This window comes from Haplochromis burtoni, unplaced genomic scaffold (genome assembly GCF_018398535.1).
Source record: "Haplochromis burtoni strain Fernald_Lab_line unplaced genomic scaffold, NCSU_Asbu1 Contig_71, whole genome shotgun sequence".
Classification (NCBI taxonomy): Eukaryota; Metazoa; Chordata; class Actinopteri; order Cichliformes; family Cichlidae; genus Haplochromis; species Haplochromis burtoni.
The window spans coordinates 2,271,435-2,382,717 of record NW_024582432.1 but is presented as its reverse complement, the minus strand read 5'-3'; the positions used below and the strand labels follow the sequence as shown (position 1 = coordinate 2,382,717).

Below are 111,283 nucleotides of genomic sequence, written 5' to 3'. Positions count from 1 at the left end.
ACAATAAAAGGTGAATCAAATGGACCATTACGGCAAGGCTGGGATGGTCAATTTGGTAAAGTAAATCCGTTGGGCATCTTTCTTTGCCTTTAGACAATAATGCTGATGGCAAAAGAGCCAAACGGGACAGGCAAAAAAATAAAATAAAATAAAAAATAAAAATCCTATAATGTCCTTTGTATCATATTTGATACATGAGTTTCTGAGACCTTTATCAACATGATCAATACTTGCCATAATTTGAAAATGTTATGGAAGAAACTCTTTTTTTAGGTGGTAATACCTGGTACCAGGTACTTCAGGGGCCTAAGCAATCACAGGTGATCCACTGACTGGCAAGTCAGTGGAGTCATTTGGTGAGTCATGAGAGCGACTCATTCATGAAAATTAATTTAGCCATTTTTGAAACCTGACAATGAGAGAAATGGCAACGCAACAAACAACCCCGTGATACACCAAGCAGCATGTATATTATGGCCTCAGCGGAGTCCTGTCTTGTGTTGCGTTTGTGCTGCATACACATGACGTCATGAGACTTTCGGGCATGTTGCTATGACGACACATTAGGACGTACTCAATTGTAATGGAAAACAACAGAAACCGAGTAGAGTCCAGTTGAGTAGCGTCAATTTAAGCTGAGTAGGTACTAGTGGAAAAAAGCTATTTGTGTTGTGTGTAGACCCATGTCTTTTTCAAATTTACATGTAAACATAGAAACACTGTTCAAGGCCTAAAATGTTTTACAATAAATGTATAAATTATTGATTTATCCACAGAAAATTTCTCGAACAATTAATACACAATGTGAAAGAAAGAAGTTAAAACACATTGAATAATAATACTTTTATTCATTTCACTTTCAGCTAATTTTACATGATTAAAGCTTATGATGTGGTAAAAGTTGTAAGCGTTAAATTTGTCAGATATGCATTGCTCGAAAAAATAATTGGGGGACACTTTTTAATCAGAGTATGGCATCAAGTAAGTGAAACTTCTGTGATACTGATCTGGTCAGTTAAGTAGCAGAGGGGTTGTTAATCGGTTTCAGCTGCTTTGGTGTCAATTAAATAAAAAACAGGGATGCCACAGGGGCAACAATGAGACAAACACCAAAACAAGAATGCTTTTACAGGTCCATTTTGCTACTGACATTTGAGGACCCGATAGGCCCAGTGCTCACCGCCTGGCACCGTGGAGCCCAACTGGCATTTTCCATAGAACCAGACAGTTCCTGGAGAATGAAGTTATTGTTATCACCGACTGGCTCCACACTTGCATGATCTAAATCAACAGGGAGATATTATGTTTAGTTCATTCTTATGCACTTTCAGGCATCTATCCTGTACATCAGAACAACATTTTTGTTTTACATTTTGAGAGAGGCCGGGTGAGTTTAATAATAGACTTAATGATGTGTTGATCTTGTTATTTTTAGCATCTACATGGATGTTAAAATCACTCACAACAATTATTTGATCTGCGCTGAGCACTAAATCACATAAAAAGTTTGAGAAATCAGACAGAAACTCTGAGTAAGGCCAGGGTGGGTGATAGATAACAAATAAACCTGGTTTTTGAGTTTTCCAGCTGGACAAGACTAAGCATCAGGCTTTCAAATGAATTTAAGCTGAAGCTGAAGAGGTAGATTGCTGCAACAACATGGATGCAAGTCCAGGTTTTCTCCAGAAAATTTCCCAATTATATATAAAGCCCACTTTTTTTTCTTTTGGGACATACTAAGTAATTTGTTTAGATAATTCTTTATGGTTCATAAGCAAAGTGTTTCACATATAAATACATAATTGATTTAATTTTGACCCTGATTTGAGCATGGTGAGTTCCACCGTAGTCAATTGTCCCTGCCCTATAAAATTTAGATATAAAATGCAGCAACGTGACTTCACTGCAAAGGCCTTTTGAGTAACTTTTCATTTCCAGCACATTCAAAAATCATGCCCAGTTTTGTAATGATTTGGAAGTTCAGGCTTGTTGGACTGTAAATAATGGCTGCATGAGTGGAATTTCAGGTTCTTGAATCTTTCATGGGAGCATAAAAGTGGTTTGCCTTTACTTAAGACAGGGTTTTTTGGTCACTTTAGAGCAGTAAAACCAGTTGTGACATAACATTGGACAAATGATCACCATGCTGTTTAAGTGTTTTTTTTCTTTGACCTTATACACATATGGGAAACAGCTATTTGCAAATGTATTTAACTACTATTGTGTCTTTTATATTTAGAACACATTATGTGAATACAAAAAATTCCATATTTAAAGTTCTGAAGAAATTAAAATAGGATATTGTAAAACTTGAATAAACTATAAAATATTAAAATAAATATTTATATTCAGTAGAAAACATGAGTTAGCTAACTCATGCATTTATTTTAGTACTGGGCATTTACACAGCTGACCCTAAATAGTTTCCAAGCCTACATACGTCAGCGGTCTCTGTTGAGTATCTATTACCACTCTGCATTTATCCTCAACAGGAAAATCCTAATACAAACTGCTTTAAAAGTATGGTATTCTTGAAAATTCCTGTGGTTTTAGAATTTAAGCATTTTAAATACTACAGTTATTCAGCCAAAATCACTTAATTTTCAGTCAATTTCTTCTTAATCACACAAAAGCAGTGTTTAACTGTAGTTTCATTACTTTACACAGCCATAAATAACAGAGCTTGAGAGAAATAGAACCCCAAACGACTCAACATGATACAGTATAATTATGCATAATTTTCTACTTCCCATTTTCTACTTCTTGAAACACTTCCAGGCACTTATTTTCCACCATTACTTAAATTATCTTTAATTTCAGTACTTACCAGGAAGCTGCATGTATAGAATCAAGTTCTATCAAATCCGATAAAAGCAGCTTAAAAGGTTTGTGAACTGCTCTAAAATTAGGTTTTAAATGGCCTTTTGCCCCATGGAATTTATACGGTCATTACTACCTTTGCTAGAAATTTCCCATAGATTTCTACTCTGAATTCTTTGAGTGCCATGTCTCACTCTTCTAATAACTCTGAGACTTCCCCATCATAGTTGCTGAATTCCACCTACAGAGTGTATTAGATGTACAAACAAAAATAATTACTCTGAAATAAGATTCTTAAGTGGGCTTCTTTAATCTCCAAAGTAGTTCACCAAAACGCTTCGATTTCATCAACTCAACACAACTCTTTTTCTTAAATTGTTATTCCATGCACTGGCAACTGGAAGACAAAATACTAAAACATTCTCTTTTTGCTTGTCTCTGAAACACTTAGAGTAGGTCTTCACTGATTGGGATTTCAGAACTCGGGGAGTTAAAGTAAGGGGGGCAGGGGGGAGAAAAGTGTACTTATTTAGGTCTATAAGGTTACTAGCTTCATACAAAGAACTTTGAATGTTTGTCCTTGAGTATTTGCATTGCTCAGTCTTTCCACTGTGACTTATGTTGTGTGGGAGAGTGGATTTCTGAAAATGCAAATAAAAGCCACAAACATAATCGCACTTAGCTATAACTTTAATTAACGTGTAATCAAATGTTCTTTGTATATGAGGTTTGCAAATAATAAAACACTTCTAGTCGATTCTTCTTCTTTCTCTCCAAGTTCTCACAACATTCTCTCTTGTCTGATCTTTACTAGTGCTCCTTTGTCTCACATCATTACAGCCCGCTGCCTACCAGAAATACTCGTCATTAACAACACGCTGAATTCTCCTCACGTTGCTGTGCGCTTCCAGCTATGGAGGATAACTGCGATTTAAGGTCCCACTCTCACCCCGCAGCTTCCACACCTTTCTGAAGCTGTTGCTGTCAAAACACCCCTGGCAGTTTGTCATCAGAAGGCGAGAAAGTGTTGGGTGCGAATATGATGTGTAGTATAACTCTGCTTTCAAGCGCTAGGAGCGATGTATGCAGCGCTTCATTATAACCCGGCTCTGTACCTGCCGATTTCTATAGCTGAATGTGTGTTAATTAATGAGGGGGTTTATTTGGAAATAAAAGCATGGGCGGTTTGCATTCTTGACCGCCGTTTAAAAAAGAAAAAGGGAGATCTGTTTGTGGAAGTGTGCATTTCAGTGCAACAGTGCTGAACACACACTTGACTGGTAATTTAGCCCTATCAGTTTTCCACAATCCCCCAGGTACCATGGCTTGGCTACAGTGCCAACGTGAATGACTTAATCTGGAATAATGAGTGTGTTAACTGTGATCGGGAGCACAGCTTAGTGTTGATTCCTCCTGAAAACAATGCGTGTTTACAGACATTAAGCCACAAAATGATAACAGCCCGCCGTACAGAAAGGTCAGGAAATTGCGCAGAAGACTGCAAGCACGAATAAGCATGCAACCCATGCGGAGAGTGAAGGATGCTGCCGGATACCGCCAGCGAACAAGAGGTCTGTGCAGCCATTTAATTTAGAAGTGTTAATGCCAATAACCAGGCTTGCTTGGAGGAGGAGAAGGAGAAAAAAAAAAGAAGACGGGGGTGCAATTTACCGATACATGGCTGAGTTCTGACGCCAGCACCGAAGTGATGTAAGACAAGAGGGAGGGAGAAAACCAAGAAGGAGGAGAGGAGAAGTAGAGAGATAGGGAGAGAGACTTTCAGAGACCCAGACACAGAGCAACTCCCCAGTGGGTATCCTAACAGAGGTAGGCTGGCTTTTCATACTCCCACTCCGAATTAAAATACCGTGAATATATCGAGAAAAATAAAAGTCGTCAACTTACTTTGAATCCTCTTTGAAATTAATGACTGGAATGCTCTTGGCGCCACGTTTAGTTTAGTACTGCAATGCTCGGGTGTGATGCTTAACATAAAGATAACACACCAGATTCATTTGGACGATCCTGTGATGTGTGGGTGGAATGTTATCAAGTTTGAGGCGTCGCGCAAACTGCACGAACGAACTCAAATTCATGGCTCAAATGTGTCGGGATATTTATACGGGTAGAAAAACGAATTAATGACGCGCTTCTGACGTGAGGATAATACCTAATGAGCTCATTTGTTTTATTTGTTCCCCCAGCCTAACTTTGACTCTTAACGGAGCTGACTGTGGGCTCCAGATATCAGCACCTCGGATAGCGACGCGCCGCAACAGCTCAGCAGAGGCGGGGAGAACGCGCAGAGCCCGGGCGGCTGTCAGTTCCTGAGCCCGGTCAAGATATGGTTGTGCTCTCCTGTCTACACTCAGCGAAGGCTCGCAATGGGCTTTAGTGTGTCCATTGCATAATAACTGCAGAGAATGCCCTTGACAACAGTCCGCACAGAGTTGCATTCAGCATGACGGCTGCACAGGACACTGACCGAATAGGGGAAGACTTGCACGAGACTGAACCTTTGAGCGTTTAACCAGAGTTGAAGTGTCTGTGCAAGCACATAACACTGGAAGACTTCTTCACATTATCATGGGGATAAGGTACCTTTTATTGCTGCTGATCTATCTGGACCCCCTGTGCGTCTTGAGCGCCGCAACGGGCGGTAAAAAACCCAAGCAGGCGACCAGGAAGGCTCCGAAAGCCACCGCTATCCCCACGGTCGTCCCGCAGAAGACTCCAAAACCGTCGCCCGTCAGGAAACACGAGTCCTGCAAGGGCTACTTCGATGTAAGCGGGCAGTTTGACAGTGCGTTCGAGTGCAACAACACAGATCACCGGTACTGCTGCGGGACGTGCTTCCTGCGCTTTTGCTGCGAGTATAAGAAAGACCGACTTGATCAGACTGCGTGCACGAACTACGTAACGCCGGGCTGGTTGGAGACGGCCACTCCGTCCCCCATCCCGACCAATGATCCCTATCTCTCCATGGATCAGACCAACACGGCGGTCTACATCACCTGTGGGATCATAGCCTTCATCATAGTGTTGGGAGTGTCGGCCAAAGTTGCATATGACAAAGCCACAGAGCCGCCTCAAGAAATGAATATACACAGGTGAGTGGGAGGAAGACTGTAATAATTCTGCTTAACATGCTCCCTTTAATCAAGAAACAAAGCTGCATATTAAAAGTCTGCCTTTTGCACTTCATGCATATGTATAACTGGACAGACCATAATATGCACAGAGATGTAGAGTCCATTTACAGGCAGGGGCTAAAGGTCAAAGAAACAGGCCCAAAGTGCTGTCAAATGCGATATTTTTCAAGCAAGCAACTTGTTTTCTTTCTCTCTATCAGCGCTAACGAAGTGAAAATGAGGCTGGTAAAGCGCTGGAATGAATGAACAGACTGTTATCTAAAAGGCAGCACTTCTCAGATCAAATTGTGTTCGATCTGCAGCAGATGTTAAATCCCAGAAAAACCAAAGCCTAAAATAATTATAGAGAGAAGTTGAAAGAGTGTTATCATACTGATTGTGGTAGGCTGGTGCTCCTGAAACAAGTGCGTGCATCTGCTATGAGTGGGAGTGAGAAGGACTAATGGCCAACGTTTATATTTTATGTTTTTTAGTTCATATTGCAGAATTAAAAAAAGAAAAAGAAATTGTAACTAGTGATGGAGTCTAACACTAGTCTGCATACTGGGCTCAGGAGGCAACCAGCCAGCTGTCAAGAATCATACTTGACAGCCCTCTCTTCAGCCTCTACACATCAGCACATGGCTGTCTGATGTGTTCAGGTGAGGAGGTGGATGAGGATGCTTAGCAGAGATGGCGCAACTGCATCCCATCTCCTCATACTGGCCCCATCAAACACGGGCAGACCAACACGAACAAATGCTGACACATAAGATCTTCAACACTGAATTGTTTTTTTATTATTACTGAATGCATTATTCACAGTCTTGAGCAATCTTAAGTCTGTGAATAATAGATGATGTTTGCATTAATGTTTTGGCTGTATCAAGGCTGTGTGACACGCATGCACCACCACATTCCATAAGGGTCACAAAGGAGGGCAGGGTGGGAAAGGGATGAATCGCTGAGGTGGGGAGAGGGGGGAGGTAAAGTGAAGCTAAGATATTAATTTAAAGGCAAAGGTTAAACCACCAATATATTTGTCGTACAAAAGCTTTGAGCTGCTGCGGCGCCTTCAAAGTAATTAGATTCCCCCCATTTTTTCTAAGTATGATGTCAGAAAAAAAGCAAACAAACATTTTTTTTACTTTCTTTCATCATGATTGCTTCTCTCCCTCTTTCACCCCCCTCGAGGGCTTCATCCTTCCACATGCACCTGGTGCGGTCTGAAAAACATTCAAATTCAACCCAATTAGCTGAGATACTCACACATCCAACGCTGTTTCTCTTGCAAATGAACATTCGTCATGTTCCCAGACGTGTTAAAAAAAGAAAAAAAAGAAAAGAGAGAGAGAGACAGAAGAACAAGAAACGGAGCAGCCCTGAATTACCCATAATAGCGCAACACTGTTTCAACAATTCACGTCTGGTTTTTAACTGTGTTCAGATGCATGCACAGAGACAACCTGTACAAAGAGGAAAAGCTTCCTTTTTGGTGTAATGTTCACACTTGTTTGCTGTGTGCTTGTCTGTTTTTAGGGCCCTTGCAGACATCCTGAGGCAGCAGGGGCCCATCCCTATATCACAATACGACTGTGAAAATTTTGCAGCCATGAATGGCTCACCCAAAGACAACACACCAGTCAGAACCTCATCCAAGAACCACTACACCCCTGTTCACTCCTCCAAATCCAACCATGGTAAGAGCTCTTCTTGCTCCCCTCTCTATACTCGAAGCTCTAAAGCTCATGTTTATGGCTGAAGGGACATTTCAGCAGCTGAACCCTGTGCCTGTGTCTTTGAGAGCATTTTTGTGCAATGCATTTGCAGCATATCATCATTATTTGTGTGTAAAATTCTGCAATACCATTCAAATCGCACCCACTGTACTGACCCTTTCAGCATTTTAATCTTCCGTGGTAACATCCTGTAATCATCTGATTTGAGCAAAAGAGAAGAGAGAGCAACAGCGAGACTAAAGGACAGATAATCACAGACTAGCAAAGGTAGACCTGCCCAGCAGATTCTGATAGGCTGGAAGTGATGACCTCTCACTCAGTCAGCACACACACGGAGTCATTTAACCTTGCAATTGCAAGAACAGACAGGAGTGTGAGTCATTAATATGGCCTGAAAAACGGACACAGAATCCAGGCAGCACTGGCAGGTTCACAGACAAAGCAGGTGTTATCAGATGGAGAGATACAAAGCCACTTGGGGAGAGGGACACAGATGGAAAATAATGAGATATTACAATGGAGTTGCTGAGATGGAAAGAAAAACAGAAAGATGTTAAGCCTCTGTGCAGGATGAGCAAATGCAGAGATACGGAGTAGAAAATTAAAGGTGATGTAGCTCTGAAAGCACGGCAGACTTTACTGCTGTGTAACATTTTCTGTGGCATGATCTATTAATTTATCTATGTATTTACTGTCAAAGAAGAAACTTCCCCTTGATAGCCCTAATTTAAAGCTCAGGTGGTCGACACTGGTAAGTAACTACAAATTGTGTTTTTTAATTTTTAAGTCCGGCTGGGGGATTTCCTGCAAGTTATATAAACTAAACTAAAATTAAAAGCCAGAAGAAACTGTCTTTACATACGTCAGTATATGACAGCTTAACTTTTCATGAGTTCAGCAAGAAAATTTAGTTTCATTTTTAAAATAACAGAACAATATAAAATAATTCTCATACGCAAACTTCCCTTAGCTAAAAAAAAGTCTAAGAATGACATTCGAGCAACACGTGGGAAGCCTGAACTGTCATGTTGTCATCCAAGGCCTCAATAAAAGACGATCAGCTAACAGTTACTCAGAGTCAAAGTGTTTGCTTGGATGCTTTCACACTGTGATAAATGACAAACAAGCAGTTATCTCTGTTTAGAAATCATCTTGCTGTATAGAAATTCTTATTATATCCAAACTATAGTTGGACAGGGTATATATATCACTTTGATACTCTGAATGAGCACTCAAAGCATTTTCTGACTTTGAGGGCTATCTGTCATTCAAATACTCCAATGCAGGCATCGGACAATTTGCTGTGTAGTACCTTTTCCGAGGCTACTTTGACATGTGGACTGAGAGAGCTGGAGATCGAACCTCAGATTAGTGGACAAAGTTTTGAGACAAAGTGTTTTGATCTCTGCCAGCAGCTTCACAGCTCGGATGCTGTGAGAAAATGAGCAGGTTGGAGAAATCAGAAGTGAAAGGATATTGTGAGCCACTGTTTTTTACCTTTGGAAATATGGTTGCTAGTTTGCTAACTGACCTTGAGATAATGTTGGCTGTTCTCACTTTCAGTCAGTTCCATAAATATGTGTATCATACTAAAACACATCTGAGCCCCCAAATCCAGGGCAAATAAATGAATTCTCATACATACATGGACGATTACGCAGGTTACTTCACCTAAGAAAAGGCACAAAAGCAGCCTGATGGCAGCCAATATTGTCAGCTCATTGTACAGTAGGAGAACATGTAAGTGTAGATGTGGAAGTTATAGTGTTGAATGTAAAAAACGTCATGAAAATTTAATTGAAAGCACTACAGTGCCAAAGAGTCTCAGTACATTATATTGCAGTATATACTAAAGTGGAAACTAGTGCAGAAAATACAGGGAGTGCAGAATTATTAGGCAAATGAGTATTTTGTCCACATCATCCTCTTCATGCATGTTGTCTTACTCCAAGCTGTATAGGCTCGAAAGCCTACTACCAATTAAGCATATTAGGTGATGTGCATCTCTGTAATGAGAAGGGGTGTGGTCTAATGACATCAACACCCTATATCAGGTGTGCATAATTATTAGGCAACGTCCTTTCCTTTGGCAAAATGGGTCAAAAGAAGGACTTGACAGGCTCAGAAAAGTCAAAAATAGTGAGATATCTTGCAGAGGGATGCAGCAGTCTCAAAATTGCAAAGCTTCTGAAGCGTGATCATCGAACAATCAAGCGTTTCATTCAAAATAGTCAACAGGGTCGCAAGAAGCGTGTGGAAAAACCAAGGCGCAAAATAACTGCCCATGAACTGAGAAAAGTCAAGCGTGCAGCTGCCAAGATGCCACTTGCCACCAGTTTGGCCATATTTCAGAGCTGCAACATCACTGGAGTGCCCAAAAGCACAAGGTGTGCAATACTCAGAGACATGGCCAAGGTAAGAAAGGCTGAAAGACGACCACCACTGAACAAGACACACAAGCTGAAACGTCAAGACTGGGCCAAGAAATATCTCAAGACTGGTTTTTCTAAGGTTTTATGGACTGATGAAATGAGAGTGAGTCTTGATGGGCCAGATGGATGGGCCCGTGGCTGGATTGGTAAAGGGCAGAGAGCTCCAGTCCGACTCAGACGCCAGCAAGGTGGAGGTGGAGTACTGGTTTGGGCTGGTATCATCAAAGATGAGCTTGTGGGGCCTTTTCGGGTTGAGGATGGAGTCAAGCTCAACTCCCAGTCCTACTGCCAGTTTCTGGAAGACACCTTCTTCAAGCAGTGGTACAGGAAGAAGTCTGCATCCTTCAAGAAAAACATGATTTTCATGCAGGACAATGCTCCATCACACGCGTCCAAGTACTCCACAGCGTGGCTGGCAAGAAAGGGTATAAAAGAAGAAAAACTAATGACATGGCCTCCTTGTTCACCTGATCTGAACCCCATTGAGAACCTGTGGTCCATCATCAAATGTGAGATTTACAAGGAGGGAAAACAGTACACCTCTCTGAACAGTGTCTGGGAGGCTGTGGTTGCTGCTGCACGCAATGTTGATGGTGAACAGATCAAAACACTGACAGAATCCATGGATGGCAGGCTTTTGAGTGTCCTTGCAAAGAAAGGTGGCTATATTGGTCGCTGATTTGTTTTTGTTTTGTTTTTGAATGTCAGAAATGTATATTTGTGAATGTGGAGATGTTATATTGGTTTCACTGGTAAAAATAAATAATTGAAATGGGTATATATTTGTTTTTTGTTAAGTTGCCTAATAATTATGCACAGTAATAGTCACCTGCACACACAGATATCCCCCTAAAATAGCTAAAACTAAAAACAAACTAAAAACTACTTCCAAAAACATTCAGCTTTGATATTAATGAGTTTTTTGGGTTCATTGAGAACATGGTTGTTGTTCAATAATAAAATTATTCCTCAAAAATACAACTTGCCTAATAATTCTGCACTCCCTGTATATAAACTGGTGCACAAATGTAGTCCAGAATGTAGGAAATAAACTGCCTGATGCTATCCCCTAAGATGCCACCCCCACCTATCCCTCGATTAAATCTTAATCCATGCCTATTTTTCCACTCTTTTTGAAATGTTTTAATTAGGAACCAATCATATAACAACATATTTATATTAATCGATGAGAGAGTCATAACGACCTTCAGAAAATGTGAGCAAAGACAATATTATAGCTAAAATGTTTATTTTCTGAGCTGTAGATGTAAGCAGCAAAACACCTAACACAGTACATGAAGTTGTTATGGCTGAGTTGTGTGACAAGACAGCAATAGTCTCTCTGCATCCTCATCTTTAAATAATAGATTGTGCATATTCTCAGCTTTATTTGGGTTTGCAGCTGCTTGAATGTCATGTAAACTTGGCCTCTTTCTGTCACTTTCACATCTATCACACACTTTGGGGGGAACATTTTTCTTGCAGTACAGTGCTTGTTGCAGCTGCAGTCTGCATTCATTCACTTAATGTCTCCTCAGCTTAGTGAATGAATTGGTCTATCCTTAATGGTCACTTGCCGGCCCATGCACAGAGAGGGAGAGAGGGCAGATGCAAAGCTGCACATGTCAGCCTGCCTTCAGTGCACACTTGCATGTTTTTTTCCTCACATGAGCTCGGGCATAGCTTTATCTTTATATTGCTCTGTCGCCTGTGTTTTGCCTGCTTGCAGAGAGTCACTGCAAAGAGAATACAACTTGCGCCAGCTCTGCTCAGTCTATCCTAGATAAAATAGAAAAACCCACCCCCTCCACATCAGGGACCACAGCCGTCCTGATGGGGTTGGACATGAAAGGCAGTGACAGTGCGGGCACAAGTGTCGTTAATGTGTGCATATAAATTGAGAGAACAGAGAGGGAGTCCACTCGCTCACATAGAAAATGCATATTCATGTACGCCTAAATGGGCATTTGGCACAGAATGGCAAGGCAGGCCTCTTAAGGAGAGGGTTCTCGGGTGGAACTGTTGCTGCTGGCACTTCACATCCAGAGGCTTTCTGAGACACTTTTATATCAGGTGGACAGACCTCATGAAGTAAAAGGCTAAGGGGCCCAAGAGGATCCTGTCAACTTATGTCTAAAGTGGGTATAACAGCCATATCTTCTTTGATCTTTGCATTTAAACATGTCCGGTCTCTCTTAGCTGCAGAGATGTCCTCCCCAACATATTTTAAAATCCTTTATTTCAGCCCTTTTCTAAAAATACACGCTGATTTATTTTTTCACATCACCGATCTTGTGTGGCAACATGGTACCCTTGGTGCATTGCAAAACATCCCTGCATTTTTTTAAATAAAAAAAAAGAGCGGCCTACAGCAAAAACAGTACAGACAGCATAATATGATACCAGCGCAAGTGCTTCTATTTTTATTCGAATCCACTCTGCATTGTTGTGTGGCTCAGATCCTCTTTTAGGTCGGGGTGTAAACACAGAGCACCCCGGAGCCACAACAAGGAGCCGGCCTTGAAAGGGAGGAGCAGATACCTTTGCAGGAGTTTGCCGTCGGTTAAAGTAAACAATAACCGCCTCTCTGAGTAATGCAGTTTGGCCCACAGCTCTCTTCAGATGAAGCTGATTTATTCACCACAAACCACAGGCAAAGAGTTGCCTGTTTTTCGGAGGGTTTTTAAAGTGTTGCTTGGTTTACTGTCTGACAGTTTCCTAATGCAGAGAATGATGAAGTAAAGTTTTCAGGTACAGAAACCAAAAAATACTAGTCAAGCGCATTTGTTCCTTATAGGCAGGCCAACTAGAATTCCCTAATATCACAGTGTTTTAAAAGCATTCACTTCACTTAGAACACTTGCAGGGATTGGTAGTACTCTTACTGAAAAAGAGATCAGATCTTTGAGAGATCTTATGTTTGTCTCCCTGTTAGATGCAGAACAGAATAAAAGAATCCTCCATCTCCTAATGAGCAACGTCTTGAGTGGTCAGGCCCAGTTTTCAAAAGTAGAATGGGTGAACTACAACAATAAACTTGTAATGAGTTGAATTAAAGATTGGATTATAATTTATGGTGTTGAGTTCATTGAATCGCTGCATGTTAGGGTTCTCGTAGCAGCTGAAAAGCCTTGAGCTGGTATTTATATATCTGCACTGTATGCAGCACTGAAGGGATGTGAGCTGTCAGTTCATTTTATGAGATGACTCTCGAGCTTAAAGGTCAGCTGCTGTGGACAATTAGAGGTCGTGATGATACAACAACATTTTCGGCTGTTTGGCGGTTATGACGTGATCTTCAGATACATATTTTTAAAAGCGTTCTGTGTGTAGCACCTTCTTTCCACATAAACCCCAAATTTTGCCTAAACAACAAAACAGTGACTTAATTACTCTAATTATTTGCCAATAGGCACTTTTATAATTATATTCAGTGAGGCATCCCGCCTCAACCACTACTACACACATGTAACAAACATCTGCTTCCTCTTCTTGCTGCTTCTTTCCAATTAATCCTTGAAGTGTGCAGCAATAACATCTCCGCTGTGACCTCACTGGCTCCCCATTGGCCAGATAATCATCAGGCCCCATGTTAAAAACAACATTTCTGTGCTGACTGCATCAACATGTTTATTAGAAGCTTTCTCTTGAGTGCACCTGTGTTTAACCTGAGCAACTGAGAGACTCCACCTAATTGTCTCCTGCCCTAGATCTCATTATTGCCCCTTATTATACAGCTGGACTTCTGGCACCCCGAGTGCCAGACATATGTGTGTATGTGGATAAGTGTGTTTCAGGTGCAGAGGCAGGAATCCAACTATATCCCGCAGCTGTTGTGGTTTAAGACAGCCCAGAGTGGGTTAGAACTTAGGACTGCACTGCACAATTAGTTTCATGAGAGGGCAGGGGCATGTATTTTCCAAGGTATCACTGAAAATGTTTCCTTTAGAGGTTTCAGCTTATATAACAGAGAAACTGAAAAAGAATGAGATATGTGACACTGAGCTACAGTTAAATGGCTTTATCAAAATGACACATATAGTTCTGATCATTCTCTAAAACCAGTATATAAATGGTATTACGGTTTAATTTAGGAAGCAGACTTAAAATTCACAGAGGATTGATCAAATACCGTTAAGTACACTTAAAAGTAAATGAATGTGCAATATTAAATATTAGCTCTCTCTCTTATAAATCACTATTTATAAATCAATAAATAATTGATCAGAATGATGATTTGCTTTTCCATAGGAAACCTTGTTACAACAATATGAATATGTTAGTGATAGGTTTGTAGCTTGAACCCATCCGCTGGAACGTTGAAGACAATATAATTACACTGCAAAGCAAGACACAAGTAGGCAAAGTTCTTCATGTTACTCGTGCACGGGAGAAAACCGGACAGAGCGCCGTTCCTTCGCTTGACCCCAGTTGCTCTCGCCCGCTCTCCCGTACCACTGTTCTTTTATTGAGGTTACATGAATATGCATAGGTTCATTAACATATGACGTCTACATACACACAAAGAGTACCTTGCCTGTGTTGTGTGTGTGTGTGTGTGTGTGTGTGTGTGTGTGTAGTGCTGTGTGTGTGTGTGTGTGTGTGTGTGTGTGTGTGTGTGTGTGTGTGTGTGTGTGTTGTGTGTGTGTGTGTGAGGTCCAGATGTGACCCTGTGAAGACTCCCCAAAGCTGGTGCCAGGAGTCTAGCGGTCCATCTGAACAAAAGGCTCTTATACTTAAACAGATATACGTGTGCTTGCTATACCATAAATCAATAAGAAAAGATACGACCTCTCCTAGGAGGTGTGATCTACGCCGGAACACTCTGTAGAGGGAGTGAACGCACTCCCCCTTCATGCTACACAGAGCTGTTACAGACCTCCTAGGATGAGACATTCTTTCAATCTACAAATGATTATACACCTCTAAGCATATATGGTTAAATATTTCTAAGCATAAATGACAATCAACAATACAAATCTAACAGTTAGTTTAAATAAATTAGCACCCACAAGTCATACTGTCAGAGGCCAAGGAGAGGAGTGGCAGCAATCTTTTACTTATTTTACTTATTAATCAACCAAAGACCTGGACAGAGTTATGAATCATTTGAAAGCCACTCTGAACTTTGTCCACCCTAATCAGAGAAGCCAAAAATCAGGTGTTATCTGTTTTAGTGCTTCCTAATGAACATTCATACTCTGATGGATGCATCGGAGAGCAACTTGGGATTCGCATCTTGCCCAAGGATACTTGGCAAGCAAACTGGAGGAGCCAGGGATCGAACCTCTACCTCCTGAGCTACAGCCACCCCCAGCCTTAACACCTCATTTATTTTTTTATTAGAGAAAATATAAATAAGCCCAGCCATGCCTTTAATCATACTCAGGTTACAACCCCAGATACTTTGGCTGCTCCAAAAAAGAAGGCAACAAATCAGAGATCGATACTGGTGACAGAGGTTGGTACCTTGCATAACTGATAAATCTGTGCCTTAAAGTAGATAACATCATTTGGAGAGAAAATTGCATTAAAGATCTTAATTTGGGTAGAAAAAAAGCAAAAATCCAAAACTGTACCACAATAAGAGTCTTCCATAAAGCTAGAACGTTTACTATTTGGTACGATCAAAGAAAACAACCCCAGGTTTCTTTTCTGCACTGTAGCCACGCTGACAGAGTCAGAGCTCTCTTGAGCCAATTATTCCTTTTTGACCTAAACTAGCAAGGACTTTATGAATTTCTTTACATATTTTAACCAATAGAGAAAAAAAAATATTCACAGCTATCCCACAGATGTGTCATTAAGCAGAGGAACTTAGAGTCGTTCTCTCCAATCAATCTTTCAGAGTTAACTTCAGTAATGTCTTCCTTTAAAACATCAATACTCCATCCTGACAAGACTGTTAAAAAAGTTTCACCATTTATGAATGCTTTAATTTTAAATATGATTAATCCATCTTTATTAACAGGCTGTGAACCACACACTTTTAAGGCCCTTACTCAATCCAGCCATAAAAAAACAGTTTCCAACCTTCCTATCATTTAAAAAAAATCTTTGTCAAACAGTTAACTGATCATTTACAAAGGAATGTTGTTTTATTGGAAAGCATTTCAGTCAGGAGTTAGAGTACATCATGTCACAGAAACAGCATGAGTGACTGGCGTCTGACAGTGGCCTCACCTCTGTATTGTTCCTGTTCGATCTCAGCCCAGTGGGTTGATTCATATCAATCTGACAGAGTCTAATTTGTGTATGTAAATGGGGAGTTTTCCTCAGACACAAAAGTTAGTCATGGAGTTCCACAGAGGACTGTGCTGGGACCAATACTTTTTACATTGTACATGTTTCCTTTAGGGAATTTTATTAGGAAGGACTGCAGGAAACCCAGTTTTATTTATCCATGAAGTCTCATGGTACAAATCACCTAGTTAAACTACAGGCATTTTTTAAGTTAGTATACTTGGCCTGAAACATTTAGGACATTTAGAAACATGGTATCCAACCAGATATTTACTTTAGATGGCATTACCTTGTCCTTCAGTAATAATGTGAGAAATATTGGAGTCATTTGTGACCAGGAAATGTCCTTTGGTGAGCACATATATAGGATTATTCTGATTCATTTGTGCATTCTTGCTAAAATTAGAAACATCTTGTCTCAGACACTGATTCATGCAATTATAACTTCAAGGCTATAATAATTCATTTTTATCAGTTTGCTCTAAAAGCTTCCCAAAAAGCTTTCAGTTGATCCAGAGCTCCGCAGCAAGAGTACTAACTGGGACTGGAAAGAGACACCACATTCCTCCCATATTAGTTTCTCCTCATCAACTCCTTGTTCAGCTCAGAGTTGAATTTAAAATCCTTCTCCTCACATATAATATCTTGTACTATCAAGCCGCATCATGGAATCAGCCTTCAGTTTGGATTTGGGAAATAGACACTACCTCTGCTTTTAAGATTAGGCATAAAGCTTTCCTGTTTGATAAAGCTCATAGTTAGGGAGAATCAGTTGACCCTGAACCAGTCTTTAGTTATGCTGCAATAAGCTCAGGCTGCTCGGCTGCTCATTCCTATTAACTGGTGTTTATACACTACTACTGCATTTAATCATAGGTTAGAATTGAACTCTGGCTCTCTCTCCCGTAATCTGTCTTTTGTCCCGACTGGTCTCTTCCCCCTCACCCCCAACAGTTCTCTGCAGATGGCTGCCGCTCCCTGAGCCTGTTTCTTTCAGAGCTTTCTTCCTCTTAAAAGAGAGTTTTTCCTTCTCTCTGTCACCAAGTGCTCGCTCAAAGGGGGTCATGTGATTGTTTCTGTTTCTTTCTAATATTGTAGGTTCTTTAAATTACAGTATAAAGCATCTCTATGTGACCGTTGTTGTGAATTGATGTTCGAAAAAATTTAACTTAACTGAATTGAATTGAATCAAATTACTTTTGCCTGGCTGTGTTGGACCTTAATCGACCTTGGATTCAGATAGTCTCTCCAATGCCTGCCAAGCTGCACCACATCAGGCTTTGTTCATAATATAATTATCTTATTATTCACATTTTTCCAATTTCAGAGGTGTAGGTGTGCAGTGAAGAGGTCAGATTAAAAAAAATATTACCATATGAATCCTCAGCGTGCATTGGCTCCAGCGGCTGTTCATTTCCATAGTACATCATTGAGGTGAAAGTCACGATTTTCTTTGTATCAAGGAGGATAAATTAATAATGTGCAACGTTCTCTCTGCAGACTCTTCATGCTATCTCTCAGTAGTGAGCAGTGGGAGAGAAAGCGGGAGGGGAAAAAAGGTGGATTCTGATCACTTTTGAATGGTTTTTCCAGGGTCGTTACGATGGCCTGTGGAGTTACCTACCAATGACAAATATGACAAAAGAAGACAATAGTGCAGCAGCACTAGCAATTCTGCATGTGATATATATACATGCATGGTGGTATGACTGAATGCGTAAAATAACCCTTGTAGATATTCTATCTGCAGCATGAAGGCAGCACAGGGAGAGGTGTGATTGAGTTCAAAGTGCACTGGTATGTGGGTGGTGGAAACATATTGCTTTTTTTCTTCTTCTTCCTTTTTTTTTTTGAATATCACAGCACTGTGTTTGCAGCTGCTGTTCACATTTCAGCCACTTCCCCTCAATCCATGTCTGAGGGGTAATGACACCATGGGAAAATTTTATATTTGGCACAAAAAAAACAAACACATCTGAGGCAAATAAGAAATTTGATAGAAACACTCAAACACAATTTAGCGGCCCTGCAAATGTTCTTTTAAAGTGAAACATTGTTGATTTTATACGTTAGTATATATATTATATTCCAAGGGTTCTATCAGTATTAAAGTGGTTCCATATTTAGTTTCCATTAAAAACTGACACATAACTTTTTGAGCTTTGTAATTTCTATACATTTCTATATGTCATTTTTTGTGTAAATGTTACATTTTACTGCGTCAGTGTCAAAAAGAAAATGAAAAAATCTGTGATATTTGTGCTTTTCAGTGATATAAAAGAGTTACAATGACACGGACAATTACATGCCAACACAGTAAAAGCAATAATCTAAATGTCCAATCTCTGCCATTAGTCTGATTGTGCATTTTCAATAACCGTAAAGTATTCTATCCTGTCACCAAACACTGAGTCAAACTAATAAATTAAATCTTTGTACTAACTGTCAGATTCACTTGTAATGGGCGCCACCTTTTGACATTTGAATATGAGTTCTGGGAAAAAGCAGGTAGCTTTTATAGTTAATTTCTAACATTTTATATCAAGTGGCTGCAGCTCAGGAGGTAAAATGAGTCATTTAATAATCGGAGAGCTTTGTACATGACATTGGAGTGTGACTGAACCCTGAATTTAGTGTGTGAATGTTAAATAAAAGCATTTGTATGAATCTTTGTGTAAATAGATGAATGAAGCTCATAGACAGCGCTTTGAGTGCATGAACAGAGTAGAAATGCACTACATAAGTACCAGCTTATTTACTATGGTAAATGGTAAATGGCCCGTATTTATATAGTGCTTTACTAGTCCCTAAGGACCCCAAAGCGCTTTACATATCCAGTCATCCACCCATTCACACACACATTCACACACTGGTGATGGCAAGCTACATTGTAGCCACAGCCACCCTGGGGCGCACTGACAGAGGCGAGGCTGCGGGCACTGGCGCCACCGGGCCCTCTGACCACCACCAGTAGGCAACGGGTGAAGTGTCTTGCCCAAGGACACAACGACCGAGACTGTCCGAGCCGGGTCTCGAACCGGCAACCTTCCGATTACAAAATAATCTAAAATAAACTAAACTAAACTAAAATAACAAGTGAGTAAAAAATGAAAATATTAATTTGTTATAGTCCCACAAGTGACTGAATATGCTACTTTCAGAAAGGGTAAGGCTTCAACAGGATGGTCAACATTATTGCAAAGGTTCGATTATACTTTATACTTTACTTTTACAGTTGCCTTCCCTGGAAGTGCTAGCAGATTATTTCCCACGTTGTCTTCCATTGCACATGGTTTAGCATTTTTGTCCCTCTGGCTCAATGTTGCCATTGTGTTTCATGTTGCTTTTTTCTTAACCTTAACTGTCCAGACTTAAACAGTCTAAACACAGTGTGGATATGGCAAAAAACTCATGTTGACCACCAATTGTTGACTGTAACACACAGTTTTCCCCTTGTCTTTTTGAATTTTAAAATTTTTGAGTTGCTGCAGGAAAAACAAGTGTGCCTCCAACAATATCCAAATTTAAGCATATTTAAATAAAGCATGTTAATTTTTAGCTTAACATCTCATTGTGAGTCAGATGCTTATGTTTGACATCATTCCCTTATGACGTTTAAAAATTACTGCAATATTATGCTTTCTTATTAATCAGTGAAAATGGGTGTATTTAGTCACTTCTGTATAACAGGATATTTTGGTGGGATAAAGCTCCCTTCTTTATTGATTGGCATGGTGGTTAGTACTGTTGCCTCACACAAGAAGGTTCCTGGTTTGAACCCTAGCTGGAGTTGTTTTGTGTGGAGTTTGTAATGTTATTGCTAGACCTGCATGGGTTTTTTTCAGTTGATCTTATTTCCTCTGTCCCAAGGTCATATATGTTAACTGGTTAATAGGCCATGGATGTGAGGTATAAAGTGTTTGAAGTGCATAGAATAATGTGATGTATGATTAAAAATGCCACTTGTAGTGCTTGAAGCGGTCAGTGAGACTGGGAAAATGCTGCGTATATGCAAGTACACATCTTGGACAGCACACCCTCAGTATCTCAGACACAAGTTACCTACTGGTTACACAAAATTTAAATGTTCGTATTCAGGATTCAGAACACTAAAACTGTGCATTCACGTCTCCCCAACTGCTGTGTTATAATATTTCTGTGTTGTGGCTCTACATGCTTGCCTCTGTGTGTCTCTGTATGTGATCAGGTCTCCACTACGGAAAAGAGAGCGTAAGAAGCAGTGGAGGCGCTGACCTTCACAACTTTATCTCTTCTGGTTTTGTGACACTGGGACGAGGCCATCAGAAAGGTAAAGTAGTTTTTCTGTCCTCGTTTCCTTCTCTTTTTCTTACTTAGCAGATTAAATTATTTTTGTGCAAACACCACACTTTATACCTGCTGAATCCTTAAAGTCCTGCTCAATGTTCCACTCACATCACTGATGATCAACTACGAGACACTGGACAGAGGTAAAATATTTCCAGATTCAATTTCCCTATCCAGTCCCCATGAATACATTTTGCAATCAAATACAAGCAAGCATAAACATAGCTCCGGTGATGGGCGACATGGGGTGGAGAAGGTGACTTTGTGTATGCATTCTCAACCCACATGCACCTATTAGTAGGGCGGGGGTAGAGTTTTCCCATGGGTAACACACTGATTAGTATGCAGCCACATTGACTAAGCTCTTGTGGTTTATTCCCATCCATTTTAGCTCCAACAAATCAGACTCAGTGTGTGCCTGTGTGTGTTGGTGGCTGTGTGTGTGTTGGTGCAACCTTGCAGTGGTTGCAAGATGACATCCTTTACCTGACCCTGCTTTCAAATGTTTAATTGAATGCTTGTACCGTTTCATGGTAAATGACTGCCTTTGTAAAAAATCGACTCGATTTAAATATAATTTGCTTCCTCTGTGGTGTACTTTGATGTATTTCCACGCTTCCTCTTTGCTATCAAAACCTGCTGATTTCCTGCTCATCATCATAATTACGGCAGCTGATGACCTGCCGTTGCTTTAATAAATACCAGTTCAGATTTATGCGTTGCTCGGTAGACATGTATTTGTGTGTGTGTGATTGTTTGTGTGTATGTGTAACTGTATATGTGTGGCTTTTCTACCAGCAGGAACGGATTCTCTTTCAACAAACATCATGACTTTGTTTCCAAGTGCACAAGACTGCAGGAGCCTGCAAGTTTTCCTCCCACTCTTACTTCTAATGAGGAACCATCGCATTTATGTTTACATGAAATTAGCCGTTTTCCTCTTTGCTCTCTGCTTCATTTGTTTTCATCCCCAGAGGGGGTTTGTTTCACAATGGCATTCATGTGCAGCTAGAAATAATAAAAATAATAATAAAAAACCCTTCTGATATGCTCTGTAGCCCCTCCACCCCCCACCCAGCGCTTCTCTACCAGAGATGAGTAATGAAGTTTTGTGAATCCTGATTCTTTTAAGCAGATTTTCCTCCCTGTACAAATATCACAATAGCAGCACTCCCGCATCCCTGCACTTGTCATAACAGCAGCAAGGGGGATGGTTTAGCATTCAGCATCTGTGCAGTTAAAGCCGTGTTTTCTTGCAAACTGTAGCCTTTGATTCCTCCACAGCACAAACAAATAAAATGTGACAGACTGAGAATTTTGAATCTTAGAAAGACGTTCTGATGCTTAAATTTCTCACAAACAAATATGTGAAGCTTTTTGCAGAGCCCCAGTTCTTTTTAACAGTATTCTTCTTTCCAACATCTCTGTTTGGCCATGCTCGTGCCCAGAGGCAGGTATTACTGTGGAGTGAATCCTGAAATCATTGAAATGGTGGTGTGAAGTTTGGTTCAGATGTTGTTACTGCTCTGTATTATCTTTAGCAATGTACACTTCAGGACAGCAGAGGCAAACAAACCGTTTAATTAGGGATCCCACACTCTTTCATGGTGTTTTAACAAGTCCTCTACAAATCCACTAAAGCAGAATGGATTCAGCTGCTTCTTAGTTTTCTCCTTGACGGGCAAAAGAAACTAAATTTCTTCTACCTACTTTACATCAAAGTCGGAGTTTCTGACAACATGTGTTAATATTTCCAGCCCAGCGATTTACAATTGTCAGAAAGTCACTTTCTCCCTCTCTTTAACCAGCTTTGGATTTATCCAAAATCTGTGGATGGATTCTAAAATGTCCAAACAGTAAACATGTGGGCTGATGTGAGCCACGTTAAGGTTAACATCAAGTAAACAGCTGAAGTTAAATCATATCGACCTTCATTACGGTTTTTTTGGAAGAGGTTTGCACAGCTTGGTTTGCTCTAGGCCAAGAGTAACAAAGCTGGAAAAATGAGAGAATGCAAATACATATTCACAGGTCAGTCAGTGGAAAAAGTCTGTTTGCCACATGAATTTGAAACAGATGTTGTCTTCTTCTGTTATATATGGTTTTTTTGCCAGGTTGACAACAAAGTTTAGAAGTCATGATGTAGTCCTCTGGCTCGGATTAGCATAGCATCTGTTATAGCACTTAATTACACAGGCAGAAGGTATGTTTGGTTGGTAATTAGATGGCAAGTTGTGTGTGTTTGTGTGTATAGGTGTGTGTGCTGTTGTAATGCAGTCCTTGGGGAGGACAGGTGAAGTCAGGACTGGGTTTCTGGGCGTCAGAGCAGCTGGATGTTTCACATCTGTGTAGCATGATACAAAACAACTATGTGTCAAATGAGATCAGCTCTGAGCATGAAAAAGGGGGCGCTTACATTTATACTCAGAGAGTATAAATCACCCTTTTGAGTACGATTGAGATTCTACTTCAGATAGGAATCACCCACATTTCTGAAAGTGCTTTTAGCAAGCTTTACATAGAGATCAGGAACTTGAGTGGTCATATTTGACAACCTGGATTAGGAGGTGGTCATGTTTGTGTTTGGGTTTGGGTTGGCAACAGAAGACCTCTGGTTAAGGTTAGAAAATATGTTGAAATGGACTAAGTGGTAAAAGTGCTAAAATTGGCAATTACATGCAAACTATTTGTCACAAAAAGGTTCAATTAACTGCAGTAAATTTGTGAAAATCTCAATACACATACACAGAAATCACTCACAACTAGTGAACAATTACTGCAGGATAGTCATTTAACTTTAAAATGGCAGAAAGTCATAAACTTTGGCTTTATATCAAAATATGGCTAGAATACAACCAGTTAGCAACCACTTGACTTGAGCCACCTTTGTTAAAGAGTTGCATATCAAATGAGTTGAGCTCATTGGGACAGAATGCCTTGGGGAGGACAGGTGAGGTCAGGGCTGGGTTATCATCAATGTACGATTATGGATCATGACAGTTTGGAAACAGGTTCCCTACCACCAAGCAATGTGAACACTCACCATGAAAGTGGATGAAAGTCAACGGTTGAGAATGTTCATGCACAACCTTTGACTGACTAGTGAATAGTTGTGGTGACAAACTGCAACTAAGAATACATTTTAAGATGTGTTTTTATCTAGATTTGATTTTACAACCTTGTGTCTCTATTGTTTTACATATTATTACGTTTCATTTTGTTAAAACACCAGAAAATGTAAAATACTAGCAAAATCCACATGAGTGTCTGGAGAAGGCACCTCTTCACAATTTTTCTAACCTAATCCTTAAAAGGAAATGTAAATTAAAACTTTGGTTCATTCCTTTCTGTCAATAATAATCTGCTATCAATCTCTGGCTCTCTTCCGCACTGCGTCTTTGTCCTGCCTTCCTGCTCTCACCCCAAACCAGTCATGACAGATGGCCACCCATCCTTGAGCCTGGTTCTGCTACAAGTTGCTTCCTGTTAAAAGGGAGTTCTTCCTTCCCACTGTCGCCAAAGCACTTGCTCATAGGTGTTATATAGTTATCTTAACCTTACAATATAAAGCACCTTAAGACAACTGCCATTGTGATTTGACACCATATCATTAAAAATGAATTGAATTGAACTGAATAAACCAAATGTTCCTGTATGGTGCAATTAAACCCCTGTAGAAGCAGACACTGTTTTAAAAGACCTTTAATCACACCTACAACAGTGAACATAAAGAGATATGACGCTTCTGTTTTGGGGAAGGTTTTTAGTTCTCCACACACATCTGTTGTTTTCTTCATCCCAGTGGAGTCACCAAGTCAGTTTTCTGCATCATTTTACATTTAAACAATACTGAGCCACCCCCTCATTTCTTTAGAAATCATTGTTTGGGGTTGCATATTATCCAGTGGTGCTGGGAACCTTGTCAAAATAGCTGGGACTGGTATTTTTTACATGATCCTTTAGGACAAGAAGCAATGAAACACCACGAAAACACATTGAGTATCTGGCAGCAAATGTCTCTGAAGGACAATCGGGCTCTCCCAAGCCCAAGCTTCTCGTTGAGAAGAGAAGGGTGTCAATTTCATTACCGGACCACCTGATCAAATCCATAATTCTTTAGGTTTTATTGACTTTCAAGTTCATTAGAATTGTACAAATACTATTTTCATTTAAATCCTCAACTCAACTCAACTTCGACAAACTCAGACGTCTGTCGAAGGTTAAACCTTGATTTGGAGACTGTTATCCATGCTTTTATAACCTCACGCTTGGATTATTGCAACTCCCTTTCAATAGGGGTTGGACTGGGCACTCTGACACGCCTGCAACTAGTGCAGAATGCTGCGGTTTTTATCTGGTAGAAGGAAATTTGAGCACATTACTCCGGTTCTGGCCTCCCTGCACTGGCTTCCAATTGAATTTAGGATTCATTTTAAAGTTCTTTTATTGGTTTTTAAATCCTTAAATGGTCTAGCACCTGCATATTTGTCTGATTTGCTGAAGCCCTATGTCCCCACTCGTTTGCCCCGGTCAGCTGAGCAGCTGTTGCTCTCAGTCCCCAAATCACAGCTGAAACTTAGAGGAGACCGAGCGCTCTCTATCGTGGCTCCAAAGCTTTGGAATAATCTTCCTCTTCACATTAGGCAATCGACATCAGGGGCCTGTTCTTCGTACGTCGCTTACTACATCCAAGATCAAATGACACATCCAAGATCAAATCATCGCGCTAACCGTGAGCTCGCTAATCCGGTTCCCCGAACACACCTGCTGTTGACGATTACTACAGCTGGATGAAGTAATGCGCGATCACTGGGTGTCGTAAAAGGGGCTACGCATCGATAGTAGAAACATTGATCGGCAACCCGCTGATTGGTCGGCGAAAATGTCGAAGGGGCGTGCTCGGTATTTTCCGGCAGCAGAGCAAGAACTCATGAGTGAGGGATTTCAGGAGTTTCAGAGTTTAATTAAAACGCAAGAGAACACTGCAAAGGCTGCAAAAGCAAGGAGAGAGGGCTGGCAGAAAGTTGCTGACAAATCAAACTCGTAGGTAATTTAATAATAATAATAATAATGGATTGGGTTTATATAGCGCTTTCCAAGGCACCCAAAGCGCTTTACGATACCACTATTCATTCACTCCCACATTCACACACTGGTGGAGGCAGCTACGGTTGTAGCCAGGCTGCCATATCGCGCCATCGGCCCCTCTGGCCAACACCAGTAGGCGGTAGGGTAGATCTATCATATGACACTATATTGTCCAATATCATATGGCATTATATTATATCATAATATGTTATATTATATCCCCTTTCACATTAGAGCCACAACAGGACCCACAAGAACATGGGAACAAGTAAAAGTGGAATACAGGAGTATTCTACAGAATGGTAATATTTATCTCTTAGATTGCTTTTCGTCTCTTGGCAAGGTAACTGGCCTGTAATACTCTGTTAGTTTGTTCATAACAGCAACCAAGAAAAGGGCAGAGGAAAAAAAGACAGGTGGTGGTCCTGCACCCCCTCGTCAACAAGTTGGTTAAGTAAATAATACCCTCACGGGAATATCGATATCTCTCAATGAGCAGACAGATCCTGTCTGTCCCGCAATATACGCTGAATTCTGAAAACTCTCCTTATCAATCTTGCACCTTCCGCAATGGGTGGCTCGCGTAAACGGACAAGACATGGCTGCGACAGGCTTCCCAAATCCACCTTCGCTTTTATAGCCGTGGTCTCTCATCTTGATTACACGAAGTAATTTACAATTACTACTCTGAAATATGAATTACATCTGTAATAATCACATGGAATAGAATGTTAATAGTACATTTCCCTTTTTTAGGAAATGACCTGTATGTATCTGTGTGACATCAATAAATGGATCAGGTGCTGCATTATCTTTAGTTACATTGATGTTATTTATTTGTGGTGAAACGGTGGCGGAATGTCGCTGTTTCTTTCGTATGATGACGCGGACATACCTGCGTGTCCGCGATCTAATCCTGTTTACATAAAGTAAACCTGCTCCCGAGCAGGTTTGCGCTTACGGCTCTGTTGCTATGACAGCAAGTCCCGGATGAGCTTCGGGGAACCGAACGATCCAGGATCACGCGAAATCGTCAACAATCTAATCCAGCTAACTTACTTAGCGAGGTACGAAGAACGGGCCCCAGTGCTGGTTTTTAAATCCAGATTGAAAACACATTTTTATTCACTGGCAGAGTAGGAAGTAGAGTACAAAGAGAACCCACACAAACACAGGGCAGAACATGCAAACTCCATGGGGTGGAGCTCAGGCGGTAGAGCAGGTCATCTACTGATTGGAAGGTTGATGGTTCGATTCCTGGCTTCCCCTAGTCTGCATGCCAAATATCCTTGGGCAAGATATTAACCCCAAATTGCTCTCAGATGCATCCATCGGAGTGTGAATGTCACTTAGAAAGCACTTAGAACAATGTGCTTGTGCGAATGCACAAGTTGTGTAAAGCGCTTTGAGTGCTCAGAAGAGTAGAAAAGCGCTATATAAGAACCAGACTATTTACCACACAGAAATTGAACTCCAAATCTTCTTGCTATAAGGCAACAGTGCTAACCACCATGCCACTGTGCTGCCCTAATGTTGAATTACTGCACATAATTCCAATACATGCTTCCAGTATGTATTAACTCCAATAATACATACTCATGTGGCCATGACAACGTTACACATTTTGGACTTTTTCTTCTGACACACAAAAAAGTTATTTTTCGTGTAAAAAAAAATAGGATGGACCATATCACGACATTTGTAGTTACCAGGACTGAACTAAACAGAACTAAAATTAAAAGTCAATGAAAAGAATAACTAGAAAAAAAACCTGGACCTGTAAATACATCAATAAATGCATAAAACAGTATTAGTTATTGGTTTTAGTGTCTGGCAATGCAGTCAAATTTGTCAACACACACACACACACACACACACACACACACACACACACACACACACACACACACACACACACACACACACACACACAGAGAGAGATATATACATGCAATAGTTTGGCTGAAAAATAAAATTCAAAGAAAATTAATTAATTGAATTTATAAAAAATATTTGATAGCAATTACAGACCTAGACCTTTTAATGTTGGAGCTTGGCTGGATAAATTTATCAGCAGGTGTGCCATGGATAATGCATATTTTGATTCCATTCACATATGTCATAGCATCTTTATACTGTAGTCTACTTCACACCATCTTAGAGCCCATTCACATCTCCACTGATAGAAAAAAAGAGCTGCATTATTTTGTCCCAGCAGTCAAACCACCAGCAGATGCAAGCTTTTTGTGTAAAAATATTTCATTTCTTGCAATTTCACAACTCCATTCAAAGCCTTGTGGTGGTGTATGGAGCCAGGTCTACTGTGAGGGTGGGTGGCCATCTGTTCCCTGCATGAATTCCCTTTGCTCAATGCCTCAAGTTGATGCAAAGCAAATACAAAATACTGGCTACCAAAGTGGCTTTGATTTATGGTATGGCAGAAATTAATATTTTATTCATTCTTTTATTTTATGTGGGAAAGACTAAATGACAAAAACATTAGGCTTATGTGTCTTTCTTGCAAAATTATCATTTAGTAAAGAATTTTTATTATCTTTTTGTTGTTACTTGGTTGTCAATTTTTTATCCCTTCATTTAGCATGCACAGCTGCTTACCTTGCTTCTGTCCCCTCAGCCATCTGTCCAGATCGATGCACTGCCTGACACATTCTTTTGCACTTGTGTTTTTTCTTGTCCTCTTGTCCAAAATTAAGGAGGCAGGGAGGTTGAGGCTTCTGTCAAACTGAGCCAAACCAATAAAGATTCTCAAAGATCTGTTGTGTGTGTGTGCGTGTGTGTGTGCTGCTGTCAGATAGAACCGCACTGTTACCTCTGCCTTGGGTGTAAAAACTGCAGAACTCAGTTTGAAGCGTCAGAGTCACCAGTAATTGTATAAAAGTTCTTTGGAAGCATAATCTTAGAAGAAGGATAAGACCAAGGCGGTGCTTCTTCTCGTTTGCTGGCAGCGCTACACCACATCACCACTCGTAGCTTTCACAAACTGACTTCAGTGCCATTGCAAACTTATATTAATTGCTTTTGTCATGAGAGAACTGCAGTATACTTTTCTATTCACTCACTGTCACTGAATCAAATTCAGCACTGTAAATCACTGTCACATTGTTAGCACATATTTCCTCTGTGCGCGAGTGTGGTTAAAGAGAAAAGCTCAAAATCCACGCCACTGATGTAGTTAGATTACACTTCTAACACCTTGATTGATTAGAATTTTCTGCCTCAGACAGGAGACTGGATTGACAGCTAGCATGCAAATTTAATGGTGTATTAAAAATGCAGCTTGCCAGCTGTTGTTGCAGGCAACAACTCGAATGTGTCCATTTTAATTATTTTTTCATATGTCACTCTTGTTGATATGAAATACGGCCAAGTCACGGCATCCGGAGAAGTGATTACTTCAGACAAAGCCTCCATCCTTGACTTAGCGTGTCATACTTCATTACCTTGCTAAGCCCAACTTTTAATTCTGCCCTGTGGAGGAAGGCAAATTGGTTTTCATGGCAGGCAATTAGTGTTTTTACTGTATGAATACAATATGTTTTGAATGCTGCATGTGATGATGCAGCAGCAGAATTAGATGGGGAAGTTAACTTTTTATTTACAACGCAATTTCAATATATTAACAAGTCCAGGCATCACTAATTGGCATTCAACTCGAGTTGTACTATACAACGGCATCGTGCCGAGGGACTGTAGGGACTATCAAGGGAAAGGACTAGCAGAGCAAACACCAGTCATTTGTTTCTCCTGTTATGTACTAACAGCTGTTTGCCTCTGATGTGTTCTTTTTTTTGTTTACCTTTTTGTGAAGAACTTGATGGCAGGGTATGACAAGCCCCTCCCTGCATTTCAGCACTCCCCTCTGATTGTGACACAGTCATCTCTTGTTCCTCTGAATGAATCAGATGCAACACAAAAACAAAAACAAAACAAGCCTACAGGCATCATCATTTCCAGTCTGTGTAATCACCACTCCAGGCTGATAAGACCGAAGATGAAAACATCCACCCGTGAAAGTGTTTGCTGTTGTTTAAAGTGTGCAAGGGAAAACAAATCCAGAGATAAACTGATTCACATGGTGGCCACGGATCGTCAGGCTAGACATGGAAGATGAGATACAACACTTAGTGTTCTTAGTTACTCAGTTCAGTCTTCAACCCCCCTTCAGACGACTTCACGACAGCTTGTGGATTCCGCAAAGTCCCTAATCCTTTTTATTTAAATATTTAATTGTAATGTGTTTGATTATTTTCATGACAAGACAGTACAGCAGACAAGAAGTGGCCTAGGGCAGAGTATGGGTTGCCTGTTCAACCACAGCCAGAGGAACCCCTAATCCTGGATGAGGTCATGTGTCTTGTCTTTATCCTGTCTTCCTTCTCTCACCCCAACCGGTCGCAGCAGATGGCCGCCCCTCCCTGAGCCTGGTTCTGCCCGAGGTTTCTTCCTGTTAAAAGGGAGTTTTTCCTTCCCACTGTCACCAAACAGCGCTTGCTGATAGGGGGTTGTTGGGTTTTTCTCTGTATCTATGAAGCGCCTTGAGGCGACTTTTGTTGTGATTTGGCGCTATATAAATAAAATTGAATTGAATTGAATTGAATTGAATAGGTCACTAAATAAGCACTTTTGCCCTCTTTAGACTAATCTACATCAATGTGAGTGGATCTAGGAGGTTGCCAAACTAACACTGGTGCTGTAAGGTTATATAATGCAGAATTTCTTCTTAACAGTAATATAATGACCTTATATAAAAAAGAGATTACATAACAAAGGTGGCTAGTGGGATTCAAACAATGTAACAGAATGAGCGAGCAATCGAAATGCTAACCACCCTGCAGCTTCTACCGACTTCTAATTAGCCTTGTGAAACATCTGGACTGTAAGGTGAACTTACACGGTGAAAGGCGTTTCCTGCTGGTCGCATGTCGTAGCCAGAGTACAGACGGGAACCAGACGCAGTTTATACCTCTTTATTATTACTCTCCTGGGAAAAAAAAAACACTTTTTGAAAGTTGGAAATGTTTTTCACAATGGAAACAGAGTAAACACTGTCAGTTTTTTTTTTTGGCTCCATTTCTGCAATCTTGTTAAAAACAAACGCACAAAGAGAATTGAAAGCTGAGCTACTACTGGGAAGCTGGAGTGGAGCGTGGGAGAAGCAAGACAGGACAGCTACAGCAGACAGTGGAGAACTTGAAACCTGATGATAAACAGTTTTCTGTGGCAGTAGTATCTTTACACAATGAAGATCAGGGGCTACACAGCAAGTCAAAGAAGACTTTCTGGCTGATAAGGTGTAATGTGCATTGATTGCCTAAATGTGGCTGTTTGAGTTGGGTTTTATGGTTACATCTGACACTCAACAACATGGATTATAAATTGAGAACTCCCCAATTTCATGCATGTAACCAGCACCTTAATGGCCTGCTCTGTCATGTGAATTTTTTTTCACTGTTTAATAGCTAATACTGGAAGTTGTAACATGCTGTATAATGAGCAATTAGCTTAAGTAACTCCACAAAGACTCCCACAGGCCATTTGTGTATCAGCAGTATTGGAGTATTTTCTCTTTCTTTTTTTTTCTTTCTTACCTTTTACCTTTTTCTTTCATTTATTTATGTATACTGTGATTTATTATTTATCTTAGTAAGAAGTCATTTGTATAACAACCTGACCTGACCACCAGAACTATTTATTGTGGGTCAATTATTCATCGAAACAATCTCAGTGAACACATGTTTGAAAAATTATTCTGATTTTATGTTTGTTGTTTTGTCTAGTGAGGGAGAGACTCAGTATGACTGAAAAAACTGACTAAATTTCCTTGAAAAGCTGTGAGTGTTTACTGCAAGGTCCTTTCACTGATCAAAAACCCTTCAAATCGTGTTAAAGAATAAAATAAACACCACTTACGTTACAGTCTCACACAATTACACTAGTAAGTGAGATGCTACTGCAAAAAAAACAAAAAAAAACTGGTCTGAACTCCAAATCTCAACAACTCTAGACCTATTTCCATTTACCGTTCAACCAATTCATTGTGAGCTGCTAAATGCTCAACTATGTTATCCAGATAGCCTGTAATTGTGTCTGTCAAGTATTGTATACTGACTTTTGAGAGCTTTATCTGAGAAATCAGCTGCCTGCTGTGACAGAAAATGGCAGTATGCCAAGCGTGAGAGTGAAACAAAACAGTAAAGACGTACTGTAAACTGACAAGAGAGTCTGCTGATAATTCTCTGTAGATTCATCACAATAAGTGACATTTTTCACTTTGTCATTTGACAAACTGAAGAAATCTTTATGATATCTTCAAATATGACTTCAAAATTTGAATAAGTAATGGAGTTAGGTTGGAAGAATAACTATAAACTGTTCGTAGTTCCTGTTGTCATTGTTTGAATAGCTTTCATGAGAATTACATTGGCTTGTTTTTAGAAAGAACAAGACAGTTTTTGTGTTATGTTTCTTCACATCTTTAAAATAGCAGCTTAAGCGAAATATATAAGGTCTCTTGTGTTGCTTACATCTCTGATGATTAGCTGTTTAAAGTGCAAGATGCTAAAGAAGACAATCTTCTGTAGGCCTTGACAGCTATTAAAAAAAAAATCATTTTATAGTATATGATGTAGCATCTAAACATGGTCTTATAAGGAATACATGCATTATCTCTAGATTTAAGAAGTGTTCTTTGTGGTTCTGCTGGTTACTTTCCCTACAGCGACTTTTCCTTCCATTTGTTATTATCAGTTCAGGTTAAAACACTTTGGAACCAGGTCCCACTTCAGGGAGCAATCTCTACCTCCCAAATCAGTCTTAGGTGGAAATCCATCCTGGCTCTGTGGCAGATTTTTTGATTGACAGCACTACAAAGTATCCTGCACATTCAAAATGATGGTCAGGTTCTGGGGAGGTGGCATGGATGACCTGCTGGCTAAGCAAATCACGGAATAACCATTAAAGAAGTGTTAATAAGGTCCTGTGGAGGGCAAGGCTGGGGCTGTGGTGCTCATTAGCAGGTTCCTTTCAGATACATTACAGAGTGATTGGACTTGTCCCATCTCTTAAAGTTCTTCCACTGAATATGCAGGGGAGCCCAGGAGGAGAAGGATAGAGGTGAACAACTGTGTCTGTAAAAGAAAATGAAAAAAAAAAGTGACTTGCTATGCATTTCACCATATTTTGGGCCAGTTTATAGTCTGTTAGAATTAGTTCTGACAGTTCTGTGTTTGGCAGAAATCAGTGTTTGTATTTGTTCCAAACGGAGCATAAATGGAAGTTTAAATATTTGGATAACTGTGAACAAATTCATACAGTCCAGTCTTGCACTTAACTGACATCAAATTGCATGGTCATTGTGGTGCTGCTGCTGAATAAGTTAAATTATCTTTCTCAACACTCCCAACCACACCATGAAGAGATGATCAGTTTTGCTGAGGTACACGGCTACAGTGATCAACCACAACATTAATATCACTTCCTTTGTATTTTGAGGATCCCCGTGGGTCCATACACATTGAGGGATTGTCAGTCAATCTCTGTGATGTCCTGTGGTGTCACTAGCAATGAATCCTGTCTCTCGCTCCTTTGTTCGTTGAACTGTCTATGAGTAGTTTTGCTGGGTTTATTTGGATGCATTTTTCTACTCTGGGATTGTACAGCCATTGGGGAATGTTATCTCCACGGCAGGTTGTGTCTCTACTGCAACAATTTTTGCCAGGATCAAAGGTTTCCCAGTAGAACATTGCAAATGTAGGATGACAATCAATGTTAGTTGTTAGTTGTTGGCTTCAGTAGACCTTTTGATAAAGGTTATATAGTTGGATCAGGTGGTCTGTTGTCACCCCTACATTATGTTGCAACAGCATAAACAAGGTATGGTGGTGGGACGCTTCACAAGACGCAGTACCTCATGAGGTACTACAGATGAAGCACTGAGCACTTCTCTTTTACTTGCTTCTTTACTTTTGTCTACTCTGCCCTGTAGTCTGTGTTATTTCTTCATCTGCCTTTTTTCTGTCTTTTCTTCTTCTTTGTCGTCATCTCAACCAGTCATTGCACATGGCTGACCTTTTTTTAAATAAGGTGTTTTCCTTTAAAAAAAAGGTCTCCTTCCTCATCATTATCAAATTCTTGTTCATCTGTGATTGTCAGATGTTTCTAATATTAAACGCTCACAATATAAAGTGGCTTGCAGCTCTGAACTGACGCTATAAATTGAATTGAAGTGAGTGGTTATTATTTGACATTTGTATTGTTGTGTCCTGAAGATCTCTATAGTTTCTCCTCAGCTGCAGAGATTTAATGGCAGCTTCTCTTTCCCACAATTAACTCATGAATTTATACAACACTGAAGTAATCCTCACTGTCCTTTAGCTGAGGACTGATTTAGCAACTGTCTCTGGTTTTTGAAATTTTAACACATGTGACAAACACCTTGTAGCATTTTCCAAAATACCAGCAGAGAACAAATATGTCGAGGTCAGTGAATGACAAGCCACCCTACAATTCCTGACAAGACTCTTGGGTATCCCGAGGAACAATAGCACTTCTAGATACACTGCAGTCAATTACAGTGATGTGAGATGTGGGGGCAGACAGAGGAAATGACAGTTGGGAGACAGCTCTCTTATCATTGTCCTTCTGTTGTGGTCACTTTGAAACAAGTGGAGCTATTTGTCTGGCAGTGAGGTATGCTGGAGGGGAAGAGAAAGAACGCTTTTATCTCTGAAAAGACAGGAGAGGGGAATATGCAAGAATTGTAGCGCAGACAGAATATCTGAGTATTAACCGAGGGAGCAAGCTAAAAAAGTACTTTGAGAGGAGCTGTTTGGCAGGTAACTGGCAGGAGAAGTGATAGAGAATACTTGCAGGCAGGTAGCTGGAGGACAATGGATTGACAAGGCTGCTGTGATGTTTGCCCGAGCACAGTGTACTTTAAATGTGGAGCATCAATCAAGATGCTGCCCACTGCACAGCACGGCAACTTTTATCGCCACTCATTAAAATAAGTGCAGATATTTTATGCATCAGTTAAAATGCAAGGACATTTTCATGCTAATTTCCCTCTTTTAGATTTGTTATTCATCATCTTTGATCAACATGGTCCTGCACACAAATAAAGCAGAGGGTGTGCTGCCTGATGAGTCTGGATGCATCACATCTGCAAATTGCTTCTGCTGCTTCAGTTTATTTAGCAAACTCAGGACTTTTATTTATGTTTAATGAAACTGTGATATATTAAATCCCGCTTCAGTTGTTGTTCAGAACCAAATTGAGTGCAGCATTAATTTCTTTTTGCAAGGGAGTATTTATCATCTTTAAAAGTGGAGAACAAACAGAGTATGGAATTCAAGTTCTGTTCTTGTTCCAGTTCTGTCTCTGGGAGCGGTTCCATCATCAGAAGAACATTTAGCAACTTTAAATCCAACCTTTGCCTCCTGCCTAACCACCTTTGCCCCCCTCTCCGATAGGATATGCTAAAACTGCGGTGGCCTTCTCTGAAATGAAATAAACTTGTGAACTTTGGCCCAAATTTCTCACCCCGTGGACCGTTTTGCCTCCCTTGGGAATCTGTAAGCACATGAATCAGCGGCCGGTTTGTGTTTTGGGTCTGGTCCCGGTCTTTGAATTTCAAGTTTCTCTACACTGGGCGCTTTTTGTTCTTCTGTTTCACAGCAGAAACAATGGGTTTTAATTGATTTTTTATGAATGAACGTGAGCAGTGAACACCCTCTCTCATTAGAGACATGGGTGCAGATCTGAGAGCTGTTAATCCACTGTTCAAAGGACAGTTATGGGCTTTTGAACCTAACAGCCTTTGTATAGCAACACTTCCTATTTAGGATGCCTTTAAGTCTGGACTTTATTTATTAACTTACACAGCGGCAGTTGTGTTAATGCTTGTTGTCTCTAAATACCTTTAAACTGTTTATCTGCTGTTGCTCTTTTTACACCAGCTGAAGATTCAAAATACCAAACATAAGAGCAGCTAAGCTGGAACAGGAGCTGAGCACAGCCTGGGTTACCAAAGATTTTGGCAACAATGGCACTGGCTCAAGCTGTTTATCATATTGAAAACCATATCACTGTGCACAGTCATGTCCTTTAAAGAGTTGCACTGAGTGAGAAAACAGCAGTTATAAATAGTGATGCTAAGGGCATTTTAAGGATACTTTCTCAAGTATTTTAGATAAACCTGGTAAAAGACTGATCTTGCCTCTTCTGTGCTGACCTCGAGCAGCTTTATATCCCACCTCCTTACAAGGCAATCTCTTGCGCTCATCTGTAATCTATTATTCATAACGAAGAGGCAGAGTAGAGACTGGGAGAAGCAGATAACTTGGTCACTTCTTTCTCCATCCACCGCCCCTCAACCCCTCATTACTATTATCCAGAAGCTATTGTGAGGGGAAAACAAATGGAACGACTGCCTTTTGTTGTATAGGAGAGGGGAAAATTTGTATTCTGTGCAGAATTTGAATGTAGACTTGCCATTCAGAGCACACAGGCTATGGCTGCCAGTTGCATTGTGCAAATAATAATGCACGGGAGGGATCAAATTAAAATTTATCAGCTCTGAGATGGTATCCTTCTCCAAATCTATTTCTTGCAGATGAAAAATTGAAAATGCAAAAGTGAACATGTTTTGAGTTTGCTGCTAATTTGCTCCGTTATTCCAAGAGAACTCCGAAGACAAGTTTGTGGCTAGTCTGTTGGGACATATATAGTCCAATGGTCATATATATATATATCATAAATGTTACATAATGGACCCCGGCCTTAAGTCACTAGAATAATATTTGCCATGAGTGGACTAGCTTGTTTTTGTTTCCCTCATTAACAATGACATTTTCATTATATAGCACATTTCATTCACTATAAAAACCTGCGCAGGTTTGCAGTGCCTTAAGGCAGTGAAAACAGCAAAACAGAACCAAAAAACAAACAACAAAACAAAATTAAAAAACAAACAAACACCTCTTAAGCTCAGGCCTGTCTGAATATAAGGGTTTTGAGTCTGTCTTTGAGTATACGAACAGATGTAATTGACCCCAAATCAGCAAGACAGCTTGTTCCAAAGACCAGGACAACAGTAACTGAGAGCAGCCTGAGACCTGATTCTAGGAACAATTAAAAGATCTAGAATCAGATCTTTTAAATCCATATAAATTTTAGATCTAAAGGAAAAAATGAAAAGGTCTGAGAGGTCTGACTGGGTTGTAGAAATGGGGGAGTCAAACTATTGAGAGCTTTGTGAACTAATAAGAATGTCAAAGGCTATAAAGCCAATGAAGAGCCCCTTAAATACTGGGGTAAGGAATCTGCTGCATTTTGAATGAGCTGAAGTCATCCCACTGATGATTTGGGGCGTCCTGCAGTAATCTAACTTGAGATTTTCTAACCTCAGATATATTTGTTATGTGATAAAAAGGAGCTGTGGAGCTCAAAGCTGAGATCACTGCAAAAAACGAATAACTGATGAATAAATATGAAAAAAAGGTAAAAAGGTGATCATTTCAGGATGGTCACATTAAATACAAAAATAAACATACTAATGTTTTCACATTGACACACTCAAACACACAAACAAACAGTGGTCCCACTCTTGGTGTAAAAGCTGATAAATGACTCCTGTTGTTGAGATAATCAGTAATGATTATCAATTTGCAGAGGGCGATTGTTTACTGAGCGCCTTCACAATTTGCTAATAGTCACAGATGATAAACCACTACGACACAGTCACCTTATTGTTCCCAGTGAATTCGGACAGAGGGATAATACAGTTCCTGATCCGGGCTCAACCACACTTTTATACGTAATTGTTTTATTATCTCTGCAATATATTTAACAACAAACCAAGTCTCTCTGTCTCTGCATAAAGTAGGCGGTGTTTTCCTGGGCATCTATTTCACACTGTTGTACACGCAAGCTGGAGGGACGAGAGATCAACACCCTGTCAGGCTCGGTATTAGGCTGCAATCTGAAAAAAAATCACAAGATGTGAGAGACTTGACATGCTGAGAGGTACTCTGTTGGAGTGAAAAAGCTACTCCACGAGTTGTTGGTTGAAGAGAGAACGTGCAGCAAAGTCTACATGTCTTAGCTGTCACTGACTCCATTCCCCTGCTGCACATTACAACATGGTACTCTCAGCCCTCTCCGACCAGACCTGCAAATTGCCTCTACCTTGTTGCCGTTCCTGGTTCTGTGAACTTATCACATGGTGGGCGAATGAATTATCACAGATAGAGGCAATATCTATCAATTTGTCAGTACAGACTGTGGGGTAATAGACACGGAGGCTGAGATATTATAATTGAAAGGCCCCTTCAGTAGCGATACATAATGAAGTTTCCCTGTGGGCTGTTAAGGGTTGGGGAAGGCAGAGTTTCAGATGGTGGAAGGTGTTTTCACATATATCGAGTCATCCTGTTAACCCCCCACTGGGTGAGGCATGGAGGGAATATGATATGGGTGTGAAAACACAGGAGGGGGAGTCACTCACACGGCTTCATTATGAATCATTTGGAACAGGTCTGTGCATGACGCAAACATGGTATTATCTGAAAGTGCTATTAACTGACAAATTCAGTGAGACATTAGGGAGACAAATCAGCAGCTTTCCATGACACAGCCAATGTACTACACATCATGTATGTGACTGCTAAACATTTTGCAAAATGATTGTAGTTGTCGTTTGTTGATGTTTAAAATCTAGCTGAACCCATGAGGCCTAACTCATAACTGGTGTCGATCCCAATCCTAACAGTACCAGTTTTAAATCGTTTTTTCACATCTCATTCAGGGAACAGAGACAATCATTCGAGCATTCATTTAGCACACATCTTTTCACAGTTTTCCAACATAAGCTTGTTTTCCCTTTCTCCAAAGTATAGGATTAGGGTTAGAATACCACTCTCTACATTAGGTCATTGGTGACGCATCTAGGGTCCATTAAAGCCATAAACTTAAAACTAAACTGGATTTAAAGTATAACTGAGAAAACAAAATAATAAGGCAGCTCACCCCTTCAGCTTCACCACCTACTTACACGTGATAAGTAACCTAGTTACAAAGCTCAACAGTCCTCGGGAAAACATGCACAAGAATCACAGAGGGTTTGTTGCTGCCTGGGGACAACTGCTGGAGAGGTTTTTTCAAAATAGCCACTTGATCAGGAAGCCAATCAGCAGCTGCCAGCTCTCCAATCAGGAACGACCTGCAGAGACTCTTAAAGACACAGAGCATAGAACAAAAAAACAGCCACTGGGATTTGAATTATGGCAAGGGCCATAACACGGATTTTTGTCCATCCAGCAATCCATAGGGTGAGAGGCGGGGTGCAACTAGACTGTTCTCTCAGGTCTTGGCATTCAGGATTAGGATTATCACCTATGTTGACTTTATTCATTTTGGAATTACAGTTCTTCTTTTTATGATTTGGGTTACGGTATGTAAAAAGTGCTGGACATTAACCACACCGCAGTTTCAATGTTCTGTAATGATTTCACTGATATATGCTTTAAATAATTTGTTTCCAAATACGGAATGAATTTTAACCCCGTGCACCTTTGAGCTACATCTACCCAGGTCAGGTTGTTACAAAAATCAGTTTCATGGCACATTTGGTGATAACACTGCCCTCTACTTGTTCAGTTCAAATGGCTCTAGCATAGGGCTTCATTTCCATTGTAAAATATTTGGGATAGTTCAGTGTTTTTGAATAGGGTCAACAACCCAGTGCGTATACTCGTGTTCACACTTATTCACACTATAATTTCTAATGTTGATTTGTGAACTGAGAAAGAAAAAAGATTTTCAAACCTCACTTTTGCTTAATGATGGCAACAGTGATTATGTATGTACTGTATTTAAATTATTTCAAATTCACTTCATTTGTATGTAAATTAAGTGTATTCAGTGACATTAAACACTGCGTTAGATCTCATCAGTGGCACTTTGAGGAGAAAATATTAAGTAAAGGGTAACAAGAAATGGAACAAAATAGATTTTTTTTTAAGTTTACAAATGCTGCTTCGGGTACCTAAAACATTTATTTCATTTTTGAGTGTTAAAAATCTGTTGGTATCTTATGATTGTCAAATGGTTTACAGAAAGGAGTCAAAACCATTAGTTTCCATTAATTTTCAGACACAATATCCATATAGCTGAACCTTGCCTCCAGTTATGAAACCAGTCTATTATTAGTAGTATTATTACTTTCACATTCCTTAATTAAGACAATGAAAACCAGTGGATTAAATAGTCACTGAACTCACATTAAATGTTTATGCTGTCAAAATTTGGCAAACTTTGAACCAAGACAAAAAAGACGAATTGCTGAACAGGATAAAAATCCATACATTTGAACTGTGCAGTATACATTTAAAAATTGTCTGTCAGAAATATGTGTGTGATTCATATTTTAACTACATTTACTTTAAAATATTTTCTTATTAATAAAGTCTGTACTATGTCAGGGTAAAAGTCACATTTTAATATTTGTTCAAAAACCCTACACACGGATATGAACCATTCACAGCTACAGGGGATAAAAGAAAAACAGACCTACTTCTATATGTACATTTATTTAAATGCCAACTTTACATATTTACACATTAGAAAATAAAATATCACTCAAGAGTTAAGATATGAAAATAAGGACATTCATTCTAAGGGAGTTCTGCGGTTATCTTTTACTCAACATGACATGAGAAAAAATCACACCATGAGCAACCAGCAGCGCGGGACACTTTTATTACTAGCCAGTATATAAGGCTTATTCTGTATCTATTCAGTCAATCAACTTTCCATTGTTTTGCCATCTACTAAAAAAAATCCAAAAGGGACTGAGAGTAAATCCTTCTCTCTTGCTCCAAGCTGGATTCTCTGCCATTATTGCTACACGGCCTACACTGAGTCTGCATTGGCCCTAACCAGTATTTTATTTTATTTTATTTGAACAATAATAACTTAATAAAATAAAAACAATAAAATCAATAATCAATCAATCTTAATTTGGCAAATATAGGTTAGCCTACTGCCACTTCTTCTTTCTTTTTTTTCCAAATAGAAATGATAAACTATCATAACTTCTTTTCAGCTGGATTTGGAGTTTGTATGTTCGACTTGAGCCTGTATGGGTTTTCTCTGGCTCCTGGGTTTTTCTCCCATAGTTTAAAGATATGCTTGTTAGGTCAACTGGTGATTCTTAGCTGGCCATAAATAATGTTATTATTTATGACATTTTCTGTACCAAATTTAATAAAAACAGAAAGAAAACAAATATCAAAGCTGGCTTCTTTTCCTCACACTTGTTGCAATCAGCTGATTTCAGCTTATGGGCACGAAATAATAAAATAGTACAATAGTCTATAACTTTTAAAATAGTGTCGATATAAGCATGACTTTTTGTTGTTGTTATTGCAGAAAGGACATGTTTATAATGGCAAAGTTGTCCACATGTTGTTACTTATATTATGTCTAATTACGGCAGGCTAAATGACTCACTACAGACAAGTCCAAAGCAGCAAGATTTATATCTGTGACACACAGTTCATCCAATTTTACGACACGATGTTCAATCTCAGAGATAAAAGACTGTTTGGAAAAGATGCTAGAAAAGAAATATTATTTAAAGTGGGCAACGTGGTGACTGATAGAAATTCAGTGTAAAAATTATGGATGGCTACGTTCTGATGGTTAATATAAAATTTCTAATCTTCCATCTGATATTAAACAAAAGGCTAACTATAGCCTGTTGGTGGTGTTCATTACTTTTCTGTGCCCATCCCCAAACGTGAATCACATGTCACTGCCTATACTATATGCACATAGTAATTGGTGCACCCTTGGAGCGCTTTCAAATCAGGCAAAATTAGCCGCATGCTGCCGCTTCTGACAGATATGAGCTTTTCAATCCTCTTCCCAACTGAGTGGAGGAGTTTTCTGTGTCTTAATTACCTCACATTTGGCACAGTGCACTGCAGAGCTGGCTGTCGGGAGATAGGGACTCAACTGAGACACTCAGACAGCGGTTGGTGACAGAAGCCAGGGGAGGACGCAGGAGAGAAAAAGCTCCCAGCTAGCATGCTTTGGATGACAGAAGCAGTGTTGGAGGGGGCCATAGATCCCCACGGAGGGGCAGAAGAAAGAGAAAGAGCCAGCTCAAGGGAGAATCCCCCTCAGGCACATATGGCAGAATTGAAACATCCATATGCTGGCATAAAACAGAAGAGTGTCGATACTCTCGCTCTCTCCTTCTGTCTGCCTTTGGAGATACGGTATACTGGCTGGTCTTTTTTATTTTGCACACAACTCAGAATCCCCAGAGGAATGCTGACTGTGGTAAAGGAAAGACCGATGTTTCAAAAATCCATACTGGGAATACAACATCATGGCTAGTCCATGGATGAAGCTATAAAATAGAGGCTGCCACAAGAACAACAGGGTTTATAGAACATTATATGAAACAACCAATAAAAGTCATTTTTCTCTAAGACATTATGTGTGTGCCATAAACTACTATTGCTGAGCAAAAAAGAAAGTAAAAGTTGCACCTTTTACAACATGTTGGCTGCAGTGTTGAGGCACAACTTTACTTAGAAGGCAAACCTTCTCCATTTCCACTTTGCCTCAGAGAGTAGCTGGATAGTGTGCGTAGACCAGTCTGCCACTTCCATTGGAAAATACACTTTTCCCCCTAGCAACAGGATATTGGCAGGGTTGCTGACTGGTTTGTAGGCCAGCATGACTGGGATTTACATGACTGCCATCAACATCCGGCAAAACAAATTTTTCCCTCATGACTGGTGGTTGTCAAAGGTTGTGACCCTGAATCTAGGACTGTTTGATTAGGATCGTATTCACTTGATACATTGTTACTATAACTGCCACATAATCCACAATGGCAAGCAAGCTAATGTCATATTGTTAGTAGCCATGTGTCTGCAAAACCTAAATATAGACAGGTGATAAATAAAAAAAACAACAACGAATCCATCATGGTTTCTTGGTCACCATCTTCACGCTTCAGTCTGACCGCGAAACCACTTACTCGCTGGATTAAGTCATAAGCCAGCGAGCATACCACCACCATTTGTCATTGTAAAACATTTTAAGAGCAAGACTTACTAAATTGAGGTCAAGTGAGAAAGCCATTTTCCCATAGACTTCTATAGGACCATCTTTTTGCAACCACAGCTATCACCATCTGGTAGCCTTTAGAATTCAAGTTTAAATCACTCTGGATAAGCTTCATTTTTCCAACCCTCATGTTACATCCATGTTTTATTATATTGTTATATCTACAGACAATATTTAACGAGTATTAAAAAAGAAACAAAGTTTTAGGCTGTAGATATATACAGGATTTCATCTAACCAATAATGACTCATTCAATTGTCAAATAAAATAAAATAATATTAAGTGCTGCTGGGATATCACAGAGGTCCAATCACTTAAAGACACTTCAATCTTATTTCTGTATTTACAGCTGAATCATCTAATGGAAATTCTGCTTTACACTTAATAACTCAAACTTGAAATAAAAGACTAGCGTGCATGTCTTATACCCAAGCAATTTCCTGTCAGTGTTTTCTCTGAGTCAGTTGATAATGGGAAAAACATAAAAGGACCCTGCAGAGAGAGTTGACTCCTGCAGCCAGAGGCAATGAACTGCAAAGGCTGACAGCGAAGCACCCGAGGTGTTAGTGTAAAAACTCTTCTTATATCCATGCCACAGACACTCTGCTACCAAAGTATGTGTATGTTTGCTCAATCTTTCAATTATAAGAGTCAGCTAATTGTAGGTAAAACAGGCCTAAACACAGCACAACATGACACTGACGCATGGTGTCAGTGTCATGTCATGTCTATTTTTTAATGTTTTATGGACAACATATGGAAATTAGCCCTTGGCTATAATGTGTCATGTTTACATTCATGTAATTTATTTTTTATGTTCATTAACATGCACTGTCCTAAATAATAAAAAAAATAAAATAAAATAAAAATTGCAGACATAAATAACTGTACCTGTGTTGGCTATAAAGAAGCAATCGTGTCATTGCAGAGGCTGTTTTTGTTCCCCTAGTAATACACGGTGTGATTTAGAATGGACAGAGACTGTACACAGCGGGCTACAACACAACATCTCCAACCAGATCTGCCTCCAGTTCAATTGTGCTCCCTGTACTAAACTGTCTCTATTCCCTTGATGTGGCATTGATCGGTCTACTCGGAGCATTGTCTGATAGTCTGACCACCACCATCAATATTGCATCAAGTTCTTTCTAAACAGCTCAGAACTATTTTGCACTCCATCTAGGGAGAGGTAATAAACATGTCTGTCTTCATTCCCTGGCAAGAATCACATGCTGCCTCATCTCACCCAGTGGCTTTATTTTGTGCGAGGGAGAACTGAATAATTGAGATCCACTTCTTTTGTGGCACAAGGTGAGCTTTGGAAAACAGGACTTGTTACATTATTAATCACTTCAAATATTAATTAGTTATTCTTTGTAATTAGTATGTGGTCCACAGTATCCACTGTGAAGATTAAATGTTTACAACAGAGTAAGTCAATATTTGCTCACTGGAAGTTAAAGCACTCAAACCTGTGGTAGCAGCAGAGGGAATTCAGGCATTCCAGTTCTGTCTTCTGAAAACGCAGCTGGACCAGATTTTGGCCCAGACTCCACCTGACTTCTCACTGGTTTTTTCCTCCATCTCTCTCCTGACCACTGTGGTCTATCTGGCAGATACAGCAATCTAGGGAAGCATGAAGATATTAAATTAAACCAGGAGGAATCAGTCATGCAGCTGCCACAATGCCCTGTGGGAAATATAGTAAAGAACAGTGTTTGAGAGGAGGACATCTACAGTACTGGTGACTCATTGACCCAAGTCCTCTAGCTAGCTCATTAGCCCTTCATTATAACAGGTTCTGCAGACTCTGGTGAAAGTGTGCTGATGTTATGTACCTTGATTTTAATTATTGGCCTGGAGCCGCTCAGATGCACTGCTGTGCTACCAAATTGCATCTGATAGCAATCTGTGTGCAATTAGGGTCACTTAAAACATATTCACATTTAAACTGGTGGTTTTGGTCAAACGATTTGAGACAAGAGACCAACCAAGTGCAGAGCCTACTTCTGAGGATGTAGCAGCTCACTAACGATCTCATCTAATGCTATAAACCCAGAAGAGAGACGGAGGGAATGCCATTTTCCCCAGTTCACCTAGTAAAAATGATCTAATTTCATGCCTTTATTTAGCTTGATTTATTTAGCATTATAGTAGGTCTAAGGGATCTTTAAAAAAGAGTAAGTGATCTTTGATGCAACTCCCCCAATGAATAGGGCATCACTAAGGTTAAATTGATTATAACTGAAATTGACCATAATATTGGGTTAGAGAAGTAACAAAAATGCATTAGTTTGTACAGACAAAATGTAATTAGACAATTAATCACATGTACAATCATCCAAAAGGTACCATTTATCAAATGTTTTTAAACAGCAAAAAACAATTTATTCTCATTTACTAAAGCTTTGTAAAATAAGTTGTAGGACAGTGTACCGCCCAAAAAACTGCTTAAGTTCTTAATACCCACCTGGTTGTTGGGAACATGTTTAGAGTTATGGGAGGTTTTAGGATCCCCTAACTCTGACCTGTTGTACGTGAAGAGGTTAAAATGTTGAAACTTTCTTTTTATCATACTTATGATTAGATTATATAAAAAAAGAGAAAATAAAACAATAAATGTTTTATGGCATCTGCAGCTCCAGTTCAATTTGAATGTTAGACCAGCATCACTATTAACCTACTAATTAACTTAGTAATATTCATAACTGGAGTGTTTATGTTTCAACAAACTTACAACAAAAAATTGTAATAACCTTTTTCTAATCGAACTGACATTTTTACACAATCACATGTTCACACGGACATTTATTCTGTTACATTTAAGAAATTCTGTCTCACGGTTACGGATACTTGAGGGTGCATGGGAGTTTGCCCAACCAGTCTACATGTGTTTTGTGGACTTGGAGAAGGCATTCGACCGTGTCCCTCGGGGTGTCCTGTGGGAGGTGTTGCGGGAGTATGGGGTGTCTGGCCCATTGCTACGGGCCATTCGATCCCTATACAACCGTTGCAAGAGCTTGGTTCGCATTGCCGGCAATAAGTCGGACTCGTTCCCGGTGGGTGATGGGCTCCGCCAGGGCTGCCCTTTGTCTCCGGTTCTGTTCATAATTTTTATGGACAGGATTTCTAGGCGCAGCCAAGTGGCGGAGGGCTTTCGCTTTGGTGGCCTCAGAATCTCATCTCTGATTTTTGCGGATGATGTGGTTCTGTTGGCTTCATCGGGTGAGGGCCTCCAGCTCGCACTGGAACGGTTCGCAGCCGAGTGTGAAGCAGCGGGAATGAGGATCAGCACCTCCAAATCTGAGGCCATGGTTCTCAGCCGGAAAAGGGTGGAGTGCCCACTCCGGGTCGGGGATGAGTTCCTGCCCCAAGTGGAGGAGTTCAAGTATCTCGGGGTCTTGTTCGCGAGTGATGGGAGAAGGGAGCCGGAGATCGACAGACGGATTGGGGCTGCAGCTGCAGTAATGCGGACGCTGCACCGGTCCGTCGTGGTGAAGAGGGAGCTGAGTGTAAAAGCGAAGCTCTCAATTTACCGGTCGATCTACGTCCCTACCCTCACCTATGGCCACGAGCTGTGGGTAGTGACCGAAAGAACGAGATCGCGGATACAAGCGGCAGAAATGAGCTTCCTCCGAAGGGTGGCTGGCCTCTCCCTTAGAGATAGGGTGAGAAGTTCGGCCATCCGGGAGGGGCTCAGAGTAGAGCAGCTGCTGCTCCACATCGAAAGGAGCCAGCTGAGGTGGTTCGGGCATCTGACAAGGATGCCCCCTGGGCGCCTCCTGGGTGAGGTGTTCCAGGCATGTCCCACCGGGAGGAGGCCCCGGGGCAGACCCAGGACACGCTGGAGAGATTATATCTCTCGGCTGGCCTGGGAACGCCTTGGTATTCCCCCGGATAAGCTGGAGGAGGTGGCTGGGGAGAGGGAGGTCTGGGCCTCTTTGCTTAGGCTGCTGCCCCCGCGACCCGGCCTCGGATAAAGCGGATGAAGATGGATGGATTGATGGTTACGGCCAATTGAGAATCACAGCTAAACTAACATGCATGTGTTTGATTAGGAAGCCATGTCTCCAGATATGTCAGGCACTGCGCCTTCCCTGATATATTATTTAAGTGCTTCTGTGTTATGCTGCTTTGTTTTTATTGTATTTGGTCGTAAATATTGTGTTTCGCACTCTGTAAAATCCTTTTTCAAACCCAAAAATGCAATCAAAATTGTAACTATTTGCACAAGTGTACATCAGAATCAGAATACTTTATTGATCCCTAGGGGAAATTCTTTTTTGTTACAGTACTCCATTATAAACAACCATTAACGAAGATAGACAATACACTAACTAAGAATAGCACAATATATACAAGGATATATATACATAAAGGTCACTTATTAATAAATAGCTGAAAAAGGAAGAACACTTGCAAAAAGGGTGTAGCTGTTGCAGTATACAGTGTGTTAAGTGGATGAGTTGTACAGAGAGATGGCCACAGGCAGGAATGATTTCCTGCGTCGTTCAGTGGTGCTTCCAAACATAAATGATGATCTAGAATGCTACAACTAAAACGACATATCTATTAATCTACAAATAAAGGAAATAAATGATTATTATAAGTTACATTACATTAAAGAAACCAGTTACCCTGTGTTTATATCAAATCAATGTTTCTGATATTTGAAAAATTTAGCATTATATCTACTATATCTAAATCTAGCATTATATGTGATATATGGCCTCTGATATTTCTGATTTGAATTTTTGATTAAACAAGAATATTCAGAACAGAAATATTCTGTCTTTACTCTCCCAATTTAAAATATCCTGGAAAAGCCCTTCCTTATATCACATTTATAAAGCCAATCCCAGCCCAAAACCCTCTTTTAATGCAGTGTGTAGCAGTTCATAAGCTTCCTGCTCTTCGCTTGTTAAAATGTAACCATCTATTGACATCAAAATCAAATCTGTGTGCATTAACGCATTTTGTTTCATAGATTTGAATGGGGCCGCTTGCTGCCTTTATATGGGAAACTGTCTTTTAGTAACATCAGGACAATATTGACCTCATCTATTTGTGTGTCAGTTGATAGTTGATGTTAATAGATGATGAGTTAAACATTGATTCTGCAATAGGATTTAGGACTGGGCAATGTAATTTGCTTTCTCATTAATGTAAACATTATACATGCTTGTTCAAACCTGACTGTGAGAAAATATTGATCGGCCAAAGACTGAGTTACCTCAGTTAAAGGGCGACACTCTGTGACTGTTGCTGTTTCTCTCACTGTGTGCAGAGGCAAACAAAGGTCAGCACCGATACAGTACGTTCCTCCCAAAATACCTATGAATGGTAACACGATGACTTCCGGGAGACAACGTTTGAGTGATATTTCAGAAAGTCCTGTCGCCTTTTACATAAATAGCTCGGCTGCTCTTTGTCCTTCATGACTTCCTCCACCCTGACAGGCTGATTGATAGGATTGTGCCTAATCCATTATTTTAGCCCATTGATTGAGCCCAAAGATCAGTGTTGTGGCAGAGGTAACAGGACCCTCCTATGAGATAGCTCCTTCATGCACGCGGAAGCAGAGGTGTCAGCTGCCAGCCTACTAATCACCCTATGCTGTGAGTAATGGCTATGGAAGCAATCACAGAAGAAATGCATCATCTCTGCAGACGCCTGATCTATCAACCTGACTCACTCTCATTTGACTGAAACGCATGCCAACATGAAATATGAAGCTTTGTTAAAGGCAGAGGAGGAGTGGTGGCTCTAGAGCTGCAGAATGTGATAATTAAACACACCCATAAAGACCAATTGTATTTCATATATTGACATGTACATGTTGCGCATTTTCCAAACATCTCCCTGGGTAAACATTTCATGCTTAGCTCTGGTGCATAATTACAATGATTCACTGGTTATATACCAACAGTCATTTTCCACTTCACTCATCTTTCAATTTGTTTCCCCGCACGATATCAGCAGAGTAATAGTGGCAGAAGAAAGAAATGGCTCGCTCGCACACCATCAAATAGCTATTTGTCAGAGAGTTTGATGTTTCATGCAAACAAAAGCAACAAGCAAGGCGTTCTCAGCTTCCCAGATTTGTTGATGGCTTGCACTATGAAGAGGTAGCAGGAGAGACTCACTGGTTGTCTTTCCCCATCTGCCATATTTGAAGCTGGTTTTGTTGTCATTTTGACTGTGCAGACGTAATTTCACACAGTGGGGATCGTCCCCTCCCCCAACCATTATGGAGAATGCAAAAATTGGCAAAGGGGCTGCTACATTTACTACAGCACGGGGAAGACCGGACGGAGACATCAAGGAAGAGGAAATCCACACAGGCAGATTTTCTTTCAATGAGTGCTAATGTGCCATGACCAAGAATGTCAAACCTGGCCTTTCACACCATAATAGAGTCTCATGATTTATGTTTTGGGCATCTAACAAATGCAATATTTATCATTTTGCAACAAATTACTGCTGCATCTCTGGAAATGAATTCTATAGATTTTCCTCACGGCTTATTCTGGTTTTCTCTGAGTGAGGGTTATTACTTAATTAGATGGGAGGAAGGCTCTGTCAGACATTTCCCCTGCCTCCAACTGAGACTTTTGTTACCCCAGCTGCTTGTGCAGAATACTGATCGCCCAGCAGATACTTTAACCAATTACCTGACAAATTTGAAATTTGAAATAATATATGAATGCCATTCCTCAAATCCCTGCTCTTGCTTTACTCTCTACCCATGTTTCGCTGCAGGATGAGTCCCCTGTTTTCAGGATTAGCTGGAATCTAGAATCTTTCAAGTTTTACTGCTCATTAGAAATTAGAAAAAAACTCTTTTGAACTGAAATTATAATGAAAACTAAGTGTTGTACAAACGAAAGCATTTCATGACATGATGTTAAGATTAAGAGATGATTATTTATTTAAACAAAGTGTGCTCCAGTACAATCTTTTCTTTCATTCTAGGTAAACATGCTCAGTTATCCCCCTCAAAAAGGTTTCTTTGCTGAATTTTATTACATGATACACTTGGGTAATAAAATAATAACTAAAGTGCGTAGTGCCTAAAAATGCAATGCGTCTATTAGGAAGTTGCCGTCATGGTCAAGTAAATCTTTAGTCTCATCAGAGCATGAACGGGTCTTCCAGCTGTGTCTCCTGTGTGTCATCTGACAAACTGTAGCTGACGCGTCACGTAGTTTAGTTTGAGCGCTTTCTTTTTGGCACTCTGCCACACCACAGATTCTGGTGAAGGACAAGGTTCAGCTGCTGTTGTCTGCACAGTCCCTTCACTCTGAATGATACAGCTTGAAGCTCTTTCAGAATTATTGTGTCATGATTCGGCCGTGTGGCAGGCAGGATGAGGACCCAAATTGCAAACTCACAGACACGGGGGATAAACTCAAAATGCAGCTTTATTGCTGACAGGTGATGAACAATAACGATGATACAAAAGCAATGCAAAACTACACTAAACTGGGAAAAGCTAAAGTAACATATACCGGAAGACACGGGGAGAACCACACACGGCATGAGGGAGAACGCGACGCCGAACAGAGGGAGACGCAGACAGAAATACACAGAGGGTTAACGAGGAAAGTGGGAACACACGGGGAACACAGCTGACACAGATAACCATAACGAGACACTGACGGGAGACGGGCAGAGTCAAACAGGAAGTACAGAGGTTCAGACAGAGAGAGAGCACGGGGAAAAACACAGACATAACGGGCTGGGGAAACATGGAACAACCACAAAGGGAGACGAGGGCTCATAAATACAGAGAGGGCACACAGGGGGGAGAGAGAGCACGGGGAGAACTTAGACATAACGGGCAGGGGAAACATGGAATAAAACATAAGGAGAGACGAGGGCTCAGATACACAGAGGGGCACACAGGGGGTGAGAGTCACAAAGGGAACGCACTCAGGGAACACCACAACAGGGCAACTCAGGAAACAGAGCCTAAACAGGGAACTGAAATACAAAGATACATAAAACTAAGAATACTGGGCCAACATGGCCCAGGACCATGACATATTGTTTCTTGGCGTCCTTCCTTAGAAGTCCCCTTCTCGCTTGCTTACTCAAATTTGCAACTGTGCCAAGCTCTCTCCATTTCTTAATGACTGATTAAAATGGCATCAGGGCTTCTCGGTGACTTTTAAATGATTTAGGTGGCTTTTATTGAATGCGTGTATAATTGTAAATGTATTTTCTTTTAAGATTTCAAACAAGACAAGTGTTTTTGAGTTGATCAAAGTCAAACCAGACTGCTGGTTCTATAGCCATGTTGTCATCTAGAGGAGGCTGCACTTCAACTGCTTAATAACCCATAACATGGCACTTCCTATAACATAAATCTAATAAGAATGTAAAAGGAAGGGTCCTTTTGATTCAAGTCTGCTTTTCTAATGCATTTCATTATGGCATCTTGAACTTGACTTGGCGGAGTTTGCAAAACAGGGCTGAAATTCAGTGGAATTTGTGAAAAGAATAGCAGAACCAAGTAGTTGAAAAACTTTCCTTGGTCTGAAAAATGAAGCTTATGCTGAAATCTGTGTTCTTTGTAATTTTCCTGCAGGAGATGACTACTATTGTAGTAGTAGGAAAACTGCTCTTTTGCTCCGTTACCTCAGTAAGCTTTGTTCAATTACTAGTTTTGAGTCGCATTTAAAAAACACATTATGTTCATTTTGTAATTTATGAACTAAAATAAGGTTTTGGTGTTTTGAGAGCCCAGTTGCAGCAAAAAAGCCCTATGCAAGTACCAGTCCATTTAAACTGCTCTTGAAGCTACCACCGTGGCTGTTTTGAATACTTTAATGTGTATTTATGTGTCTTTATTAATCCAGCCATGGAAAATAGGGTTGGTATGGCCCATGACTACTCAATAAGGGGCTCTTAAACGACGGGACCAACGCACACTTACCTGTTTGATGCCTTTTAATATATTTGTGAGTCCCCACTAAGTAAGCATCTTTATCTTCTATATAAAAATATGGTGTATATAATATGATGTGATTCCATTACAGCATGTTCTCTGTGTTTAACCTAATAATTACTCTGCGTAAAAGATCAGGGCACCACCCCTGACTGCCTGAAGTAGAATTTCCACAAAAAGTTAGAAAATAGATTTTTTTCAGTATTTCAATAGAAACAACAAATTGAAAATTAGTTCAGAAATTCCCAAAGTTATTGGGATACTATTATTAATCGATGATTGCTCTTCCAACTTCTATATCTTGACTTGTAGGTGGCACAAATTAGTTAATCAGAGAATTACTACATGCTCAAATGTATCCTCATATTTGTCTAGACCAAAGTTGCAGCCTATGCAACCAGCAGAAAGGCTCATTATGCCATCACTACACTAGTGTGGATAAAAAAGGGGGTGGGGTGGCTGTAGCTCAGGAGGTAGAGCAGGTGATCTACTGATTGGAACGTTAGTGGTTCAAGCCCTGGCTCCACCAGTTTGCATGGCAAGTATCCTTGGGCAAGATACAAACCCCAAGTTGCTCTCTGATGCGTCCATTGAAGCATGAATTAAGAAGCTATAAAAAAAAAAATTAGAAGAAAAGTGATCAGTTGAATGTTGTATAGAGCGCTTTGAGTACCCTGGGGAGAGTCGAAAAGCAAAAAGCCACATCTAGTATAGATGGGAATGCATACTTTCTATAGGCGGTGCAGACTGTGTGTGAACTGAAAACAAAAATCTGCAAAAGAGACAAGGTTTTACTTCCCAGTGAGAAACATGAAATACTAAGAATCCTAAATACTGTCCCATAAAAACCTTTTGTGTAGCTTTTCCTCGCTCGCCACCAAATGAATCACAATTGCTGTGATCGGTACAACTGATGTGACCAGTGGCATCTTTCTTACATGTTAATAAAGCCATGCTGAACGGTGCACTATTCTCAGCTGGAGCTCTGTAGCCTGTGGCTGCTCACTAAATCTCAATGACTTCATTAAATCATTACCATGAGTCACGGCATGCAGTGCCAACAGCAATTAAAACACAACAGAAAAGAACAGAGTCCTTGGGCCACTGTTTTGCTCTTGAGACTGCTACGCTTTACTAGATTTGGGAGAATGATTGACATACCAATAGGTCCCTAGGTGGATTAAAGAGCCTTAATCAATATTCAAATTTGTCTCACTCACACCCTTTGCCTGGAGCCAATTGTGCAAACCATGTCAAGTGCTGTCTGCTTTTGTGCTTCAGGCTGATTTTGAAGCAGGACACATTTTCTGTCACATCCAGGAATGTGAGGAGCCTCTGAAATTTTAATGGCGCAAATGGTGAAAAATGACTGATAAATGGTCAGAAATGATCAAAAGCCAAGCAACAGGGCTCTGAAGGTCTCCACTCATACAGAGAAGGCTCATTAATACGCATACAAATCTTTTTTTGATATTTCATTCCTTATTCAACCAGGAGGCCAAAGGAAAAAGCACAACTTTCAATGAATGTGTCAAAGCTTTAATTCTAGTCTTTCCTCTTTTCTTCTGCAGAAACACATTTCTATTCATGAAGTAAACCCGTCATAGCCATGATACCGCATCCTTATGTTTCTTTTATAAAACTCCAGCAGAATGGTAATTGAATTGCAACAGTAGGCTTCCGTCCCTTATGCAGTCTTAAAGAAGCCTTTATCTTAGCAAATGACTGACAGTTGATTATGAAAAACCCAGCTTTTTCTTTTTTTCCTCTTGTGTAAAGACGATCCACCCACACCTTCTGCTTTTGTGTGCACCATTGTTATGGCTCCATTGTTAATGAGTTTAGAATTAACTGTCTGTATTGACTGGAGACCGGAGACCCTGCTGAGGCTGATTGTGTTGTTGAATGGGGAACTAGAGAAGTATGTATGGACAGGGTGCACAGTGTGTGCAGGTGTCTGCTCGCTGTCTAGAAATTCAAGCGCTGCTAGAAGTGGGAAGGGTTTTTCACAGTGGTCGCACTTCAGTACAGGTGACTGCTGTGGAGCCTGACATCAGGTGTCATCTGGTCACAATTCATCTTTACTTTGAATTTTATTGTAATTTTTTTTATTTTGATGTAAAGAAAGCATCAACTGCTAAAGCTGGAGCACCAGTTAAAAGAGGGCATTAAATACTACCCAAACTAACCCATTGCACTCAGTTCTACTTGTATACTCAGAGACATTTGACATTAGCCATTGTAAACGTAGATATATTTGTATACCAGTTCTTACTGCTTTTTTCCAGCAATGGAAGAACAGAGTGATTAGACACAGCGTCTGAATGTTTTCACTCATAAGACAACTTTTATCAAATCATATATAAATAGGTATGTATTCATTATGACTTGAAACCAGCCCACAATTTCTATGCAGAAGGAAATTGTATTGTAACCAGAAGAGTTCTCTCATGCTGATCATTAGAAAGAAGGCATTTCCACGCTGAGTTCACTTCTCAAACCCAGACTTGGTTTTAACACGTCTGTATTGTTCGACATCTATTTTGGAAACATTATATTCTTGACTTGCATATGTGCACATGTGCATTTATGTAGACCAGTTATTTTTTCACCCACATTCAACCAATTTCTGAATGTAACATTTCTGAACACCTTGCTGGAATTTCTCACCTTGCTGGAATTTCTTACCTTAACTTATTACAATTTAGTGGCCAAAGATCCCTGAGAGATCACTGTAATCACTTTTTTTCTTAATAACATAAGAAATCACACACTAATTATTATTAAACGTAAACTCAAATGAATTTTAGGATTAAGCAATGAAGTAATGACAATAATGAGCAGTAGAATCATGGTGTGGAAGCAAGCCCAGAAGCTAAAAAACTTCTTTATTCATCCATTTTTAGTGGATGTGGTTTTTCACGATTTTAAGATTTGACATTGTTGTATTGTAGGGTCTTTACCTACAATATGAATGCCTTGAGGTGACTGTTGTTGGGATTTGGCCTGATAAAAACTGAATTGAATTTAAATTGTGTATTTAGATAGGAGTGTACCGGAGGTGTGCATGCAAGTAGGCCATTTAGTTTAAGCCAGCCAAGACTACGGCAACGTTAATGAGTTTTGGTCTTGAGGATATCTGAAGTCAGAGTGCTGCTTATATGCTTAGTTTCCCTGCTGATTGTCAGTTCATTAAATACCTTCAATGCCATTCTTTAAAAAATATCTATCTATCAATGTTAAACACAGAAGATGTCTCATGTGGATCAAGTAGGTGAAGAATTTATAGAAAGACAATGCTGGGTTGCATTACTGGGAAACACAGTACTATTTAAACCATCTGTCACAGGTCAAGCAATTTTAGTTATATAGCAGTGCTAAAAAGTATACTGTAGTAATCTGGCTGGATGCCTCCTGTGCTTCTGCTACTTCTCTTGCCCTCTGTCCTACAGCATAGTTCTCCAAAATGAGCTTGTGGACAGGAGATGAGATATGATCCTTGGAATTAAAACAGCATTTTCTACTTTGATCATCCAGCACTGTGCGAAGCACTGAAATAAGACTCTTCTTTATCGAATCTCTACTCTCACTCTCCCTCTCTTAATCTTTCCCTTGCTTGCTCACCCCACTCTTTCTGAGCTTGGGGGATAGCTGTATGAGATGAAGAGTTAATGAAGATTTTTTTTCTTCCCCTGCATGAAGACGGGTAAACTCTTGACAACTTTGTACTCTGCTTTTGTTAATCATGTCACGATCAGCTTTCATGCTTTACAATCCCAACCCCTGAACCAGTTAAGCATGAATATTTAACATTGTTATTTTCAAGTCTCTATGAATACGGCTTAAATAACTGCATGAGCTGCTGCTACACAAATGAATCGGGACTGTAGTTGGCCGAATGGCTTCAGCCTTCTCCGTGTAACAATCTCAGTAATCTCCCTGTTTATTTCTTTTCATTACACACCATCTTATTTTATACCACTTACACGCCCTCGTCCTTACACAAACACTCATATGTGGCCATGTCTTCATAAACTGCTACTGAGATGCAACATTGTCAAATAGCCATTTAAGATGCTATCATCTGATATGGAGGCTGACGTGGGATGATGCTAGAAGTGTAGTTATGTAAGCAGCTTTCTCAGGGACTGATAGCAATCCAGCAGGGGAGCGGCGGTGTGTGTGTGTGTGGATGTATATTGGGTGTGGGTCTGGGGGTGTGAAACAAATCACACATTCAGTACGCTACATAATATTACACCCAGTGTTTTGCCACAGGTACAGAGATTCACTCCTTCAGGGAATTTGATTTGTTAACATGCTAATGTGCTGAGATTAGCGAAGCAACAAACTGAGCGCGCATCACTCAGTGAGGTGCTGATTGAAAGAAATCAACAACAGGGGAAGTGGGGAAGAAACAAAATGCACATTTTTGAAATTAAACCATTTTATTTACAGACCAAAGATAGACACACTTGATTTTTAACCAAAACAAATACCAAGCTGTATATGGACCATGCTGCATTGCAGAGTTTGCAGTCACATGACCGCTAATCATGTGACCCTACAAGAATTTCTATTTACAGGGTATCATATGCCCCAAATTCTAACTGCATTCTTCTGCTGTATTAAGTAATTCATTTTAAAGACAAGTCCTATGACTGAACTATGGAAATATGTAGCTTGCTTTAAATGATCTTGAAGTGATTGGAGGCTCCTTCCATCTCAGTAAACCAGTGAGGCATCCCAACAGCTGCTCTGCATGTTACGCTGAAGGTTTCGAGTTAGCTCATTACAATGATCCATTTGTTGTGATGAATTAATAATCATTTTGTTTGACTGTGTGTTCAGCTCCCAGGCTGCATCTCCACTATCAGCAAACATGGCTAATGTGATTTTAGGCCAACATATGCTACGTTTTGCGTCAATATGAAATACAAGAGTACGCGAGGAATTTGTAGTCATAAAAAAACATTTAGTTTTATTGCAACATGCATCACAGTATGGCAGCAGCCCCTGAAGTCAGTATTCCCATCATGTTGCTCGTTAATGCTCATTACTATCAGTGATGTTTACAGCATTGATTGCTGGATGGAAACAGATTTGTGAATTATGAACTTCTCAGTAAATATCAGGGGGCCAAGTTTTGCCCATTTTATTGGCTCATACTTTTTCCCTCACCTTGGGTCTGTGTTTATTATGAACACATGCCACGTTTGGGGCTGACATTTGAGCAGGCCGACTCCACATCGTTGATTTCAGGTAGTCCTGCTGATATGTCAGGGCCTACAGGGGCATAGGTGGCTGGAAATGCAGCTGCGGCCCTGTAGAACAACCTTGTGCTGAAAATTTGAGCAAACATTGTTCACTTCTGATGGTGGGTGTGCTGGCAAGGAGATTTTCCTAGGAAAGGAGGTCTCCTCTGTGCACCCACTTCTCTCTACAGCTTCCACAGCCAGCATCAATAAATGTATGTATGTGTAACCATCTTATTCCATGTAAGGAGCATATCTAATGTCGTATACTGTTGAGCTTTTATATTTGTAACCCAGCTTTTGATTGATCTAATTTCTTAACGGGCAGTTTGAAACCTTTAATTTATCTGGTCTCTCGGTATTTTAAGAAAATGCAAAATAACTGACTGCTTTACATGGCAACACTGTGAAATGAGACAGTTGTTTGCTTGTGCAACGCTGAAGGGAAATGCTGAATCTTCCTGTAGCAGTCTTCAACAATATGAGTTTCTGTTGACTAAAACACTGCACACATCATAAAATACACTGCATAATGCTGACTCAGAAGAACAGTAACTAATGCTCAGGTATCAAGGTTTCTTGTCACAATTTGCTTCTAAAAAATGTGCATCAACCCTCAGGCTGGCATGAGAAACCACAAATAGGGCTGGTCTTTTGCAGCTCTTACAGCAGGGTCACAAAGAGATGAATTGCCTGCATTACCTCCAATAAAGAAAAGAAAATATATTCTGTGGCTACTAAAGCTGAAGGTTTATGGAAGCTACACATTTTACTAGGCTTTAAACTGAGCATAGATTTCACTGCAGGTCCTCAACGCTCCCATGCTGCAGGAATACATCCACATCCTCCTCATTATCCCCCTCACCGAGCATAGGGCATCAATCAGGTGCATTGAGCGTGTTCTCTGGGGGAAACACTCTGCAACCATCAATACGTCAGCCTTGCATCACATGTCTTATAGATTTATCAAGTCATTTATTATTTATTGATGTGAATAAAACTCAAGGTCATCTTGTAAGAGTCTTCACCCATACTGCTTGAGAGGGTACAGCAAGGGTTTGATTTCAGTGGTCTTACTGCTCCTGTAAGGTCACAACCTCGTGAGGTCAAAGTGACCATAGCTAATCTGATGAAGAGGTTATCATGAACTACTCATCAATAACACTCTACAGCAGCTCAGCTACTGATATGATAATGAGCACATTCAAATATATATGTCAAAAGATTCAAATGAAAAAGATACATGACTCAGCTTTTCTTTCAATACAACCCATCTTAATATTTGTTAGTGTATTGCCCTACCTCTCCACCAAATATTTATGACAGATGTTTGCTCTAATTAGTTTGTTTTTTCCTCGTATTTTTGGAAGATATGAGCTCATTATTTTTTCAGCTGCAGGCAATTCCAAGCTGCTGTATGTTGTTTCTATTTCAGCTTAATAAGTCAAAAAAGTTAAAGCACTTTGTTTAGATATAGAATCAGCTCAAAATCAATAAAATGATACAATCAATATATGAATTTACTACTACAATGATAGTAACAAATAATTAATTAACTATTAAAATGACACACTAAACTGCTGTCTGTCCGTCTGTTTATTCGTAGCTGAGCAAACACACAGTTTTTCGGTCCACCGCCTGCAGCTGCATGCAGTTCTTCACTTTGAAAATTGAAATAAAAAAAGGAAAGCTTTGGCATACATTATGCTTTTTTTTCTTTCACTCCCACCATTAAATTGAATATAACATATTTAATGGTGTAGCCAGATCGCATTTTGGCAGCCGCTGGTAACCATGAGCTTTGTTGCTCTCACTGTTACAGGAGCATGTTTTTGGAGCAATAGTGTGTCCACAGTTAAAATACCTATTACTAGCTTAGTTCTGAACCATATTTTAAGTAGTTTTACTATATAAAGCGTCAGATAAAATGATCTGATTTCTCTGCTATGGGTGGTTCTTTACAATATATAAGGGAGACAGGAAAGACCCAGTAGGCTATACACTACAGTGAGCACACTAGTGTGTCCATGTGTCTTCACTCTGTTGGGTATGTGTACTTTAGCATTTCATTACTGAGGTGTAGTGTTTGCAGATTTCTCTCACAGGGGATTTCACATAAACCACTTAATGTATATGTATAACTACACTTAAATCTGCAATTCATGCTCATCAGTATATCCGCAGTAAAATAACACCCCCACCTTTTGTCATGAATGTATTATAGAGTCGTTGGGTTTAAGGTCAGAACTGGCATGCACACCATGTAGACACAGAGTTGGGGAAAATATCCTTGTAGCTGCGTGTTGTTGTGTGGGAGGCAGCCACGATGAGAAGCTGATGTTAAATCGATGATGATGGATCAAAGTGCTGCACGGCTGGAGCCCTGCGGTGTTAGGGTGTGCGGAACAACAGTGACTTTTACATCTCTTCCTTTCTACTCATTAGCCTCTTTGTCTCCTCTTTTACCCCAATTCTCTCTTCATCTTGAAACCCTCTCTGTCTCTCCCCTACATTAAGAGGAATGCAATGTGTGTCTGAATTTTTGAGTGGAGAGAGAGGTGACTTGATGCTTTGTGTCATGGTGTCAGGTAGAATCAGACACTAGCAGATGGGAAGAAAAATATTAACCTTTAATAAACAATCAGTATCAGTGCACAAAAAATGTCCTCACTTTTGGTAACATTTTGCCTGTAACCACTATAAAAGACATGTTTGTCATGAGTGAAGCTACTACGCTTCAGTGAGGCTGAATTTTGGCATGTAGAATAACAGCAAAATGGTTGTTTTCACCTCTGAACAAGACTATTGTAAATTTAACCACATGCAAAAACAATAACTGCCAGTTATTCAGTGTGATCATGTTCTATAACCATCCAAGTGGCAGAATCTAATCACTTGGTTCTGTTTTCTAGGAGAAAAACATTGGCCGGTCCGCTCCCAGAGTCACCATGGTAGGGATGGCTATTCTTTGTTAAAGGTTAAAGCTGCCTCTAGCCACTTATTTTACATTTGCTTTATGAACCTGTTAAAGATTTATACAGATAATATAAGATAATATCAACTTCCTGCGTGTTTGGAGGCAGCTTATACCTGGAGTGTTAATTGTAGTGAAGTGCCTTCCCATTGATCTCTATTTGTATACTCAGTATATAACCTCCTACTTTACATTTAGCTTTTCTGTCTATGTGACAAGTGCACATGTGTAGTCTGGTTCATTTGTGTGCTATTTTTAGGGGTGAAACGGTACACAAAAATAATTAGTATGGTTAAAAGTCTATGCAATGTTAAAACAAGTTGAAGTTGTGCATAATAAAGACAAACATGCTATGTCACCCTTCTGCAAAGAATATTTTTCCAAGCCTGAAGCAGCAGAAAAAACAGATTTATGAGGAAATAGCCAACCTGGTTTTGTCCAAAGCTATAATACGAAACAACCAAATAACTGGCACTTTTGAATCAGCTTGATCACTGGTGGTTTTTCCTTGAAGTATGCCTCCAGTCATGTCTGTAAGGTTGCCTCCAACACATTTTGGTTGTCATGCAGCCGCTAACTGGTCTCTAAAAACCTAAAATAGTTAAGTCATGGTTAAAAGAAAAATATACCTCTTTTTTTCAATTCCAAGGTTTTACATATCAGGACATCACAAAAAATGAGAGATGAACAAAAAAATATATCAAGTCATTATTTAAGAAATATAAAAGCAAAATGTAGAAGCACTGAGGGAAAAACTAAGTGCGCCCAATGATTCAGTAGCTTGTAGAATCATTTTTATTAGGAATAACTTAAATTAATCATTTCCTTTAAGGCTTTGTCAGTCTCTTCATTGAGGTTTGCAGAGATTTGTTTATACACAGCTCTCATGTCAAGGTCATGCCACAGCATTTCAAATAGGCTGAGATCTGGACTGACTGGGCCATTGCAGTGCCTTGATTATTATTTTTTTTCCCATTTTTTAAATAGATTTGCCAGTATGCTTGGAATCATTGTCCTGTTTCATTACCTTATGTTACCTGTGAGACATTTAACTCTAGAATAAGTTGGTACACAGCACTGAGTCTGTATCCCAAGATCCGCCACCGTGTTAGATAGTTGGTATGTCATGCAATGATGTTTCTTTTAAAGAGAAGTGGCTAATTACTGGCAACCTTTCCAAAACATGTCATACTTGTTCAGTTTTTTTCTAATTGTATTGTCCTGAACTTTAACGTGCTTACTGAAGTTTATAGATCCAGGATGTAAGTTTTTGTAATTCCTCTGCAAACTTGTCAATTTTATTTTGGGATGCATTTTCCCTGGATGTCCATTTCATCATCACTCCATTACAGAACTTTGGATTCATGGACAGATTGTTTGGAAACAAACTAATAAACCTAATCAGATTAATGAGTAGGACCAGATAATGTTTTAGGTTGTCCTGATATGTAAAACCTGAGAACTGAAAAGGGGAGGTGTGGGTTTTTTTTACCCTAGCTCTACCTTTCTTCATCCAATCTTTGGTTCCACATATTTGGTAGACTCAGTGAATGTGGTGCACTAGTCTGTGTCCAGTTTTTGTCATTTTGAATGATAGCCAGGTGGTGCCTCTTATACATCCAGGGGCTAATACATACATTAGTATGTTGTTGGACAAAAGTGGCGATCTGTTAAAGCTCTGCAGATGGGACCATCTAACTTGAGATAACAAGTTTCCTTTGCATTAAAATATAGACTTAATTAGTCTTACGCTAATTTAAAGGCAAACTGAACCCAATGCCCTGTAACAGGCTATATGTATGTACCGTAACACCCCTATCTAGTTCTGTTTAGGTCACTGGTGTGGTAATGTGGGCTTGCCTATAAGAAAACACTGTAAAGAGGAGATTTGCACTAAAAAAGTTTCAGCCTACTTATTTAAAAATATATATTTTTAAAAGCTAACCAAACTAGGACAGACTTTTTATAAACAAGAATATTCTGTACCTCCTGATGTTTGTTGAAGCTGGCCCACATTATATGACTTTTTTTTTTTTTTAATTGTGCTGTGCATTAAAACCCAACTGGTCTTGTTTCACGCTTGTGTTCTAATTCCTGCCCTTTGGACTGTATGTTTTGAAATGTTTCACTTTCTATGTGTTGTCCTCTTTACTGAATTGAATGTCCTAACCTCTATGGTGTACGTGCTCTTCGATTCTGTCCGTCTCAGTGGAGAGGAGGGCTGGTCTATGAAGGCATGGATAAAGGCAGTTTTGATGATGTTACTTTTTTAATTTTAAGAAGACATCAGATAAATCTGTCCTTATTCTTGCTTACGATATACGGACCCTCCTCTTCCTCCTCTACCTCTTCTTCGCCCTCCGCCTCCTCCCAAAGGAAGTCTGCTTTTCAACAGCCTGCAAAAGGAGTCGGTTGGTATGTCGATCAACTGTGAAGCAGAAGAAACTGATTCTTTTCTGCTGAGGTATTATTCCTACAGTGCGCCAAGCGATGAAAACGGCATATTGTTACACTGTTTGATTTTCAAGAAAGATTATCTTTAAACCCAGGGAGCCACTGTGGCTTTGTGGCGAGAGAACCGAGTGTAACCATGCAAGCTTTGTAGGAACATCATGACACACCACTTCAATAAAACGGATGCCTTATTGCCTTTTAACACTTGGGGTCACAGTCCACAGTGGGTTCACTGTCTATCACATTTCAAAATGAACTGGGTATGAAGTCCATCTCAACCTCTTGCCCTTCCCCTTCCCTGCTGAGACTATCATGGCACATTTGTCAAGCAGCAGAGGCAGTGAATTGTCAAGTAACTGCTTGGCCTTTGGTGTCTTGGGGGTGATTGTGAGTTATGAGATAAAGAGCGATACTTACTGGTGCTGTGGATAGACACAGTCTGTGTTGTATTTGGATTTTACTGCACTTGGAAGAACATAGTAGCAACCCTCTTTGTTAATGTATTTATCTATGAATGCATAATAAAATCTGAGTATTTCTGTGCAGCTATTAGCTTCCAACAATTCAAAACACTCATTAACAGACATGAGGTAGAGATCAGTCCGCAACCTTGACCATGTAGCAATACACTGTGTCTGTAATACTAAAAGTATACAGACAGGAAACCGCTCCAGTTACTGTAATTTTTAAAATTTTCATTAATGTATGTAATCGAACTCGCTGCTGTGAAAAATCAATAAAATAATTTAAAATACGATCCAAACCTTTCATCTGATTTTTAAAGCCAGTGACAAGTACAGCATACGGATGAGAAAAAGATAGTGTGTTACTACATGGTTTTGTTTAGAACTTGTTTTGTGAAACTGACCTGTAATTCAATCGTTTTTACTAGCTGTGTAGAGCTGCACTTTATTTTAGTCATTACCTGCTTCTCCCTCTGTTCTCCTTTCACTAATGTCTGGCAAATCCTTTCTTTGGTATTTCAGGCCATTGTAAAAAAAACCCAAACAGATTTTTAGAGATTCCAGGAATCCAGTTTCCCACCTAAATGTAAAAATCATTTGTCTCACACCCTAAGAAGGATATATAATTGGTGTCCTGTGTTGTTTATGACTGACTAATATAGGCTGTATGGCTACTGCTTTCCTACTTGTGGAATAAGATTCTTTCATAGTCTAAAGTCATCAGAAAGTAGCTATATGTACAAAGTAAAGTTAACAATACATTCCACACCTGCTAGCTGGTGAACACAGTGGCATAGTGAACAGTCAAATAAAGAGTGAGCCATTAAGAGGTGGATTTACTGGTGTTTGTCAAATCATTGCTCTGCTGCATAACCCAAGTGCGCTCAGCCGACTTTCTCCTTCAGAATTTTCCGATAGAAAGCAGAATTCATGGTTCCCTAAATTACAGCAAGTTGTCGAGGTCCTGAAGCAAAGAAGCATCAACAGACCCTCACAATACCACCACAATGTTTGACTATTGGCATGATGTTCTTCTTATGAAATGCTGTTGAATTACATGATGGTACAATTAGAAAATACTTATCCACACAGGGCCGGGTGGGTCTGGATGGTTGTTTCCTTTGATAAATGAAATCCTCATTTAAAAACTGTTTTTTGTATTAACTCAGGTTTTCATAGTCTAAGATTAAAATTCATATAAAGATCTAACATAGTGAAGTTTGACTGAGAAATTACAGAACTGTGTGTGAATATGTTTGTCATATCTTTGCAAGGCCATAGCATATCAAATATATCTATGATATGAATTCCAGAGTTTAGTCTCAAGTGGCTGAAAAAGACAGCAACAAGGTTTCAGAAAACCTTGGTTGTGTGAGAGCTGTTGGATTTGTTAATGGCAAACTTCGGTGCTGAATTATCAACCCGTATGCCGTTAGCTCATTATTTTCAGTCTTGTTTCCATTGCCTTTGCATATACTGTTCATCATCGCCGCTCTTTCTGCCAGTACATAACACCACGCTGTTGTCAGGCACGAGAATTAAAACAGCTACATTTAGGATGGTCATAATTTTCTCCAAAGGAAATCCCGTCATATTAATTAACATGATGTCAATGTGATGTTATAGTTGAGTATTTATTACAGAGTTTTATTTGCAAACAAGTTCCCTGCGCTTTCTTTAATTTGACATGTGTTTTGCTGATACTGCAAAGTAATGCTGTACAAAGTCTTTTTCCTTTCTGCTGAAATTTCTGTTCTCATTGTTTTTGTTATGGCCTTAAAGTCAAATATTTAGTCTAAGCCTTTTGTCGCTTAAAATTGTGTTTGACAGATAAGAGCCACTCAGTTAAGAATGAGCACTGAGGGCTAAAATTAGATGGGGTGAAAGAGCTATAAATATAACTTATAAGCATTATCACTAGGATTGCAATTGGGTCAGAGTTAAGCCTCCTGCTCTTTCAGTGAAATCAGAGAGGAGGTGGGGCCTGAAGCTTTGTCCCTTACTTACTGAGTGAAGTAGGGCTATTATGGCAGTTAACATTTAGCGATTAAATGTGAACAGTCTTTGTCAGTTGGTAAATGTCAAGCCCATGGTGGCTTTCCTTTCGTCTACCTTTGCTGCGAGAGGAAGGGAAGGGACATGTTGGTGCCACTGGGCTGTCAGCTGAGCCAATGGGACATATACTGCATATCTGTCACACTCATTCTGCACAGATTCTGGTGCATAGATACACGCATGCACAGTGTAACCCCACTGTCACCACCTCCATCTCCTCTGGGCCTTTTATAATGCTGGTAGCTGCTCTAGCTAAGGCTAATGGGATGGCAGGGCTGCTGGTTTTAAAAAGGGGTGTCGTGAGGAGAGTGGAGCAGAAAGCTGAAGATGGCTTTCTAATAGAACTAGGGTGGGTGCTTTGGAGTCAGAGGGAAGAGGTGGAGGGATGCCTTGTGGTCACTGGGCCATTTACTTTTCATCCCAGCACCCCAGCACGTCCTCCTTTTTCATACTTTCTCCTTCTCTTATCTACTCTGTGTCTCACTTTATCCTTTGCTCACTGTATTTCTGCCTCACTGTGCTTGCTTTCCTCCCTCCTCCTCCTTGTTATTCAGAAATACTAGGCCTTTGGGGTTCCATTAAGTTGTGCATGAGCAGCTTTAAAATCAGTGTCTTGAAGTCTGTCTTTGACCACCAGGATTTCTATGATAATCAGCTCATGCTTTGTTTTTTCCAAAGATACCAAACTAGCAAATACACTTAAAAATCATACAAACAATCTAAAGGGATATGTTTTGTTTTGCAAGAAGAACACAACAAAAAAAGTAAATATCTTCTCTGTGTTATACAAGCTAAAGTTGTCTTTTGATGGTACACGTTTGTATAAGCCAGCTTTCTGTAAGGTATTGCACCACCAAAAAGCTGCAGATGAGTTCTCAGTTTCTCAAACCTGCAGCATTAAAACTACGAACAGGTGAATTAAACAGCAGTGATTATCTCATTCAGTGTTGGAAAGGTTACTTTTAAAATGTATTCCACTACAGATTACAGAATACATGCCCCAAAATGTCGTTTGTAATGTATTCTGTTAATTTACTTAATGTGAGTAACATATTCTGAATACTTTGGATTACCTAATATATTGTCATGCTTATTATGTTACTCCCCAACACTGATCTTATTACAATTCAACATTCTGCTAGGATCAAAGTATTTTTGTACATTGTGTACTACTTTCTCAAGGACTACACATCTAAACATTACTGCCAACCAACCACAAAGCAAAATTACTTTAGAAATTACCTGAAAAAAGTTCACCATGCCTTAAAAGTTCCAGCGCTACATTCCATCTAAGGATTTGCTGTTTGCCCCAGAACAAACCTATTCCACTGAGTCCCCACCCTAACTAAGAGGACCGAAGAGTCCCACCTGTCCAGGACTTGGTGGATAGGAGATGTTTTGATGCAGTGAGGGGAACCTGTGCAATCTTAGACAGGTGTTAATGTTGTGGCTGATTGATGCACGTTCACCAGTGGAGTGATAGCAAGCATTTTTTTTTTTTTTTGAAAATACAGTCTCTTCCCTCATTTGGTTAATGGTAGTGAAGAGCATCTGATGTGTTACTATGAAATCTCCCATTCCTCAGCAGATTTTAAATAATGCATTCTTGTAAGGGCAACAGCTCAAGTTTCATGCTAATGAGACAGGCAGTATGCACAGCCCTTACTGGCAGGCTAGAATACTGGATGAGCAAAATGATTCCTCAATTCAGAACTCCATTAGAGTTAAGGTTTGGAAAACTTTGGAATCGTGGCATCATAAGCTATGGTTAAAGTCTTGTAGGATTAATGAATATTTCACTGGGTATTAACTGTAATTTATCTGGATTTGATTTCTGGACATACATATGGTGAGAAATGGATCCAAATGTTGGACAAAATCTCAGGATGACAAAAAAATCTATTTGCCAAACTAAAAAAAAAAGGATAAATCAAAACATGCTGTACAAATCTAGCTGAGGAGAAAACTAATCCAACAGAGATGCGAGGAAATCGAAAAAATGATGTAAGATAGGAAAACTGGTAGACACATGAGGGTGAACGGATGATGTGAAAAATAGGAAGAGAGGGTTAGAAATACACAGGGACAAAGCTGGAGCAGAGGGCGGGTGAGAATCTTCAAAAACAGGCTAAATGGGTATGTTTGGGTATGTTCGTCATAGCAAATTACACGGCAAGCGAACACAACTTTTGATTAGCTGTTAGCATAGCATAGCATCTATGTTAGCATAGAAAAAAAAATCACCTTGAACAGTAAGCTACTCAAGCATTATTTGATTTCATTAGCCTGCAGCAGCGCTCAACCATTTCAATAAACACAGAGTGATTATATGAGAACTGTAAGCAACTTGAAAAGTTTAGCGTTTCTCAACTCTTGAGCACAAACAATGCGACATTTCATTTAAACTGGACGCGGGGCATGCCTGAAGCATCAAATATGTTTGTGTTCACACCATTTATTAACATTTGTTTTTCCTTACCCAGATATGGGGTCGGGGTTAACTACAGCTTTGACTGGAAATGAAATCCAGCCTCTTTCATGAAAGTTGGAGCTTCCGCTATTCAGCTACTGTACGTCTTCAGCCTCACTTTCACCCTAGCTACACGAAGTGCACACTGTATTTGTGCTGAACGTATTTTATTAATTATTAAATGTGAAATTGTCCTTTCTAAAGTGAATCCCCAGGGAATACTGATCTGGAATAGAAAAGTCAACCTTTGCTAATTTATTCATATATCACTGTCACTCTGTTATGTTTGTGTACAGTACATGATGCTTGTATGTGGCTCAAAATGATTTTGTATGTGCATGGCGCTAACATTAGGCAGCTGGTGTCTAGAGCTTGGTGACCTTGGTCATATGTTTGTTATTTTTCTCCCCTTTCAGTCTCTCATCACTCACCACTCTCTTCTCTGTCATTTGCTTCACTAGAGATTGTGGCCAAATACACATATCCCTATTCACTGGATATTTAGTGGCTGGCTTTTCAGTAGTTGGACAGAACGCAAATCCTTAGAAATGAATGTTCTGATAGTTTCTATGATACCTCAGAGAATGTGACTACAAATGCTTATTTAACCTTGCCAAGGGGTTCAAGGTATTTTCTGAGTTTCTCAGCATGCCTTCTCTTACCTCCCTTATGTGTTGTATGTGGATGCGATGCTTGGAAGTGTGATGTGAAACAAAATGCCACGCCAAATGTCAGAATACTGAGTCACTTGCACGCCATCTGGATGCTATTATGCAAACTTGCCAAGGAGGTATTCTCCAGAGATCACTTACCGTGTCAGTAAAGGGAAATTTAATGTGAGTAATGTTCTTGCGGACTTGAGGGTGACTGTATCCAAAAAAGGTGTTTAAGATTAGTCTCTGCAGCCCATTGATCACAGCTATGGGTGTATATGCTTGATTTAACCATTAAATCTGACTGACACCATCTGACAAACACACAGCTCCGTCATCAACATACTGACAGCAAATCGGCCATTTAGCAATTTAGATAGGGATCCTGTTTAACCTAACAATCTGGAGAGTACGTCAATCACAGATAATCAACCCACTGTATGATTAGACAGCAGCACTGGCTTTGAATCTATTTTAATATGCCAATTAAAGCAGATGAAGGCAATAAGTAAAGGACGGCGGAACATTCAGGAGATCTCACCCTCCACACTAAGCTTACTTAACCACTGAAAAATAGGTTTCCTGGGGTGCTTTAAAGTAGTACCAAGAGAGTTTTTTTCTTTTTCTTTTTTTGCCATGTCAGCTCCAGGAGCCCAGGAGGATGATGGTGCATTTGGGTGTTCCGAGCTGATAAGCAGACTCATGGCCCTGAGAGTTTGGGGGTGCTAACTGTGCTGGGACTCTGTCTTCAATGTGGTTAATTGGTCCCCTGATTACTTTGGGATCAGTGAACGTTGCTCTCCAGGCTCTTAATGAGCTAGTCTTCTCCTGCTTCTCAGCCCGTCATTCAGCTTTGGCTCTCTCTGTGGACCCCTCAGACCAGACTTTGAATGGAAATCACCAGATTGAGACAAAACTTCACAAAGTTATGCTCTGTTTCTGGGTTCTGTTGCTTTCAAATTTTTACAGTAGAGACACATAATATCCTTCAATGATGAGTTCCCCTATCAGCACGGTCCATTTTTCTTGAAGTTTGTCACTTTTTAAAAACTTGCTGGGTAGCGTGTACTGAAACTACACATTTCATGCGCAACAACACGTGAACTGCATGCAGTTTACATGGTTGGTGATGACCTCTCCACAATTGTCCTCAATTAACTACTTTTCAACTGAAAACATGTTTCTTATCTTCAAATCAGATGTTTTTTAATCTTCTAGGATTTTGTGGAAATGGCAGCCTTATTCTGAAAACACGTTGAACTACAACATATCTTTTACCAGGCCTGGTAAAAGATATCATACTGTCCAAAATAATGACTTAAAAAAGTCTAATCTATGTGGTGGAATTGGCTTAAATACCATTTGGATTTTTAAATATACAATAAATACTTACTGTTAGTGTTGTGTTTATCAGTAAAGAATGAAAATATTATTTCAGTTCTAAAAGTAAAAACATTCAATTTAATTGAATTCAGTTTTATTTTATACAGCATCAAATCACAACAAATGCCTTAAGGTGCTTTATATTGTAAGGTAAAGCCCCTACACTAATATAGAGAAAACCCCAACAATCACACAACCCCCTTTTAGCATTTGATGACAGTGGGAAGAAAGAACTCCCTTTTAACAGGAAGAAACCTCCGGCAGAACCAGGTTCATGGGCAGCAGCCATCTGCCACGACCAGTTGGGGCTGAGGGGGGGAAGACAGGACAAAAGACACAGTGTGGAAGACAAGCCAGAACATATAAATCAGTCATGAATATGAATTAACTGAAACTATATGAAACTACATGAAACTATATGAAACTATATGTTCATGTGTTACTGGAGTAACTAATATTAGAGTGTGTATTCTACACTCTAATTAATTTTTCTCTACTTCCCTTCATGATTTACTGCAAGAGTTCACCTTACAATATAAAGTGCCTTGAGGTAACTATTGTTGTGATTGGGCGCTATATAAATACATTATAAATAAAATAGAACTGAGCTGAATTGAATTGAATGAAGAAAAAAATGTGAATAAATTATTGTATGTTCTGCACAGCACAGATGTTTACTTGTCACCTGCTGTAGCTCATTACAGAAAAAGTTTGTTTGCAGAGATGAGTCATTCACTTTGTGACTCATTAACATAATACTGCACGTTGGTTTTTGTTTTTTTTCCTGGGGGTGGGGATAGGGCGGTGTTGTTGCTTTCTTTGTTAGATTGAAATGGACCAGTTTTAACCATGTTTGATTTAAATGGATGCACTCTGTGCACGCTATGATAAGGCATCCTGTGTCTACTCTACAGTATAGGAATTAAGATCAAGTGAAATCATAGCAGTTTTTTCCACGCCAGAACCAACTGATACCTGGGCCATAGTCATTAGCAGTTTTTAATAATTAAAAGAAGTTAATCTGCTATTATGTACCCTGTATGTGTCATTAAAAGGCTGTTTCTCTTAAATTATCACCATTACTGAGGGTTTTCCCAGACACAGGATGTCTTGGCTAGAAGTAGAGCAGGTCGCCTGCTAATCAGAATCCCTGCCTCCCCCCAGTCTGCATGCTAAAGTGTCTAACTCTCAATGTGTCCATGTGTGATTTTGAGGAAGTGCTTGAGGCATAGAATAAAGTGTGTGAATGTGGCTTGCATGCTACTTTGAATGCTCAGGTAGAGTAGTGAAAGGGCTATGTAATTACCAGTTTGTCAACCACATTTTGTTTTACTAGTCACCTTTAATAAGATTAGCATAATCACATGCACATTCATTCATAAGTCGCTCTACTATTCAGTGACATACCAAAAATGTTTATTTCATGAATTGTTTATACTAATAAGCTAAAGTAGATGCAGTGAGCTTTAGCAGAGACAGAAAGTCTTGGTTGTAGTGATCCAGTCATTCCTGGCATCACTACTCAAAACAAGCCTTTGTATCAGTAGTATTGATACTTTATTTTCTCTAGGTATTCATCCAGACACCATAATAGAAGCGTCTCACTGCCTAATTTGCAAATAAATACATCAATTGCATCAATCAACAATAAATCTGATGCAAGTTTCTCAAACACTGATTTTAGGTGAAATAATTCAGTAGTATACTTCATAATAATAATTATTTTGTAAGCTAAACTAGTTCAAGCTCTCTTGGTGTGCCACCTGCAGCGCACAAAATAGTTGCCTTGTTGTTGTCATTTAATGACCTGAACGCACTTCAGTTTGTCTCAGCAAGTCATATCCTCTCACTCTCTTTCACTTTCATGCACAGAGAAGCTTTTGATAAGTGCTTTTTCACAGTAAAATTAGCTTCCCTAGTTTATGTGTTTTGTGGTTTCATTTGTAAGTGGTGACACAGTCACAGTACACTTAAGCATGCCCGGACACAGTGCTCAGCAATTAGTCAAAGTAACACACTAGTCAAAGGAATTGGACTTTGGGATTCAAATGAGCCTAGTGTGAGTACACCTGTTTAATCACACCAACAAATGAAGGAATCTCTCTTTTTGGCAGGCGTATTCCTGATCAGGAGGGGTTTCATTTTAGGGGTCTTCTTCTGAATTCTAACATAGATAGGAGAAGACTTTAGAAAAGAGGATGACAGTAATCTGAACATCTTCTTTGGTCCACCAGCAATACACCCCACCGCATGGTCATAGACCATAGATCAAAAGTGAAGAACATTGATTTGATGCATTAGTAAAGTAAGCAGCATTATTGTGATATAATAGATCATTAATAATGAACGATAGTGCTACCAGGGACAAACAAAAACGAAAGATCTGTTGTGACAGATACGGATAATATAGTAACTAAAAAGACATAGCTTTTTATACATGGCTTTATATTACTAAGCTGTTCATTTAATATGTTCCAAAGAAGCAGTTTCTGAAGTCTGTGAATTTATCCCCTTGAATAATCTTTTCTGTGAGTCACTGTTAAGCACTGATAAGAAAAAAGAAAAAGCCAGTGGAGGAACACACAGAAGACACATCTCATCTATCTCTATAGCTCGAGCAAATATTGAAACCCATGATGTGAGAGCGTCGGGCCTCACTCTCCTTCTTCACTTCTGTGACAGATGTAAATGGATGTTTCAGCAGTTGGCTCTAATGCATTTTTAAACAGGCACAGCAGCAGACAGCAAATGAACGTGTTGCAATGGCAACACTCTACACTGGGGTCTCCATCTATTGCTGCCTTCCCCTCTCATACAAACACACAAACCCACGCTGCTGAGAATAGCTGTCATTCATCAACTTTCTCAGTACAATGGGCTCAGTAAAGGTCCCATCTTTCAACTAAAGCACTTCCACGGTGCGGTGCCAAGGCGAGCACCATACCACTGCATCACATTCCCTGTCATCCAACAAACACTCCAGCACAGCAGGATGGATAGGTGATTGGGGCCAACTGTTGTTTATCCTCTGAGATGAAATTTAAAAAGGCTCTGCTTACTCAAATGATAACACGTTTGACTGTTACTACTGATTAGAGCTTCCTTGCAGAGACAGAAAAAAAGGGATAATGGCCAGAGATGAGGACCAGTGCATGTTAAATTTGCAGAGTCCTTTCCAAAGACTACAAGTTCAAAAACACATCCCAAATATATTGTACAAACATTATCCATAAGAAACGTATTAATCACTCTGATGCATACTCATCCTGAAAAATTACTGCCTTTCCATGCACATATGTGGAAAGCCAGAGATAGAGATGGCAGCAGTAAGACCTACAGCACAGAACATCAGTGAAAAAAACAGACTGGAGCCATAAGCTAGTCTGCTGGGATTCTGGCTGAGCTTAAAGTCATGACCTGTCTGGACAAACACTGGGCTTGATTTTTGACTGTGTCAGATAACACACAACTGTATAATATGCATGCTAAAAAAATTCAGATTAACAAGAACACTTGGGAAGATTTGGGAAGCAACCAGGGCAAAGCTTATGCTAGCCTAATTAGCTAAATTAGCTAAGCAAATGACATGAAACATATTTGTCACCTTGTGTAATTGTGTGCTCTGGTAATGTTTTGCTGGCAGTACAGTTCAGAACGCTACTGATGTGGTATCTCTGAAGGTCACTGCACTTCACAGCTCCCATCACTGAGGAATCTAAATCCTTCACTATTTGTTCATAACAGTGTCGCTAGCCGACCTGTAAGCTGATACCATTCAATGTTAGCAAGTTAGCTGGTGGCACAAAAATGTACAATAACTTCACCGTCTTAGATTTAAATATGAAAAACTGTATCAAAGCAGGGGAACACTATCGGCTCCTTCTTTGTGTGAGTCATAACATTTTTTGTGTTTCTTCCATAGTTTTTCTTTCTGAGTTTGGATTTTGTTTTCTTTTCCACAACTGTTTTTTTGTTGTTGTTGTTGTTGTTTTATTTTTTGTAAATAAAAGTATGACAATGGTTTCATGTCAGCTGACAAACACTGCCCCTAAGTTTCTGGGATTTCTTGGTTGGCTTCAGTGTAAAACAAATTGTTTTGGTAAGTGATGACCAATGACCGATTTCACTTAATTTCTCTCATGATAGTCAGACTTCATCACGAACAGGTAAAAATTGCTCAGTGTAAACAGGCTGCAGACCTTGAAATTTGCTCTGAAGGTTTGGCTTTGTTTTGATTTTTTTGCTAACTACTTTTGTCTGAGGTTAAAAGTAATCTGTTTCTAGTTTTATGTGAGTTCAATATAACTTTCATTTCTAATGAGTTGTTTGGCCATTGCTTATGTAAAAATGTTGGTGCAAAACCTCCCTTGGTAGGTTCACTGTGTATTTTTGTGTACTGGTCATATAATTTTAAACCAGAATGTCTTTCTCTGTTCATTTATAGTTGTACTGGTGGTTTCCTATGTTCAAATGCACCTGCAGCACTGCAGTTTATGTATCTTTTGTAATGATGAATGCATAAATGCACGTCTTTATTCTTAAATAATACACTTTACAAAAAATACAGTAATTGCTCTTGGCTTTTCCAGGACAGGATGTTGTATGCCATATTTCTGTTTTTTTCCTTTCGTCTTTTTTAGCCTACTTTCCAAAATATGTCTGGTGTAAACATATTTTGCAGGCTAATGTCAAGCTTACAGGGGACTCCATTTAGATTTACTCATCACACAGTCTCTCATGTCTTTTCTTAATTTGAGGAAATTAAAGGGATATTTCACTCAGTGAATAGGTTTACACGCAAGTGTGGAAAGTAACTGCAGCATCGTGTCTTATTTAAACTATAAAAGTCCATTAAAAATGCACAATGTTTTCTACATAGATCCATATTTTGTGAATTATATAAAAAGCATATCTCCAAGTGCCGCTAGAAGACAACATTTCCAGCTTCTTCAGTGAATTATCTCTTTAATTATCACCCTCACACTGCTTGAAGTCTGTGTTTTAGAACATACAGAGCATTCCTCGTGAACATTGAACAGATCTTTCATTGCTTTTGTCATTGCAGGTACCCATCAGCACAACTATAACCATGTGGCTCTAGGTAGCCCCACACGCACACCTAAGAATGGTAAGGAAAACTAGAGGGAAAGGGTCTTATGCAAGTAAATTCCCTGGTCAGTTCAATGTTTCAAATGTTTGGAAGTGTAGAATGCAGCTCCTAACATGTTTAATGGGATAAATTCATTGAACTGATCTAATTTTCAATTTCTTCATTTTTAATTTTTGAAATGGGGGCACTTTTTTTCTTTGAGAGACAAGAGACAGTAGTTGTCGGCCATCTGTCTCTCTTTCTTTAAAGTGAAAACAACGTAATGCTCTGTCAAGGTCATCCCATCCCACGACAATGTTCTCCACTGTTGTCCTGAAAAACTAAAGTTATCACCATAACTTCACGGTGCCTGAGAGGAGCAGTACCGTGAATCAGCTTTTATTACTCAAGTTAATCAGCTGTTCCTTTGAGGGAGCTGAGGCGGCCCGTGGTCACAGTCTGCCAGTTGAGCAGTCGTGTAAGAGAGGAAAGAGGGAAGATAGCAAAGATAAAAGAAAAAACGGCATTAAGCTGAATATTCCCTGCCTTGTGCATTTATTACATTGCCCTGATCTCACCGTGTGATTTTTATACTGTTTGTTTCAACCACAAACATTAAAAACCTGCTATCGTTGAGGCACTTTGGAGCCATAGCTAAATTCTGCAGACAGACTCATTCCTTCTTTATGGACACAACTGACCGTGTAGTCCACACACATACATCCACAGACTCACACAGAATCACACGCATAGATAAGAAAACTGCATACTGGGAACAAATGCCTTGGAGATCTATGGAAAACATGAAAAATCCATTTCAACACATCTAACACAGACACTTTGATCACAAGCTGCCAGAAATCCTTCAAGTTTTGGCACACAGTGTATTTTCCAGATAAAAACCCACAGCCACAACCCCCCCAGCGGCCCTTGACTGAAACAACCAGGAGATACTGCTCCATATCAGAGCAGAAAATGCACAATCATACACACAAGTGTACATAGCATGCCTCTGGACTTAAAAGCTGTTTTCATTAGAATAATTTTGAGGGGAGATTTTCTGTACTGGCTGTGCTGAATATGCAGAAGGTCTTTCAGGAATAGGTTCTGTTTCTCTTACCATCAACATGTTTCTGAAATATTTGTTTTTCATTTGGGTTTCGGTAGCTCACCGATCATTGAGACGTGGTAAGTCATGCATACATATGTTTAATTTAGTGTGAATATTCATTCACTGCATTCCAGCACACATTTGTGTACATACCACGACTCTTACCTTTGTTTCCTCCTTTCTCTAACTTAAACGAGTGTATTTTCAGACCTGATTCAAGCAAGAGTGTCTGTTTGATCTTTGCTTTGACAGCACAGTTTGTTGTTGGTCATGTGGGTCAAACAGGAATCAGGGACACAAGCTGATGAGTTACAGTAGAAAATTATTTATGTTATATTTATGCAGTATTTTTCGTACTGTCAAAAAAATCCATCAGAAAGACCAAAACCAAATCAACAATTTTGAATGCTGGTTTTTATAAGAATGGCTTTTACTGACAAGCAGCCAGTTTACTGAGAGCCCAGCTTCACTGGGACACTCACATATGTGTGTTACATGTAAGAGGACTGGTACTTTGTGTGTAATTCTGTTCGAAATTATGTAAATGCTTTGTGTGACAGGCTCTTATATCAGTTGTTATCTTCTTCCATTTCATTGATGCATCCAATTAAGCTTATTTTATGTTGCAAAATTATGTTCTGTCTTCCATGAGACGAGTTTCTCGTGGTCACCTGTGGTTCTCATCAATGATGAGCATTTGTCGTTGTGACTCAGGGTATCCTTTAAGTTTAGGGTTCAGAATGTTCTACTTGGACATTTGTATCCCCTGAGTTGATTTTCAGAGCAGTATTAGTGCCACTGTCAGTAAACGTACTGATACCTACTAATTCTGCATCTAAAATTCTGCATCTGTGTGAACATAACACCATACTGTTATTTAATTCTGAAAGACTGCTGCTCTTATCAACTGTCATGTCATTCATGTCATTACTATGACCAAAGGTTATGTTACATAGTCAGCGCCTTTGGGTTTAGGTTTAATTTGCCAGAAAAAAACAACACAATAATCAAAGTTACAGATAGTTATAGCTATAGATTTGACTGATACAACTCATAATTATTGTTTTTCAAAACTATATCACAATAGTTATGAAGTTAAAATCAGAACAGCTAACAGCTGCAAAGCAGATTAAAAACAATTAATAATAAAATAAAACGTGTCAACAAGTGTGAATGAGAATGAACTAACACTACTGCATGCTGACTAAATAACTGAAACTGAAAATAGTAAGACAATGAAAAAACAACAAGTTTTTGCCTGACATAAACTCTGCAGTGTAAGTGGCACAATGCCAAGCTTGGGCTTTAGAGTTATGCTTCTGAGTAAGCAAGTAAGAAAGTGAGACCAGTTCATTGTTGGTTTTGGCTATTTCACTGGATTGTAATGGCAATAAGAAAACAATCACATATTAATAATCTTGTCACGTAAAATCTTCTGCTGATTTTTTTTTAACTACTTAAGTCTTGGAGCCACATCTGTGTGGCTTTACTGTGTTTAAACATAAAGTATGTCTCCTAATGAGATAGCTAACAGCATGCCACAGTCTGAGTTGATTCCCCACTCACTTAATGCAGCTGTGGAAGACAACCCACTCACAAATTTTTCACTTCAATCTCCCCCCCTGCAGCTCCCAGGACCCCCTGCAGTCACTCAGCCATGCTGCCGTCCCTACTACTTTATTCTCGTTCCTTCTTACAGTCGTGGTCATGAGTTTACATACGCTCATCATAGGCATTAATGTCATGAGCTTTTATTTCTTTAATCAATTTTTTCCCCGGGTGGAACGATTGTGTAGATCAGGTAGTAGAGCAGGTCACCTACTAATTGGAAGGTTGGTGGTTCAGTCCCCATCTGCCCAGTCTGCATGCCAGATAACCCGAAGTTGGTCTCTGATGCATCCATCAGAGTGTGAATGTTGGATAGAATGGGTGAATGTAGTTGTGTACAGTGCTATATAAGAACCAGGCCATTTACCATCTACATCTTTAGTGACGTTAGTGTCAATTTAAACGAGCTGTATGTACACTTTTGGGCCTGTATGGATAACTTTGACTCTGTGTGCTTTAGAGACAATCCAAAATAAGTGATTATGGATGTACAAGCATGCACAATCATTTCACCCCTAAAAGGAACAGTTCAAAGAATTCATTAAAAAAAAAAACCAAATTATTGCCGTTCATGTCCATAATGAATGCACGTAAGCTTGTGACCACAACTGAGCATTTCAGTCTCTTGTTTCTTTTTGATTCTCTTATCCCCATCTCTTGTTCTCTTTCTCTTCCATCTCTCCATCCTGCAGCAGTTACTAAAAACACTATTCTTATCTGTCGTTTGGAGGCTAGTGTGGAGTCACACCCATGCCCGCTGCTCTGCACTGCGTGACAGACTCAGAGCTTGCAGGGGAAAGCTAGATAGAGCAGGAGTGGGAAAGAAAATGAGAGAGAAGGGAATACTGAATGGACAAGAAAGAATTAAGGAGCAAAGGAAAGTGGGTGGCAGCATGGTAAGACAGATAAGATTGACAGAGTGAGGGAAGTGGAATGGGACAGACTGCGGATGTTTGTGTGTGTACATGTGTGAAAAAGAGAGATAAAGAGAAGGAGTAGAGTGAGAAGAAAAGAAGGCTTGGGTCCAGTCCCCCACCCCCACCTTCCTCGTCTTCCTGGCATCATCTCACATCACACCAACAACAGGCAGCCAGGCATTGCTCCCGTCCCTGTCCCAGTTCACATCACAGCACTGTCACAAGCAGGGTCACTCTCCAGCACACATCTGTTGTTTGGTGTGTTGTCTATTTTTTCCTTGCCTTTCCTTGTTTGGACCACTGTTTCCTCCCGTCAAACCACCGCATCGCCTGTCAAGTCAGTCCCACACCAAACACTCACTGAGTGGCTGATGTGTCCGCCTATACTCCCCCATCACTGGCATCAACAAGTTGGAGTTTTAAAATATGCAACAGTTTCTTAAAGGCAGATATTCAACTTTTTTCCTCAGCAAACTATTGCTGAACTTTAAAGGACAGAGGGATGATTAAGACAAATAAGACTTAGAACTTTAGAGCTATGGTACAAACCATAGAAAGCCTACAACCAAAGTGATAGAAGTATTTCAACTAAGTTACAACATTAAAATCAGGTCAGTTCAGTTCCATCATTTGTAATAACAGCACCTGTCAAAAGGTAGTAGGCTTTATTAGGCAGAAAGTATCTTCTAGCAGGATAATATGTGGTTCCAGAATACAACAATTTTGGAGTGATAGTTTAAGGAATGTAACAAAGAGATCAAGGTGTCCTTCAGCCTCCAGATTCCCATCTGATTTAACTGAGCATGTGTGGGATGTGCTGGGAAAACAAATCTAATTGATTTGACGCTCCACCTTGCAACTTGTATGACTAAAAGAATCTGGTCCTAATATCTTGGTGCTTAATACCAAAGGACCTAGGGTGTCGTGTCTAGAAGGGTTACAGTAGCTTTGGCATAGGGGAACCTACACAACCCGTTTGGCTTTAATGTTAAGGGTTATCAAATAAGAAATGTTTTATAGCCATGACTATCTTTAATAGTCTAGTTTACTGAAATATCAACAGGATACGTAACTCTCTCACTCCACTTTAGTACGAGTGGACTGGGTTTTCTATTTCAGCAACATAAAGTGTGATAGTTCTCAAAATCTATCTCGGTCATTCTCCAACCCTTGCACATGTACCTTCCTTCAGAAGTTTCTTTCTTTAACCCTCTGAGGTTAGTCACCATAAGGGATGACTCTAACTCTGCCATACCCTTATAGTTTGGAGAAAGGCACAATAGACTATTAAGAAAGAAAGTTCATGTCACTTAGAATGATTATTTTCTTTGCTCCCTGATTGCTAAGACACAGGAGAACAACTTAATCAAAACAAAAACTACATATTCTGATTGTCTAGAGTTAGAGTTAGTAAAGACTCACACCTCAGAGATACAAAGTATGAAATGTAAGCTGCTAACTCTATGTGGTTTATAAAACCAGCTATTCAAAACATATTTTATATGTACTCATGTGTGAGTTCATGTGTATTTGTACAAAAATAGATTTTTTCTTAGGTCACTACAACCCCCAAACTCCCAGAAGAGGAGCAGGGCTTCCATGTACTCAGTGGCTCCCTTGGTTGGAATTATTATTTTATACTGACGAGATTAATTTGGAGATTATTTCAAAGGACCTCTGCCTCCAGCAAATATTTGTACAGCTGAAACTCCAGCCTGTCTGCCAGCTCACTCGTTTTTCTTCACAGCAGGTGGTCTTTCTGTGATTGTTGCCTGGGGTCTCCTTTTTTGGGGGGTTGGCGTAGGAGACGTCAGCCTGCCCATTTCCCCCCCTTTTTCCCTCTTCTGTGTCTGTATATGTATGTATGTGTCTCCAGAAAACAATCGGATAAGTGGCATCCTGACCTCGCAGACGGAGCCCTACGACCTGTCTTTCTCACGCTCCTTCCAGAGCCTGTCACACCTGCCACCCTCCTACGAGGCGGCCGTCAAAGCCGACCTCAACCGGTTCTCGTCCTTGAAGAAACTCAGTAGGTCCAAGTTCACTGCAATAATGCAAGAATAGGCGCCCTGCCCTGATCCTAAAGCCCTGCATGATAAAAACACTGCATTAAGTGTGCTTTCCTGACTCCAGGCTGGGACTTTCTGAAGGGCTCTGAAGTATTTCAGATGTAACAATGGCTCACCTGCTGTAACTCTGGACATTAAACTGTAGAAAAAAGTACCCGTATATGTTTTTTCTGGACTTTTTGCAGCTCGCCGTTGATTAAACATCTAAGTGGATGGAGGGCACTATGAATTAAAGCCAGAAAGTATCCCCTTCTCAACTCTGAGCTGTCAAAAAAGCAGCCTAATCACCTCAAAAAAAAACTCAGATTCATTGATATTCCCTGCTTCCCTCGCCGCAGCCATGATTTCTCTTGAATCACAAATATATCAGCGGCTTCTTGCGTCTGGCCTGGCTTGGTATTAATTTAGCGCTTCTTTGGTGAATTTCTACAGCATAATGAGCTCTCGTCTCATGCTATTCTCTAAGTGAAATACAAATATCCATTACGGCTTGTGTAGTTTCATCATGAGTGTCCTGCTTCGCTGCTGGCTCAAGTCAAAATGAAAGATGGACATCTACAACTCATCCCGTCAGGGGTCGCTCTGCACTGGCTCCCACTTAGAGCTGCCAGGCACCATTTGAAACTAAATGGTAAAACAAGTTTGCAGTAGTATTTACTGGTTCTCAGTTGTTTTGGAGAAATAAAAACAACCACAATTTATTTGAAGAATGCTTGTGAGAATTAACATAATAGCTTTTGATGGACCGTAAAACAAAACCAAATGAATTCAATTGTCAGAGATAGGACCCCACCAAAGAGACAGTTCTGAAATGGAAAAATATCCCTTGGCGGTGTCCTTCCTTCAGTCTTCCCAACTTTCTTTTTGCTTCAAAAGCAAATTATTTGCTGCAGCAAATAGCCAAAAGGCTCTGCTGTTTCTTTTTGTTGCTCAACTAGTGTCTGCACAATGATAGATCATGCCGGATTGCGCTGGAGGGAACATCGAGCGGAGTTTTCATTGTTGAGATAATAAAAGAAGAATGGTACTGCTTATTAATGCAAATTGGTATCAAACTGAAGAGAAAAAAAGCACTTAGCCCATTGCAGTGCAGGACACTATATATCATGAGTTATTCATTCACTCTGGTAATATGGTTGATGAGTTTGCAATGCGCTGCCCAAATCTTGAAGACTATTATGCTTGAGAAAGGAACATCTTGTTTTATTATCTCTCATAATGAATCGATTTGCAGCAAGCACCCGTGACTCGGCGCTGAAGGGGATTTGGATGAGAGTAATTTGGACAGGTGGTGTGAACACTGCTGTACCATTATTGAAAAAGACAGACTCGCACCGAAAAGCCATCTACGAATTCTCAATAAGGTGGAGAGATCTGCTCTCATTATACCTTTCCACCATCAATGGCAGTGGCATTCACCTGTCTCTTATTGTGCGGGTTAAACGCTCATTCACAGACTTATAAATGTTTCCATTTTTGAATGGTTTATGCTACTGTCTTTATAACAAGACGTCAAGTTTTTGTAAATGTGCATCACTTTGTGTGTGCGTGTGTGTTTTTTTATGTATTTATTTGGTCGATACAGATCTCTGTGCATGTGTTTTTGTCGTGTGGCATGAATTTAATGCTACATTCACTCCTACACTTCGTCTTTGCAAATGTATTCTTGTCTTTTTGATCTGCCTTTAAATGCATGTTATATTCATTGTTTGGTTTGGAGGTTTTTGTTGGTTGCACACAGGAATACGAAAGAAAACCCCCACTCGAGTTTATATGAAACACTCCCAGCTTCAGTGTTGATGTGATTGTGTAATAATCCTATTAGATTTCCAGCATGCATATATGTGAGGTGCCTGCGTGGTTCCCTCCATGTCTGTATATGATGTTTTTTGTTTATAGACTTTCAAATGACCTTTGAAAAGTTATCCCCCACAGCCAGAACTGCCTGCAGCATCCCTGATCAAGTCTGGATATGTGGATGTTATGTGCCTAGCATGTAATGTGGTCTGACTGTGATACTCTGCCTCTATTTTCTATTCCCCTCTATGAGCTTGGAAAGGTGAAATACGATGGGTCTCCCAACACTATTCTCTGCATTGTGTGCCGTGTTCTCCAATTCCACGTTACACGATTTCTCCCCTAGCATTCTGTACCTACCCGTGTTTTCTCTTTCTTTCGCTCCTTGAATTGCCTCTTCACTTCGTGTCTTTTTTTCCCCACTGTGTCCTCTGCAGCAGATAAAGAAGTCGAAGACTACTACACTCGTAAGCGCCACCTGCCCGACCTGGCAGCAAGAAGCACTCTTCCCCTTCATGTTCTCAAAATGAGTCAAGAACAGGTGGGTACAGAAGTGTTCCGTTCAATAGTGCACGCTTCAAAACAAGGTCATGTACTATCAAGTTTTATGTATCTATGATGCAAGAGCACAAGTTTCCAGATTTAAATGTTAGAAGTTATTCTGAAGTAGTCGGCAGCAGAGCATTTTACCCCTGAGTTTATGAATAAACTCACCTCATCCGTCTTTTGCTCGATAGCACCGGGAACAACAGCAGAGCCAGCCCCCACAGTCCTCCATCTCCCAGGCCCCTCCGCAGTCACAGTCCTCACAGCAGCAGTCTCAGCAGAGGCAGAGGCCCCGTCGTGTCCAGAGGGCTATGTCCCAAGATCGTGTCCTGTCCCCTCAAAGAGCCCCCCAGCAAGATTATACCATGTCTTCTAACGGTGTTTCCCTGTACGGAGGTAGGATCCTGTCCGATGAACAGCTCCTATCTGCTGAACGTCTTCGATCCCAGGAGCGTCTTCTTCCACAGGACCGCCACACCTCCCAAGATCGCCTCTACTCCAAGGACCGTGTGTACTCCAAGGACAGACTCCTGTCACAGGAACATCTTTATTCAAAAGACCGCCACTACTCCCAAGATCGCCTCTATTCACAAGAACGTCTATACTCACAAGACCGCCTCCTGTCCCAGGATCCTCTGCTCTCGCCAGATAAGCTGATGAGGTCGCTGAAGCGCGGCATGGTCAGCAGTATCTCTGGCGGGTTTTATGGCAGTGACAAGTCAATGTCACGGGCTATCTCACACACAGACGTGTTCATTCCAACTACGCCTCTAATGGATCGCTACAAGATGACCAAAATGCACTCCCATCCCAGTGCCTCTAACAACAGCGGTGGTGGAGGCAGCGGAAGTGGGGTACAGGGAGCAGGCGGGAGTGGGCACTCCAACACCTTAGCCATGAACCAGACAGCAAATAAGAGGCAGGCATTTGCCTCGAGACGGACTCACACTGTGGAACAACTCCACTACATCCCACAGCACCACCAGCAGCAGCAACAACAGCCACAGCACTACCGCACAGGCAGCAAGACTGAGGTGACTGTGTAAATGTTCAGGAATACTCACTGCTGAATGCCAGGGGCTGGGTCTGCTTGACAAACGGTGGTATATTGGCCTCCTTTTAGAGTAGGATGGTGGCAATTTTGTTTTCTTTGACCAAGGCTTCTGCCAAATTAGAGATTCCAGGACCAAGAACTTCCACTTACTTACTGTGAGAGACCGGGAAAACGAGCTACACTGTACATTGCATACATAGGCCCAGCCAGATCTGAAGCCAGAGGAGGTTATGGATGGGGAAGGTGTAGTATTATCCTGCTAACTTGCCTACTATTATTGTCACTGTCTTGCCTATCCTATTCATCCACAGGCTTTGGCACCATTCTGTGTATGTTTTAGTGGGAAAGCACCATTTGTGTCTGTTTATGCCTTTATCAGCCCCCTTTTGTCCAACAAATCTATTCTGTGACCTTTTCTGGCAAATCTTAAAGGGCTTTGCATGGTTAAACACACGAACCGATTCCTACGTGACTTCTGTTGTGCGACATAACACCACCACAGGTGATGAACTGAGAGAATGAGCCTGTAATAACTTTATAAATATATAAATAAATGAAAAAAAGGAACCATTTGTATGCCCTGTCCTACTCATAGTTGTAGAGAATCTCAATGAGAGAAATTGAACTGGATGTTATCAGCACTCCTATTTGGTGCCTCTGATAGGTGTTCTATTTCGAAAAATGAAGTGGTTTTGTGGGTTACAAAGCACAATCAATGAAAAAAACATTATGTTCTGTTTTTGATTATTAATTTTGAATTTTAATATTAATGGCTAGCTCGTTTTGTTCTTAAAGCAATGGCGTTTTTTCTCTTCTTTTTCTTTTTTGTTTCCTCTTTTGCTTCCAGTAGACGATTGTAAATAAGCTATTCTAGAAGCAGTATTATGGACAAGTCTGTACTGGATGGACTTTATATTAGACTGTCTGTTTTCAATAGATTCTTAAAAAACAACTATAAACCATTACTGTTTCGTGAGTTCAGAATAGAAGCCCACTTAACCGAGTATTTGACCGGATAAATTAATACTATACTGTGTGTGTCTTTGCAAAAACTGTTTGTAGGACGAAAAGTGAATGAATGTGTTGTTGACAAATGATATACCACTGTTCATATTTGGATGTAGACTGTGTTTCATTGACTTCAGAAGACTTGAACATCATGGAAATGGAATATAATGCTTGTCAAAGTAGGGACAAATAAACCATCCATATTTTTCTAAACATGCAACATTGTTCTTGGAGAGATACGTCTGTTTCGTCTGTGCTTCACAAATTTGACAAATCTGTGCACTGGTTTAGCTCAGTGGTTGAGCAGGCGACCATGTACTGTACGGCCAGAGAGCAGCAGGCACGGGTTTGTGTCTTCTGCTCTCGCTCTCTTTCTCCATGTATCACTATATATATATATATATATATGTGTGTGTGTGTGTGTGTGTGTGTGTGTAATTACACATCTTCACAAAGTTAAGCCACTTTTATCATTTGTGGCACTGGAGTGAAAAAAAAATAAAATGCTAATGTTAGGCAAAAATAAATTACACCAGGGTTGCATATCCTCAGTGTCACCAACGTTAAGTTTCAGCAGGATCACACTACTGTAGCCTGATTTAATGAATGTTTTACGTGGAACACGCAGTAGCTTTGAAGTTCAATAGTGGTGACTTAAAAGTGCAAAATTGTAACTAATTTCCAGATTTTAGAATTTATTTCACAATCTATAAAGTTCATAAAGAAAGTGTAACTTCTGTCGTGCTGTGCTTTATTGGAAATCGAATTTCCCAGAGGAACCCACCCGAGGGATTAATAAAGTTCTATCTTATCTTATCTTATCTTATCTTATCTTATCTTATCTTATCTTATCTTATCTTATCTTATCTTATCTTATCTTATCTGTATTCTAAGGCCTGGCATGTTTCACAAAAAACTAAAGCAAACCCAAGACAACAGATGTAACAGATCTGCCTTTTTTATACCATTAACATACTATTGCACCTAAAAAGCTTTGAAATTTCATATTGTGGTCTAGGATGTGTGAGTGTGGAAATATCTCACTAAAACTACACATCAAACTATACTCAGTGCGTTTCTTTTGGTCTTTCTCAGCTCGCTGTCCAAACACCTCACATTCCCCATGATGATTGCTGGATGGTAGATGGAAAAGCTCCATCTCTGAAACCCTGTTCTTTCCTTCATAGCTTCTTCAGGATTACAGGCCTTGCTCGAGGCAAAAAAAAAGTCAGCCCGAGGAGATTAATCATCAAGAGTGCAATGCAAAGACAAGTCGCTAGTAGACCTGCAAAACTTGACTTGTGAATTGCAGTAAAAACCAAGTGTCTGCTACGTGTACTTGGAAACGATCTAAAAAGACCAATCGTCTTTTTCTATCACATGCATCCATCCATCCTGTTGTGCTTATCCTTACCTCTTCAAAGAACAAAGTCAAAAAACAGAGTTTGCATTTATATGCATATTTTTATGTGTCTGTACAAATATTTGCACATTCAAACGAACAGCTTCATCCTCACATGATTTGCAGAATCTCATCTTGTGAAAATCAAGCCTGGCAAGGCAAGGTAAGGCTGCTTTGTAGTAGTTACTAACTGTAGATGTCCTGTAGAACTTGTTTTCATATCTAATTCTTTCTGATCGAAAACTAAAACCAGAAAGCATCATTTACACGTGACTGGCCACTAGGCGATCAACTGATAATATTACTACATCACTAGTTATATGAGATATAACTATATATATAACTATATATATACAGTGTTGACACACACCAAAATTACATAGATATCTCTATACTTTGACCTTAAACAAAACAATAATTCGAACTTCCTTATCTTACTCAAAAGGGCATTTTTAGACATAAAGGTCTAGCGTCTATATTGTAAAATAATAGTTAGAAATAGTTAAACTCACTTACAGGACCATATCTTTTGTAGTTCTGAAGGCTGTCTGTGTCTGTGGTGTGGATAAGTGATGTCTACATTATTGAGTTGCACTGGGGTAAGTGCATTTCTCTGTAGTTTGAGCATTATGGATTTAATAGATATATGCTGCTGCTGCTGTTTTTAGGTCCTGTGTGAACTTCATGCAACAGTAACTTTGGGTTTACAGAGCACCCTTTAAGGTTTCTTGTTTCAGTATGACAAACAGGTTGTTTTAATCAGCTTTAACAAACAACAAGTGCTGCGTTTCATCTAATGACGATACCTTCTTAACCTCAATTTAAGAAGCTCACACTGTGCAAACATCGCTTTTGTCGCTGCCCACTGAAGTATAGCAACCAATAAGATTATTTATGATTCTGGAACAGCTATGCCTCAGAAAATTGTCTGTGTAATTACAGGTCCAATCTGCCAGCTGTACAGGTTTGATTGTACAGCGGTGGGGGTCACGCACCTTTTCTGACAGCATCCCACAGCCAGCTGTTTAACTGACAGTTTCTGCATGTATGGCACTCTGGGTTTTTCTGGGCAGTGCTTTTATATGACATCTGAATTAATATGGTTTAATTTAATGCTGGTCATTGCAAATTCAAACCTTGTTTAAATTCATGGAAATCCATGGGTGTGAAGGACAATTCTCGCAGCAAACAACAGCGTCTGCAAATTGCACTCCTCCATAAACACACAAGTTTGTTTTTTTGTTTTTTTTAAAGAGCGATAAGAAAAAAATGGAAAAAGTTTGCATTTGCAATTTACACTGATCCTCGAGCCCATCAGCATTTAAATGAAAATATGAGACTGCAGTCAAAAAGAATCTATGAATGGGAGAGCAGCTGAAGAGTGAGAGGAAGGCTGGCTACAACAATGACTGCAGCTCAAGCGGTGCGAGGAGGAGGAGGTGCAGAACATGGTCTTCCATAAAATAATCAGCAGCTTTCAAACTGTCTTTCCACATCTCAAATAGCACACATTTCTTCAACAATGTATTTCATTACTCATGTGTTCTGCATTTAATGCTCACATGATACAGGAACAGAGGTCTTATTTTGCTGGTTAAAAATTCAATCTCCATTTCTGTACTTTTCCATTTGGTCCTTGCTTTCGCCAGCTCTGAGTGCGGTCAGTGAGCACTGTCATGTCTGGATTTGAAACAGAAAGACATTTTCAGTTTCCCTGTGACATTCAGAGGATGTAGTTTAGACATACAAAAAAGGCAGTGGGCTCTTTTCTGGGTTTCATCTTCCTTATAGAAAGCTGCAACTTTAGTCCGCTGTGGGGAAAATGCTTTATTTTTTTTATATACAGCAAACACGATGACAGGTACGAAACTGAAATCCTGTAAAATGAAACGCTTTCTACTGCCCTCAGAGATGACAATAGAGGGAATGATTTATGTTATTTTATTTGATATTTTTTAAGCTGCTGTGGATATCTTGAAAAAGGTCAAAAGAACATGACAGTGGCCCGGCACCTGCCAAAACACTCACTGTGTCGAGCCAACGTGTAATACATTGTGGCGATATGTTCAAGCCAGCTATTTCAAGTCATAATTACTCTTTATTTTCTTTTCCTCAAATACTTACAATCTGACTACTGCCCTTCAGAAGAAGGGCAGTAGTCAGATTGTAGTCTGATTGATTGATTGCTTTCGAGGAAATCAATCAGATCATCATTTCCTCGATTGCCTTTGAGGAAATCTTCATCTCCTCGAGGCAAAGCACGCTAATTTTCAATGTTTAGCACCACACATGACAGAGCACACAGCCCAGATTCATCATGCAGCGGTAAAGGTGACTAGACTGTCAAATCATCAGTTGTGCAGAGTGTCGCATAAAAAACACAGCAAAATAAAGTATACTTAAATATGCAAAACATATATAACTAAAGGGAATGGAAACAAATGTACATAAGAAAAAACATAAGAAATATATTTATCCTAAAACTTGGAAAATCCAGCATTAAAGCAGTCATAGCATGAAAAACAACTTAGATTTGCTAGTATTAAAATACATGCACTGCATAAAAAAAAACAACAAATATGGAATAAAATAGTTCATAAAGGTAAATATTTCCACTAATCAAAGAGCTCAGTTAAGCATAAAATACAAAACAATGAAGTGTTCAATAAACCAAAAACCTAAATATGAGAAAATAAGTAGCTTCAATTTAAACATGAATGCAGATGTGCTTGTGTGAGGTGATTCAGCAGAATTGAAACAGTTGTTAGAGAAGCTGTTCATGTGCATGTCCAGTAAGTAATGCACAGAGTATTCAGGATCCACTAATTATTCACATCCATTCACCACAGCCACAGTCATTCGGATGACCTCTGCTGGCAGCAGAATCCAAACAGTGTCGATTCAAACTGGATTCAAACAGCAACACCAAAGACGACTTTCCTCAGTGAGTCATGTGGACGCATTCCAACAGCTAGCAGGATTGCATCACATCTCTTCTCACCAGAATAACATCCTCTCTGTCTGAAAAGCCACAAAGCCAGGTATGGTAACACTGTGGTCTGGGAAGTAAGAGTTCGGCAGTGTCTCACTTCAACGCTGCAATGCTCCATGAAACACATGAAACAGGTCCAACTCTGAACTGCCATTGTTTCCTCTGTGTCTCCTCCATAATTACAGACCTTACATTCAGCAGAACTGTCAGCACAATCAGCTGGTGAAGATTATCTGCTGTCAAGAAGGGGGGAAAAGCTGTGGACATCCAAAGCAAAAAGTTGCTATTTCACCTTCGTATGAGTCACAATAAGCAAGAAATATCAGTTTCATCAAGTGATCAAGTCACTAAAATGAAATAAGCAAAAAGCAAAAACAGGAGCTGCTGCTCAGCACAACCCCTGGACAAATACAAAAAATACATATATTTGCATTTGTCACATAAAGTAATGCATCCTCTGTCAAAAATGTAATACAATCATAAATACTACAAAAACTATTTTGTTGTAAACTCCTAAGACCTGAAGTCTTTCATGGCAGGCATTTTTCATTTCTCTTTGCTATTTGGCTTTATAGTGTCTGATAGAACTGAGTAATGATGTGCAAAACTCTTTATTTGGTGTCTGAACACAACATTTCTCCTGAGTACAAAACAAAATGAGAAACAACAATTGCGCCCTTTTGAGCAATATGGCTCATTTGAAAGAGGAAAGTTTAGTACTGTGGTCTAGACAACCCAAAATGTTATGTCACCATATGTGGATGTCAGGTCCTAAGAGGTTAAATTAAAAAAAAAGATGAAGCAATTACCAAATTGTTGATGAGTTTCACTAGTAGCATTATAGTTATTCAAACATTTCATAATGATATTGTTAACATGAATACTTTAACCACAATAATGACCATCTAATTCAAATATATGCAGATCTTCGACAACTATGAACTTACACAACCTCTTGTAACTAAGATCACATAAATCATTGTATTTCTCTTGTCCATTTTAATTGCACAGAATAAAAAGTGATGTATGTGTGATTAAATATAACTCGTGGTCTAAAAGCATTTTCTCCGGTCAGTCAGTCAGAAGGGGCTACATAAATTCCATTACATTAAATGTACATATTGCATATATAATTCAGCACTCATAGTGTTGGATGGAAAACAAATCTGAATGACAGACTAATGAATTCAACAAAAGCTAATCAATGAAACCAGACTGGATGAGTGGGTTAGAGCGACTTTAAACTTCAGATCCAAAGAAAAGCCAAAATAAAAGACACTTTGTTTTACCGTTTCCAAGAAACATCTGTTGTCTGTAAACTGAAACCACTTCAGTCTGTGACTACACGGGTGGTCGAAGACAATTTAAAAAAAATTACAACAAAACAAAACATTTGCTATGCAGTGCCTTGTATAAAGAGTCTGATGTTCAGTTCTTTTTTCAGCCATAATTAAAATATTCATAAATACTGACACAACAACAGTTTTGTCCCAAAGACATAACAGGCTTAATAAAATATTTTCAGGCCTAAAAATGATTTGCAAGTCTTCTTGTGATGTATGTAGCAACAACCAACTCTCCTGACAAAGCAGTACCCAGCTCTGAAAAACCTCAAAGCGCCACATCTCTCACTCTCACTCTCACCTCATGAAGTTTGTCATTGTGAAATCATAGCAACAACTGACTGTATCTGCATGATGATCAGCTCTGATCTTCTCTACTCTGGACATGTGAAGCTGTTTGGTGGAACGCAGTATTTTACAAATAACTGAGAGACAAAAACAAGAAAGCCACAAAACTTTTATTTTGTACTCCTACAAAAAATGTGTCATTATATCCCCAAAGACTTTAAAACTTCCTTCATTACACTGGATAAAAGTTTGTTTGTTCCTGATTCTGTTTGTGTATAAGATCTGCATTATCAGAGATCTTTATCTTAATAACTACATAATTAAACAAAAGTTATACAGTTCAGCAGGAGGATTTCAGGTGATAGCATCTTTAAAAAAAAGATTAGGGTGTCTCAAATCGCATACGTGCTGTATATGTGCAGCCACGATGACAAGTCTGAGGCTTTTATATGTCCCAAATTCACGACAACTGTCACCTCAAGGTGCTTTAAATTGTAGACTACAGATTCTACAATATTAAACAAACACTCGTAATGGTCAAAAGGTTGAGTGTGAAATTTTTTGAAATAATTTTTAGCTTGTTAAAAGAAGATTCACTTATGGTGACAATATCATTGTGTAGCTAACAAATGGACACAGCTGCCATGACATCACGCACCGGTTTCTGGACCACACATTTTGAACCCTCACTATTAGCATTGTTTGGAGTGCTAAGTTATTACCTACCACTAGCAAATTGTTAGCAAGCAGCATTTGTAAACTTACGGAACCATATTACAGAACAATGTATGAACAAATTGTAACCAAGTGATTTGAAAAAATCAAACGTGCAGTGATTAAGAAGTTGAAAACTATCCATAGAGCTTAAAAGAGTTTGGACCAGGTTGTAAACATTCTGTTTAAAGGTGTACAGCTGGGCATTTTAACACTAGAGTCTGGGTTTTGGAGCCATGCAGCCTTAGAAACTACTGTTTTTGGAATGTGTTTGCTTGAGCAACTGCCTTTTTCTATGCATTGCAATTACATGTGTTTTATTATTATTTGGTGTTCATGCATGTTAAATTGTTCTTCATTATTATATGCCAGATGTAATTTCTGTTAATTGCACAACTAGCAACCCCACATTCTGTATTTACCCATAGTGCATATAGTACAAAAACCTAGTCTTAACTCAAACATTTATCACATTAAGAAACCTTGAATTTATGAGAAATGCCAAGAAAAGTGAACATCTGCATCCAGTGTCACACCAGAAAACACAAACAACTGCAAAAATAAAATATCGTCAAAGGTCAAGGTTTCCCTTTAAAGATAATCCCCTGTCACGAAAACAAACAAAGATGTATAACTCTTAACTAATGTATTAAAAAGTCAAAAATTAGCTTTGATAACAGATTTTCAAACTGATATTAACTCATTCACTGCCAGCCATTGGCAGTGAATGAGTTAAACCCATTGACTCATTCACTGCAATTGACGGCTATAGACGTCAATGGCAGTGAATGAGTTAATCAGTACTTGTAACAACATTTGTTGGTACACAAGTGCCAGCTTGAATGTGGACTGACAGAATCATCTAACCATTACGGGTGAGTTTAAGCTCCTAACATGTACACAGTAGGTGCTGTTGTTGTGACTAGTTTCCGCCTGACTGCTCAAAACACCGTCCTCTCTGCTTATCTGCCTGGATGCAGGACCCAACCCCAGTTATTTCTGATAATCCACAGATTGTAGGCAGCTAACAGACATTTGTTTTACGACAGATGCCAGATTCAGATAAACATTTAATTAGCAACTCATCAGCTCTGTCAAAGCTAATTACCCCAGTTTCCAGCCAAAGCCAAAAACTGCTCCTCTCGCAGTTGGTTTGCATAACAGCTGAGTCTGCTGGCTGTGACAGGATATGAGAAGCCAGAGGCTGCGAGGAGACAAGACCTGCTTGCAGTGCTGTAGCAGGAATCAGAGTGGCTAATCCAGCCATTCTGCCATGGCTGAGAGTCGCAGGTCAGAGAAGTGGAAAGAATGGGTTAAATAGAATTACAGGCTGAGAAAACATTGTACTATTTATCAGCTTGTAACACGCCTGTCATGGAAATTACTGCTAGTGATATATCTCAGCAGCACGTTTCTCAGCAGTCAGAAGGAGTGGGATGTGAGTTTTTAGGATGGGCAGTGGACACAGTCTGGCTGTCAAGTGGTTCCTGAGAGGTGTATAGTGTGAAAACAGCACAGACGTGACCAGTGAGCAGCGACAGCAATCGCCACATGATCGCAGGATTACTGACCCTCTAGTCAGATGACCATCTTGATGATTTTTGCATATGCTGGACTTGTGCGGAATGTTTGCAGCACAGTAACAAACAGAAATGGGAAGACGTCATCAAGACATCTCCACGATCATTTGCTAATGTCGAGCTCTGGAATTAAATCATCACGTATGACTGTAATTAGAATTTGACATGCTTACACATTATACACACTAAGGCATCTCTATAACACTCAGGAGCTTCTCTGGGCTGACCTGTAACCTAGCAACCGTGTGACATCTCACACAAGCAGATGATTAAAGGTACCTTCTTTTCCATTCTGAGCATGGAGCCTTTGATAGATCCCCCCCGCCCACTACTTCGATTCCAGCATTCTCCTCAGTAGCATGCCAAGAACACTCATATAACCTACAAATATGAAATAGGAATCGTCATGCTTTTTTTAGCCTTTTGAGACCAGGGGTCTGTAGCTGGCGTAGCAGGCAAAGCCGCATCATTAACTGCTCTTAAGAGCTGATACATCTGGCTTTTCATGACACACCAGGATAGTGCTGATCTGCAGGGGCATTTTGAAGCTCATATTATTAGTCTGCACTGCAAATAAATAACACACAACTCAGCATTTATATTTTGGCTGTTAGCCTTTCCAAAACTATAACCATGAAGGGATTATTGATGTTTGTGTCTAAAAAAGCTGTTAGTTGCTTTCAAATAATAGTCATAAGCTGACTACATTTTTCATTTGATTTATTCTTATTGAAATTCCAATTCATTCCGATACACTCTGTCCTGCTCATCTTCAGAGATTAAAAATAAAACAGTTGGACTTCTTGGTTTTCAAGACATTTCATCTCTCTGAGAGGCTTCTTCAGGTCTAGAACAATTGGTGTAGAGTCACAGGTAATAATCCCCTGGGTGGGTGATGGGAGTCAAAGAGTAAGTACTGGGCTGTGTGTGGATTTTTAGCAAATTTTAGTGGAGCTCTGAACAGAAATTATTGCGAGTTGTGATTCTTTTCCCCACAGTGAGCCAGGTTGTTCCCCACCTACCAAATCACACTAAAAGTCAGTAGGATTAGAATTAGAATACTCTAATCCCAGAGGAAATTATGTAAAAAATGTATTATAATGTCCAATGTAATCTTATCTATCAGTATTGCTTATTATTCTATTAATATTGCACAGCTTTTAGTCATCTTTGCACAAAAATAGCTGCTAGAAATATCCACCGAAGATCTACTTTTAAATTTCTTACTTTGAGTGCATTTTAGTCTCTTCTTTTTCACTTTCACTTGAATAAAGAAGTTGAGTCAGCTTTTCCTACAATCCGCTCTAACTTTTACCAGAGTATTTTTTTAACACATATCTATACTTCCACTTAAGTACAGAATGTGTGTACTTTTGTCACCTCAGCTGGTGAGGGGGTGATGTACTGACAGAGAAGGTCAGTCAGGGCCAGTTGATGGAGGACATTTGAATACATCCAATTAGTACTTTTAGAGAGGCTGTTGAGGGTTTTGGGCTTAACAGAAAAGTACAGCTGTGTATCATCTGCATACCAGTGACAGGAGATTAAAACTAAAAATTAAAAATCAAAACAGAATTGGTCCAAGACCTGTGCCATGAGAACTCCACATATGAGGGTTGCAGATGAGGACACACATTGGTTAATATGAATTCTGAACTGTTGGATGAAAACCATTTGAGCGCAGTACCAATGATGCCCACCAGTTTTGTAATCTGTTAACCGTAGCCTGCCGATAAATCTAGGAGGACTCAAATGGAAGGTTCATCTTATGTCAGCACTTATTTTTTAATACAGCTGTTTCAGTGATGTGGTTTTGTCTGTAACAAGATTGGAATTTATTAAGGATATTGTTTCCTTCAACTAAGGTAGTAGTAATAAATGTGAGTTTGGAAACTGTCCTGTTATCATCTAAAACAGTGGAGGAGTGGTTGGCTTTTTTAAGGTAACCTGAAAATGAATGTAGGAGGGATAATGAAAGAAAAGAAACCGAAGAAAAAGCACACATATGTGAAACAATATCGAGGAAATCTAATGTAGCATTAACCATTTAGGAGAACAAAACTTCTTCAAAGTTCAAATGTTAGGCTTAATGATTGCAAAGTCCTTTGTAATCACTGGATGCATTTCCTCAATGTGATCCTTTGCCAGGCTGTCATTAGATGTCTGTTCACAGGTCTTGCTCTGTTTTGCTGTACAGTCTAGATTACAGTATTTAGCAGCTCAGTTGCATTGAGATCCTAATACTGACTTGGCTGTTACAGAAACTTCCACCCTTTTCTTTGCATATCTCTTCAGTTACGTTCTCGGTATGTTCCAGGGTTAGGATGCAGTAAAGTCTTACTCCGTGGACTCCATAATTCATCCAGTTATACATCGAGACTGGACATCACATCACACCAGCACCTCTGTTTTTGTGGAAGATGGCTTCAAAGGCTTCTACAAATTTGTATCTTTCTACCATTCTAGTAGCCACTTATGCAAAATGTTTAGTCTCGATGGCAAACTCTCAGTACTGAAAACTGCTCTTCGTGGTTCACCTGAAGTCTTCTTCAGGTTTTTTTATTACCCAAGATTGGCCTACTTCACTTTAATCATTTCTAGACTTTTAACCTGCTTATTTTATGAATCAACAATTAACAAATTATTGTCAATAGAAAGTTTTTGAGCTTCTTATGACCAGTTCTTTTTCCCCCAGGGAGTAAATGCAGAAAAATGGACACACACATACACACACACATATATCTATTTATGTTTGCGTGTGTTTATATGTGTGATTTGGGGCTTTATACATACAATTGAATTGAATTGCATAGTTAAACTGTATAACAACTCTTCATTATGTTACAAATGAACACACTTGTCAGGCATCAGATCCCAAACATAATTTGTAATTTACCTTCATGCAGATGTGTTTCTTAGATTTCTAGTGTACATAATATTTATTTATGCAATTTGCACTTCTGTCTTACACAATGTCAATGTCAATAACACTTTTGCTAATTTTAAAAAACTAAATTTTTACTTTTGCTTTTAACCACGGTTATAAATGTAGAAATTCTTGCACCCTCATACAACATGGCCTTTAGTTAGAAATCAGAAAGTCTTCTTTTCTTTACTTGTGAGTTTTCACACCACTGTTAAATCTACAACTATTTGATGGCAAAATCTTCTGTGTAAGAATGCAAAGTTTGACAGATATACTGCAGCATTAGCTGCTAAGCATGACTGAGCTCCACTAAGGGTCAAACAGATAATGTCATACTACATCAGAGAATAACTACAGCACTGCTGCTGAACAGCACGCCATAAGCTATGCTACAGTGACATGACCTGTGTACCAAAGCAGGATCTATTTTCATAATGACACCTGAAGCTGTACTTTAGGAGACCGACATAAAATTCCTCGCCGTGCATCGCTACTTTTCTCTTCTTACTTCCCCTCACGTGCTCCTCGTGCCTCTGTCTCTCAGAGCATTGTTAAGGCTCTCAAATAACCAGATAAAGATGACGCTGGGGAACCTGGGCTTAGACAGCAGCAGAACAAGAAAAAAGAAAGGAAGACAGAGTTTTAAAGTTGGGTTATATCATAGTGCGTGTGTGTGTGCGTGTGTGCGCGTGGGTGTATCTGAGAGATTGCGCACTTTCTGCTTTGGAGATGTTTTTTTTTATTATCTCAAATGGGGAGGAGAGAGGAAGAAAGGGGTGAAGGAAGGAGGAGGAGGAGAGGGGGAGAGAGTAGGTCTAAAGAGCTGGAAGAGAAGAGGCAGGACTGGGGAACTGGAAACATGAGATAGGCGAAATGACTGCATATTGGCACTCAAATGGGATATATCATGGAGTATATGAAAATAAAACCACATGTGCAATCTGGAGAGGCAAGATAAAGCATTTTTATTATGCAACTTTTCTGGAAGAAAGTACAAATGAATAAAATATTTACACATATAAATATATTTCAAACATATATTTTGTATGTGGTTAGTTAAGATGTGATTATGAGATTATGTGTGCATAGTGTAGGTAGCTCTACTGATGTGAATTCCGTAAGAAAGTGTTAAATCACCCAATAGTTAAATTTATTCTGTGATATTTTCCAACCAGCCACATCTTTTACAACACCTCCTCATACAGTGACTCACAGATACATATTTGCAGAATTTCTCCACACACAGATGACCAGTAATTAAAACGCTTCAAGCTTCACAAAGTTACATTTAAAGGTGCGTCATGCAAAAGATCCAACATTGCTCTTTGCGACACTTCTATATAGTCCTATATAAAATCACCAACAGGAAGTTTTTGCCACTTCCTGGTGGTGACTGTCTCGGAAAAACAGTTAAAAAATGTAGGCATACCCCTAATTTTAAAAGTGCCCACTGCATAGTTGTTATGCAGGGGAAACTGTTCTTAGACAAGAACACTATTGTACAGGACTGTAAGCATGATTTTAGCCCTGTAAAACTGGACGTTTTAACATGGGAATGTATGGAGCCAGCCTCAAGTGGGAAAAAATGCAGTTTTTAGCCTTTTCACCTTGGCTTTAGACAGCTGTGGAGCATGTGTGAGCATGGGGCATCTAAAGATTGAAAGGCTGGTGGATCAGTCCCTGGCTTCTCCATGTTTCTGTTGAAATATCTTTGGGCAAATAACTGCCTTCAGTGCATGTACTGGAGTGTGTGTGTATAAATGTAAAAGTGCTGTACACTGTCTATGTGATTGGGTGAGTAGGACTTGCTTTGAGTGTTTGCAGCACTGCAGCCTCCATTTCTTCATGTTTCTACAGCAGAGCTGCTGTGGCGAGTGCTTTGAGGTCTCTTTGGGCTGGTTTTAATTTTTGCTTTTTGTTGTGGGCTTTGTGTTCACACGTAAACACTAGAGTTCAGGGATATGTGTTGGTGCATGGATTTATAACCTATGGTTTATACTGTCAACTGGTAATTATGTGACAATGAGTTTTAGGTCCATTTATGGCCTTGCGAGAAAGTAATGTAACAAGCAGTTTAACACATTACTCTGGTAGTTAAGTAACATACTGCATTACAGTAACCAGTAAAGTGTTCTTTTTTTTGAGTCACGACCTCCAACGACTGGAGGGGACATTGCTTACCACCAGTGTTGGGACTAACGCGTTATTAAGTAACGCGTTACAGTAACTACGTTATTATTGTGGTAACGAGCACGGTAACTAGTTATTATGCCAAAATCAGGAACGCGTTACTCGTTACTGGGATTTAGATAGGGTCGTTACTCGTTACTTCGTGTGGTGGCTATCGCGGAGCTTCCACAGATTCAGTAACATTAGCAAGTGGTGGAGGCCAGCAGGTGGATGAAGGAAAAGGGACGCAGAAGGAAAAGAGACCCGAGGCGGCCGCCGGTCCAAGTGTGAACTGAACTTCAGGTAAGAAGTTATGACCTGCAGTCTCTCTGGGTCAGATATGAACCAAGTTTAGGTGGAGTTTATTTTCGTTATTCTGACTTTTTCCGTACTGCGTGCTAGCTAGCATGACGGAGTTTCTATACAGCTGGGTGGGTGCTATGAAGTTAATGATGTTGAACTTTATTTTGTTCATAAGTTATTAGAGTTGCCAACCGTCCCGTCTGGTATTCAGAGAAAATATTACGCGTTTCTTATTGAGGTGAAAAGGAACAGTTTGTCCCGTAATTCAGCTACAATGAAAAAGGCACAAAGCTGGAGTTATTCTGTGTCTTTGCTGCACAGCTGCCTCTTCTTCTCTCATTCTCCCCCTCCCTCTCCCGTTTCTACTTCAATCATGAAAACTGATCAATGATCAGCTGATCGGCTCTCTTGTTTGTTTATCGCTCACTTTGCGCCGAAAGAGGAAACCAGCGGATGTCGCGCTAAACAACAGCAGCACGTTTAAGCTTGATCAGCTGTTGTTAGAATTTATTTAATATTAATTTCTAGTATCAGCTGATGTTTGCTGGAGCCACAGCTGTAAAAAAGCTGCTGGTCATGATATGGTTTGGTTATCTGGTGAGAGGGAAACATGAAGATGAAACCAGGAGATGTCCTTACTGGATCATCAGAGCTGAACAGGTGATGGAGAAACAGGTTTACCTTTTAGGTGACATGAATGAGTTGAAGGGAAGTTATGAACTGTTTCTGAGAGACAAATAACACCAGGATCCTTTTTTAGGTAGCTGACAGCTGGTAACTGTGCAGGGGCGGGTCTAGCAAAGTGTTGCCAGGGGGCAGGTAGGGCATTAACAGGGAAAGGGGGCACAAAGAAATACTTTTCTTTCTTATTCTCATTTAAAATGTCTAGCTTTTAAAAAATAATTATCTGAATCTTACAACAAACGATTGATAGATTGATGCATATATACCATCAGAACAGTGAACATCACTGTCACAACAGCGTTTGTTTTCATTCAAAGGCTTTATGATTTTTCCTATAATGGTGGGCCGGTCTCTAGTCAAAATGCCCGGGCCAATTTTTGTCCCAGTCCAGCCCTGTATGCAGCTCATCTGCAGTCTGGTGTTACCTACATCTTCCTATTCAGAAGGCAGAATTTCTGAGTTCTGAGTACAATCGAAAGCACCACGACTGCAGTTTTTGTGTTGGATGTAAAAGGCGCACATGACTCTGTGACGTAGGCTAGAATCATGGCAGCAGTCAATGACGGTCCAGGCGTGGGATTTCTCTCGTGGAAATATGCACATTATCTTTTCCTTTCTATTGGTAGGTGGCACAGTGCACTGTGGCAAGTAAGCAAGCTAGAAGACTGGCAAAGTTATGGAAGAAACACATTAACAAGAGAATTCTGAGTAAAACCAAAGTTACTTTCCCTAGTAACTAGTTACTTTGAAAGTAACGAGTAACTTGAAGTAACTGAGTTACTTTTGATAGAAGTAACTAGTAATGTAACTAAGTTACTAATTTAAAGTAACTTACCCAACACTGCTTACCACTCATACTAAAGTGCCTCCTTTACATGTGGGAACAATACGTTTTGACTGTTCAGACATTTGTATAACCAAATAAAGTCAATCAAATGTTTTTTAAAAAAATTACAAATAAATAATGGGACGCTTCATTTGTGTGTTTAGTTTCAGTGAGACTTTGTAAATTTGGAGTTGAGTTGCTCTAAATTTTAGCTTAGTTTTAGTTTTTCACTTTCCTGCCAATGTGCCACTTAGACTTCTTTTAGTCAAATTGGTTGAATTCTTTGTAATAGACTGAAAAAAGATGATGGTTCACCTTTCTCAACCCCTTTAAGTTGTTGGGATCTTTGAAAGGGACTTTTTTGATATCTCTTTACCAACTCTTCACATTTTTGTCAGATGGAACGTGATCCTATTTTCTTTAGGGTACAGGTCTTCCAAAGCAGATGTTCATGTGCTACGTGTGGAACAAGTCTTGGTTTGTCTGGGCTAAATAATATGTAATGAACCAGACTGAGTCAAGAAAATGGGCTGTTTGTAGTTACCACAGAAGCTCAAATGAATTCTGCTGTTCCAGAGGTAATAAATTCATGATTTATGCGAATCAATGTATGTGACGCTCTCCTGATAGGGAAGGTCCGGAATTATAGTTGCCGTAAATGATGACAGAAAAAAATAAAATAAAGCTCAGTGTCTCAGAAAATGATTTGGAGCTCTTCAACAGCCTGGCAGGAGAAAATGTAAGAGTGTGACTGATTTACAAAATACGCTAATGTGGGTTTTACATGTTGCCATTTTTCATGTGTCACTTACTTGAGAGACAGGCCTTCAAAGATGAGAAATCTCTTCTTAGATCAAAGGTATCTTACAGAAACTTCCCCCACAGGACAAGTGTCAGAGTGGTTCTTATCATCAAAGAGTCCTATGCTCAGAAGCACAAGATTGGAAATGAAGTCCTATAATCACGGGTGTCCCATAATCAGAACAGCAACCACTGTGGCCACAAGTCCCACTATAACAATAATGGCACAATCAATGACGGCAAGTTACCTTTAACAAATGCTATAATATGGGGTTCCTGTTAAAGCAATGCTAAAAACATTGGGTCTTAGAGTTATTTAGGCGGGGTAAGGTGTTTAATTTTGAGTCAGTTTCTATTTTTGCAAAACTTTTGAAATGTTTATATGTAGGTGGAAAAGTAAGAACGGTCTAACTTAGCTTTCTGAAACTATCTAGAGTAAAACCAACAGAGGCTATAGCAAGAATTCCCTGAGTGCTTTGAAGTAAATAAATATGTGGTTTATTACCAATAAATCTACCTTTTCATTTGTTACTCCCAAATACTAACACATCTCATATATGTCCATTGACATTTGAACCATTCCCTCTTTCAGGATCATTAGCGCGTTCATCTTAAACCATTCTAGATCTGTAGAAGAAGAGCCACGCCAGCTAAGGTCCACTTGGAGGGGTTTTCTTTGGTCTTCAGGTTAAAGGTCCATACGTATGTGGGTCCCCTCTGACGAGTCTTATAAACAGGGCACTGGTAGAGGTTTCTGTTGTCCCATTTGTCCACTGGGATAGCCTTGATGAACATGACCGGCATGGTTGGGGTGAGCTCTTTGAGACGGGCATCCACAATCAAGCCAGTCTGAAAGAAAAAGAAATAGAGAAGGAAAGTCGGGGAGATGGGAAGGAGAGGGAGGGTGTGAAGGAGGAATGACAAGCCAATCAACCACAGACAGGAACATTCCACAGAACTGAAGAAGTTATAAATTAGTTTGAGGTTTGAGGAAGCTTTGCTCAGATGCTGTGCTTGCCATTGAGCCTCCATTTAATAATCATTTCGTGCCAGAGCAAAGAAAAGAAAAGAAAAGAAAAGAAAAGAAAAGAAAAGAAAAGAAAAGAAAAGAAAAGAAAAGAAAAGAAAAGAAAAGAAAAGAAAAGAAGCTGTTTGACTAATCTTGGATGGCACAAGCAGAGTTAGAGTTTGTTAAACACAGTTTTGTGGCACCCTTGAAAAGTGGTGAAAGTCAAGAGAGTCTGAGCTGAAGTCGAGCTACCCTGTCTTAGTATACACACTCTCTAAACACTCGGAAACAGAGTGGTCTGTCTCACTAATTAATCCTCCTACAATTAGCTCCTGACAAACAGAAGTTTCTCCATGCATGCACAGTGACTTTCAGGAATGAATGTAAATCCTGATGACTTTGGAAAGCAAAGAGGACAAAGCCCGGACTGCATCTGCAATTCCTACAACACTTTAAAGAGTTGCTAAGTACCAATAACCTTATATCTGTTTCGGGTAAATAACAATGATGAGGATCCTAAAGTGAGCAAGTCATTATGGTAAAAATGGTAAATGGCCTGTATTTGTATAACGCTTTACTTAGTCCCTAAGGACCCCAAAGCACTTTACACTACATTCACAAACACTGGTGATGGCAAGCTACATTGTAGCCACAGCTGCCCTGGGGCGCAATGACAGAGGCGAGGCTGCCGGACACTGGTGCCACCGGGCCCTCTGACCACCACCAGTAGGCAAAGGGTGAAGCGTCTTGCCCAAGGACACAACAACCCAGACTGTCCGAGCCGGGGCTCGAACCGGCAACCTTCCAATTACAAGACGACCTGCCAACTCTTGAGCCACGATCGCCCAATTATAAATTGTCCTAATGATGCTGTGTCTACACTCTTACTACACTAGCGAATATCCATTTTGATTGTGTGCTCACACAACATATTGAAAGAATCAAGTACATCACAAAGCAGGACATCAATAAGTAGTGTCCATCACAAACACAAATCATTTCAAAGGACATATCTGCATATTCTGTGATTCCACATGCAATAAATGATGTCTGAACCATCTCTGAATAAAATGTAAGGTTCATTAATATAGATTAGGTTTAATATAAATCTTTGACTTTAATGGCTGCACAGAGCATTGTCCAAACGGAGCGCTGCATACTCGCCTATTCACACTCTGCTACTCTACTCCCTGCCAGTGGCACAGAACTGGCCCTGGGGCTGAGAGGAGAATGGGTAGGAGGAGAAGAGTTGTGTGAGTGGAAGCCACCCAGCCTGTAGGGCTGCCTGTCTATTTGCCTGCGCCTCCAACTTTAATGAAGAAAAAAGGAACCACTCCTCCAAAGGGTGATCTCAGTGCTCAAGTGCACACTCTGCACATTCCCTAATTAAGAAGTCTAGTGGGATGCACCTTGAAAGCTGGGCACATATGCAGAGCTTGAATGTATAGAGATAGAAAGAGCTTTGGGAAGCTGAGTAATGTGCTATGCCCCAACAGCTGAACACAAGCAGGTTGCAAAGCAGAAAATGAAGCCACTAAGGAAATGTGAAGGTGCTTGTTTTGTGAGCTTAAATGAGGTGAGGGTCAGCTCACCTCATTTAGATATATAGTCTGAGGAGCTTGCAAGTGAAAGCATGTTGTGTTTGTTGTATCAACTTTCTGTAACAACTTTGCGGCACTCAGCTAAACAAGGAAATCAATAAAAACTCATGTACCTGTGTGTCCCAGCGTGCACCCTCCATGTACAACCCGTGTATGTAGGCCCCTTCACGAGGTGGAGAGCTGAAGTCCTCGCGATTCTTCTTTGTGACATCGCACTGCAGACACATACTGTCCAGGGGCCACTCGTTTCTGCCGCATAACCACAAATTTCCTGTTAACAAGCCATGTGGTTTCTATCATTTTCTTATATCTTAATGCTGAGTAGCCCTACCTTCTCGCCATAGCCTGCATGATGGCTGTGAGAAAGGACTGAGGGTTAAAGAAGCCAGCCAGCCACACTGCAGAAGGTAAGCTGAAATCAGCTGACCAAGCTTCCAGCTCCCTGATCCTGGCCAGCAGGTCAGTGAACCACAGGGCCAGGCCAGACATGGAGGGATATGCCCGTTTGGTCCAACTCTCTGGCACCATGTCCAGGAAGATAGCATTCTGAAGGTTTTCCATGTCACTGGTCATGGTCAGCTCTCCCTGATGAGCGAGGGTTAAAGGAGAGAGAACAGATGAGATAAAAAAATATATACTGCTACACGTTAACGGAGTAATAAAAAAATTCTTGTTTCTTATTTCTCCTTCATTAATTTCTGCAACAGACTGACAGTAGAGCACCTGGTGTTTTAAGCTACAATCCCACTGATACAACATTGACACCTTCCAACAAACAACCTGCATGATGATCTGCTGGATGATCTGCTTGATTTGGGCTTTAGGCAGTGTCCTCTGGATTGCACCTTACCACCAGCAGAGAGGGAAGGAACAAGGCTAAACGAAATACTAGCCACTCTTTATATCCTGTTTATCCTATTAATTCTGCAGCGTTTTCAGTAAATATCTTTCTATGAGCATAGCAAAACTATTTCTTCCTGTTGTGCATGGCTGAGGACAGTCAGGAAAGTGGTACAAAGTGGTGTTACTAGACAAAAAGGACTGCAGATAGCTGGACAGCTAAGGCCTCCGTCACACAGACCTAGAGAATGGTTGACAGTGGTGTATTTCCTGACCAGCTGGTTTGTGGTTACTAGAGGCTGTTGCTGGGTGAGGTTAGCCTCAAAGACAGTGGTATACGAAAAACCTTCCTGTGATTGCTTTGGTAGCTAGGAGACTGCTGTGGTTACCTGTAGATTGTGTGGAAGATGCTGCCTTGCCTGCAAACACTTGCTAGCTAACACAGAGTATGCTAACTAACCACTCAGCCATAGTGAAAATTAAGAAAGTGTGATGCGAAGTTGTGCCTTTTTTTCTTCCCCACCTGTCACGTTTGGTTCTTTTGCCATCAGAATTATTGTCTAAAGGCCAGAGAGATGCCCAATGGATTTACTTTACCAAATGGACCATCCCGGCCTTGCCGTATTGGTTCATTTGATTGACCTTTGTTTTTATTGTTTATTTTATTTTATTTTCACTTGCTACACACGGGACAGACATGACTGGGGGAAAGAAAAGGGAGAAAGAAAGAGAGGTGGGGAAAGAAAAACAGCGGGGAAGAGGAACGGTGATAAAGGGCACAAAACAAAAACAAACAAAACAAACAGACAAAAAATACATAATCATCACCTGGATCACCGGTTGAGAAAGAAAAAAGAGAAAACAAGCAAAAAAAAGAGCAATATAATAAACAACAACATCACGATAACCTGTGTGTGTCATGATCCTGGGTCTGCTGACCCAGCGTTTTGTGTTTAGTTTATGTAGCCTTCAGGTTTCCTAAGTTCATCATAATCATGCCTAGGTGTTTCTAGTTATTTTCCCCTCGTGTTTCCACTATGTTAAGTCTCCCCTGCTTTTCATGTATTTCATGTCTGTGGCTTATGTTGTCAGTTCAGGTTGTCATGTCTATCTCACTGTTTCCTGTTTTATTGTGAAGAGGTCTGGTGTGTCTGTGTTCATCATGTTCAGTTACTCTCCCCCTGTGACGTAATTATGTTCATGTGTCAGCTGGGTTCCCCAGGTGCTGCCACTTCCCTCATTATTCTCCTGTGTCCATTTAGTCTGTGTGCTCTCAGCCATTCTTTGTCAGGTCGTCCGTTGTATTCACCCGTTGTACTGGTCCGTTGTATTCGTCTGTTGTACTGCTCATCCATGTCTCGGCTCCAGGTATCCCTGTCAGTTCGTTATGTTTAGAGTTTTGTATGTTTCGTTTTAGTTCACCCAGTTTAGGTCATTGTTTAGTTTTCATCGATTCCCTATTATTTTGTACCCTTGTTTCTTGCCTTAATAAACGGCTTGTTTTGTTATTCATACCTCATTTCGGTCTGCGCTTGAGTCCTTCCCTGCAACATACGGTCTGCCCTAGCCAGACCGTGACAGTGTGAATATAAAAGTAAATACTAAATATTGAATATTATTGTGCAGCACATAAGATCAACAGCTCACAGTGTGCTTTGAGGTAGGAAGGTAGGGTGTAATTTGTGTCTGTAAGCACCCGTGTGTACACCTGTGAGCATGAGCGCGCTTGTATTCAAAAGGTTCCTTCATGTAATGATCTGCTAGAGGGTGTGGGGAGCCACAGCCCCGTCCTCCAGGGCATGAAGCAGGTATGGAGGAGATCCAGGCTCCAGGCATCCAGAGACCCTCAGAGCACAAGAGACCAAGGAAGACCAACGACTTGCTGTTACATAGTGGGTGCAAACTGAGGTCTAGGCCTGACTTCATAAATCTACCACTATAATAAATTAAAGAACACTTCTATGTTGGCATTACAATAACAATAGGTTATCCCACATGCAGAATTCTGAGACTTATATGTGTGGAAGCCAACAGAAAAGGAAAATAACATTTGATTGTGTTCATAAGCTACAACATTTTCCTCTGTTTTGGATACTCCCTTGGTATTCCTTTGAAGTTCAGTAATTTCAAGACATTTTGCTTTAAAACAAACATGAATATGATGCAATAGAAAAGTATGGATTTACTTGTTTGAATGTGAGGATTCCATTAAAATGTTAGATATTGCAATATGAACTGCTGGTGTGACCCGACCAGTGTTTGATAGGCAGGTCATGAAACACGAAACTGCAACATCTACACAGGTATCGGCAAGTTCTGTCCCTTTGCCATAGAAAATAGATAAATCTAATTTATCCAATTTCTAACTTCATTTTTGAAAAAAAAAAAAATCTTTCAGATAACATTATGTTGATATAGTGCGGATTTGTTGCAGTATAATCACCAGAGCTTGCTAGGCTGGTGATGTCACCATAAATGCTAATATTACTTCTATTGCCATTGTTTGCTGTACTTTATTGAACAGGCTGCTTGTGGATATGAAAAATCTGTTGTATAATTTGGCTTTCATGCTCTTCTTGATCATCTGGAAATACCCATTTTAATTAGGGCGAGTGCTCTCAGTGCTGACAAATGCTGTGTCTGTGCAAAAAACTTCTTGCTGGTTTTTGAATGCTATTTACAGGAAGGGAAAAAAGTTCCTGCTTGTCTAGCTAAACACTGGAGGTGAGACCTTCCAGCTACTTAAGGTGTTGAATGGTAACAAGCCCTTTAGAAATCAGTAAACATGGGAATAAGCAAGCCATGCCAGATAAGGAAACATGCTGTAAGATAGCCAAGAGAAGATGGCACTGATGAGTAATGAGACAGCATGCGAGTGAAAACAGTAGTGTCCTTCACCTGCTGATAGTGTAGCTGATGTATCGCTGATGTATAGATACCCATTTCTGACATAAGAATTCTTTATGAGAGTGATAAGGTTCTGTGGGTTTATCTAGATAAGTGACTTTATCATTAACCACTCCTCAAAATAATCCATCAGTTCAGCCATTTCATACTCAACCTCATAGCACTATGAAGCTCCAACACCTCAACCAGGATAACATTCTGATAGTTCCTATTTATTGAACTATAGAGGCAACATATGATTCCATTTGCTGGTACAACAGTGTACATGGCTTTTAAATCACTGAGCCGATTTATTGGGGCTTGTAGGGCGGGGAGATCGAAGCCTCATAACTCCTGACAAATGCATTGACATATTTTTCCCCCTTTCTTTCTCTTTTCATTTGTTGTTAACACATGACTCAGTCAGGCTTGACACAGAGAATGCCGACATCTCATTCCTTTCTGCTACTCTGTAAGCCAGATCTCTGAGTCACTCTTACAACCGTGCTTCTGACAAACAACAAAGGAAAAGATTTAGTTATGCAGGAATACTAACTAAGCAGCCTCTTGATGTCAACAGTAGAGAATCCTATGTAAAGTGAATCATAGGTGTTGAGAATAACTGAAGCTTTTTATGGTGGGGATTCAAGTCACAGTTCACTGTTTGCCATTGCAGGTTTTTAGTTGTTGAGGGTCCTGTGCAGTATCTTGGCTGTTCCTAGGACTGCACTCTTCTGGACAGAGATCTCGAATGTTCTCTATACTTCTTATGGTCGCTCAACTCCTAGCCAAACATCTCACTGATCACTATAGCCGTGGTGTAGATCAGCTGATTTGTTCAATGCATGGTTTGAGCTCTGGAACCAGTCTCTCTCATGGTCCTGGGTCATGTGACCCAGTATTCTAATTAGTTACTCTGTGTTCATAATTTTTTCATAGTTCTTTCACAGAGTGTCATAGTCTTTTTAGTTTACACAGTGTTCTTAGTCTCCTTAGTTTTCCCAGTTTCAGTGTTCTCTAGTGTTTTTGTCATGCCATCAGCCACAATAAAGGCTCGCTTTATTTTTGGAAACCTAGTCCTGTCTCCACCGTGTCTGCATCTGGGTCTACCTCTTCTTCACACCGGTGCATCCCGCCGTGACAGTCTCTTGGAGAAGGAATGGACTCTTTTCCATTCTGGAGTTGCCTTTGGTGGAAGGAGGTGGGAGGCCTGGATATCCTACGTATCACCATTGGAGTTTTTATTACAGGACAAGACGGTTGCTTCCCCGCATCTTCGGCTTGGAAAATTGGTCCTGACTGTCGTTCAAAGGTTGCTCCATTTGAAGATATCTCTATTAGGATGAACATCAGGTAGTGGCCTCCAGCTTGCACTGGAAGGGTTTGCAAGCCTGAAGCAGTGGGAATGAGAACTAGAACCTTAGACTAGACTGGTCGATCAACGTCCCTATCCTCACGTATGGATATGAGCTTTGGGTAGTGACTGAAATAGTGTGACCAGTTGCTATCTCCTACCAGCAGGAGGCCCAGGAGTAGACCCATGTCAAATAGGTCTTTCTGCTGGCCTGGGAACACCTCAGTGAGGGACTTCTGGGCTTCCTTGCTTAGGTTGCTCATGTGACCCAGCACAGGATAGGTGAAAGAAGATGGATGAGTGGAGGAATCAATGGATGGATCTTATTTGACTTGGTAGCTACTGAATACTGTATCATAATAAAACTCAGGCTTTGTCCACAGGACATGTACAATGTAAATGTTTTTGCAAGGCAAAACACTTCCATCTCCAGTCTCATAACAGTGCATAGCCTCCCATTAACACTTCAAAGCCACTACTCACCTTAAGTCCAAGGCTTAGCTCGTGAAGAGAGCATCTGATCTCCTGGGTGAGAATGTTCATACGCTCACACTCCTGCAGCGCCACGACCTGATAGGGAGTCCTGTCCTCTGCTTTCCCTAGAAGCTCGGCCATGTTGAACTCCTCTGGGAGTTTCTCCAGTATCTCTTCCAGCACTGCATGCACCTGATAACATGGATAGGAATGTAGAAAAAAGTGAGAGGAGTGTTTCCCAGTAAGGTAGCCCATTATGCTTGTCAATATTAAAGCTAAGTAGGACAAGAAACACCAATGGTAAGACAATACTCTCCTAAGTAAACATCTGAAAAGAGATAGGTTCATCTGAGTCACATAAACTCAGTCCTGTCAATGCTGACAGTCTGAGAAACTGTTTGAAATTGTTCCATAAATATTCATGAAGACATATTTTTGCAACACCAGCTTTTTGTTTTCAATAACAGTATTATTCCTTCAGAAAATCAATGCTCACATCGTATTTTTGTGGACAAGGGGTGAAAGCTAATGTCTGTGTCCAAACTTTCCCAAGACAACCAGCAAGAGAGATCAATCAAAGGATTAGGTACCAAACTAAGGATATCAGGTCATCGTATCTATGGATTTTTTGTTTCCTGATGATTCTGAATATCTGATTTGACTTTGGCAGCTACTGAACACCCAGAATACAAAGTGGGCCTTTTCAGTAAGCCAGAAAGATTCCAAATCATAATATATTAAATGACCAATGGAAACACGGAAACACACACACACACGGCAAATGTCACAAAGTCACAAATCAACCTTACATATATGTTTTTAGACATTTTAAGGTCAACTAATCATTGACTTAAAAATACAGATGAGAGCAAACATAAGTAAATCAATCCCAGTTAAAAGCATGCGCATATGAATTAAACATGAATGAAACATGCTGAGCAAACTTCCCTAATGGTCAGCGGTGAAATCAAATTAATGTTTTCTGTTAGAAAGGGGTTGTTGCAATTATCAAATTGTAATCATAAAGTGGTGGAAATAATTATTTGATCCCCTGCAGAATTCATAGATTTGCTCACTTACAAAGAAAAGAACAGTCTCTAATTTTTACCATAGTTTTACTTTAAAGGAGAGAGACAGGATATCAACAAAAATCCAGAAAAACACATTACATGAAAGTCTTACCCAACCAGAATTCTGACTCCCACAGATGACTGACTGTGTTCCCATGTGACACGCAGATTACAGTCAATTAATCAGTCAATTATAGATACATCTGATCTCAATCCATTATGAGTAAAAAGCACACCAATTCCTCCACCAACATGGACCAAAGAGCTGTCTAAAGATGTCAGGGACAAGACTGTAGACCTGTAGACTGTCCATTAATCATCCTTGATCGGGAGCTGGAATGTGGATGAGCCCAAAACTACACAGGAGGAGCTAATCTGGAGGCAGTTGAGATCACAGTCACTAAGAAAACAACTGGTGAAGCACTATGCTGTAATGGATCAGATCCTGAAAACCACAAAAGTGATCACACATTCACGATCATCACGAGCATGTTATTCTTTGGTTTGGTTTGCCACACCGACTTTGTCCCCTATGGTGATACTAACAATCCAGAGATGTACATGTAATGTATCTAACTGTGATATATTTTTTCATAAGCCCATTCACAGGACTACATACTAGATACACAATACAGTTACTGTGATGAACTTTCCAGTTTTGTCTTTCTGTCTAATGTCATTAACTACTCCCATTTTTAACATTGTCAACACACAGTTTAGTCGACTGAATAATGGACAATACACATGTGAATGGGGCTTTATTGATCAATTTCACAACAACTGCCAGCAGTCAATTGTTTGGTTGGGGAATACCTGTTTTTCCTTTGCAATCCGTGGTTGTCAGATGGTTGCTGACCACTCTCTGGGCTGTGTGGCTTATTTAGCTATAGTTTAGTTTATAAATAGCTTCCATAACCACGTACTTTACAGGGCACTTTTATTTAAAGCAATTAATTTAAGCTTTTACTTTTAAATGGCTCAGTCATATTAGAGCAAAAATAGGATGAGAGTCTCTTTGTGAATAGGAAAGATTTATGCATATCAGATTAATAAATTGAACTTTTTGCATTGTACATCTGACCACAAGTAGTTGAGTCAACCAACTAAGGCCTTTTCATGCTTAACCTTGGGGTAGTCACTTTTAAGTTATCTTTAAACAATCTTCAAATAGTCCATCTTGGACTAACTGTAATCATTCAGGGGTGCAACGATATTC

General features: G+C 39.9%; 2 protein-coding genes across 11 annotated transcripts in view; one reads left to right on the top strand and one right to left on the bottom strand.

The window, feature by feature from the left end:
- The first annotated feature begins 4,255 nt into the window (after positions 1-4,255).
- On the top strand, positions 4,256-85,025 carry LOC102289481 (protein shisa-6). 10 transcript variants are annotated; one of them, XM_042221671.1, is made up of 10 exons: positions 4,256-4,647; positions 5,025-5,930; positions 7,491-7,651; positions 20,573-20,674; positions 60,066-60,104; positions 74,672-74,734; positions 75,863-75,883; positions 80,208-80,360; positions 82,638-82,738; positions 82,935-85,025. In XM_042221671.1, the coding sequence occupies exons 2-10, from the start codon at positions 5,407-5,409 to the stop codon at positions 83,787-83,789; spliced, it is 2,019 nt and encodes a 672-aa protein (XP_042077605.1). In that variant the 5' UTR covers positions 4,256-4,647; positions 5,025-5,406; the 3' UTR covers positions 83,790-85,025. The 10 variants fall into 10 exon arrangements, with proteins under 10 accessions (XP_042077605.1, XP_005923804.1, XP_005923805.1 ...); XM_005923740.2 differs by having other exon boundaries at positions 4,258-4,647; positions 82,635-82,738; XM_005923742.2 differs by lacking the exon at positions 20,573-20,674 and having other exon boundaries at positions 82,635-82,738.
- Positions 85,026-99,974: 14,949 nt separating this feature from the next.
- dnah9 (dynein, axonemal, heavy chain 9) overlaps positions 99,975-111,283 on the bottom strand; it is a 183,886-nt gene continuing 172,577 nt past the window's right edge. Inside the window, exons 75-78 of the mRNA XM_005923750.3 lie at positions 109,007-109,189; positions 103,775-104,028; positions 103,557-103,692; positions 99,975-101,682 (exon numbers count right to left, since the gene is read on the bottom strand). Of these exons, the coding sequence (XP_005923812.1) occupies positions 101,455-101,682; positions 103,557-103,692; positions 103,775-104,028; positions 109,007-109,189 (801 nt within the window). The 3' untranslated portion in view covers positions 99,975-101,454. The remainder of the gene's footprint in view (positions 101,683-103,556; positions 103,693-103,774; positions 104,029-109,006; positions 109,190-111,283) is intronic.

Coding starts and splice junctions, on each gene's coding strand:
- LOC102289481 (XM_005923740.2), top strand. CDS start 5,407: ATGGGGATAAGGTACCTTTTATTGCTGCTGATCTATCTGGACCCCCTG. Junction 60,105..74,671: donor CCGCTCCCAGAGTCACCATG/GTAGGGATGGCT, acceptor TTGTCATTGCAG/GTACCCATCAGCACAACTAT. Junction 82,739..82,934: donor TCAAAATGAGTCAAGAACAG/GTGGGTACAGAA, acceptor TTTGCTCGATAG/CACCGGGAACAACAGCAGAG.